Source organism: Anguilla rostrata, chromosome 17, assembly GCF_018555375.3.
Source record: "Anguilla rostrata isolate EN2019 chromosome 17, ASM1855537v3, whole genome shotgun sequence".
Lineage (NCBI taxonomy): Eukaryota > Metazoa > Chordata > Actinopteri > Anguilliformes > Anguillidae > Anguilla > Anguilla rostrata.
Window position 1 is genome coordinate 27588051 of NC_057949.1, and position 140733 is coordinate 27728783.

Sequence of the window (140733 nt, forward strand, 5' to 3'; positions counted from 1 at the left end):
CTCCCCGAAACCTCAGGCTTATTGGCCATCGCATAAAATTTTGCAGATCTCTTTTTTTTTTCTCCGTCAGTCTTGAGAAATTAAAGCTGTGCCTTCTGGGGCAGTCTGCACTGAGGGAAGAGGTCAGTTACGCAATTTGAATACAGTCCCAGTCGCTGTCCCTGCACCTGACACACTCAACACCATCACTGAACCCCACAGACTCAACACTATCGCTTAACACCACACAATCAGCCCTGTAGGGGAGAGGTATGGACATTTATTAGACGCTCGGCAGGCCCAGTCCACTTTCAGAGTCCTGTTCATGTAATTCTGCAAACAACAAATGCCAAACGTAAACGTCTCTTCATTTCTTTCTAATATGAATTAGTATGAGGACTGCTCTGTGTATGTGGGTTGATTACTCTGTATGCAGTTAACCAGGCCTGAGTTCTGACTGCTCTGTGCTTGATTATCAGGACTGGTTCCTCTGTGTTTATGAGTAATGACTGCTCTGTGTGTGTGTGCGATTACCAGGGCTGGTTGCTCTGTCCTGTCTGAAGCTTTTAGCTGCTCTGACTATTGAACCATGTATAGCAGCAGTGTCCAGTAGCTTGTCTGTGTGAGCCAGTTTTAAATGCTGTTAAAGTTTAAAAAAAGAAAAAAGAAAAAGAAAAATGCTGAGTTGTAGCCTTGCAGCACATGTTTGCAATTATGTGTGTGCGTGGGGGGGTAAGGATGTGTTTGCATATATATGTATGATTGCGTGTGTGTGTGGGGGGGGGTTTGCGTGCGTGTGTGTGTGTGCGCATGTGCGTGTGTGTGCGTGTGTGCGTGTGTGCGCGCATGTGCGTGTGTGTGTGCGCGCATGTGTGTGAGCGTGCGTGTGTTCGCTTGAATGTGTAAATGTGAAGTGAGCATTTATTCTATATTTCTGCACTCCTGTCTTATGAAAAGAGTAACAGAACTACTGCTGTCTAACTACTGTACTGTAACACTGTACCCTAACCACCTGTGTAACGTCTCTTAACCACTGTGTTTCAGACAAAAATATTTATGATGTATTTTTTACTGCTTTGTATTAAAGGTATTTTTCAGTCCCAGATGGGATTCTGACTGTAAGAGTTGCTGACTTAATGTCTGAATATATTGGGTAAGCACTTAATGTTTTTGTGGAAACCTACATTGTATGTATAGCATTTAAAAACGCCCAAGGGGATTATTATTTTCCTTTGGACAACCATACATGAGCATAAGTCCCATTTTGTCTGAAAACTTTTCAAGCTGATTTATGATATTCCATTTTAATGTAAATTAGCACTGCCATGTTTAGTAATAATTACAATTTTCTCACCTAAAGTACAATGTAAGTTCACAAAACAAAACAGTAATGTACAGAGCTTGAGATGCCATTGCACCAAAACTGGGTGTAAATGGTAAATGGTAAATGGACTGCATTTATATAGCGCTTTTATCCAAAGCGCTTTACAATTGATGGGTGTCAGTTGGTTACATGGCATAGCCAAAATATTAGATATATTCCTGCTAAACCCAATACGTGTCACATTTGTATTTACAAGAACAGATAATTTCAACAAATTTAGGAGCACGGGTTGTGGAATTTTCTGCATATCCTCCAGTCTGCATATCAGTATATTATTGGTCTGGAGCACTGTCATTTTATGCTCTACAAAGTATTGGCAAGTCTAGAAAAGGTTAAAATAATGCTTTGGAACGGCTTATGATACTTAACTTCGCTTTTCGGAACCAAAACTGCCTCACAAACTTGAGCGGAAATTTGGACGTGCAACCGGACTCCTCTCTAATTATGATCCTGGGTCACCCAATGTTTACTCCACAAATCTTTTTAGGTCCTGTAATGATGATTCAGTGGTCAAACGCTCGAGTCCTTCGAGGGACTGTCCGGTCTCGCTTTTTTTCCGTCTCGTCTTGTCTGCCGCAGACGCACCGTTGAATCATGGGTACCACCACCTACGGTTGTTTCCGGGTGATGGTTCTAGTGTAGGATGTGTTCCTGGTGGAAATGCGCAGAGAATATTGGAATGACGACACACAACTTATATTTGAGATGAGAGAATAACTTATTTTTTAACTGAATAATCAGGCAAAGGAATAAGGGTTGGACCTTAGGAAAAAGTAGCACCCTAATCAGCTGGTTGTCAATGAAGACTAAGTTTGCGGCCTACTTTATCTTTTTCCATTTGAATGGTAATTCTTGAAATTATCGATAACAAAAAAGAAAAAAACTGAATTACATACCATAGAAAAAAGCTGTTTAATATCAGTAGGCTTTACGATTCTTTAAGAGGTGCTCTTGACTGAGAATGAACAACCTTATAAAGTTTGCAGACTTATGTGGAAATGAGTAAAAAGTCAACTTTACACTCGCGCTCGATAAATCACTGAATTATAAATGGATTTTATATTATATTTTATGTGCGTGATTGATAAGGGAAACAGAAACTGGTTCAAAGTCGTTCGCATCACCGTGGGAGATTTTCTGGTCTATTGATTAATGGCTAGCTAAAATGGACTGAGTTAACTATTCTCATCAACATAGCTAATTATTTTAGGATGCACTGCTGTGTTTTTTTGTTGGAGTCGTGTCATCAGCGCATTTCCGACTCCTTAGTAGTAACCCCTGCAGGTCGGGAGCTGAGCCGTTTGCTTCCACTGAGGGGGCTACGAGGCCTCGCCGCGTGGCCGTTTGAAGAGAGCAGCTGACCGCCGCTGGGATCTTAATGATATCCAGATGTTTGAGTCTGGAGCGCGCGGCCATTTTCTACAGACTTCACGTGCGCGTAAAGCTGTTATTCGGATGGTTGCCGTATCGTTTAAAAAATCTAATAAAAAGGAGCTGCCTCTCCGGCCCGTTCTCTTCAAATGCTTCTTTAATTGCTGTGTTTCAATAGTTTTTCTATATTGAAACGTGTTGCCTAGTAGGTCTAAATCACAACTTCACATGATATCTGGTCATTTGTGTGGACCGATTCTCTTCCTCTAAACTGCATAAAAGGTTAAGGGCTCCGTTGCAAAGTTAGCTAGTTGTTGCAGCACATACGAGGTAGACACCGTGTTGCATTAATTCAGAAAATATGTTACAACTTACTTGGTTTAATAAAAATGATGGTCACGAGATGGATTGGGCGTTTTTACTCTTGCGAGTGAAGACGTAAACCGAATTTAGTCACTTAACATCCTCTTTTATAAGCGTATAACGTCAACTTTCAGTCGTGCCAAGGTACTGCCCGGCTATAATTGAAAAAATATTAATGCAAATTAAATGCTTCTTGGGAAATAATAAATAAAACAGAATTGTTTTAGTTACAGAAATCTCGATTCTCAGCAGCAACAAAAAAAGCAGAAACTGATTATTGGATTGGCTACGCGATGATGTATTTGGTAAAGGCATTTGTTGACACGGCTTGAGCGCTTTACGAGGTTTTTTTTTTTTTTTTTTTAAGTCGGGACTTTGCTGTTGCCTCTTTAAGACCAAAGGGAGGGGGCCTCGCGCATTGGTCTGCTGCGGTGTTTTTATCTCGCTGTCAGTGCGCGAGCTGCTGGGCTTCGAATGTTTGGAGGGACCGCAAAGCCAGAGGTGAGAAAGCTTTGTTTTGGTTTGAAGTTTTAATTTGTGGGATGTTGCAAGCATGGATCAAAACGGTTGAATTGTGCGCCTACATGCAACATTTTTTACCCGCAAATTTTAAAGTATTCCTTAGCCTTGCCTTAATAATGGTGGCTGCGTGTCTGGTTGATACGACTGCTCCCTTGTCTCGGTGTTATTGTAAATGCTCGCTGAGTTCTAAAGTAAATGCTTGATGACGTGGAAATGGAATAATTAATATGTTAAACGCTTTTTTATCCGGTGACGTGTTCAATGAAGGTTTTTTTTCACAATGAGATCTTCCAAAGGCTTCTTTTAGCGGAGTGTATTAGACGAGAGCATCCTTGAAGTACTCCTCAGCCCGTGAGACGCGGCGGACACAATGGGCGCAGTTATGGGGCGCGTGAGGCGCTTTATATAAAGGAGAAACGGTGCTCGTCCTTTCATGTCAAGGGCGCGTCAAAGTTGGACTTCTTTTCCCTTCTTATTTACAATTTCTCTGTAATGTGATTAATAGCAGTCTGATGCATGGTCATGAAGAAAAGTTTATTTCAATTATTTAATAGGAATCGTCCCCCTTGCAAGTAACACATAATTAATTTGATAATATAAAATACTGAGGCTGAGAAACATTATTTGCTTGGAAATTATGTCTAACCAGTTCATAGGTAAACTGAGAACTGAGATGCTTTTCCTTGAACACGTTTATTTGTATTTAGAAAGCCGATTTCTATGACTTTGGGGAAGGGGTGGTTCCGTTCTCGTTCTCAAGTTTTTGTGACTTTCAGGCTCTTGGAAAAAAACAGCAGTCATGAATTGCTGCTCATGGTTCAACTTTGCATGGCGCTTTGTCATGTCTTTACCTATACTGAGACGCATATTTGTGTTGTGTGCTAAAAATAACACCACAAATATTAAAATGAGAGCTGAAACGCTTTAATAAATGGTCTTCAAAGTCTCGCCTGCTCTGCTGCGCTATTTGGAGAGGGGGTATATGAGGAAAGCGCTTCGTTAATGGCTGCCGCTCTGGTCTTACGTCTTTTAGTTTGACATCATGGATTCTGTCTTAAAAAAAAAAAAAAGTTTTGTAGTTTCCCTAGGACGGTACTTGCCTTTTTCCTTCACGCGACGGTACAATATCCTGCCCTGTTTCAGATAAAGTGAGTTCTCAGAAAGGTGATTAGGCTTTATTGCTCAGATGTATTGAAATAGTCATAATCAATCTGTGTTGTGGGCTTGCCATTCTCTTGAAAGTTTTAAAATGTATTTGCAATTAATGTACTCTTAAGACAGTTGTAATTGCTTTTCATTGTTAGACAGGCTACCATTATTCATACCGTTAGACGGTTTGGACTTCACATAATATTCAAATGTACACACATTTGCATCTCCTTGATCGTTTATCCGACCTCAGGTCGGATAAAAAATCTAGTAACTAGAAGAAAGGCGTGCAAAAACAAATCACATCACGCACTGGGATACCCAGCAGGAGTTGCTAGGAGGAGCCCCTTGCTTCTCGCGCGGCGATGCGTGCCAAGAGCAGCGGGAATGGAATTTCTGTCACGCGGGCTAGCATTCCCGATTATAGTGTTTGAAGCGAGGGCAGAAACAGTCTAGTTCCGAATAAAGAAAGGCAAAGTTATTAACCTTTCTTGTAAGGTGGGCAGCATGCTGGGCGTTCAAATCTCATTGTTTTTCCGCTGAACGAATCTGAAATCTGATTATTTAGACGGGTCTGTTTGTAATTGGAGAATTAGCAAACATTTCCTTGCAGACCATTTTCATTTTTCATTAGATTGAACGTAAGTGTCGTTGTAGATTTGTAGATCCCTTGTAGAAGAATGAGAATTAGTGTAATTTGCGTGTGGCGTTGGGAGCGCCTGTCTGTGTGGATGACGTCACATTCGCCATGAGAGCAGAGCGAAGGATGTTAAAAACAGTGGGGGGTACCGGATTATGTCATGGATTAAGCTCTGTGATAGCGCAGGTAATTGTCTCTTCTAACCGTTTTCTTCTCGCCGGCAAAGAACATCATACTGGGCGCCTCGCCTGTCACGCCCACACGTGACCTAAGCGGGAGATGAGCGCTCGGGGAGCGTCTCTGTCAGTTCTTGCTTTACTGTTGTGCCAGTGCTGCACGCAAGCATAACCGAACCGTTATTTCCCGCTACGACGATTGAGCCCATTGTCGGTACATAAAGCAGGCGACAGGGTGCCGCCTTCCTTTCTTTGTTTGGACCGTTTCCCTCCAGGGCACCGCGGTATCCACGGCTCCAGGGAGAACCCAGTTGTAGAATCAATAAACACCATCTGGTTGTAGCTGCACTGTGCAGCCTAAGATGCTAAATTATCTGATAGATATATTGTAGGCCTATATGTGCCTGTATGTGTATAATTACCTTTTTATGCTCCACACTGCTGCTCTGACCACTGCTCGTTTCTGCTGCTCTGATCACTGCTCCACACTGCTGCTCTGATCACTGCTGCGCTGACCACTGCTCCACACTGCTGCTCTGATCACTGCTCCACACTGCTGCTCTGATCACTGCTGCGCTGACCACTGCTCCACACTGCTGCTCTGATCACTGCTCCACACTGCTGCTCTGATCACTGCTGCGCTGACCACTGCTCCACACCCTTGCTCTGATCACTGCTCCGCACTGCTGCTCTGATCACTGCTCCCCAGTGCTTCTCTGAGGTCTGAAAGAGCAGCAGGATCAGTTCTCCCTCCCCATTGCCCGTTCTCCACTGTGTGTGTAATCAGGAGGGCCTGCGATGGGAGAGTTGAGGAAGGCTCTGTAAAAAAAATAATTTAAAAAATCACATATTTTTCGGTGTTAGTTTTAAGGTCTCTGCCAATTCTCCCTTACAGCCCCACCTTTGGCCGATTTCCTGTAACGGTTCGGCAGAGTGACCAACATAGAGGCCAATTGTTTCGCTCGCATACCAGCCGTGCGGTTCCAGGAACCTTCCCGTCTTATGTAACTTAAAGAAGCAAAGCTGAGAAGGCGTCCAGGCTCGGGGACATGGACACCTGCAGCACATTTACAGGGCGTGCCCGGCATATTTGAGAGGTGTGTCCGGCGTACTTAAGGGACGTGTGCAGAGCTGGCCGCCGGCACAATCTCTCTATGATGTCATCTGGGCCACACAATTCATTGTTCTTTGTTTTTTTTTTTTTTTGGAGCACTTTGGGGCCACAACATTCTTGTTTAGGGCCTCCAAAACCCTGGGGCCTGCTCTGAATGTGTGCGGTATATTTAAATGGGTTTGGGGCGTACCCCGCAAAGCCGTAACTTGGCATACCTCCCCCTCCCAGTTTGTGTGTCCCCTGTACATTTAAGTGGTCTGCTCTGTCAAATGCAGTTCAGGGGCGTGGCCAGGAAAATTTTTCCATTTTATGCTGAGGAAAAAGGGCAAGTTTATTCTTCAAGACGTTTTGTCAACTGATTTTTTTTTTTTTTTTTTTTTTTTTTTTGTCTTTCGCTCTGTCAGTGTAGCTTTTGACCTGGCGGAACCAGCCAGTCAAGCGATGGCACCGTAATTCAGCTGGCTGGTCTGTCGTGCCAAAAGCATTTGTTTATTGAAAGATGAGTGCGCAGCCTACAGGATTCACTCCATCGACGAGGTGAACACTGACCCCGCTGACACTACACAGAGTAGAGTGGTGAATCTACACTATGCAGAGCAGTGTTTAGAGTAGGCTGGCGATGCTGTGGAGGGTAAAGTGAGGGGTTCTGTGTAAATATTGTGTCTGTAGTGGATTTGCAGGGGAACAGAGCTGAAGGGTTGCTTCGCCAGTCGGTATAAAATTCTGCACGCGCTCAGTAGTGCCCTTTAGAAATGTGCCTACCTCCATGCATTCCTCTCTGCGAGGAGAAGATAGAAGGTTGGTGTTAAAGAGTGGCTTTCATTGTCTGAGGCGAGCAGTGTGGTTATGTGAGAGCGTTTTGTTATGGGCCGGGTGCGGGGGTACCCTTTCACTCCCACGACCTCCATCCTCTACTCCCCCCTTCCTCTCCCCTCTCTCTCCCTCTCATCATCTCTCCTTTTTTCGCTTCTTCCCTTTCCCCACTCTCTCTTTTTCTCCCTGTCTCCCCTTCTCTGTTCTCCAGTGCATCCCTCTTTCTCTCTTTCTCTCTCTCTCTCTCCTTCTCTCTGTCACAGTCAGAGGAAGTGTCGCGGTTGTTTCTGGATCCGCTGGGAGTGCAGGGATGCTTTTCCTCTTGTCTCTATTGGCTGGAGCATCACGTTTCTGTCCGGTGGAGCTGCTCCAGCTTCACTGCTGTGACACTCACTGATTTATGCAGTCAGTAACTGTGCGGTCTGTGACAGTTTTACACAGTCAGTACTCCATGTAAAATATAAAAGTATAAAACTTCATTATAAATTTGAAATTTATTTTTACATTTATTTTTATTTTCCATTGTTGGAAAGCGTCCTGTATTTGAATTACTAAGAATTATTAGTTAATTACTAATTATTATTCAGCAACAGGTTGTTTTGAGAGTCGCTCTGTGTGGTGCCCAGGGGCACTGGCAGGCTGTTAGCTGCTGCAGAGTCTGCAGACGCTGTGGTTCCGTCTCTGAGGCAAAGCTCACGCCCAGGGGAGCAGACTCAGCAGAGCTGCAGCACACCTGTGTTCATCAGACCAAGGGAAAAAGGGAACAGAGTTACGGTGAAGTGAGGGCAGAGGAGGAGGGTGCCAGGGCACCTGTGTAGCCTGTGTAGGAGCACCTGTGTAGGGGGCACCTGTGTAGGAGCACCTGTGTAGAAATAACCTGTGTAGGAGCACCTGTGTAGGGATAACCTGTGTAGGGGGCACCTGTGCAGGCAGAACCTGTGTAGGGAGAACCTGTGTAGGGAACACCAGTGTAGGAATAACCTGTGTAGGGGGCACCTGTAAAGGGAACACCTGTGTAGGGAACACCTGTGTAGGGATAACCTGTGTAGGGGGCACCTGTATAGGGACACTGTGCTACCTGGAAGGAACACCCAGTGGGGTAATTTGGGTGAGGGGCATTTTGCAGGGAAGGAGGTGGTGCATGGTGGTGTCCCAAGGTTGGAGGGAGGCCTAGGACAGTCAGAACAGAGGAGGAGAGTGACTGAGTGACTGGCGGGGAGGCGCTCGGTCCCTTCCAATTTCGAGTGGCCTGACCAGAAGGCAGACTTGTGGGGTCCCAGAGGTCGTACTGCAGCATAACAGCTGCGTTCATAAAGCATGAGTGCCCAGGTGAAGTGCTCAGGTAAATGTGCTCAGGTATCACACAGGATAAAATGGGAAGTGCACAGTTAAGGAAGAGGGCAGAATAAGTGGAAAATAAACCGGAACAGCTGAATTTACTGCTGTTAACTGTTAGCTGTAAAAACCATAGCTATTAGCTAGCTGTATGTCCCATAGGTAATAGGTAATAACTAGCTGCTTATAACATTAGGTATAATTATTAGGTAATTGTGCAGTACATGCTATAGTTATTAGTTACCTGTTTCTGTCAGAATCTCAGTTAAATATTTTACTGTGAAAAGGCTGCAAGTCTTCCTCATCTTCCTCTTCTTCATCTACTCTGATTGTGCACCACAACACAATGGGATAATTGTGGAATATCTTCTGAGTGAAAACTGCTTAGCTATTTATAGTATTCGTCTCTCATTTTGCCCTTGTACTATGTTATTTTTCAGAATACCTTTTTGTATTTAGCATTGCATTTTTTCACAGTAATATAGAATATCCTTTTACAGCTGAAGGGCTGTCCGATGTTGAAAACGAGACCTCGCCCCCCCCCCCCTCCCCTCCCCAAAGTTGTGAAGGGCGTGCACTCTGTGGCAGTTTGAGCTTCCACAGTTGCTGCGTCACTGCGCAGATGGGGCAGCCGGGGCAGCTGGAGCAGCCGGGGCAGCCGGTGCAGCCGGGGCAGCCGGGGCAGCTGGGGCAGCCGGCGCGGGCCGCACATGCTTCACTCTGGACCGCGCACGGTTTGGCACGAGGTGCAGTCGCCACACGGCACGGCCGCGCATACCGCGCATCGCTGCAGAAAGAGCAGCGGGATATGCCGCTCAGGAAAAGCCTCTGTGAAATGTTCAGCGCAGTGGAAACATTCATATATTTATAGTTTATTTATATATACAGTTTGCCTCACTGATCCGGAGAGCATTTTATCCCTGGTGATAGCTGTGCTGCCATTTTATCCCACTGCGGTGTTTCAGGGAGACAGATTAGAGGGTTGGGGGGGCGAGAGGAGTGGGGGGCGTGGGGAGGGGGGGGGGCACATTTGTGAGTGTTTGGACGAACTCCCCCTAGAGGATCAGTGGAATTCATTTTGTTGTGCCCTTCCAGTCAAAACCAAAATCATAGCAGCGAAGTTAATGCAAATATTCGTGATTTTGTTTACGTTTTTAAAGCCTACGAACACAAAAACTGTGTTGAGATGGGAGCAAATGTTTGCTTGATTTACTAATGACATGATGATGGAAACTGAAAAGGACAACATTTGTGGATTGGAGAACCTTTCCGAAACCTCGAACCTGATCTTAAACGGCAAACCCACACCTCAATAGTTTATGATCAAAAAACCTATAAACACAGCCACACACAGATGCACATATGAATATATACACGATCGGAGAGATCTTCTCATTCTCTCTTTTCTGATCTTTGGCGTCCCGTCGTCAATCATCCAGTAGTATACTAGTTGTGTAGCTGTGTATTGATGCAGCAGTAGTATTAGTTGTACAAGTAGCATTATTAAGTAGAGTTGCGTGTAGTATGCCACTGTTTTATAGTGGTTATATAATCATATACTGTAGCACAATAGTTATGTAACAATAGAGTAGTAGGTTAGTAGTTGTGTAGTCATGCTGCAGTTCTGTATCTGTGTGTCAATACACTATGGCTGTTGTGTAGCTGTACTGTGGCGCAGTGTGTCCCTGGTGTGATTGTGTGCTGATATGGGAAAAACAAACAGAGCATCCCTACACTGTAACAAGGCCTGCTGGGTACTTGAGTTTGTTCTCCATGTGTAACGTTGATGCTGTGATGGTGGGTGGAGGTGCATTTTGGTGGTTGGGGGGGGCAGGGGGAGGGGCACAGATGGTCATATCCTCTGGACTGGAATGCAAAGGGACGGGGGAGGGGTGATCAGGAATGTCTGGAGAAGTCTGGAGAACGGACACGTCTGGAGGACTCATGATCTGGGACGGGGGGTTATATATGACTGAGGTGGGGGGGGGGCGTGGGGGGCGTCCTAAATGAAGCTTATGAACGCTGCGCTGTAGAGGTGAGAGAGAGGGAGTGAGGGAGGGAGGGAGGGAGGCAGGGGAAAGAGCAGTAGGAGAAGGAGTTGAAAGAAAGGAAATCTGGACGGAAAAAAAAGAGGTGGCGAGAATAAGAGAGGGTGTGTTTATGCAGGAGCTGAGAGGCGGGGAGCACCGAGGAGGGAACAGGAGAGAAAAAAGGGACAGACTGAGCGAGAGAGCGAGGGAGAGAGAGAGAGAGAGAGAGAGAAAGAGCAACAGGAAGAGAGGGAAAGAAAGAGTGAGTAAGAGGAGGAGAGGAAAGTGAGAGGGGAAAATGGGAGCTAGGGAGGGAGAGCAAGTTCAAATGAGAGGAGAAAGAAAGAGAGAGAGAAGGAGTGCGACAGAAAGGGGAAGAGAAAGAAAGAGAGGACAAATTCTGTGTCATTTCTCAGGCCTGGCATGTTTGTCACACCTCAACGGCTCTAATTATATCATCACAGACGCACTGTGACAGACGCGCTGTCACCGACACTCTCTGACTGACACACTCACGCTCACAAACAAGACTCTCACGGACACACACTCTCACGATCACACTCTCAGAGACACACACTCACAAACACTCTCACAATTATACACATATTCTCACAAACGCACTCACTCACTCACTCACAAACACATGCACAGTTGCACACTCACAAAGACATGCATACACTCACAAACACACACTATCTAAAAGGCACCCATATGTACGCTCTCATAAATGCAAACACAATCTTTCACAAGCACATGCACATGCTCACAAGAACATATTTCAAATACACAGATTCACACAAATTTTCACGCGTGTACTTGTGTGTGAGTGACCGTGGATCGTGTGTGAATGTGTGTGCATTAGGTTGTTACTGGGCACAGGGTAATAGCTTCTAAAATACCAAGTGAATTTTGTCAGTGTTTCCGAGTGCCCTACTTTAAACCGAACGTAAGCGATGTCATAAGATCAGTGTGTGAGGGAGAGTAAATGTGAGAGAGAGGGGGGGAGAGACAGAGAGAGAGAGAGAAGGGGAGAGACAGAGAGAGGGAGAGGAGGGGAAACAGAAACACCAGAACCATCTAGAACAAAACACTCTCTCATGGCTGAGCTGCTCATTTCGGTAATTTAAAACCACTCTTTCAGAAGGAGTGCATATATTAATGTGCATCTGTATGGGAATATTTATGCCGCTGTGTGTGCATGTGTGTGTGAGTGTGTATGTGGCTATTTCTTTGTGTGTAAGTACGTTTGTGAGAATGTGAGTTTGAGAATGTATACGAGTGTGAGTTTGTGAATACGACTGAATATGGTAGAAAGTGTGGATATATTCAAGTGCATGTGTGTGTGTTCATCTGAGTCAATAAGAGAAAGCATATTCTGAGCATATTTTGGATATTAGAAGATGTTTTAGAATAAATGGAAAAGGACATGAGTGTAAAGCATATATGGGATAGTGTAACTAATGCACAAATGGCTTTTGGTCACCCGTTCAGAATAATCCCACCATAGTTACCTGCAATTACGACAGCCGGTGAAGTGTTAGCTAGTATGATGTTTCCATGTAGAATTAACCAAGTGTGCATGGGAGATGAATGGACTCTGTGAACACAGCAGAGATTGATGAACTAGAATACGGTGTACCCTAAAACCTTTCTTCTGTGGGACTGAGTAAGTGTGTGTGTGTGTGTGTGTGTGTGTGTAGACAGAGAGAGAGATTGTGTGTTAGAGAGATAAAGAGAAGTTATGGGTATATCCGGTTTAAAGCAACTCTTGTATGATTTGGAATCAGGCTTTTTCAGTGCATTTAATTTTATAGGTTTGCTACTTTACAGTAAAACCAGTTTGTTCAGCATTTTCATTCCCTGAAACGAAAACTTCACATAGCTAGTACAAATGTTCACTGATGTACATTATCTACCTGCATTGTGTTTTTACATTTATGCTCGCTTATTCAAATATATTCCAAACAATTGAATGAAGTAAATATTCACCATTTTTAATTTGTATAGTGCTGATTTTAATTTTCATCTATTGTGAAAAAAGAGAACAATTACAGATATCTGTAATTGTCTGAGTATATTATTGTCTGCTGTGCTGTTCTGTGCTGTGCTATGCTGTGCTTTGCTGTGCTGTACTGTGCTGTTTTGTGCTGTGCTATGCTGTGCTTTGCTGTGCAGAGTGGTGCTGTGTTGTGCTGTACTATGCTGTGCTGTGCTGTGCTGTGCAGTGTTGTGCTGTTTTTCTGTAGTGTTGTACTCAACCCTGTTGTGCTATGCAGGGCCCACAGAACAGCGTGAAACTGATGTTCCACTGAACACAACACTGTTTTTGTGCTCGGGTGGGGTGCGTAACGACGAGCTAAAATCTCCTGTTTGTCAGCTGACGAAGAGGGAAGAGGAGAGAGGAGAGACAGAAAGGGGAATGAGACTGAGGAAGAGAGAGGAAAGGGGAAGAGCGTGAGAAGGAGGTAAGGGAGAGAGAGAGAGAGAGAGAGAAAGAGAGAGAGCAAAAGCGAGAGAGAGTAAGAGAGTAAATGCGAGAGAGAGAGAGAGAGAGTCTCTACCTCTATTTAGAGCTTCCAAGCTTCAGAAATGATTCCAAATAAGGCTGTAACACACAGCAGAACTTCTGGAAAACAGTGCCAGAAATATTCCCTGTGCCTCCAGTTCTCTCTGAAACACTGAGACACTGTGGAGCACTCCTTAGCAGAAAGCAACGCGCATACGCACATAGTACAACAGATTTAATTCTTGTGAAACAAAGTCTAAAACAGAAGTTGTTCTTTTGTAGAAGTTACTCTTGTGCAACAGTGTTGTTGGCTGGGAGTTTGTTATAGTTAGTGATTATACCACATATACAGTGTCGACCAAAATTTTAAACCCGAGTACCTTCATACGATACTCACTCATTTTGGAATTTGTTTTTTCTCCTAAATGCACATCTGTGATTCAAATATATTTAATGCCTGCAAAGAAAATGATAGTAATTATGGTATTTTGAGGTCTTGCTGTCTGTGAGCATGTCCCGTGTGACTGTTGTTGAAAACGTCTGTCTGTCTGCTTTACTTGCGGTGCGTGCGTTATTGTTGACAGGTGTGTTTTTGTCTGTGGTTGTCGGTGCGTTTTTGTGTTACAGTCTGAACGGTCACATGTTTCTCCTCCAGGTCAGTCTTTACATCTGAGGGCGTGGCAGATTCCACAGGTGAACATGGCTCAGGTGCTGCATATGGACTCCGGCTTCTCAGGTAAAAGTCCCGGAGTTCCTTGGCTTGGCTTTAGAACTGTGCTGCGTTACGTAGCAGGTAAAGTGGTCAGTAAAAGCCACGGAGTCTGTGGAGATGGCGCGTGTAGTGGGTGAAATGGGGCTTATGTTATAGTCAAAAGAGAGCAGGTCTTACCTGTGTATCTGTGCTGGTGAATCAGTGCTTTCTCTTGTCAACATCTCTTCCTGCTTTCCTTCTCGTTGTCGTCTCTCTCTCCTCTCTCTCTGTCTCTTCTCTCTCCTTTCTTCCTCCCCTTCTCTCTTCTCTCTCTCTCTCTCTCTGTCTCTCTCTCTCTCTCTCTCTCTCTCTCTCTCTCTCTCTCTCTCTCTCTCTCTCTCTCTCTGTCTCTCTTTCAGGAACGTCTAACCCCGCCCCTTCCCTGGGTAAGGCGGAGATGCCGTACTCAGTGGAGACCCCTTACGGCTACCGGCTGGACCTGGACTTCCTGAAGTACGTCAACGACATCGAGAAGGGCAACACCATCAAGCGCGTGCCGATCCAGCGGCGACCCCGGTACGGTTCGCTGCCCCGCGGCGGCGGCGTCGGCGGCTACGGCTACACGGGCTCCTGGTGGACCTCCACCGAGTCGCTGTGCTCCAACGTCAGCATGGACAGCCGCCACTCGTCCTACTCCTACTGCGCCCCGGGCTACCAGGCGCCGGCGCGGGCCGGCGCGGCGGCCGGGGGCGGGGCCTTCAGCCTGAGTGCGGCACGCGTGGAGAAGACGCTGCTGGACGCGCGGCGGCGGCTGGAGGAGGAGAAGGCGGGCCGGCGGCTCTCGGGCCTGGGGAGCGCCCGCGGCAGCGTGACCGGCTCCACCGCGTCCCTGTCCGGCGCCGCCCGCCAGTACACCCCCGCCAGCTCGGGCCTGTCCACGCCCGTCTGCCCCACCCCCGCCCACCTGCAGCACGTGCGCGAGCAGATGGCGCTGGCGCTGCGGAAGATCCGCGAGCTGGAGGAGCAGGTGAAGACCATCCCCGTGCTGCAGGTGAAGATCTCCGTGCTGCAGGAGGAGAAGAGGCAGCTCAGCGTCCAGCTCAAGAGCCAGAAGTTCCTGGGCCACACCCTGGGTTTCGGGCGGAGCCGCCCCCAGAGCGAGCTCTACATCCACATCCCCGAGGAGGAGGCTCCGCCCCCCGCCCCCGCCGCCGCCCCCGCCACCCCCGACGGCTCCAAGCAGGACTCCGGCTGCGAGATCGAGGACACGGTGCTGGTGGGCGGGGCCCGGCCCGGCGGGAGGGAGGTGCGCTCCGTCGGCGTGGGGACGGAGGAGGCGCAGCAGGAGCAGGGCTCCGAGGCCCTGAGGAGCAGGGTGGGGCAGCTGGAGGAGCAGCTGAGGAGGACCCTGCAGGAGCTGCAGGAAGCGCAGAAGGAGAGAGCCAGCCAGCCCCCCCCCTCGCAGGCGGACTACGCGGTCAGGGCGACCAGCGTGGGCTGGCCGGGCGGCGGGGGCGCGACCCCCACAGCAGGGCTGCAGACCGTGGTCAGCGTTACCCAGCAGCCTCGGCGGCGGGAGCAGAGGACTGTGGGAATTCAGGTGTACACTCTGGAGCAGCCTACTCTGCTGCGGCAGGCAGAGAGGTGGGCAGGTGTGCAGATAGGCCACACACCCCCAGCGCAGACAGGCCACGCCCCCCCAGCGCAGACAGGCCACACCCTCCCAGTGCAGACAGGCCACACCCCCCCAGCACAGAAAGCCCACATTGTACCCATAGAAAAAGAACATGACCTGCCTGTTGAATCAGAACAAGCCCCGTCCATAAAGACAGCCCCCACCCCACCCAAAGAAACAGCCCCACCCCACCCAAAGAAACGGCCCCCACCCCACCCAAGAAACAGGCCCCACCCCACCCATAGAAACAACCCCCACCCCAACCGTAGAAACGGCCCCTACCCCACCCATAGAAACAGCCCCTACCCCACCCATAGAAACAGCCCCCACCCACCCATAGAAACAGCCCCACCCCACCCATAGAAACAGTCCCCACCCCACCCATAGAAACAGCCCTACCCCACCCATAGAAACAGTCCCTACCCCACCCATAGAAACAGCCCCCACCCCACCCATAGAGACAGAGCACCACTCCCCCATTGTCACAGAGCATGCCTCATCTGTACAGATGGGGTCCACCTCAACCATCGAGACAAGCCGCACCCCAGCCACAGAGCCAGACCACACCCTTTCCACAGAACCAGACCATGCCCCTCCCACAGAGCCAGACCACACCCTTTCCACAGAACCAGACCATGCCCCTCCCACAGAGCCAGACCACACCCTTTCCACAGAACCAGACCATGCCCCTCCCATGGAGACAGAACATGCCCCACCCATAGAGACGGGCCCCACCCAAGCCATAGAGACAAGCCCAGCCAGTGAGAGAGAACATGGTCCACCAACTGAGACAGGCCACATCACATCCATTGAAACATGCCATATCCTACACACAGAGGCAGAACCTGCCCCGCCCATAGTGATAGGCCACGCCCCTCCCACAGAAACAGAAGCCCCGCCCATGGAGACAGTCCATGCCCCTCCCATGGAGAAAGAGCACGTCCCCCCTACAGAGACCAGCTTCCCAGTCTATCCACACAGCTCCCTGGAGTGTACCAGGCATGAAACCTGGCACAGAGAAGGTAAGGAACTTACTGCATCTGTTGCTTCTGTATGACAAAGGTGTGGACAGTGTTAAATGCATTGATAGCGTGTTACCGTTACAACACTGCGGTCTGATTTTCTGCTGCACACTTTCTCCCCCCTCTCCTTTCCCAAGACACGCCCCCTCAGCTTCCAATCGCGGTCTCTTCCAAGGAGATTCGGGAGGTCCTCCTGAAGAGTGAGGTGTCCACGTCGATGCCGGTCTCTTGTGCCACCATGGCGACGGAGACCATCTGCAACCAGACGCTTCCGCTGTCCGAGAGGTTACGGGAGGGGGAGGGAGCGCTCCAGCTGACGGACACGGAGGCCGTTCAGTTGCAGGAAGACGCGTCAAAATCAGGTGACCTGCAGTTACGCAAGAACAGGTTATACACGTATACACATTTTGTCATTCCTACAACAAGCCCAAATCCCCCCTGTCCCCTTAACCTGAACCCCCAGCCACTTACCAGAAATTCCCAAAGTCTGTTCCCTACCCCTGACGACCTGACCCTCTTTTAATCCCCCAACATTAAGCATCCACCCCACCAGGTACATTGTCGTATTCTGTACTGTATGTGCAAAATGCTCTCCCCTTCCACAGATCTGCTTATCTGTACTTCTGTCCTTCCCTGTCCTTCCCTGTCCGTCTGTCCCACAGCCTCTGCTCAGGCCGCGCCGCGATCCATCATGAAGAGGAAGTCCGCCTCTCCGTCCGCCAGGAAGAACCTGCAGTTCATTGGGGTGAATGGCGGGTGAGTCTGCACGGCACTGTCCATCACGCTGATGCTTTACTGTGCGTCAGTCACTGCATGGACCTGCGTTTGTGTTACAGTTGGGGCGCGTTTCACTGCAGTGGGTTTTAGTGTTCGTATTCAGCTGAAACGTAATCTGTTTTCTTGTGTGTTTCACATTGTTGTGTGTTGCAAGTACTCTGAGTACTAAAGCGCTTTAGCATTAAATTACAGTGTGCTGCATTATTCACAGGGTGTGTTAGTGTAAATAAAGGGTGTGCTACAGTACACTACAGAGTAAGTACAGTGTGTTACAGTAAATACAAGGTGCGTTGCAGTGCGTTACGGTGTGATCACAGTGTGTTACGCGGTAATTACAGGCTTTGTTACAGTGTTAGCATTGGGTGTATTACAGTGCATTACAGTGTGATCACAGTGTGTTACACAGTAATTACAGGGTTTGTTACAGTGTAAGCGCATTACAGTGCATTACAGTGTGCTGCATGTTGTGCTGCAGATATGAGTCCACTTCCTCGGATGACAGCAGCAGTGAGAGCTCTCAGGAGGAGGGCGATGCCAGCGAATTCCACGAGGCCCCTGAGGGAATCCCTGGACCTCCGGCTGAGCACTTACCGGAAGGATCCGCCGCCCCCCCTGCCTCTGTCACTCACACAGAAGCATGCGCCTCTACCCAATCATCATCTACAGACTCAGCCCCCCAGCAAGGCAGCAGCCAATCACCATCCACAGAACCATCCCCGCAGCGTGGCACTAGCCAGTTACCATCCACAGAACCAGCCGCCCAACACGGCACTAGCCAATCACCATCCATAGAATCAGCCCTCCAGCATGGCAATAACCAATCACCATCCATAGAATCAGCCCTCCAGCATGGCACTAGCCAATCACTATCCATAGAATCAGCCCTCCAGCAGAATACCAGCCAATCGCTATCTATAGACTCAGACCCTCTGCAAGGCAGCAGCCAATCAGCGTCCATAGAACCATCCCCCCAGCACGGCACTAGCCAATCACCGTCCATAGAAACAATCTCCAAGCAAAACATTAGCCAATCACCGTCCATGGACGCAGCCCCCCAGCCAAGCACTACCAAATTTGTTTCCATAAATTATACCCTCCAAGAATATTCTATCCAATCATCAACCAAGGACCCTGCCCCTGAGTTAACTGCTACCCAGTCACCAGTCACAGATCCTGCCTGTCAACCAAGCACGACCCAATCACTCACCACAGACCCTGCCACAGAATCAAGTGCAACCCGATCACTAGCCACAGACCCTACCTCCCAACCAAACACAGCCCAATCACCAACCACAGAACCTGCCTCTCAGTCCAGTACCGCCCAGTCGCCCCCCACAGAACCTGCCTCTCAGTCCAGTACCACCCAGCCATCCACAGGCCCTGCTGCCCAGCAGACAACCCAAGAAGAGGGACTGGGAGGCCCCAGCTCCGGCCATTCTGTTTCCCAGGAAACCAGGTACTGCAAAGCATGCCGTCTGCTATGTAGAATGCTGCAGCCATTTATTGCCACTTTGTGTAGACCACAGTATTCCATAATAAATCGCATTATAGTCTGTAGCATGCTACAGTGAGTGAGTGGCATTGTAACTGCGTTAGCGCTCAACTGCGTTAGCGTGCTTCAATGTTATTGGGCTGCAGTGCTGCAGCTAACCCGTCCTCTGTCATATCTGTCATCTGTCTTATCACTTATATCCTTCCACTTTGTTCCCATAGCACTTTTATGCTACACATGCCCCTCCTGTACCACTTTCATATTACATGTACCTCCATCCAGCATTTATATTGCACTTGTATCCTTATCTTGATATTGTAGCTTGTTGTTATGCTTCCTAGCTTGACTTAACATTACTCTCTGACCTAGCCTATATTTACTGAGTGTACAGGACTTAATGTGTCCATGGCTATGAATACCTTACATAATGAGTATTGTACCTTATCGGACTTGTGTTTAGTTTTGTGCCTATGACCTTCTGTATGCACTTATTGTGCGTTGCTTTGTATAAAAATAAATGTAATGCCAAATAAATGTAATGTCATTCTGTGGTGTTGCAGAGAATCTTCTCACTCCAGACTGGAGCTGAGCGACAGCCTGACGGCAGCGCTTGTGGTCCTCCAGAAAGCCCTGAGCGAACCCAATGGCTTTGGCCAGCAGGAGGCGGTATGCTCGAACTCCCTGCCTTTGTCATGTGCACTCGTTTCGCTAAGAGGGGCCCGTTTTGGGGCTCCATCTGTACACCGTACGGCCTCTCAGACATCGGGGTGGACCTTTAGCCCCAGTTCGTACACTGAAAATATTATACGCTATTGTTATACACTAAATATTATAAACTATAAAATAATATACGCTATTATTTTAAAACCTAAAAAACGCATCCCTTATCCCACGTATTCCTATTGTGGTGGTTCTTGCGACAGACAAGCAGAAATGGCAGGCATGCTTGAGTAATTTAAGATCGTTGTTTTGCAAGTCCTCTGGGTCACTCTAAAGAGATGGCCCCCTAGTGGCCTGGGTTTGAATAGAAAATTTACAGAGTACCTAGCAGTGTGATCGCACACTTTCCTTCACACTCTCTTTCGCCCTCTCTCCATCTGTCTCTCTTGTTGTTTTTTCCTCTCAATCTGACTCACCGCTTTCTCACTCTCTCCTTCTCTTCTCACATCCTTCCCCCCTCTATCTCTCTACCTCTTCTTCTCCTCATCTCCCTCCTCTGCTTCTCTTCTCACCATCCCTTTCTCGCCCCCTCTCTCTCCTTTCTCTCCTTCCTCCTCCCTCCCTCCCTCTCTCCCTCCCTCCCTCCCTATCTCTCTCCTTTCTCTCCTTCCTCCTCCCTCCCTCCCTCCCTCCCTCTCTGTACACAGAGGGCGGCCTACACCGTGGTTCTGCAGGAGTGGCTTCGCGTTTCCTGTCACAAGACCGCGGACACGGGCCTGGTCCGGGCCTACATGGACTCCTTCGCCGCCGTCTCCCCGCAGCTGCTGGAGTTCGTGGTCAACATGGCCGACGGCAACGGCAACACGGCGCTGCACTACACCGTGTCCCACTCCAACTTCCCCGTGGTCAAACTGCTGCTGGACACGGGTCAGTGCGAGCGCGAGCGCACCAGGGTGCGCCGGCACCCGAGGTTCAAAAGGGGGCGCCAGAGAGCGAGAGGTGGACTCACAAAGAATGCTTGTGTGTGTTACTTCTTGTAACTCAGCTGCATCTGTGATTAGAAGTAAATATGTCCAAGTTCATGAAGTGAATTATTTTCCAGGAAAGGAATAGTATTGGTCACAGTTAGTGAAGAGGGCACTCTATAAAAAGCAGGTTTCACATTGTACATCCCACAACAAAAAATAAAATGACACGGAAGAGAAAATTCAAAATGAAGGCCCTGCATTTAAAAGAATAATGCCATTAGACCTACCTACCTGCGTAAGCCAGAATTAGTACCACGTGTATATGACCTTTTATTTTGCCTATTATTTATTACTTCAGTTGCAATAATGAAAGAGATTGAGAACGGGTGGAGAGAAAAGGAAGAGAAGAACTGGTCCGTCCAGAGTTAAAGAAAAAGCCATCTTTATTTCTTGTTTCAATAATGCAGTGCCCTTGTGAATGTGTGGCTTACAGACACAAGTTCTGCTATTCTCTATTGTTCTATCGTGGACGTTGTGTAAGTTAATTGAATTAGCCAAAGTAAATTAATGGAAGAGGTATGCAATTGTCCGTGTGTATTGCAGTCTGTGTGTGTGATTCAAAGAGCTAGTTAGCGTGTGCCAGAGTCCCTGTGTACGTTTAAGCGATATGTGCATATCAGAATGTGAATGCATGTGTAATGCACACGTGTGTGCGCCTATATGTGCAGGTATGTGTTTGTGCGTGTATATGTGTGTGTGTGTGTGTGTTTGGTCTGGAGTGTAAATGTCTGTGTTTGCGATTGTGTGTGTGTGCGTGTGTGTGTGTGTGCGTACTACAGGTGCGTGTCTGCATGTGCGGTGCAGGTGTTCTCCCTGTGCGTAATACAGAACACTGCTAGCATATTTTTGCTGGTCTCTGTGCAGGTGTCTGCAATACAGACAAACAAAACAAGGCGGGGTACACAGCCATCATGCTGACTGCGCTGGCTGCGTTCCACACGGACAGCGATCTGCACACCGTGGTGCAGCTGCTGCGCACGGGGGACGTCAATGCCAAGGCCAGCCAGGTGCTCCGCAAACGCTAACTGCTAAATGCTAACTCTGCATCACTATATTTAATGTAAATGCTGTTAATATGCACATAATTTAAAAAAGGATTCCCCCCATCATTAACAAAAGACTGTTACTTCCCTGCATAGATTACATTAGAGAATTATTATACCGGCAAAGGTTTCTACGAGGTGATCACTGCATTGGGCGGATCCCCAGATGCCGGTTGAATTAAGAGTGCTTCTTTCCTCATGTTGACCATACCCCTGTCCCTTTCTCTGCTTGACAACACACTTCTGATATTGGAAGACATAACTCTTAACAGACTGGGATTACTGCCTGTAGGCAGGGCAGACGGCTCTGATTGGATGGGGGGATTAGTCTGATTGATTGGGATTACTGCCTGTAGGCGGGGCAGTCTGTTCTGATTGGATGGAGGGGATTAGTCTCACTGATTGGGATTACTGCCTGTAGGCGGGGCAGTCTGTTCTGATTGGATGGGGAGATTAGTCTCACTGATTGGGATTACTGCCTGCAGGCGGGGCAGACGGCCCTGATGCTGGCGGTGAGTCACGGGCGGGGGGACATGGTGCGGGCGCTGATTTCCTGCGGGGCGCAGGTCAACATTCGGGACGACGACGGCTCCACCGCGCTCATGTGCGCCTGCGAGCACGGGCACGTGGACATCGTGCGCCAGCTCCTGTCTGTGCCCGGCTGCGACGCCACGCTGGCAGATAATGTGAGCAACACTGCGCTCTCTCTCGCTCTCTCTCTCTCTCTCTCCCCTTTCCCCCTCTATCCCCCTCTATATCTCTCTCTCTCTCTCTGTCTCTCACTGTCTCTCTCTCTTTCTCTCTCTCTCTCTCTTTTTCTATCTCCAAACCAAAGTGAGCGCGAGTGTATAATTCAGTGTGCGACTCAGAAATGAGCAGAGCCAGTCTCGCTACCAAACGCCTTTCTATTCATCTAACTGACAGATGAGCTCTCTGTGCTCCTGTTACTGTACCAGTATACACCTGTTCCTGCCCTCTAATGGTCTCTGATCTCTCTCTCTGTTTCTCTCTCTCGCTCTCTCTCTGTGTCTCAGGATGGCAGTACCGCCCTGTCTATCGCTCTCGAGGCCTCTCACAATGACATCGCGGTGCTCCTCTACGCGCACCTCAACTTCGGCAAGCCACCCTCTCCCGTGAGTCCACACCGTTCCCATAAGTACAGTAAAATCCCAACGAGTGCTCAATTTTTTGTCCATAGAGACCACTTCCTGTGATCAGTACTGTGCATTAAGTGCCCTGTGGTACGCTAGTGTCTCGCTTGTGCCTGTCGGTGTGCAGCGATTTACCACGAGAAATGAGGACATATTCACACAGCAGGAGGTAGAGCTGTAGTGGTCTGTAGACATTGCTGAGTGTACATAGCATTACTGGCCTACTTAATAATTCTTCTATTTTCTTGCCCTTTCCAGGTATCTCCAAAGAGTCCTCAGTTGACCTCTCCCAGTGAAGCAAAGTAACTAACAAGAACCCAACCCTGCAGCCTTACAAAGTGTGTGTGTGTGCGCGTGCATGTGTGTGTGTGTGTGTGTGTGTGTGTGCGTGCGTGAATACGTTTGTGTGTCAGTACGAATATCCTTGTTCATGCGTGTGGTTCACTTTTGTACAATCGGTACTTGTCTGTGTGCCTGTGTGTTTGGTGTATGGTGTTTCAGGTGGAATCTAAAGGAGAATAGGTAGCTGGGGGAAAAAAAAACTATTTCCCCGGAAGTTTTAAAGATTGGTGTGACAAATTGTGGCGCTGTTTTTTAACAAACAGTATCAGTATCGAGTCAAGATACTTCCCCCATCCCCAACCCCCAAAAAAAGACTTTAGTCTGTATGTGCATCAGAACAGTGATGCTCCAATTCATTATTTTCAGTCTTCCTTTATGAACATGGGTAGATGTTTGCTGTTACAGTAGATAAGGATGTACACACACTGAGTTCACTTTGAGGTGACTGAGAAATTGATTCTGAAGTGGATTTCAGGGTGAATAAAAATTCTGTTTCTGTTCTTAGCAGGAGAGATCATTTCTCTGTTTGTGCAGTAGGACAAAAATGTTCTTTGGGAAGAGGCGTTACTGTAGTCCACTTCTGCTGTCTTGTGATCCCAGTCCTGTTTGCATTCACATCTTCTATAAGAGGTTATAGTCAAACTTATATACACGAAATATTATTTTATTTAATTTTGATACTTTAACACGTTACACTATTCATTTATAATTATGAACGTTCTTTATGAATAAAAACAGCACCTGTCCAAAAAATAAGTATATATGACAGATGAGTGAGTGGACTTGGCAGGACTTATAAATGCACTTGCCCTTAATCGTGAAGGTGTTTCGTCAGGTCAGCTGTGGTGTCAGCTGCTGTGGTCGTGTTCAGAGAGATGTCATGCTGTGTGCTTGATGTATTTGGAGAGGAATCGTTTGGAGCATCCATAAATATGTCCATAGTAGGCTGGAAACACAATATCTTAATGTTCCTATTCCGAGAATCATCTGTTCTCTTCTTAGTACGCTGGTGTCATTGAGGTCAACATTATGATGCATTGAAGGAATCCACCGCACTATAAATCTAGACTTTTCCATCAGCCGAAATTTATTACAACAGACCTCTGGATATGAAGATATGGCACATAAACCTGAAAGTTATGGCGCTATGCTGGTCAACAGTATCAAATAGCATTCCCTAAAATATCTATATTCCCTCATTTGGTTTTTGTGAGTTTTTACTGTTTTTCAGGGCCTCCATTTTGACTCCCAAAATATACAGTTGACTATTGTGTCATTCACTCATTTGATTAAATGTGACCTTTTAATGAGAATTTTTATTGTTTTATCATCTGAGGAGCTTTTTTGTATGGAACCTTAAAGAAATCCAGTTTTAAGCCTATGCATTTTTGCCTTTTAGACGTTGTTGAGGTTATGTTATCTTTGACAGAATTCAACGGCTTATGAAAAGATTTCAAATACAATAGCTGCAATGCTTTCAATTTCCAGAGAGGTCTTTTCAAATACTGTGGTCATGTCATTGTTTTTTAAGTGGCTCTGGGGTTTTTTTTCCCCTAGTACTTTCCCCTAGAATTGGGAACCACACCAGTTTTCCTCACCAAGCTCGTCTTCAGGCAACTCTGAGAGGGACTTTAATTTGGTGCAATTCCCCATTGCATTAAGAATTCAGTGAGCTGCATTTAGCGTAAACAGCCATAACTTCTCAAGTCTGGGAAATGCACGTTAGAAATGGCCGTAAGAACATTCCGTGAGATTGCTTGATAATGAGAACAGATCATTCAGCCTATTTCAGGTTGTATTTTGCCTGCTGTCTGAAGACTGTTTAGCACCTCAAGGGTGTCTGTGTCTGCTATGAGTCATATTAAGCTATCCGAAGCACTGGAAAACTGCCCTGCTTCGAAAAATACGTCCTGAAACCTTACATTGATTTCCAACTTTTTTCTCCTTATTTTCGAAAGACTCTGCCTTAAATAACTTACACAATTTACATTATTAATCTCTCTAGTTAATCAGATCAACCTTTCCATTCAATATTTCATATACGTGGTGCAATCGGAAGACACTTATGCATTAGATCATTGAAATGAAGGGTATACTAATATGAAGGTAGTCACTGTGTTGTTGGTGTAGAAGGTGTTCAGTGGGTGTTCAGTCGGCGTTTGGTGTGGCAGGAAGTAGGAGATGGAGTGGTTGAGGATTATGGGTAATGTATTTTTTTTTGCAATTAATAAATAGTTCAGTGTGATAAATGCGTACCAAAATAAATATGCTATATTTCTGAAGGTACATGTTGACTAAATAAATGAACAACATGAAATGTTGAAATCAAGCGTAAAAAGCAATACAGTATATTTTCAAATAAAAATAAATTACTAAATAAAAAAAATCTGTTTTTAAACAAACTTTTCCTATCAACAGTTGGAATATCTTATATGTTTTATAACCTTTTGTATTTGTTTTGACTATATATCTTTATATTTGTAAAATCTGTACACAAACCATATCTATTGGCTCGTTTGCCTGTTTGAATTATACTTAGCAGGCCACAAAGTATTCACTTTGTTTCTCTGTCTTTTTTGAATAAATAAATTCGAGGAAAAATAAAGTCATTCGTGGTCAGATTGTCTTATTATTCTAATGAACTGCATATTCGTACATTCGTACATCGGGAACAGTTTGAGTTGTACATTGTCTATAAATATACATGAAGGTGAATGGAAAAGATGAGACAAAAGCATGGCGTATGCAAAGATACAACAGCGCCACGCCGAGGACAAAGCAGGTATTGCATATGATGGTTTTGCTATATGTTGTACCATTTTTATACGGTCTATGGTTGTACCATGATGTTTAGCTTGTCCTCAGATATGACAGGATTTGAGACATACTCTGAAGAGGAAGCCAGGACAGTTCTTTAATAAGCATCTTTCACATAATGAAAAATAAATCTTCAGGTTTAAAAAAAATTTTTTTTATTTTTTCTTAGACCTGGTGAAAGTGTAGCTATTACACCATTTTAAAGTGGGTGTTACATATGATGCTTTTGCTTTATGCTGCACCATAATGCTCAACTAATTTATATGAACTGCTAAACATTTTGGAAAGATTTAAACTTTAAAAAAATGTGATTTAGTAATATATTTAATTTGTTTTTGTATATACACTAGAATGTTTTGCGTTGATTGATCTGGGTAAATTCCATATCCATTAGATCCAAAGGTCAGGTAATATGTCCCATTTTGTTTCATGACGGCACGAATGGCCTACTTAAACATAGTATTTTTGACATTAATTTGTTTGACGTGAACAACAAAAAAGCCATTTGAACATGCATCCTTTTCAATTAATGCAGTTTTTAAAGGATCCCTGGCAATGTACATTTCATAATTCAGGCATTATATTAATCGCCTGCGTTACTTCTGTTGGCTTGTAGCCTACCTCTTAACCGTTAGCAAAAGCGCGGTCCTCCTCGCAAACGGGCGGCGGCAACAAAGAAACTCACTCCAGTTAAGAGAAAAGTTTTCCAGGCAAATCTTTATCCGGGTACAATGCATTCTGGGTAGAGTGGTGTGCCTTTAGTTGTGAGGTGCCATTTTGTTAGCTGCAGCACTCAGGTTTGTGAATCGCCTCTGGTGTAATCAATGATTTAAAATAAAAACAAATTAGTGTCGAACTGCCAGACTTCAGATAAAATGTTGTCCGCCGCCCAGTTACTCGATGAATTAATGGGCAGGGACAGAAACTTAGCTCCCGATGAGAAACGATGTGACGTCCGCTGGGACCACGAGACGGTAAGTTTCTTCACCATTCTAACAGTTAATAATAGCTAGCTAACGTTAGCACGCTAGTACAGTGAAAAAGTCAGTGTTATTTAGTAAAAAAGTTGAGATATTATTCTTTGATAAATCTTTCAGGATATCCAATTGGCTTCCATCACTGTGTTACCAGATGGATTGAAGCATTAGATTAATATATTTTCTACGATCTTGCAAGCGTGGGTGAGAAATGGGTCGCAAGCGGAATAATGTTTGCCGTGTAGACTCGTTGCCGTCTTGAATTGGGTATTAGCCACCTAATCTAGTCTAGTTAGCTTAGTGAGCGGCACTTCGTGAAATTGGCTTTTCTTTTCATTTGACTGGCCAGGTAATTTAGCTCGCTAGTGTCGCAAATTAACATTTAGCGAAGCTATCTAGCCAGGACTGCATATCTAGGTAAGTTGTTGGTGTTCACTGTCCCATGGCCGTGTCCCCCGCTTTAAGTTGCTAGTCTAATATTAACGTTACTCAGTGTCGAATTTTTGTCGTTTTGCTAAGGTGGAGAAATTGGACCAGGTTGGAATAACACTTTTAGGTGGATAACTTTGCTGCTTGATTGTTAGAGCTGTCATTCAGTGTTAAAATTTTTAATTGTGTAAAAAGAAGGCAGTTTAAGCTAACGTTGCTAACCACACGTTACCCCGCGCCACATAATGACGTAGTACGAGTTGAAGTTATTTTACTGTCCAATTTCTCTGCAGGACGGCCTATGTGCTGTCGGTAGTAGTAAGCTCTGCACGAAGGGATTTCAATGGAGTTTGATTGCGAGCTGAGAATTGTATTATTGTGAAATTGCTTTTCCACTTCTGTTAACGTGGTTCTGAAAATGCATTTCTCTCAGGCCCATCTTGCTAATATCCACCGTCAACACACTGAAACAGTACCTGCCATGTGCATTCCGTCCACATTGTATAGGTTTTGCAGATTTAAAGACTATTTGATAATCACTTTTTTCCCTTTTCAAATACAGGTTTGCAAATACTACCTTTGTGGATTTTGTCCCGCAGAACTATTTACAAATACACGATCTGACTTGGGTAAGTGAATTTTAACAATGGAGTTCATGTACAGATGGCTAATGGTGATTTTGTCATAGAAACACCTTTCAGCATGTTGCGCAACTCAGTTGACTCTGTTTTCCATGAACCGGTTTGCATGCTAAAGGTTTTGTGATTTTACCCCTTCCCCCGTCTAGGTCCATGTGAAAAAATCCACGATGAGAATCTGAAGAAAATGTAAGTACGCCATTCGGTTCGTTTCTCAAGCATGAGCTCCTTTCCCGCGGTGCCGTCGTTAGTTAGCGGCAGTTATGCTAACGTGCGCGTGAACCCGCGGGATTTCTCTGCGCAGGTATGAGAAGAGCTCTCGCTTCATGAAGGACGGCTATGAGAGGGAATTCCTGCGCTACCTGCAGTCGCTCCTGGCCGAGGTGGAGAGGCGGATCCGCAGGGGCCACGCCCGCCTGGCGCTGTCGGAGACGCAGCAGGCGGCTGGGGTGAGTGCCGTGCCAGCGTGCCGCTGGGTATTACTGTATGCCTGTGTAGCACAGATTTCAGCAGGGGTGCAGGGCGGCTGTCCATAGCTCTGAGAATCTCCTCACAAGACGAGACTCGGGAGTTATTTTTATGTGACTTATGTTGTTGGGCTTTTCTGTTTCTGCCTTTTCAAGGCACCTAAAGACCCAAGTTAATTTCTCAGAAACACAAGATGCTCATTTTTTTTGTTTAACTTCTCCCTGTTGAACGTTAAGCTTCTTCTTAGTCTTCTGTATGAGCAAGCACACCGAGCAAGCACAGTGATTGCGAGGTGGTCCTGTGAGGTCGATGATCAATGCTTTGTCCGTCCCGTCAAACCCTTTCACAGGGTTTTTTGTTTCCCGTTTTTGGCTGTTTTGTTTGGAGTTGGTTTTAATTTAGATGCCGGACACTGCATACTTTAATATGGTCTGAAATTTCTCTCAGGGTTTGGGGCCGTCGGCTAAGAATGAAGAAAAAGCCCAAGTCTTGACTGAAAAGATCGAGGATCTTGTGCAACAGGTATGGTAATCCACAGTGCAATGCTGCTTGTTTTCCATAAAGAATATTTGAGTATTGTTTAAAAAAATGTGTCCTTGCGGTGCATTTAAATAGGTATTGAAAATGAAAATGAAAGTGTGTTTGAAGTGAGAGCCATGTACTTCTAATTGTTATCTGAGCTGAAAGGTAATGTTTTTCTGGATTAAGTCATTTGAAAATGAACCTCAGGGTTAGCGTTCAGTTGTCCATACTGGGCACAGGCTCAAGTTAGCTTTTTCTGGTTTAGAAAAGCCCCGTTTTTGCAAACCAAACGCATTTCTTAAGTTCCCTTTTCTTTCAAACTCGTCTTAGGCCTGATGTAAGTGTGCTGGTGCGTGTGTGTGCGTTGTTCACAGATTGAGGAGCTAGGCTCAGAGGGTCGGGTGGAGGAGGCCCAGGGCATGATGAAGCTGGTGGAGCAGCTGAAGGACGACAGGGAGCTGCTCAGCTCCACCCCCTCTGTGAGTAGCTCCTCCTCCCCACCACTGCTCGGCTCCACCCCCTCTGTGAGTAACTCCTCGTCCTCCTCCTCCTCCTCCTCCTCCTCAGTGCTGCTCAGCCCCGCCCCCTATGTAGCTCTTTGTGCTTCTTAGCTCCAACCACCTGGGAAGATTGTCCCTGTGTTTGCTGCCTAGCTTCACCCCAGGGAATTTTTTTTTTTTTTTTGACATGAAAGGGTTTTGTGGATATCATATTCAACTAAAGCACTGGTTCTCAGTGTAGTGTCACACCTCATGGTGTACGGGGCCTTGTACAACACTGGAAAATGTCCCTCGGGGCAAAATAATGTCTTGGTTCAGGGGACTCAGGGCCACAGTGTATACTTCACCATCAGTGGGGGGTGGTTACAGCGAGTGTCTCAGCTGTGTGCGCCTCTGCCTTGGGCGGGGTTTGAGACGGGTGGGATTACAGCACTCTGGTTGGTGCCTCTGCCCTGGTACGGGGTTTGAGACGGGTGGGATTAAAGCACTCTGGTTGGTGCCTCTGGCCTGGTGCGGGGTTCCAGACGGGTGGGATTAAAGCACTCTGGTTGGTGCCTCTGGCCTGGGCGGGGTTCGAGACGGGTGGGATTAAAGCACTCTGGTTGGTGCGTCTGGCCTGGGCGGGGTTCCAGACGGGTGGGATTAAAGCACTCTGGTTGGTGCGCTCTGGCCTGGGCGGGGTTTCCAGACGGGTGGGATTAAAGCACTCTGGTTGGTGCCTCTGGCCTGGGCGGGTTCGAGACGGGTGGGATTAAGCACTCTGGTTGTGCCTCTGGCCTGGGCGGGGTTCAGACGGGTGGGATTAAAGCACTCTGGTTGGTGCTCTGGCCTGGGCGGGGTTCAGACGGGTGGGATTAAAGCACTCTGGTTGGTGCCTCTGGCTGGGCGGGGTTCGAGACGGGTGGGATTAAAGCACTCTGGTTGGTGCCTCTGGCCTGGGCGGGGTTCGAGACGGGTGGGATTAAAGCACTCTGGTTGGTGCGTCTGGCCTGGGCGGGGTTCCAGACGGGTGGGATTAAAGCACTCTGGTTGGTGCGTCTGGCCTGGGCGGGGTTCCAGACGGGTGGGATTAAAGCACTCTGGTTGGTGCGTCTGGCCTGGGCGGGGTTCGAGACGGGTGGGATTAAAGCACTCTGGTTGGTGCCTCTGGCCTGGTGCGGGGTTTGAGACGGGTGGGATTAAAGCACTCTGGTTGGTGCCTCTGGCCTGGGCGGGGTTCCAGACGGGTGGGATTAAAGCACTCTGGTTGGTGCGTCTGGCCTGGGCGGGGTTCCAGACGGGTGGGATTAAAGCACTCTGGTTGGTGCGTCTGGCCTGGGCGGGGTTTCAGACGGGTGGGATTAAAGCACTCTGGTTGGTGCGTCTGGCCTGGGCGGGGTTTGAGACGGGTGGGATTAAAGCACTCTGGTTGGTGCCTCTGGCCTGGGCGGGGTTCCAGACGGGTGGGATTAAAGCACTCTGGTTGGTGCGTCTGGCCTGGGCGGGGTTCGAGACGGGTGGGATTAAAGCACTCTGGTTGGTGCCTCTGGCCTGGGCGGGGTTTGAGACGGGTGGGATTAAAGCACTCTGGTTGGTGCCTCTGGCCCGGGCGGGGTTCGAGACGGGTGGGATTAAGCACTCTGGTTGGTGCCTCTGGCCCTGGGCGGGGTTTGAGATGGGTGGGATTAAAGCACTCTGGTTGGTGCCTCTGGCCTGGGCGGGGTTCGAGACGGGTGGGATTAAAGCACTCTGGTTGGTGCCTCTGGCCTGGGCGGGGTTCCAGACGGGTGGGATTAAAGCACTCTGGTTGGTGCGTCTGGCCTGGGCGGGGTTCCAGACGGGTGGGATTAAAGCACTCTGGTTGGTGCCTCTGGCCTGGGCAGGGTTCGAGACGGGTTGGATTAAAGCACTCTGGTTGGTGCCTCTGGCCTGGGCGGGGTTCGAGACGGGTGGGATTAAAGCACTCTGGTTGGTGCGTCTGGCCTGGGCGGGGTTCCAGACGGGTGGGATTAAAGCACTCTGGTTGGTGCGTCTGGCCTGGGCGGGGTTCCAGACGGGTGGGATTAAAGCACTCTGGTTGGTGCCTCTGGCCTGGGCGGGGTTCCAGACGGGTGGGATTAAAGCACTCTGGTTGGTGCGTCTGGCCTGGGCGGGGTTCCAGACGGGTGGGATTAAAGCACTCTGGTTGGTGCGTCTGGCCTGGGCGGGGTTCCAGACGGGTGGGATTAAAGCACTCTGGTTGGTGCGTCTGGCCTGGGCGGGGTTCCAGACGGGTGGGATTAAAGCACTCTGGTTGGTGCTCCCGGTGTGTGTTCCTTCAGGCCATTGAAAGCTTCGCTTCTCAGGAGAAGCAGATGGAGGTGTGCGAGGTGTGCGGGGCCTTCCTGATCGTGGGCGACGCCCAGTCCCGCGTGGACGACCACCTGATGGGCAAGCAGCACATGGGCTACGCCAAAATCAAGTCCACGGTCGAGGAGCTGAAAGTGAGTCCCCCCCCGCCTCCAGTCTCAACACACCCCGCTGCGTCAAGTATGGGTTTGGCAACGGTGTCGGTAAAATGTAAACGGTACCCACCCCTACTTGGGAGGTGCCCGGTACCAGACTAAAATGGCAGTGGATATTTGGGGCTTGTGTGGGGTGGCCTGCATGTTGTTCTGGAATGGCCGCCTGACGAGTTTGCCGAATTTGACCCCCCCACCCCCCCTCCCCCCACCCCACCCCCCAGGAGAAACTGCAGCGGCGGCCAGCCGAAACGGAGCGAGAGGAGAAGGGGAGGAAGGAGAAGGAGGACCGCGAGCGCGAGAGGGAGGAGAGGGAGAGGAAGCGCAAAGAGGAGGAAGAGAAGAAGGAGAAGGAGAGAGAGAAGGAGCGGGAGAGAGAGCGGGCGCGGGAGAAGGAAAAAGAGCGGGATCGCGAGCGGGAGAGGGAGCGGGACCGGGAGCGGGGACGCGACCGCGAACGGGAGCGCGAGCGGCACGGGCGGCGCAGCCACTCGCGGAGCCGCCACTCCAGCCGGCCGTCGGACCGCCGGCGGTCCCGCTCCCGAGAGCGCAAGTGGGCCCGGAGCAAAGAGCGGGAGAGGGAGAGGAAACGCAGCAGGTAGCGCACCGCCGAGGCCCGCCCCTCATCTCCATAACCCATGTCATGTTTGGTGTCAGAAACATAACACTGTCATGGTCGTGTCATCCGCGACATGTTCTTGGTTTGTCATCATGCAGACATTGTTCTGGTTTGTGTCATCACGCACAAGTAACACTAGTGTTCATTGGTTCTGGTGTCATCACACACAAGTAACACCAGTGCTCGTTGGTTTTGGTGTCATTACACACAAGTAACACTAGTGCTCATTGGTTCTGGTGTCGTCATGCACAAGTAACGCTAGTGTTTATTGGTTCTGGTGCCATCAAACACCAGTAACACTAGTGTTCGTTGGTTTTGGTGTCATCATGCACAAGTAACATTAGTGTTCATTGGTTATGGAGTGCTTGCAAAAGCAAATTTTCTTGGCAGACTCATTTTTCTAGAACATCTTGCATCTTTCCACATGAACTTTTTTTTTAACCCATAATATTAATTAATATGGATGGGAATTTACTGAAGCAGTTCTGATGGTGTGCTGTGCTCAGGCTCCAGTCTGCGCTCCCCCTGCAGCCAGGTGTGCTGCACGGCTGTAGGGCAGCAGAGGGAGAAGGCTGTAGATAAGAGTGTTTTATTACGGGTGAGTCATGGTCCAGGCGGCTGTGATTACTCACTGCGGGGGCGGACGCTGGGATCGTTCAGTATTCGTCCTCGTCTGGCCGCTTGTGTGGGGGAACGTGGCGGTGTCGGGCCGCGTGTGGAGCACAGGCGCGGGGTCCTAACGCTGCCGGGGCTGGGGCGGGGCCCGTTTCAGGAGCAGGGACAGGGAGAGGAGGCGCAGCCGCGACCGCTCGGAGAGGAAGCAGCGCTCCCGCAGCCGAGAGCGACGCCCGTCCCGCGGCTCGGACGGCCGCAGCCACAAGCACCGGAGCCGCAGCCGGGAACGGGACCGCGAGCGCGACAGGAAGTCCGTGGAGCGCGACAGGAAGTCCACGGAGCGCGACAGGAAGTCCGGGGACAGAGGTGAGGAAGGACAATCTTAACCGGATAATTAGTCTTATTTCTCCTTTAGTCCCCATCCTGCCCCCTAGAAGCTTCCCCTGGCCTGGCCTCCTGTGTCACGCCTGCGTCTGTCGCTCTCATCCAGACTGCGGTGTGTAAAGTCTGCATCGTTTGCACTGGTACAGCTGCCCTGAGACACGTGACCTCTGATGTCACTTCCGCCCGAGTCCAAATATTTTCACCCGGTCGCCTGGGTTACGCATACCAACCCGTTTCAACTGACACCAGTGGTCGCAGAAGTCCCCTAGGTGACTCCAGGGTGTTGTGGGCGGGGCCTACAGGAAGCGATGTGATGTGGTCTGCTGTGGTGGTGCAGTGCAGCGCAGTGGGAAACGACGCGTGAATGTAGTGTTAGCCGTTAAATAGCAAACGTGTAACAGCGAGGGCGTGAGTGAAATTCGGCTACCGAAGGAGGGAGGGAAGCCTCCTTCTGCCAGAGGTAGCAATGCTTCGGGCAGCGGTGTAGTATAATGTGTAAGGAACCGGTCTTGTGAGGGTCACAGGTTTGATTCCCCGGTAGGACGCTGCCGTTGTGCCCTTGAGCAAGGTGCTTAATCTGCATCGCCTCAGTGTACATCCAGCTGTGTAAACGGTTGCGATGTAAATACTGTGTAAAAGTCGCGCAAGTTGCTCTGGATGAGAGCGTCTGCTTAAACGACTGTGATGTGATGTAACGGTGAACCCCTGGCCCCTGTAACATTGGGGACGCCCCCTTTTCCTTCCGCAGACCGCAAAGAAGCGGACGAAAAGAAGAGCGGTAAGACGCCGAAAGAGGAGTCCGGCGGGGAGGGAAGGGCCGCCGGCGCGGCCGACTCGGAGCCGATGGAGGTGGGGCCCTGCGGGGCCCCCGGGTCCCCCGGGTCCCCCGGGGCCGAGCTGAACGGAGCGGCTGAAGACATGCATTCTGAAGGTGACACTCAGTCCAATTAAAACTGATCTGATAGGACCTCAGATCAGACCCAGGTAAGTGCAGGTTCCCCCGCCCATGTGCTCCCTCTCCGGGTACACCCCCCTCCCCCCCCCCCTTCCCGCCCCTCCCTGAACCCCAACCTCTCCCCTGCTCCCCCCCCCCCCACCTCTCCCCTCCCTCTCCCCATTAGACCCCCCCCCTTCCCCCTCGTTTTTTAAAGTGCAGCATAAATGTACACCAAAGATGTGGAGCTAGACCCATGAAATGAATGTTCAGTGACTTCGTGCCAGAAGGGAGGCCACCCATAGCCCTACAAACACGCTTGGAGGTACCTTATCCTGTTTCAGTCAATTTTTTTATGCACATTGCAGTGAGTTAGGGACAGTGTAAACACGCGCCATGCGCACGCAAACGTTTATTCTCCCGACGTGGAGTTAAACGCTTGCCACTGTGTTCAGCCTGCACACTAAGGCAGACTAAAGCATTTCATGTTGTGCACAGCTGTGATTTTGTGTATCATGTTACAGTATTGGATTATGTGTGGGGAAATTATTTTTGCTATAATATTTACTGGCCAACATTTTTGAATATTCCTGTTTTTTTATATTTTGGTTCTTTTTTTAAAATTTTTATTTAAGCTTTTTTTTTTTAACCAACCCCAACAGGACTCTAAAGCATTTAGAAAAGGATATTTGTTTTCGTGTGCAGCTTGTCGGCGACGTGCCCGTTTCCGATGGTACGGACGCCGGCGGGCTTTGTGTCCTGCTGCTGTGCGCTCCAGTGCAGTTTAGCACTGGGACGGTGGGAGGGAGCCGTAGGGCTAACGAGTTATCTCGGTCCACCTCCGTACCTTATACAGCAGTGCCGTTGCGAGCGAGCGACCTCATCAAAAGCCAAAATAAAATGCAAGGAAACTTTCGAACCCGTGCAGGTATTCGCTCCAGGTACTCTCCTTCCTCCACGCGCGCCCGGGTTTTTGAATGCTCTCGCGTTGTGTCGGCTGTTCCAGTGTGATGTGTGTCATGTGACGATCGGGGCACTGCGACAAGGGCGTGGGCCCAGAGACGGCCCGATGCCTCCATGTTTGAGCTAAAATAATGTGCTGAAGTCTCTGAGCATGCAGCAGGCTTTTTTATTTATTTGATTTTGTTTGTTTTTTCTTCTTCCTGACACCACTGTTGCCCTGAGAAGGTCCTCACCTCTCGAGGTTAATGGAAAAATGTACATATATATTTTTGGCCTCTGGAGGTCCTGATCTGTAGCACTGGTTTTACATGGAAAGAATGCATATAACGTAATGACCATAATATTCTAGAAAAGTGGGAACTTAAATCAACATGCTTCCAGGACAGTGTATCAAAGCCATTCATTTTCAACAAGAAACAAACATGAAACAAGAAACCTTTTTAAAAAAAATATATGTATATCTTCAGATCTTCAGATATAATCTATTGATTGACAAGTAAATACTTTTTGTAGCAGGGGTGTCTAGCATCTATCTGTTCACCCAACAAAGCTGCCGTTGTCATTAGGCTGGAAAACTGTCGTTTTTTTTTATTGTTTACAGAATTTCCAGTTGAAGCTACGCCCACTTTCAGGTTTATGTGAATACAGATACAGATGGATAGCTCTGTTGGTTGAACAGACACTGCAGGCCTCCTGTTTTGTAAGGAATTTGACACTCAGCTTAATCTCTGTATTTTACTTCTAATATGGAACTACAACTCCCAGGAGTAGCGTTTCACAGTGATTTGCAGTGCCAGCAGTTGCATTTACATTTAGTACTTTTTATGGTCACCTAATTTACTTTAGCAGGGATTTCTAAATGAACTGTCTGAAGTGACCCATTACACATTAACCTGTGAAATGGATCCTTGCCCTGGGCATGTGGTACTGCAGGTGCTACCCTATACTAGAGGTACTGCATTATACTAGAGGTACTGCAGGTGCTGCCCTATACTAGAGGTACTGCACTCTAGTATTTGGAGATGAATTGGGCGTGCCTTACCTAACTGGTGAATATGCTCTCGCTCAGAATCACACACGGGCTGCATTTTGTCCCCCGTTTCAGAGTGAGGGATGGGCTTGATGTCTCTGACACAGGTGCTGAAATCCAGCAAAACGAGCTCACGAAACATCTGAAACTGTTCAAAAAATAGATCCAGATTTTTTTTTTAAACACAAATGAACAAAAAGAACCTGTTGTTGGTTAATTAATGTCACGGTGAACGCTATTCGGTAATTAGAGGGAGATGTCAGTGGGGCAGGAGTTCTAATGGAAGCCTGCGGCTTAGAGAGAGGGTTGCATAACTTGTTGCTATGGAAACCAGTGGCGAATGGGCTTCACTAATGGGCTCACCCTCTGACTGTCTGTGCATGCCAGGGGCTGATGGGATGCGGGGAGGAAGAGGATCTGAAGACTTCCTGTCCTGAGCCTGCTGCTTTAAACAAGGTGAACTACAGCTGTAGTGGCTTATAGATGCACAGAAAAAGAGAAAAAAAAACCTGTGTTAAAAACGGTATCTGTTGCCCACCACCCCACCCCTCCCCCCCCCACTTTCAGGACTTGGTGTTCCCCACATTGCTTACTTCCGTTCTGTAGTCCCCCACACAGCACACAGCCTGGAAGCACATGGAGTGTCACTTTTGGCATTTTATTTTTGATCTCCATATCAGAAAAAAAAAACAAAAACAAAAAAAAAAAAAGCTTTTGTACATGTGGCTCGTTAGGTTTTTTGACATCAGGTTGTGCGTTGACTTTTTATAGCGAAATATCAGTTCTCTCACAGCATTTGTACCAGAAACATCAATGTCCGGAAACATCAATTGGTTTCCTCACTTGAAAATATCACTTATTTTGATTGTTTTGTTTCCTTTAGTGTTGAGGCAAACTGACGTACAATTTTGCAAATTGGATTGATTTTATCATTATTATTTTTTTCCTTCTGATTTTCAAAGCCTGTAAATTTGTGTTAATAAAAAGTACAACATTTCTTTCCTGGAATTTGCTTACTGATTCTATCGGTTATGCACATCCTTCCGTTTTCTTTCTTGGTATTTTTAACGTCTAGACTGCTGGTGCAAGTCCCAGTCAAAACATTGCACCACATTTTGTTACAGTACAATCAGTCCTAGTCTTGAATGGTTATGCGTTTGTTTATAGACTAGCTCTGCGCTGCTGCATGCGAGTTGTGTCTCAAACTGTATGTACTGCTGCCCCTTTTGACCAGGTCTCTCTCTTAATCTCAGTGGAACTGGCCTGGTTTAATAAAGGTCAATAAAAAGGAAAAATACACCCTTTTTCCAAGTGTCCACTAAGCCAGTCCTCTGGAAAACTGCAACACAAACAAGGTAAGTTGAACGAGGGATGTAGGACCGTCTGGTACTTGACATTCTTGTGAAATGCTATTGCTTTAAATTAGATTTTCATTACTTTAAAATAAAAATGAATGTGAGAATATATTTTGAAAGAGAACTGACTGCGTGACATCAGAGTAAAGTGTGCTATCTTTTGATAAGACCTGTACAGATTATTTTGCACTTTATAGCTAACATGGCGTAATGCATAATATGACGACATTACGATGTAGACATTTTGTTGCGTTATATCAAGAAGAGTTTAAAGTCTGCAGTTGGTGTTAGAAAAAAAAGTATTCAGTCAAAGAGCGATCATTTAGGGGCCCTTGACAGCAAAGGATTTCGGGTGCATTTGGTATCTTTCCGATGGTTCGATAACAGAAGTTTCGCGCAGATAAGTCGTTCATCTTGGGGACTTTGCGTCATTTTAAATGACCCGGCGGTGCCCATATTGCACTGAAAGAATAATCACGGCTAGGCTCTGTCTCGAAGCATGATGCCAACAGAATACCAAAGTAGCCCAATGACGCAGGAATTGCGTCTGTATACAGGCGGAACCGATTGCAAGGATGGGGATGAATTTTATTGCGAGACGCAGTGCGATTCATAGGTTTTCTGGCGAACCTCCGTAATCATGAAATGAAATGCCACGTCGAGCACATTTACATTTTTAATGACCATCATGACGTGGTCACTGAGGGTGTGTGCGTTGCCCTATAGGAACATGTTTTACCTTGCTAGCCTTGTTCTTACAGTTTGTATCATCCGCTCTTGAAAGTTCTGTCCCGTATTCGTTCAAGCGGAAAACTAAAGATCGCATTGATGCGCCAGCGTATAACATGCTGGGAATATAAACAGTCTACTGCAGCATTCCCGCGAGTAGCATATTGCAAAGTGCGACGGACATGCATGCGCAATAGAAACGAAAAAGATCTCAACTTAAAGATTCGTTATTTTCCTTTGCAGCAATGAATGTGCATACGGGGTTAAAACAGCTGCACCGCAATAGAAATCGCTGCAATTAAGGGAACTAGTATGAACGACAAGGATGTAGGCTACCTGTTCCTTGGGATGCTACAACGCGTCTTCAACGCGAGCTGCTGCTTTAGTGTGCTCGCATCTAACGCCACGTATACCAGTCCGTGTAATAAGTGACTAATGACGCAGTTTAGACATTCTAAATAATCGCTGTCATCTGTAAACAACTTGTACACTAGATTTGTTTCAATGTTTATCGAACTCTGCAGTCCGGAAGTATAGGCTGTGTGAAATGCGCAGACCTGTAACAGAATTTGAGCGAGATGATTGGATATTAATGACAACTGTGTCAAAGATTATACAGTGATTGTCTCGAACCACATTACAGGGTAATGTATCTCTTGATTATAATCACGAGTAAAATAGATGGGCGTATGGATTTTGTCTAGAACACAGGCAGAAATTATGTCATTTAAGGTTAAGGGAGGGAGGGAGGGGAGGGGGTTGGGTAGGGGCAGGCATTAAACACAGTGACAGCGTGCTTGTGTTGAGGGTAGCACTGACTCATGTGCTGGAAGGATCTGATCCCCCGGGACGCAGTATGATTTCGTAACATTTAAGGCTAAGTGTTATGCATTTCATATGCACTAGCTTCTGCGAAAATTAGTATTCTTCGTAAAAAAATCATCACGGCACGCTGCGTTGATGACACGCCGATTCACAAGTCCTGCGCCCTGCACGCGCATCCATTCATTGCGCAGTGAGTGAGTGAGGCCGGCGTAATCTGTACGGAGACAGCGGAGCGCTCCTAGCCGGGTTGGGCACGCGACGGCCCCGGTCTGCGCCGCGATTGGACACTGACTGCGGTGGGCTGGATTTTTTTGTCATCCTCCCTCTTCCCCTCTCGCGTGCAGGAGAGACTGGGAGACAAAAGGGTAACGTACGGAGGTCTGACAGTGGCGCCGACAGCTAGAGACAGGCTGCCTTGCGAGGTGAAACTGCGTGCGACTGCGCCTGCCGTATCAATAAAAGGATCAGCGCAATACAGCGCCGGAGACAAGAATTCTCTCTGGATGACAACGTTTTTGCATTCAACTTAATATTTACATTTTGCATCCTGAATGAAGAAGCCATAATAGATCCGTGTATGTACTGTGATTCGAAAGGTGAGTAATGTGCACATTAAAAATGATTTCACTTGATCAACGTTCATGAACCGAGATAAGTTTGCGTGTTTTGATTCTGTTAGGCTTTGCAATGATTGCGCGCAATGCAATACGCACTGTTTGTTCCGGTTCCTTGGTCAGAATGCTGATTTTATTTTATTTTAATTGGATCGGGAATCGTACGTTACGGTTGTTTGTCAACAAACGAGATGGATGCGGTTTGGTTAATCCATGTCTTATTTTTTGGTTAGCCGGGGAAACATTTTTTTACTAAGGCTTATAAGGCGAATGTTTATTGCTGACAGTTTTGGTCTTCATTGCTCGTGTTTATATTTACCTGTCCGCTCAGTTCTGTTGCATACCAATGATTCGCTGTGCATTTGCAATGTGGGTGGCGGACGAGTGGAGAACAATGGGTATATTTCTTGCAAAGGTGTGCCTTCATGTCATTATGTCAGGAAGAATAATGCTTGTTAGTGTGTTCAAATATGTGCGCAGGCAGTTGCATTGACGCACATTTCTAATAAAATAAAAAACATGTTAATGTTGACCATGTATGTCACACATGTACATAGCTTGGCACATTGTGTTGTGCTAGCCAATAGCATGTCGGATTCATTTTTAAGATTCGTGTTTACCATAACATTTTTTTTTTTAAACAAATGTGCATTCTCCCTCTTGCACACATAAACATACAAACAGCGCAAATCAATAATCACACTCACATAGGCTACTCGTTTAATTCTCACAAATACCCGTACAGACAGGCAGACACACACATTGTTCAGGCAAGGCCGCACACACATTTGAAACGTCCACTTCTAAAACACAGCCGTCTGTTTTGCTAGGTGTTATTGCCCGTAGGCTATACAGTCAGAACAGTGCCTGTACGGTTGGTGTCTCTCTCTGTACGTTCGTGCTGAGGCCCGGCCCTGAAAGGTACCGCTGCGGACATGAACAAGCAGAACCCCCCCACTCCACCACTCCAACCCTCCCCACCTCACCACGGCTCTCATCCTCCTTCCGTCTGGCTGTTATCTTGTCAGTCAGCTGGCTGTGTACAGCATTCATCTCTGTCCAGGGAGTTGTGCGACGGCGCATCTCTCAAACGTGCGCAGTGCTCCCGACTCTCGTCTCAAACGTGACCTGAATGAAGCCTGACAGACGGAAGCCCGCAGTCAGAGCGTGCACGTGATAAGTGGTCCTGTTAAAACAAACAACGGGAAACACATTTCTTTTCTTCTTTCTTTCTTTCTTTCTTTTTTTTTTGTTGTTGAAGGGAATATCCCTTTGTTAAGATTTTAGATTAAACCCATTCTTGTCTGGGAGAAAAGAATGGGGGGGGGGGGGGGGGGTGCATGAAGCACACATGAAAAGGCTATGATGACTGATCATTTAGGAGAAAGGGTAGAGCACAGCAGAGGAGAGAGAAAGGCCCTTAGTGCCCCTGTCTTTGCCAAAACACAAATCCAGCTCAGTGTTTTTAAAAATTTTTTTTAAAGGAATTGAAGCTGAAAGCCTGGCAGATGAGCCTCATATTCTATCAGACCTTCAGCCCAACGGCTCTGTTTCCTGGTTATGTACACAAAGTCTGACAGTGAAACTGGTAGTGCAGCTACTGCTCTGGGTGCACATATGTGCATGCACAGATACATGCTGTACTGTGGGTTGCATATATGTGCATGCACAAATATGTGCTCTATTGCGGGGTGCATATATGTGCATGCACAGATATGTGCTCTGTTGTGGGGTGCATATATGTGCATGCACAAATATGTGCTCTGTTGTGGGGTGCATATATGTGGATGCACAGATGCATGCTCCATTGTGGGGTGCACATATGTGCTCTATTGTGACTATTGAAAGATGACTATTTGTAGCGGACTAGGGCTAGTTGTCTTCTGTAGACCCTGCTTTGGCCTGACCTGGTTTGTCCAGCACCTACAACTGTTTGTACATTATAGTTTTGGGTTTTTTGTTTTTATGTGTCTTGTCAAAATGTGTTTGTTCATAGTATGTCGGGGGAAATTTCCTTTGGATTTGGGACGTAACAACGAACAACGTCCATGGAGAGGGTTAGACAGAATGTGTGTAAATGCGCATGTGACAAAGTAACACTGAAGCTACGGTGGGTGCAAGGCGCAAGAATTTGTTGAAGCTTAATTTTTTTCCCCTTAATTGCAAGGGAGAGGGAAACGTTATGTGTAATTTCATTTGTCGAGAAAGCTGCAGCAGGGCATGCCATACCAATGAGTGAACTGATCTTACAAACGTGGGACAGGGGTGCATGGTAGATTGGTAAGCACTTATGGGGTATAACGTACACAGCACTGGAACATAGATGTGTTACACCCCATTTCAAACAAGCACACCCAGAACGCCAGCCTTTATATTTGCAGCCTACGTGCTCTATGTTAGAATATGAATATGAGTCAGAATGTGAATATGATTATCCTGTAGAAAAGCACATTTCATTCTACATGTCAAAAAAAACCTGCCTGTAATCCAAAAGGTGTTTAAATGGTATCAAATTCAAATGAATGCAATGCTGTTTTCTTAGCTTCTTCTTTCAAGACCGTCAAAACTGTATGGTTGTGTAGACCTTGTACAGAATGTTCTGATTTTTTGTTTTTTGGAATGCGGTTTTCTATTAGTACTGTAATAGATTTTGAAAAAGGGCATGAAAATAAGAACATTCCCATTATGACTGGCTCCCGTGCTAAGTGTAACCCTGCTGCCTCATTAGTGACAAAATCCAGTTACATTTTGGTCTTTTTGAACAGCAGCGACAGGAAATGCAGAAGCAACGCTTACCATTAACGGTTTGAGCATGGCATGTTCTCAGAAAAAAAAAATTTAAATGTCTTGCATTTGTATTTTAACAGCGGTGCTTGAAATGTATTTGGTTTACTAAGGAACGATCAGAAATGCGGATGTACAAAACATTAACTAAATAGGATGCGTTTTTTTTCTCAGGATTTTTTTAACGGAGCCATAAATATGTTAAAAAAGCTGTTTTCGAAAAATCTGGAAGCACTGCCTCTCCATCTAAAGCAGTGGTGGGCAATGAGGCCCGTGTCTGTTTCTGGTTTTCATGCCTAACTTATGGCCTTAATTCATTAATCATCCCTAACATTTACACCACCTGACATTTCAGCTGCATCTCTTGATAAGCGCTCGGATGACGGCTGAAGACTGTTCTTGTGTCCCTATACGAAGCTGGGAAACTGTTTTACTGCGATCTATTCTACCAGTGGGCCAGTGTTGGTGTGTACAGCCAGTTAGCTCATTTAGCCAGGTTAACACAAACCCTGCACACAAACCCTGCCCACCAGGTCCAGAGTGCCCACCCTGATCTAAAGCCTGACTTCAGTGCGATGCCTCACAGGAGCCTCTGCCCTTCTTCCTCTGTTCTTCTCTCCAGCACGGGTCACCGGTTGATCGCCCCCTCCTCCGCCCCCTCGCCCCTTAGCCCCGCCCACCAGGCAGAATGAGCTCCTCCTCCCCCGTGGCGTCCCGCCCCTCTGTTGACATCCTGGAGGAGCTTCAGCTCATAGCCGCTCAGAACCTGGAGAAGCTGGAGATCAACAAGTACTACGATGTCATCCAGGAGCTGGGCAAGGGGACCTACGGCAAGGTGGACCTGGTGGTCCATAAAATCAGAGGTGGGTCCACTGTGTAGGTCGCCGATAGTGAAACTTTGCATGGACTTGGATTGTGTTTTCAGATCAACGTGGCCTAATGTTTATGTTTAATACATTTATGAAATTCGCTGATGTATTTCAGAATGAGCCAACATTATTTCTAGTAATATTTCTCATCTCAAGTATATCAAGAAAAAGGAATCCTTGTTGATTGTTACCATTTGTGCATGCTTTTCTCCTTTTGTCTGTCAATTTTATCTGTCAATTTTACAGTAGGTATTGTCAAAGAGCAAGGATGTGTGGGAATGGCTTGCTTATACAACATATGCTTCAGTGCATGCTGTGATTTACTGTCCTTTGTAGTAAATGAGGACACAGTCAGAGGAGGCTGAAAACTTACTCTCTTTCGCGTACTTGAGTTTCAGAACATTACTTTATAGAATCAGAAACATAATTCCACGCTTCCCTGCATTCTAGATAACATGTGCGCTCGTGAAAGGGCATTGCTTTACTGTTCTTCGTGCGTCTCTACGACTCTTAACGACTTAACGACTTAACGACTACTGTATTTTTCCATAGATTGCTTGTTGCGTCTCTTTGTGTAATGTTAATCAGTTTAACCATCAGGGTCCAAGTTGAACTGTGCTGTTCCCGCACTTGGACGGTCTTCTCTCTAGGGTTTCGTCATACTTGTTCCTGGTTATGGTCATACACTTTGTTGTACGTCGCTCTGGATAAGAGCGTCTGCCAAATGCCTGTAATGTAATGTAATGTTATGTCTCGTTTTTCTTCAGGCACTAAAATGGCGCTGAAGTTCCTCCGAAAGAAGACCACCAAGCTCAGGAGCTTCCTGCGGGAGTACAGCATCTCCCTGTACCTGTCTCCCTGCCCGTTCATCATCAACATGTACGGTATCGCCTTCGAGACCGACGAGTACTACATCTTCGCACAGGAGTACGCCCCGGCCGGGGACCTCTTCGACATCATTCCCCCGCAGGTAAACAGATCCGACTCGAAAAGGGGCCTTGTCCTCTTCTCACCTGTTAGCACAGACTGCCTTTCTGCCCAAGCACTGGGACGCTATGCTCTGCACTTTCCCCCGCAAACGTGGAACACTCACATTTTTTTAATGTACCTTTTGTTCTTAGTTGCTTTTCATTTGAGTTTTTTTTTTTGTGTGTTTTAATTCATTTCATTACAGGACATTTTTATCTAGCGCCTTTACACCAGGTATATGAAGCTTTAGCAAACGAACAAAACGAGTAATTAAGAATTAAAACGAGCGCTTGGATATACAAACCATTAAGTCTGCGCAATGAATGTTAAACAAAAGACTCACAGTTCTATATTCCCTCTGTCCTCTGCTCTTCCGTGTCTAAGGCTCTGGTTTGTAATAAGTGGTTTCAGATGTTTTGCGATCTTCAGGAACTCCTCTTCATGAATATTCTTAACGAGGCAGCAAATTCAAAGGCTTTTAGCTTCAGTAGCGTCTCTTCAGGAAGGAGATTATCTGTGGTCAGTGGATGCTTGCGGGCTGCTTTGTGAATTCTTAATAGCTTCCCAGGCTTTGATGTTCTTGTAGAGCCTGCGTAGGGTTAGTTTTTTAATGGATGTGCGCAGTACATCATATAATATAGCACGTCTCTCTCTCTCTCTCTCTCTCTCTCTCTGTCTCTCTCTCTCTCTCTCTTCTCTCTCTCTCTGTATCTCTCTCTCTCTCTCTTCTCTCTCTTCTCTCTCTCTCTCTTCTCTCTCTCTCTCCTCATCTCTTCTCTCTCTCTCTCTCTCTCCTTCTGTACTCTCTCTCTCTCTCTCTCTCTCTCTCTCTCTCTCTCTCTCTCTCTCTCTCTCTCTCTCTCTCTCTCTCTCTCTCTCTCTCTCTCTCTCTCTCCTTCTGTATCTCTCTCTCTCTCTCTCTCTCTCTCCTTGCTGATAGGTGGGACTTCCGGAGACGGTGGCCAAGCGATGTGTCCACCAGGTGACCATCGCGCTGGACTACCTGCACTGCAAGAAGCTGGTGCACCGCGACATCAAGCCCGAGAACGTGCTCCTGTTCGACCGCGAGTGCCGCAAGGTCAAGCTGTCGGACTTCGGGATGACGCGGCGGGCGGGGTCGCCCGTGAAGCGGGTGAGCGGGACCATCCCGTACACGGCGCCGGAGCTGTGCGACCCGGCGCGCCGCGAGGGCTTCGGCGTGGACTACGGCACGGACGTCTGGGCCTTCGGCGTGCTCCTCTTCTGCATGCTGACCGGCAACTTCCCCTGGGAGAAGGCCCTGCCGTCCGACGGCTTCTACGAGGAGTTCGTCCGCTGGCAGCGGCGGCGGGCGGGGGGTGCGGGGGCGGGGGCGGGGTCGGGGGCGGTGCCCTCCCAGTGGCGGCGCTTTTCGGACGAGGCCCTGCGCATGTTCCGGAAGCTCCTGTCCCTGGACCCCCTGCGCCGCTGCGCCGTCAAGGAGGTGTTCGCGCACCTGGGCCACGGCTGGATGCTGGACGGCGACGGCACCGCCGCCGCGGCCGCCGCCGCCTGCTCCGCCGATCTCAGCCCCGCCTCTTCCTCCTCCTCCTCCTCCTCGTCCTCGTCCTCCTCCTCCTCCTGCGAGGAGGACGTGCTGGTCGATCGCCTGAGGCAGCAGACCCTCTCGCCCGTCTGTGGCGCCACGCAGGCTGGCGTCGTCGTCATGGACGGCGTGCCCTCCCACTTCGCCCCGGTGTCGACAAGCGGCTACGAGCGAGTTTCCCGCGACAACGGCAGTGGTGGCCGCATCCTGGTCACCACGCCGATCGAGATCTGTGTCTAGGGGTAGCGGCTGTCCTCCTCAGCCACCCCCCCCCCCCCACATGCACACACGCACACACTCTCACTTGCACACAACACACACACACAAATAAACAGTGATGCGCACTGGCTCACACACGTGAACACATGCTAACCAACAATCACAATTGACTAAAGTTATTTTCCAAATGGGGTAAAAAGAAGATTACAGCATTTCTCTTTGGGGGGGAAAAAAAAGCAAACACAGGTTAATTAATTTGTGATTGCCAACGCTCTTGTTTTTTCACTAAATATTAACTGCTGGTTTCCAGTGCTGTGATTTGCAGGGAATTCTGGAGTGTCTGGCTTGACTTTCATGATTCCCTAAAGCATTCCCAAAGCGTTCCCAATGATGACTCGGTCTGAGGGAGGGAGTCGGTCAGTTCTGGGCGTGTCAGGCATATGAGACAGACCAAAACACGTAACCAATGATTGAAGGAAAAAGCATCAAGATAATGTGTTGCACCATTCCTGATGAAAGGGCAATCCAGAAGTTATTTCTTAAAGCAATACCTTCAAAGTTTTTCTGCAAAAAAAAAGGCGAAAGGAGGAGTCCAGGCATTCAGTGGTATCTGTGTGGAGAGAAAGTTTGACTTTTATTTCTGAGGCTGGTGGAAATGCAGCACTTTAAAAAATGTTGGACTAAAATGTTTCTTGAAGAAGAAAAATTTGAATCATATTGTGCCGTTTACTGTAATTAAATGTAAACAATAGCACTATGATGTACTTTTATGTAAGTTTATTGTGTGGGGAAAATGGAAGTTTCACGAATGTGGGACACCAAGTCTTAATTTAATCTTTCTGGTTTATTGTTATTTATTTGAATCTTGAATTCTCTGAAATATATTTTTGCTATTTGTTTGTATAAATTGATGTTAGATTATTTTTTTGATACTTTGGTTCGCTGAATCAGCTGGGTATTTATTTTTTACACATAATAAAAATATCATGCCTTGTGTTTCTGAATGAAAATGGTGTCAGAAAGTAAACAGCAACAGCACCAATGACTACGGTGGCCAGTCCAGGTATATTGCCCATGTAACGGCAGTTTTTTTGTTTTGTTTCCGGTGATTCTTCACTTCAGTCGGATTGTTTGTTGTTCTGCAGTGTGAACCCAGGCTTGGTTTAACAGTGACAGTGAACAGGCACCCATTTTACATTCCTGGAAGAAATCTCTCTAAATCGGACATCATAGCCGCTGTAAAAAAAAAAAAAAAAAAAAAAACTTAACTCAGCAGTACTCCTGAGATATGAACGGAAAAAATCACAGGATGCTTCTCGTCATTCCGCCGTGACCGTTGCCCTAAAGATCGATGGGAATGAGTGAAACCGGAAGAATCCGGAAACCGGAGCCTTTGAATAGGAGCTGGAGTCATAACAGACCCAAAGCTAATGCGATAAAATGATTATTCAGCCACTCTGTCAACCGCCAAACTGCCTGTCTTCGTTATTTATTTAATGACGGCCATCGCTTTTTAAAATGGCGGGTAATTCCGATACTTCTAATGTATAACATAGCATCAGTAGGTGCGGTTTAACCACAATAATTGCAGGAGTATTGTGTTGGAAGATTACCGATTAACAAAATGTGGAACAGTCGTCATGTCAGTTTTAATGTGGGCACTTAGAATTCACTCAAAGCAGCCTGATTAGAATGGCATTCAAGGCTAAATTAATTATCTGCCAGTCAACACTTTTCGTCCTGGTGTTTTAAAAAAATAATAATAATAATAATGATGCCAGCTGGTACTTGGAGACTGGTGCAGATTTCAGTTTAAAACCAATATAATAAATTCAAATCTTACTTATTAATTCCCACGTCCATTACGTGTTAATCAAAAACAGAGCTACAGTATTGTTTTTTTTCCTGATTTTTGTAGACACAATCTGATGATCTATGGCAATTATAATTATGTTTATTGTGTTTACAAAAAAAAAAAAAAAGATGTTTAAGGGCATTTTTAAAAATTGCATGGAACTATAAACAGCCATTTTCTTTAAAAAAAAAAAATCTAAATGAAAGTGGTGTGCTTGCATAAAAGTTGTAAAGACTGCTGTATGGTGAAATTTTGCTATTGCACAGTTTCTTGTAGAACATTCCAGAGAAGGATTTGTTTTCGTGGTTTCTGGAAATAATCTACAGTAGGGCTAAAACAAATTAAATTGTGTACTCTTTGTATTATATATGTTGTAGTTGTTTTATTACAAAGTCTGACATAATCAAGAGGTCCTATGAGTAATTGCTCCTTGTGTGGGGATGCAGCCTGCATTTGCTTGATGATTATCTCAGAGATAGAGAGAGGGACTTATTACTGACAGACATGGTAATAAAAGGTTCCTTTCTCCTCATTTCCTTTGATGGGATTTACCTTTTGAGAAAACCCTCCAAGATTGAAAAAGTTTAAATGGTGTGGGAAAAACAACCAACATTTGTCTTGATTGAAAAAAAAAAAGAATAAATTATGGATGTATGTATTTAGGGGGAGAACAATGAGTGAGGGGTATTTTGTAATAGACTGTTTGTGTGTTGTGTTTTTGTAGAAATTGATTGCATGAATTTAACAATATCGTCATGGAAATAATGACATCCATTGTGCAGCAAGCCACAGCATCTTTTATTTTTTTTGCCGTGCGAAATTGTCACAGTGTAATCAAATTTCATATTTTTTATGTCTTCCTCAATGCTAGTCATCTCATACTATGAAATACTCCTGCGCTTGTTTGGTGACAGAGTGTTTTATGATATGAGATACTCTTGTACTTGCTTGGTGACTTCAGAGTGCAAGCAATGGTCCAGTCCTTATGTATAGATTCCCAACGTTCATGATGTAATGTGGTCCCAGTGCAGAAATTAAGAGTTTCTTGTTTACCGACAGGTGACATTTTGATGCTGCTGCTGCTGCTGCTGCTGCATTTTTTTTTTCTTTTTGTGGAGTTATAACTAGAAGAAAAACATGACGGTAGAAGTTTTGTCCAACTCAGCCGTAGCAATACAGTCTTCCTCGGAAGCTACTTCTTACTTTCATTGAAAATTAAATAAAAATAAATGATGGAAAACATTTTAAAAAGTCAATTCATGGATGGTTTGTGTTAATTGTTGTCTGTTGTTTTTTCTTCTTTGAATTATCCAAAGTTTTTTAATGATGTTATTTGCCAATCAGACATGGTTATTAAACTATGGCTGTCGATCTGACGTGCCCTTTTATTTGTGCTAAGCCAGAATTAAAGAAGATATGTAAACAAATAGGAGTTGGTTGTTGAATGGTTGCTGAATAAACATAATGTGGATGAAACATAATGTTGATTCAAGTGGATGAAAGAATGACATATTTAGAATTTTATATTTTTTCACTTTTTTAGAAATAAGACTACATAGTCAGGTATTTTCTTTTCTACTGCACCACTTTTTTCTCTCCATAAATGCCCATGCACATTTTTGTAAATTTGTTCATTATAATTATTTAATGAACATGATTTTTCATGTTGCTGAATGAGAAATATTTCCATTCTTCCGGACGAAAGATATATTTGTGCCTGTGGCGGAGGCACACTTAAGGCACAGTTGGCACTGGTCGTGCACAGCAACTGTACATCTAAATTGCCCCTATATATGAGTGTGTGAGCAAATGGTATGTGTGTGTGTTGTGCTGGTGTGGACTGGTGACCTGTCCAGGATGTATTCCTGCCATTTGTCCAATGCATGCTGGGATAGGCACCACCACCCTCCCACAATCCTCACCAGGAATAGATAATGGATGGAATTTATTATAGGGGTGTCTCCAAATAATAAGAAATTCATCAAAAGAATGCAGCAATCACTTTATTTAACAAGAGCTTGTGTACAAAAAGGGCAGGAAAACATTTTTGAAGCAGTTTCACTTGTGCATTCACAATATCAACAAACGATCTCCCTTGTTTCTAGCAACCGTACATTTATAGAATTTCCCAGAATATTCACCCCAAAACTCTGGTGTCCAAGACTACAGCTAAATGCTCTACTGTGCTGAATGAAACTCCACATACACTGAGACACACACACACACACACACACTATTCTTTTGCAGTTCAGAATTGGGATGTAAAGCAAAAAAAAAAACAAAAGAAAAAAAACAGAAGGTCAGAGGCTGGGTCTATCAATGCGAGTGTACACGTGTACGTATGCGTCTCCCCCCCCCCCACCAGCAATAGGACATGGTAAATATACTTCTTGTTTGCCACTTTGATAATTGTCTTGGTAAAAACCTCCAATCGAGCTGCAGTACACCTTCCAAACAGAAGTGCTCAAATAGGACTTGGGCCAATCACGTGCAACGGGAGAAGCACTTTGGACCAATGGATAGCCACGAAACCAGCCATACCTCAAACGAATATCTCCCCACAACTGAGAGCACACAGTGACAGTCAGTCTCTACTCCTCTTCTGAAAAGCCCTTTGCTGGTTACTGAATTCCTACAAAGAAAAAATAGTAATAATAATACTGCCACTTACATAATAACACAGTACCCACTGCCAAGTGAGTCTGATGACATCTGTCCCTGCGGAGCTCAGTCACATTGAACGTCCCTTTCGATAGAACGGATTATAAAAGGACAAATAAGCGGGAGGCTTCCCAATTATATAAACACATGTCCATCTCTGCACTGTGTATAATCTCATCCATTTCACAGAGCTTGGACTGGGTAGCATTTCTGTTTAAACACCATTCACGTTGAAAAGACTGAGCAGTACAAAATGTTCCTACTTCAAGTGTGGTTAGACTGAATAAAATAAAAATAAAAAAGATATTAAATTACAAATGAATACATTCAAGCAGCCCTCAGTTAACTTATCATGAAAAGAATGGTTAAACTGCGTCTCTGAAGGTCTTGGGGATTTCTACAGATTGTTAAAAATAATAAAACAATGAATTTCAACTCAAACAAATTCAATCTTAATTTCAATGTAAAATTGTCCAGGCATGTACGTAATTGTGCGGTGAAATGCTTTAACACTTCAACTGTGATTGGAACATTCTGAACTGAACATTCTAATTCTGATGTCACAATCAATGCTGGTATTTGAAACGGATGGAGTTCAAAAACACTGACGTGGAATTTTTTTTAAGGAACATTCCAAAAAAACCTACTCTTCAAAGGGTTAACATGGTGTCACTGAATGCTGTGCATCTCTGCTCAAGGAGCAGCTCACCAGAGAGAGAGCGAGAGGAGGACTGGGAGATCAGTCCAAAGAATACAAACAAAAATATTGAGTCTCCCTGAGATTAATCCATTTTAAAAGTCAATCAAGTACACACTAAATAAAATCTAATTTGGAAATAAATTGTATGATAATAAATGATGATAAATTAATGTCCAGCAAGAAACTGAATTTCATATTTTCAGGTCTTCTGATATTTTTTTTTTGGTCAACCCCACACTCAGAGTTTTGACTTACAGTGGGGTTCAGCGATGTTCAGCACACGCACTTCCTCAGAGGTCTAGTTAAAAAGAATTTCATGAACCTCATTTATAATAAGAGAAATGACTTTACAATGAGGCACACTAAAAAAAAATGCATGCAAACACACACACATTTAAGTTTTTTTTTTTTTTTTTTCCCCTCTCCTCTACCTTTCTTTGACCTGTTCATGACCTGGCTTTACTCCAGGGCCTCAGACATCACCTCAGTTACGGTGAGCAGAAGCAGAGCACAGACTCACCCCCCCCCCATATTAATGTTCACCGCCCACGCAAAAGAAGAACTAGAACATCCTGAGAATTTGCTAAAATGATGCCAACAATGGGGGGGGAAAGCCAGATATTTTGTGAGACATTATCGTCTTCTTACCTGCCCTGTTGTTGAAGTGTTTCCCATCACAGAATCACAGATTAAATACATAGAGACAAATACCTCCCCACCTGGACTCTTATAAAAAACAAACAAAAGCCCCCCCCCCCCCCCCAGACCTTCTGTTCTGTGGCCTCTTTGGTACACGCCTGAGGAAATTCTTTTCGTGAATGATGGTTTGGACCCTTTACACAACGTCACCAACTTCATGGGTGGGATTCCCCACTCAAAAATGGTACAAGACACACACACACACACACTCACACACACACACTGGAGAATAACTACATACAGCGACGTTGGCAGCGCCTCTTTCTCCACTGACACACTCACGAGTTTGGAAGGAAAGCTGAGCCAGTTTAATGAACACAATAATTCAAGCACACTTTGTGGGGAAAAGCAGAACTCCAGTAGCCCTGAAATACAGGGTAAAACTAATCAGATATTTACCCCCAAACTTACAATCACCCAATCCAATCCACCCCAGCACTGCCTGGAATAAATCATAATAATAAAAAATAAAAAATAAATTTAAAAAAAAAAACCCACACACAATTTGCTCAAACAGACCAAGTATACATACCAGGTTAAAGGTCAGGATATTATTATTATTATTTTTTAAATCACCTACACTGCTTGGTATTGGAAGATTCTGAAAAGAATAATTTAATTTAGGACTTTATAAGCATTATACACAGCTTTGGAACAGATGAAAGTATTTCTTACATTTCGATCTGTAAAGGGACAAATGCTCACATTAGGCCTACTAACCTGGTCTGTCTTTGAAAAGGAGATTTTCTTTACATGTGGTCACTAGGTAAAATACACGGGGCACATAAAAAAAAATAAAAAAAGAACGCTTTAACAAAAAGATGGCAGAGAGAACACCTTCAAGAAGTAAGGCTTGTTAAGGGACTGGCAAAATCTGCCCCATGCCGGTACAGGACAGAAACCAGGGAAACACTGCAGATGCCAACGGCCACACTAGAAAACACAAAACAAAAAGCAAAACTCATCGTGGTCTCCGGTTGCTTGTCACTAGTTCATGACAACAAGCGTAATACAGAAACTAACGAAGCCAAAAGCAGACTCGGAGTCAGATATTTCACACCGGCACGGACAGCCAGCGAATCAGGTACATTCAAATGCATCTCGTCTTTTGACTGAACCTTCTGCTTAACCTGAGCGCACAGCCACACACCAAAGACCTCGCTCATAATCGTTCAGTTATGCTTGGGTTTTGCTTATTCAATTTTTTTTTTTCCTGAAGAAAATAGTGTATAAATTATAAATATAATCACATTTGGAACAAGAGGGCCTGAGATTGACTCCAATTGGTCAAGTGCGTTGAGCATTCTTTTGCCCCCTCCCCCTCCTAAAATGCAGGCAAAATATCTGGAACATACATCAAAATATGCCTTAAATAATAATTTATCAATTTTTGACATATTTATATAAATTAATACAAAAACTTAAATATGCAAAACCCTGTTCCAGACCCAGCTAATTATACACAATTAGAATTAAAAACAAAAATAAAAAACTGTTGACTGACCAAAACATTTGTAATCATTGGGCTTCTAACCTTGTCACTGGGAGGTTTTGCCAAAGCAGTGTCGTTAAATTCATAGTGTCATAGAGTCCGCTGACATCTTTAAAAACGCCCACTGAAATCTGTCGCCATGGGGCACGGCCAAACACCGTAAATTTGGATTCATGACCCCAAAAACGACACAAGTAGCCGTTCCCTTCTTACGGGGAGCCTCTCTCTAAATATCTCATCGTCTTAAGGCCTGGCGTCTCCAGTGAGGTGCACTGTGGGTACACTGGATCTGGGCGTGACTGGGGCAGGCTGCCTGCTGGAGACCGAAGGCAGCTCTGAGCAGATGGTGCCCGCCGAGCAGAACGCCGGGCACGCAGCGGAACTCAAAGGTGGAACGGAATCGGGCTGGCGCTGGACGGGGAGCCCCCGCGCGGAGCTCCACTGACGTTCTTCCCCCCCCCCCGTCGTCGTCATGGCCACCGCAGCGAGTGACGGGACAGGATCACGGGCTGCAGACTGGTGAAGAGGGAGGCAGACGTGGAAGAGACAGGCCATTAACCTTCAGGGGTCAGAGTTTACATTTTTAAAATTTTATCCATTTTAAAACAATTAAACAAAAAACAAAAATCCATAGTTTGGTTGATTTATTTTCTATCGAGACTTCTCACTGATTGGCTGAATACTCAAAGGACTGAGAGACACGTTCAGGTCCTTTTGTTCTTCTCGCTATGTAAAACTGATGAACACCCGGACCATAAAACGTGATATCATACAGGTACAGAAATTATTTGGTCATCCGGGAAAGGTATCTTGCGCTAAAGGGCTTGGGACAGGATTAGGAGCAGGTAGGCGTATTCTGGGTCAGTTCTTGGAGGTAGTACCAGAACCCATCCCATCCAAGCAATAAGCACCAAGACGGAGAGGAAAGCAGCACACCCAGCCATCCGTCCTTCAGGACCAGAGCTTCCCTTCACAGCTTAGCTGATCTAACCCTTTGAAGAGTAGGTCTTTTTTGGAATATTTGTTCAGAATTCTAAATCGGTGTTCTAGAACCCCATGGTGATTGTAACATCAGCATTAGAACGTTCACAGCTGAGAACATTCCAACCACATATGTGTGATCTCATACCTCATGAAAGGGTTAAGAAAGACAGCACACTTCAAGAGGAAAGATCCTGCAGACATTAGCCCCCCCCCCCCACGCAGGAGACCCGGGTCTGAACTAGCTCAAGCTAAGGGAGGAGCTTACCATGAACTCCATATCAGCTGACGTACACACGCCTCGCCCCAGAAAGCACACAGGACTGGAGAGAGGGGCAAGAGAAAGAGCGAGAAAAACAAACAAGGTTAAATCTGGTTCATGGAAGTTTTCATTTGTACTATAATGAAAGAGAGGTCAGCATTGACATCAGCAATACTGACCAATAAGGCCAGTGAAAAATCCATTATCCACATATATAGGACATATACTTTTTGCTAGTGTATATACACACACTCCAACTTCAGCCATAATACATTTTAAAAATCAAGAGGCTGCAGTATCATTCATTTTCTCTTTCTCAAAAAAAAATGTCTGCGAATAATTTTTAGAAAGTTGGAGTCAATCAGGCTAATAACACATGTATCCACGCTGACACACACACACACACACACACACACACACACACACACACACAATACATCAGACTTGGGTCAAATATGTATTTGTTTTGGATTCAAATACTTTTCTACGCTTTACTGATTTTGTCTGGTGCATTGGAACCAATGAAATACTCTCAAAAAGTGCAAACCCAGCCATCTGGTCATATTGGTATGCTCAATTACACCAGGCAAGACCAACAGAGCACAGAAAAGTATTTGAATCCAAGACAAATACGTATTTGACCCAGGTCTGCAATACATACATGCACGTGTCAGAAAAGCTAAGGCTGAATGAATTTCTATGCTTTCCGATTTACAATTTAAAAGAAAGACTTCCGTGAACAATTACTATGACAGAGGTACCCACCCTGCCCAATAGCAAACCTGGCACGGGGCTGGCCGTCGTCTTCCGTCACCTGTTCTCTGCTCTGCTCACACCTTTCAAGCATTTATTCTGGTGAACAACAGAAACAAGAAAATAAACTTACAATAGAAACTAAGACCAAGAACATTTCTCTGTTGACCATCACTAAGGCTGGGTGTTTGTCACAGAAGCCATGGGTGTCATGGATTCTGTGATTTTTGCATTTTTTTCGGCAGTTCTGTGACTTGTTCTGTCAAAGGCAAAAATGCATGCTCCTCCTTTCGGTGATGGAATGAATTAAGGGAGTAAGTGCAGCAGTGTGTCAGTGTATTTTACTTGTAGGCTATTCATTCCTAACAGCCAGTAACTGGCAGTTGATTTATTTTTATTTTTTTAACTGCAAGAACTTGAGAGTATGTAGGTTTTCATTTCAACCAGTCACTACACCTGCAGATTTCACAAATGAACACACTTTCAAGCAGAGAGGAGTGAACTAGTTCTGCTGAGGTCTGGCGACTAAAACCGTAGTTTTCTTGGCAAGCATCTGAACAGCCAGGAGTGGGTGTCACACACCAACGCCCAATCTTCAAAGTGTCAGGGCGAGCCAAACTTTTGGCAGCACCGCTCCCCCCCCCCCCCCTTCAATTATTCCTTTATACAAAAGACGACGCCCCCACGTAAGAGTTTGAAATCAAGAGCAACGCCTTCAGAAGAGGCCTTCAGGCCAAACTGTGTGGGCTAATCATCCCATTTCAGAAAATCAACTGTGGTATGACAACTACGCAATTTCAAGGGCCGGACTTGCTTTCCCAAAACAGGAAAGGCTTCCAGCAGGGGACACAAGGCAATTCATTCACACAGACAGAAGCAGCAAAGAATTCAGACAGTTCAGACAGAATTCGTTTTGGCTCATTTCATTCTTGACTACCTTGTGCTTTGTGCATTTCATGGTGAAGTTCTCCTCGTTGAGCACGCAGTCTGCAAAAGGAAGGGCAAAGGACGACTGGTTAAAAATCGGGACGGATCTCCATAAACCAGGGATCATCAGCTCTGGCCCTCGAATGCAAATCCAGCCCTGGTTTCCTTTTCTCCCGGGTAATCAGCGCTACCGATTGGCCAGGCCGCCTTCACGCCCGACTCCCAGGCAAAGGGAGGGTGGAAAAGCAGCAGTTCTCAGCCCTCGAGCGGACCGCGAGTCGCTGATCCCTGCCATAAACGGTCGTGCGGTTCAGGCACGTGCAGGACCATCGGCGGGCGACATAGCTCAGGAGGTAAGACCGATTGTCTGGCAGTCGGAGGGTTGCCAGTTCAAACCCCGCCCTGGGCGTGTCGAAGTGTCCTTGAGCAAGACACCTAACCCCTAATCCCTAACTGCTCTGGCGAATGAGAGGCATCAATTGTAAAGCGCTTTGGATAAAAGCGCTATATAAATGCAGTCCATTTACCATTTACCATTTACGTGGGAATGGCCTCCTGCACAGCGACTGACGGTCAGTGTGAGAGCGGCCAATGAAAGGCACTACGGCTAAAGGGCGCTAATTCACCATCGTTCGGCCTACACAACGCGTCTAAATCAGGACCCCTTTCCTAAGAGCTCATTACTACACAACGCGTCTACATCAGGACCCCTTTCCTAAGAGTCCATTACTACACAACACGTCTACATCAGGACTCCTTGCCTAAGAGTTCATTACTACACAACACGACTACATCAGGACCCCTTGCCTAAGTGTTCATTACTACACAACGCGTCTACATCAGGACCCCTAGCCTAAGAGTTCATTACTACACAACGCGTCTACATCAGGACCCCTAGCCTAAGTGTTCATTACTACACAACACGTCTACATCAGGACCCCTTTCCTAAGAGTTCATTACTACACAACACGTCTACATCAGGACCCCTTTCCTAAGTGTTCATTACTACACAACACGTCTACATCAGGACCCCTTTCCTAAGTGTTCATTACTACACAACACGTCTACATCAGGACCCCTTGCCTAAGAGTTCATTACTACACAACACATCTACATCAGGACCCCTTTCCTAAGAGTTCATTACTACACAACACGTCTACATCAGGACCCCTTGCCTAAGAGTTCATTACTACACAACACGTCTACATCAGGACCCCTTTCCTAAGTGTTCATTACTACACAACACGTCTACATCAGGACCCCTAGCCTAAGTGTTCATTACTACACAACGCGTCTACATCAGGACCCCTTGCCTAAGAGTTCATTGCTGCACAGTGCGAACACTGAGCTGGCAGCCATAGCAGTCATGCTTCACATGACTCGCCCATGTGTGTTGGAGGTGTAGCCTGCTGGCTATCAAACATGCCTGGTAGCCAGGCTGCAGGTTTGAATCCAGGACGGTGCACGGCTGTTGCAAAAACCCGAGGAAGGCACGTTAACCTGAACCGATTTCCAGGGGAACAAATGGATGGAACGAAAACTAATTAACGATACAACTCCCCCTGGGATAATACTGATGATCTTAAACCATTCAGATCTAACCGATACGGTTGTCTTATTTTCCCCACTGGAAGTTTTTAGTTGATCATTAGTCTTTAGGAAGTCAAGCTCAGCCTTTCCCATTTTCCCAGTGCTAGTGTCTCTGTAAAAAAAAAAGTGCTACACAAATAAAACTGAATAGCACTGTGCATGCATTACGCAGGCACTATGTAGAATCAATAAAGCTTTATTAAGGTTCTCTTCATCTTCAAGACTCGTATCAGAGGAAAGGACACCACATACATCCATTTCCACCTCAACACAAATCGGTATGTCCACCTATTCCCACACAAAATGAGACATTCCCTCGCGTGACGTGGACGCACGCACAAAGGTCCCACTCACCTGACAGCAGAGCACACCTGTAGTGGTACTTATTGGGACAGCCTTTGAAAAAGCAGCCCAGCGTGGCCCCCGCTGCATGGCACGTGGAACAGACCTGAAAAACCACGGAGAAACACCTGAATAGAACCACGGATATCCACTTTCTCTCTGCGGAGTCAAACACTGTTTGAGCCATTTTTAGTTGAACAGAGTAGAACATCTCACTTGGCTATACATCAGCTCATGCCTTTTCTTTTTAAATTATTCAGGAATTAGTCAACAATTAGTTCCTACATGGACTTAGATGTTTTTAAATTATCAGAGCTACCTGTGGGGGGGGGTGGCGAGGGTTCTCCATTGAACTCCGGCTCGATATTGGCTGGGATAAAAACGAGCATGTTTTCTCAGAAGGGAGAAGGGAGACCTTACCGTTCCTTGCGAGAGCCTGACAGCCTCTTCCAGGCCGTACAGCCTCCCTCTCACGAGGAAGACGCCGGTGGACCACACGCCGCAGTCCTCGTGCAGCCAGAACTCCCCGGAGTGCAGCGCTTCGGCGGGGGCGCTGCGCCGGTCGCCGCGGTCCGGCGCGGGACAGGGCGTTTGGGCCGCGGGGCCCTGCAGGCTGTCCTCGTCGCAGAACCAGCGGCACTGAGCCGCTAAAGCTGCGTCCCGCCTCGGCCCGGGGGACGGCCTGCGGGGCTGGGCGCCCGCCCCCCCGTCCTCCTCCTCCTCCTCCTCCACCCGGACGCCGCCGCGTTCCCCCCGACGCCCGTCGTAGGAGGAGGTGTCCGAGTCGCTGCAGGCCGCCTCCTCCTCCTCGTCCTTGGGGCCCCGCGGCTGGGCGGGCGCCCCGGGCCCCGGGCCCCGGCCCTTGCGGGGACGGTACGGCCCGTGGAGGTCCCCCAGATCCACGGCGTTGGCCGAGCCGCCGCAGAGGCAGCACGTCTGGTCGGCCCGCCGCCGGCCCTCCGCGTCCAGCCGGCCCAGCTCCAGGCACGAGGTGGCGGGGACCGCGCCGGGCGCCAGCAGCCCCGGGCCCGCCGGCCTCGAGCGGCCCTTCTTCGGCCCGCCCGTCTCCTCCTCCAGGTAGTTGACGACGGTGCACCTGGAGAACTCCTTCTTCTCCAGGTGCACGTACGGCGCGAAGGCGGCGGCTCTGCCGTCTCTCTTCTCCTCCCTGTAGGTGGCGTACTTGAGCTTGATTTCTGGCTCCTGCGGGCAGAACGCGGAGGAGGGCTGGCCGGCCCGCTTGCGCTTCTTCTTCGGCTTGCTGCTCGTCTTCGACCGCTTGGCGCGACTCTTCTGCTGCTTCCTCGTCCTTTTGGGGGCTTTCGCCGCCGCTTTCTGAGGGCAGCTCTGGGGCAGGGGGCCGCCCGGCTGCCCCGCCTCCGTCTCCGTCTCCATCCCCATCCCGTTCGGGGTGGACGGGCCGGGGGACGACGTGCTGCAGTCGCGAGATTTCGCGAAGCTCCCGTCCTCGGACCCCGAGGTAGACCGCCGGCCCTTCTGCCTGCCGGGGCGGGGGTCACGGCCGCCGCCATCTTGCAGACCCGCCGCGGCCAGGTGGGCCGCCTCCATCTCCGCCTCAGAATCGCACGCCGAATCGCCGTCCGAAGCCCCTCCGGGCAGAACCGCGCGCCGCTCGCCGCTCAGGTTTTCGGGCTGGGCGCGCTGCTCCGCGGGCCGGGCGTGACCGAACGCTTTGGGCCCGAGCGGGGTGAGGTTCACCACCACCTCCCGCCTCAGGGCCGCCAGGATGGCGTGGGGAGGCGGTTTACTCCGCCCGACTTCGCGCCCGTCCCCCAGCGTGTTCCCGTTCAGGCGCTCCTCGGGCGCCGTCCGCTCCGTCTTCGCGACGGCGCGAGTCGGCCGCTTCCTCTCGGACAGGCGCTCTGGCGGCGCTGGCGGTTTCCCCAGCGGCTGTGGCAGCCCCGCCGACGGCGACGCTGCGCTGTTGGTAACGGGAACTTCTATGACATCGCTATCGTCGCTGCTGCTGTCCTCCGGGGAGCTGCTCACCTCCACGAACTGCACCGTGAACCTACAGCCCTCCCCTTCCGCCGACCTCACCCCGGCCACGTCGGCCGCGTCCTCCTCCGGACCGGGGCTGTCGGAGCTGGGGGAGTTCCGCGCCTGCGGAAGAGCGCCCAGGTCCTCCATTTCGTCTCCCGAGCTCTCAGCGGGGAAGAACCGTTCGTCCGAAGGGCTCATGAAGTCCTCGTTTAAAGAGGTGTAGAGTTTCCTGGAGGCTCTCCTGGCCCGGTCAGAAGCTTCCCCTGCGCCCTGCCTCTGCTCCACCCGGGGTCGGAAGTTTGAGTATTTCCCCAAGCAGGACTCCAGATCCCAGAAGCCCCCTTTGACGCCGTTCGGCACCCCTCTCCTCTGATCTCCTTCCCTGTGCTGGGAGAACCTGTTCCCGCCTTCCGCGACGCTGTCGCCGTGACGACGCTGGAGGCCGGAGGCTCCGCCGGGCGCCAGGAGTTCGTGTTTACCGTTGAAGCCCGGAGCGTGCTGCGCGAAGCGAGCGACTCCCCCCGGCCCGCCCTTCTCCCGCTCCACGGGCGGGGCCTCCGAAAACGCCCTGAGGTGTTCAGACCGCGGTGCCAGTTCGCCTGCCTGTCGGTTGGCGGCCTGCCCCCGATACCCTCCGCCGTCCCTGCCAGCCGAACTCACGGGCCTGTGCCCCTTGGAATCGGGCGGGGGGTGCTGCGAGAGGACGCCGGCTCGAGGCGGAACGGACCGGACCCCGGGAGCGATCTGGTCCTGCGCCGAGTGAAGGTGAGACCTGTTGATGTAGGACAGCGTGACGGTGGTGTTGGAGAAGGCATTATCCGGCTGCACCTGCTGAGCCGTCAGGGAATGGCGATAGGACGGGGAGCTGCTCCCCGGGGGCTCCACCCCTCTGCTGGAGGGGTCGCGCCACCTGGGCGCCCGAGCCAGGGGCAGGCCGCCCACGGGGGCGGGACTCCCCGGGCTGTGGCGACGTCTCCGCGACAGATCAAAAGCCGTGGGGAGGCTGCAGGTAGACGGCGACTGGGGAAGCGCATCATCCTTCGACTGGCCCTGAGATAGGCGGTCCATGTCAGCTATATAAAGCAAGGATAAATGGAGGCTCGGTAACATGCGGATTTAACTTCATAAATGTTTTAAACAATCCAACTAATGTTTCAAGCAAAGCAGCAGAAAAGGCTAGGCCTTACTGGTTTAGCTGAAGAAAAGTTTGAGCACATGTAATCATTTTTAAATAGCTGCTGTACGAAAGCAGGTTATTTTCCGTTACCAAAAGTGCGTGAATTACACTTGATAAGCGATTTTTCTAACGTTAGGAAACCTGTACTACATTCGTAACAAATAATAGCTAGCTTCCGTTAAGTACAAGCACGTTTAGATAACGTTGCTGCCCTATACACGTTATCTTGCCAGAGAACGTTTTATAACTAGATTTCGCACCATGAAAAATGATAGCTAGCATTGAATATGATGCACATGATAGCTAGCAATATCTTTCAACTGCCTGAGGAAAAACTCAAGAACTACTTATCATAACACGCTAACTTAATAGAGGCTATAATTATGTTACTCGTTACCTGCCTAATCTAACCCTTTCTTTCTAGCTAGCTAGCAGTGGTAACCTCAAGTAAAGTTGGATGGCTATCAATTAGCTCGCTAACATTCGGTAGCCTGCACTTAATTTTGAACTCCGCTGCAGTTTCTTTGCTGGCCAACTACCAAGCTAGCAAGCAAACTATTAAATTCGATATGGCTGTAAATTATCATTCATGTAAGAGTGAGCTGAGTGGGTATCTGGCAGACCTTTTCCCATCTCCACATGCAGTCCCCTGCTAGCTGTCCTACCTCTGGTTCTATTGTCAGAGGCCAGCAGCTAACTTAGCCTGTCAGCTAGGCCTTTCGCAGCCGAAACAAAAGAAGCTGCGTTCGTTTAGTTGGCTGGCTAGCTAGCTAGCTAGCTACCTAGCTACGTTAGCTAAACGAGAAACTTACCGATACCTGGAGCGGGGATTTAAAAAGAAAAAGAATTGGAGCTGAAAGCAGCGTCGCCTCTCATTTCGTTGGAAGTCCAGTTCCCTAACAAGCTAAATATAGCTGCCTGTATCGTTTCTTCCGCTAAAGTTAATACAATGAATAGACAAATCCAAGGCTAGGCTCCAACGCCATAAAACACTTCCTGAAACAGCACAGTAACTAGAGCACTGGAGCAGACCTCTTCCCGAACAGGCCAACAATCAGCTGGTAGCCATATCGTACGGCATCATGGGAAATTTATTTTACATAAAGGACAAGAGCGAAATTTGGTTAGCCTACCTAATCTATGACTTTTTGAATTTTAAACAATAAACGGTAGCTTGTCCTTTCATTTTGTAGAAAGGCGAATCCTGAGTTGTAGTTTTCAGGGAACAACTTTTAAAACGTAAAGCCCAATACCCGATCGAAAGGTAGATAAAGTTAAATAGCAGGACACTTGTCTGTAGCCTGTATGGTTTATGTTTTATTAGAATGAATAATGGCCTTCTTTTTCAATAATAATAATAATACTTATGTTGTTTTTGTAAACCATATATATACATAATTTTCATATTTTATATTTAATTTATATGTACATTTCATATTTCTGTCTTCTGTGAGTATACGCTATTGAAGGGTTAACATGTTTCTATCTGAATTATTATTATTTTACAAGTTAAAACAATGTATTTTGTCCTGTTCAACATTTGTTGTTATCTTCTATACAATAAGAGATGATAAGGCGATTCAGACCCTGATATCTTAGAATCTTCCAACACCGAATGGTTGCAGTCTCTCTTAATAATGATTTTTTAAGTATGGTGTCTGTAATAAAGACCCTTATAATTGGGTCAAGTGTGTTTTCCTGACTGCATTTCCTCTTTATTACAAGTCATAATAATAAATACAAATACAATAGCGTTCCAGCAGCTTCCCTGCTTGGCCCTAATAATCATAACAATCTGTAGCAAACGCATCAAACAACAACCCACAAACATTTCATATTGACTGCCGTTAGGACTGCACTCACCTTTAACACACGTACGATATCGACAGCTCCTGAAATAGACATGTCCCCACCTGATCCACTAACTACAGCATCATGGTAAAATAAATGTATGAAAACTGGTCAGAAGATGCATTCATTTATTCAAGGCATGGCAGTGGTAAGTCAGCGTTTACAAAAAAAACCAGCACTTTTCCCAATATGTGCTCACACTCAAAACTACACTTTGGAGATATTAGAGATTTTTTTTTTTTAAGCACTGAATGGGATTTATTCCCCCCCCCCCCCCCCATCCTCCAAAGAAGCTTTGCTAGTTCACAATCAAGACACAAAAACAAACAAATCTTTATGAAGAATTTGGATCATTCTGCAGTACAAGCCCCCCCCCCCCTCCCACCCCCTCCCACGCCGCCTCCCAGGTGTCAGAAAAGTGCATGTAAAATACAGATCGATACTACGGGTCAGCACTGTTGCTACAGTAACACCTCATTTCAAACAATTTGTACCCGACACATTGGAGCAATGGGGTCATGACAACAACTGTATACATATCTAAAACCACGCAGTTAACTCAACCTGTTCATATCTTATTAATTGGTACTTTTTGTACCCTGGTGTTTGCAAAAAGCAAATTGAAATGAACCAGAACAGAGCCATTCTTGTAAAAGAGGATTTACATTCAGACAGACATACGTAATTTACATAATCTCAAACCAATTATTGAAAAAAATATTCCAACTCCAGGTATTTTTAGAGCATTGCTCTTTTTAAGGGATATACACAAAAATGTAACTCATACTTCAGTTCCAACACCAATTTAGTGTCAGTGGTAGAGTAACAATAATGCACATACATACATACATACATTTCTTAACATATTACACAATGAATGTACAGTGCTTAATTAAAATGGAACTAAATCTAAAGGAAATTACTCTCAAAATGCTTCTCACATGTGTTCTACTAAAGTGCTAAGACTAAATTCAATCAATAAATATGTGTATCTTGTACTCTGAAATATAAAATAACTCTGGTTTTTATAGTTATTTTGGGTTGGATACATATGCAACCGTTTGAAATGCGACTTTAAGGTTGACAGCATAAAGCAATATTATTTTTTTCTACATTTTCATTCCAATATGGGTCAGTCACAGCACGAGGTTGATGGTAAAACAAGCGGAAAGATTATCTTAAAATGGTAGTTTTTTGATATTACTTTTGTTTTAGGGTTTGTTTTTGATTGGCCCAGGCATCTTCAGTGTGAGATGAAAGATATTATAGATATTTACAGATGTTTCTGATGACCTAACAGCTTTACAATGGCTGCAGGGCCGTTTGCAGGTACTTGGTCTAAAGCAGGAGTCCGCCACTGGATTATTTGCTAAAGACCTTGATTAGTAGAAGCAGGTGTGTTACTGCTTGGTAGAAACAAAAGCCTGCACCCATACTGGCCCTTTCTGGGTAAGATTGAGGACCTCTGGCCTAAAGCAAGAATATACTTTTCCAAGAAACTCCAAAGCAATAATGCACAGTGATGTTATGCCTCCAGAGGTATTACGTGCATTCATTACCTGATTATTATTAAAAAGAATGGCATTCAATCTGCTTTATTTATACCACAAACCCACCAAATGCCGCCACCCCACAGCCATAGTAGTATATAAGCAACATAAAAACTGTCTGGGCTAGTCAAAAACATACACAAACTTTTTTTGTAAAACCCCATAAAAGCAAAACTATCCCTTTAAGAAGAAAAAAAGTTTTCAAAAATCTTTCTCGTTTTCGTACGCCGATGGGCAAATGAGGAAAAAAGTGTGGAGCAGAAGGCTGTACAAAGGGGAACATACTCAATCTGCACCGGACAGAGGGCCGGAGCTCGTGGCGAGGGAGGACCAGGCTGTTTTTACAGGTTTGACCTGTACTGTTCCCGTGCCCGCTCATCCCCAACACTCCCCACCCCCCCCCCACCCCCCCACGTCCTTGGCGTTTATCAGAACTCGTGCCTGTGGTACATGTCTGGGTCGTAGTACTTGGTGACGACCACTCTGTTGGCGAATTTTCGGCCGGTCAGGGCCTGCATGGCCTTCTGACAGTCCGCCGCTGAGACGTACTCCACGAAAATCTGCCGGGGGGAGTAAACGCTCATGAGCAACGCGCCACACGGAGCTACGGAGCCCGTGCCTTCACTACATCTGCCGAGGAGCGATACGATCTGTAAAAAGATCTTCCCCACATCATTAGTGAACCATGCAGTGAACGATTACATCAACAGTATTCTTAGGTTTTCATTTAGCAATGAAGGGCTTTTCAACTCTACCCCCCCACCCCCTGACACCCCTCACCTTCCCCAGCCTGGCACCCCCACCCCCCACCCCCCACCCCCACTCCCCACTCCGCCCTCACCTGCCCTCACACCCCCTTCACCTCCCCCTCACCCGCTCTCACCTTCCCGCAGCTGGGCACCTCCCCACTCCGCCCCTCACCTGCCCTCCACCCCCTCCCCTCCCCAACCCGCCCTCACCTTCCCGCAGCCGGGCACCTCCACGCCGTCGACGGGACGGGGGATCTCGATGGAGCGCACGTTCCCGTACTTGCAGCACTCCTCGCGGATGTCCTCCAGGATCTCCTCGTAGTCCTCGTCGTCCACCAGCTCCTCGGGCATTACCATGTTCAGCAGGCAGAGCACCTCCGTGGGCATGCCCGAATTCTGCAGCGCCTGCAGGCCCGGGACCTGCAGCGTCACCGGGGTCTCGATGATGGACGTCTGCTCGGAGGAAATCCAGGGGAGGGAGTTAACGAACAGACAGATAATTTGCTCATTTTGGCCCTCCAGTCCACAGTCCTCTGTGTGTTGAACCACAAGCAGTGAATTTACTCTGGGGGCAAGCTGGATTATGGCTACATTCTCTTTCTAGCCCGGTGATTCTTAATGCTCACTTTTGTGTCACAAAAAAAAAGCAAAATGTTATTTTTATTTCTTCTAAATAGCTACCCTTCCAAAGCTTGCCTCCCCTCACCAAACATGCCATTATATTAGACATCTTTACAAAGCAAAACAGCATTTAACAACCCCTCTTCAATGCTTTTAAAATGTGACATTTTTGTACAACCTATGACTACTGACTCTGAAAATTGAATATTGTAGTCTCTTCACACAACCTTCTCAGTCCTCAGTAAAACCCATTTATGGACTGAATACAGTGCATACTCTTTAGTTGTCCTTGTAAGTAGATAAGTGCTCATAAAATGAGCCGTACTCACAGGATTAGCATTTTTAGCTCCCACGCTTGCCCTCTGAACGATCAGCTTTTTGTCCCCAAGTTGCATGCCATTGAGTCCTGCCACAGCCTGAAAAAAAAAACACACACACGTGCACACACACACATGCGTACACACACAGACTTAATTATGTCAGCTCCCCAAAAAGACTGGGAGAACAATGTGAGGTGAGAAAGTGGCGTTAGTGTGTAATACCTATCCGTGGTCTGAACTCTCAGTGCTAAGTGGTGAACATTTTGTGATCTTGATTTTGCACACTTTTAGTCCTTCAGAGAAAAATCTGAATTCTCTTCATGGCATTACAAAATGAACAAATGACCACTCCAAAGTGTCATTGAGTAGATGAAAAAAAAATTCATTTTCTATAAACAAGGAGGAAAAACCATTAACTAACAATATATTTGAATGTTTAATTTCCTCTAAATTACTATGATAAACTCCATAACCATTTACAAACGATAATTAGCAAATTAAAGATGTCGAGCAAATATAGTTGAAAAAAATACATTGATTTTTATGTTTATGGATTAGCCAAAATAATTCACTTGACAAATGACTAGTTAAGGAGACCCCATTACGGGTCACTCATACCTGGTCAGTCGCACTGATATCTACATATTCGCAAAAGGCGTAACCTTTGGACAATGAGGTCGCACTGTCCTTCACAAGGTTGAAAGCTTTGAGCGGTCCAAACGATGTCAAGAGCTCCTTCACCTGCACAAGAGACCGAGACAAAGGAACCAATCAGCTTTGCCAAAGCAGCCACCCCTTAGCAACCTGCATGACATTGTTAAAATTTCTACCGTATATTGCTGGAACATTCCAAACAACTGGAAAGGCCAGAAGTAACAGCAATATCGTGAAAACCTTCTCTGTAATTTTTAATGTGTCAGCCAAAGAACTACTAATGAAATCTTGCTATTTTGCAAATAAATGACACACTAGCCTTGTAATGCTCTTATACTGTACCAGGACACATACGTCACATTTTGTCCATTACATTATCATTTATATAATTTATACAATTGTGATTTTATTTCACCTTAAAGAATCCTCAAAACAAACAGAAAAATCAAACAAAGATTTTAAAAAATCCAAATTGTGTCCACAATGAGGAAAAACCCTCAAAGCTAAAGACTTTGATTAATTGAACTCTATTAGCCCAATTTAAAATTATTTGACCAATTATTTTTTGTTAATAAAAAAATAGGGAAAAAAAACATCATTACCTCATTATGCTCAATCAAACAAGTGTGTTCATTTTTATATTAATGCAGAGAAAACAACTGCTGTGCTGAAAAAGCCAAATTCCAAAACAAAATGGCGATACAACTATGGGCATGATATACAACATAAACATAAACCTCAGGTACCCTGTATGACTTCATATTTCCTGAAAATACAAACGTTTGCTTTTCGTGCATTGGGAGTATTGGCTCGGATTTTAAAAAAGTCCCAGAAGCAAAAATGCATTACTGGCTTCACAACCAGTACACCAGTACACTCATATTAAGGAAGCTGTTCGCAAACTAAGAAAGACACACAAATACACCCCAATTACAAATAGAACTGATCGTACATTAGATCTGAAAACATACATACATATATTTTACATTTCTTATCAAAGCTTCACAAAAAAAGGTTTTAAGGTAACCTTTAAATTATAAATACATGTAAAAAGAAGAGCCCCAAATATCATCAGACTTTCATAGTAATAAAGACATTTGCCTCTGCACCCCCCCACCCCCACCCCCAGCCCACCCCGCACAACCATAAAAACCAAGGAAGTCACCCCCTTGTGGGTCTGAGCGCTCTCCATTGGGGTGATGGAAAGAGAGGGAGGCGGCGAGAAGGGGGCCCCCTGCTGGCTGAGGGGGTGTATCCGTGTGAGGGCTGGAATGTCTTACTTGCCTTGCGTTACATGTTGGCATGGCAGCAGTAGGTCAGTACTACTGAACAAATTATGTGCGAAGGCCTAACGATCTTACAGCCCCTAGCTGGGGACAAAGTGGGGGAACAAGAATGAAAGAGCTGTGAGTATCAGAGCAGTGGCAGCGACTGCATAAAAAAATGAATAAATGATAAAATATGATTAACAGTAGGGCACAGTCACGCTGTTCGAGCTCAACCTGCACGTCACAGTTAACTTTCCAATTCAAACGAACAGCACAACTGCAGAACAGTGACATTCTTGCAACTTATCTTTCGGATCTTAAATCTTAATATGGAGCACTGTAAAAAAAAATTCTTTTTTTTAATTTTTGCATTTGGCCAATAAAATACCTTGATTTCTAACTGTATGAGAAATTAGACGTTTAACATTGGCACGCAAACCAGGTGTTAAAAGTACAAGGTAAAAATATCTCAGATGAACAATAAATTAATCCTTTTCAATCAGCATCTTTGACATTTACGGTGTGCATTCAGCTGAATAACAATTCGCATCAGATGCTTGTGTAACATGAATAGTGTAAAATGACTAATCATTTTCTGCTTCACCCATTTGAAAAAGGGAACGGTGGACTTCACCACATCTCAAAACTGAGTCAATCTATCTGAACTGAAACCAAAAAATAGGCTGAAATAGTGCCAAGATAATTCATGTACAGCTAACTGTACATAAAGACATTTGAAAAGAAGAATTTATGAAACCAGATGTTATATATAAATATATACATATAAATGTGGATCATGTAAATAATATCATTTTATATATGATATTGATAATCATTTTTCATCATCTAGATGAATGCATTATTTTTCGGGAATATAATTTAGATCAAATCAACTTTATTCAATCTTTCATTACTCCAGTTATTCAAACTTGTCATCTTTTAAAGGGCTATAAATATTTGTACAAGAAAAACCAGACGCTAATGTGAAACTCTATGGTCTATTTGTGTGTGCTGTGGAGGACCTTCAGAACAGCAGGCTAATAATGGAAACTCACGTCTGTCTCAGAGACGTTTTACGAAAAAGATTAAAATGTTTGCTGTTTGCGTGGCAGTACACCACAAGCTGCGTGTACAGCCTCCGGCTAATTTGTAGACATACAAACAGATTTCACATTACAAACACAAGTAATCCAAGGCAATGCAATTTGGAGAAAAGAGGGGGAAAAACCTGCAGGAGAACAATTATTATCCGTTAACTGTGATGGGCTTGAATGTGCAAGGTCTGGGGACTGAGTTTGTGATCGTGAGGTTGCCGGGTCAAATCCCTGGCTATGCCCCTGAATGAACTTCACCGGAACGGGCACTGGAAATATACGCAGGTGTGTAAATGGGTAATGTGTGGGAAATGTAAGCAATGAAGTACCACAGGAAAAAGGCATCTGGGTACTGTGTATCATGCATTTTTATCCTCAGACCGTTTGCAATAATGGTAAAAAAAAAAATTAAATAAAAAAATCACACAGAGAAAAGATAAATGATAAAGAGCCAGCAAATTTTCATGCTAATTCAATAAAAAAAGTTGTCTACAGCTGATAGATCTATCATTTTATTTTAAAGAACTGAGAGAAATAAAATACTTATTGCGGAAATGATTACCTGATGTTGTTATGCGAGTGTAAAGCTAGTGTTGATATCGGGTCACTCTGTCACAGCGCAGTTTCTGTTTGCTGGAATCTGCACACGGTGCAGAATCACTTCGCTCCCGGTTCTGTTTTCAGTGAATATTTACTAACCACCGGAAAATATGAGCGCAAGTTACTGCACCTCGCAAAAGAACCAGAAAGCGTGTGGTTTGCGCTACGTGTGCGTAGGAGGAGAGTGATGAATGCGAGCAGTCCGATTTGGCAGAGAGGTCAAGTACCTGATCGTCATTGAGATAGTTTGGCAGGCCACCGATGAAAAGTTTGTGCGGGGAGTCGGGGACCACTGTGGAAACCACACCTGCCCAAGACAACACATACGACACAGCACACAAACACAGCAAAGCCTCACACACAGGCCACTCCCACATACAGGCGTACAGGACGACTGCATGCTCACATTTCACTGTCCCACTTTGATGCCATCAGCTATGTTTACTTATACGTTATGGGCACAACATTGTAATGGTCCTGATCGCATGCGGCTACCCGTGGTTAACTCTACACCATACATACCATGGTCCTGAGAACGGACCTTTAAACACGGCTCTACAGAAGCACATGGCTCTAAACAAGAGGAGAAAGAGAATCAAGGACGCACCTGGAATCTAGAAAAGGGATGTAAATGTTCTGTATGAATGTGGAACTGTATCATTTTTAAGGGCTCTCCACACAATAATAGTGTGTAATAAGGTCCACGGTGTATGTAATACTGCAATATGGCATGCATGCAAATGCAGGTTCACACACACAAGGTTACTAGGCAAATACAGGAGACAAGTCCAGTAATCTAGTAACACAAGCTAACGTGACACAGATGTAATTCCCCAAACTGGGTATCATGTCAGATAAGATCACGTAAGAAGCCTGTATTTAACACCCTGTTAGCAGACCCTTGGCTGAGCAGTGCGACACCGCTCAGAGAGCAGAGAGCAGGTGAAACCCGAGGCCGTCCGTGACACACACCTGGGACGTGAAAAGCGGGCTGCTCTGAGATGCCGGGCAGGGGGCGGTAGTCGTGCGGCCTTCTGATCTTTAAAGACTGCCCCTGGAAGATGATCCCGTCGAAGGCCATCGCCTGCGTGGTCTCATCCACGGACCGAAACTGGATTTACACGGGGGGAAAAACATACAAACCATAAAACCGCAAATTACTTACAGCATACCACAGGAACACATTACACAGAGCACACTATGCGCTAGGCTCAACGGCACTTCACATCTTAGGATACAGGAGGAGGAAAATATGGTAGAATAGTACAGCACTGCAGTGCTACATTCATTTACACTACACCGGTGTAGATTGCTACACAAAATGGACAGAGCGAAGCCTCAATTTCACCAGATAAAAGTGCCATAGAGCTGTACAGGGCGGGGCTCTTGGGTGGCGTATCTAGCTAATGCGCTAACCAGACGTGGCAGAGCTGGTATCAGGCGGGTCTGTGGGTGGGATTAAATGTCCCGTCCCTTGCTGCAATGATCAACAGGCCCGTATCTGGGGTTATTCCCCAGCTGCTGCAAAGCGCCTCTGGCCGCGATGCATCTGGCCGTGTCAGATGTGTGAGCAGTGTACTTGCACTACCAGCGGGCAATAATGAATTGAGGGAGAAAAAAAAAACGTAATAGCCAAGAAGAAGTGGTTTAAAAATACTGACTTTGAAAGAGCAGGGTGGGGTGGACTTCCAGCTGTTTTACAGCAGCGGTGGTGGTGAGATGACACTGGAGGCTGCTCACCTCTAGGAAAGCAAAGTTCTTGTCCTGGTTGATCTGCACGGCAAGAACAGGGTTACTGGGGGCCTGGGAGAGACCCGCCAGCCGCATCTGGGCATTAAAGAAATCTGCCATGGACTCCTGGAAACAGACACACAACAGACTACGTTCACCTGGTGGTGGAGGCGGATTCCAACCAAACTACACAACCATAACATAGCAACTATGTGTACACATGTATACACCAGCCAACATAGACACATAAACATTCGCTATCCACATTTAGCTAAAATAATTATTAAATGAACAAAAACTGGACGTATAGTGCCTTTAGAATAAATCATTTAGGGTTGTTCTTTCAGTTGTTCACATTTGTCAAATTTTATGTTTCAGTCCAAAAATGAAAAAGGATTAAATTAAAAATGAAAAGCCTGTGTGTTTACGGGCAGCTTGAAGACATGCTTGTGTAGTGCCGTCAGCAGCAGCCAGCCCCACAGCACAAGCCATACTTGGCCAGGGATTGGCCCAGGGAAACAGAAGTCATCCAACGTTTCTGTACGGGCGTCATCGTACAAACCGGTGTTCCAGAACGTAATAAAAGAAAGCAAAAGCTGGGAGAAAAGTTTGTCTAAATGTGTATTAAACAGGTAAAGGTAAGTTCACCTCAGTCACCCCAAAAGGAATATTGCCAACGTAGAGTCTTCTGGCCTGCCGGGTCATCTGGCTGCCCACCATTGGCACCTGTGTGGGCGTGACCGCCATGCCGCTGGTCGTAGAGGTAGCCAGCAGAGCTATGGTGGGGATCTGCCCAGCAGCTGAGAGAGAGGGAGGGAAGGAGAGAGAGAGAGGGAGGGAGGGAGAGAGAGTGAGAGAGAGAGGGAGGGAGGGAGAGAGAGAGAGTGAGAGAGAGAGGGAGGGAGGGAGAGAGAGACAGAGAGAGGGGGAGAGATTGAGAGAGAGATTGTAAAAACATATTCAAACTTACTCCAGGTCATTTTGACAGGATCGTGACCTTAATTGACCTTTAATTAGACCATCCGAGGAGAGTGTGGGCAGAGCCTGAGGACAGTGTGGGTGGAGCCCGAGGACAGTGTGGGTGGAGCCCGAGGACAGTGTGGGTGGAGCCTGAGGACAGTGTGGGTGGAGCCTGAGAACAGTGTGGGCGGAGCCTAAGGACAGTGTGGGTGGAGCCCGAGGACAGTGTGGGTGGAGCCCAAGGACAGTGTGGGTGGAGCCCGAGGACAGGTGTGGGTGGAGCCTGAGGACAGTGTGGGCGGAGCCCGAGGACAGTGTGGGCGGAGCCCGAAGACAGTGTGGGTGGAGCCTGAGAACAGTGTGGGCGGAGCCTAAGAACAGTGTGGGTGGAGCCCGAGGACAGTGTGGGTGGAGCCCAAGGACAGTGTGGGTGGAGCCCGAGGACAGGTGTGGGTGGAGCCCGAGGACAGTGTGGGCGTAGCCCGAGGACAGTGTGGGCGGAGCCCGAGGACAGGTGTGCTACCTTGCATGGCCTTGTATTGCATCGGAGTGATGTGCTCAAACCCTGGGGGGGGCACGTCCCAGTACTTGCAAGTTCTTTTCTTTCGCATTCTTCTCGGAGAATAGCTGACCAACAAGAAACAAAGGAGGTCAGCTCATCACTCATATATACATATATATACACAAAGACACACACATATATATCACCCCCCCCCCCCTTCCCCCGAAAAAAATAGAATCACATATCTTCATAAATTAATAAATGAAAGCAATGTTCACTGAAATTTTTTTCTTCAAATGAGCGTCCAGGAATGCATTGGATTCCTGAATGAAGTTCCATTGTGAGGGTGTAATCTGTGCTAAATAAAAATGAAGCAAGTTTGGATCAGGGTACCTGTGGGAGTAGTGTACCTACGCCTCCTTTAAGGTGAGGTAAATTGTGACGGATACAATCTGTTTCTTAAGTTGGGAAGAGCACTGCTGAGCCTCCTTAAGAGCAGGCCGGTTGGGGTGTGGCTAACTTTACCTGTGCTTCTCTAAGCGCAGGCCGATTGGGGCATGGCTAACTTTACCTGTGCTTCTTTAAGCGAAGGCCGGCTGGGCATGGCTAACTTTACCTGTGCTTCATTAAGCACAGGCCGGCTGGGCGTGGCTAACTTTATCTGTGATTCTTTAAGCGCAGGCTAGGCTAGGCATGGCTAACTTTACCTGTGCTTCTTTAAGCGCAGGCTAGGCTAGGCATGGCTAAATTTACCTGTGCTTCTTTAAGCGCAGGCCAGCTGGGGTGTGGCTAACTTTACCTGTGTTTCTCTAAGCACAGGCCGGTTGGGGCATGGCTAACTTTACCTGTGCTTCTTTAAGCGGAGGCCGGCTGGGCGTGGCTAACTTTACCTGTGCTTCGTTAAGCACAGGCCGGCTGGGCGTGGCTAACTTTACCTGTGCTTCTTTAAGCACAGGCTAGGCTAGGCATGGCTAACTTTACTCGTGCTTCTTTAAGCGGAGGCCGGCTGGGCATGGCTAACTTTACCTGTGCTTCTTTAAGTGCAGGCTAGGCTAGGCGTGGCTAACTTTACCTGTGCTTCTCTAAGCGCAGGCCGGGCTAGGCATGGCTAACTTTACCTGTGCTTCTTTAAGCGGAGGCCGGTTGGGGCGTGGCTAACTTTACCTGTGCTTCGTTAAGCACAGGCCGGCTGGGCGTGGCTGACTTTACCTGTGCTTCTTTAAGCGCAGGCCGGTCGGGGAGTGGCTAACTTTACCTGTGCTTCTTCAAGCACAGGCTAGGCTAGGCGCGGCTAACTTTACCTGTGCTTCTCTAAGCGCAGGCCGGGCTAGGCATGGCTAACTTTACCTGTGCTTCTTTAAGCGGAGGCCGGTTGGGGCGTGGCTAACTTTACCTGTGCTTCGTTAAGCACAGGCCGGCTGGGCGTGGCTGACTTTACCTGTGCTTCTTTAAGCGCAGGCCGGTCGAGGAGTGGCTAACTTTACCTGTGCTTCTTCAAGCACAGGCTAGGCTAGGCGCGGCTAACTTTACCTGTGCTTCTTTAAGCGCAGGCCGGTCGGGGAGTGGCAAACTTTACCTGTGCTTCTTCAAGCACAGGCTAGGCTGGGCGTGGCTAACTTTACCTGTGCTTCTTTAAGCGGAGGCCGGCTGGGCGTGGCTAACTTTACCTGTGCTTCTTTAAGCGCAGGCTAGGCTAGGCATGGCTAACTTTACCTGTGCTTCTTTAAGCGCAGGCCGGCTGGGCGTGGCTAACTTTACCTGTGCTTCGTTAAGCACAGGCCGGCTGGGCGTGGCTAACTTTACCTGTGCTTCTTTAAGCACAGGCCGGGCTAGGCATGGCTAACTTTACCTGTGCTTCTTTAAGCGCAGGCTAGGCTAGGCGTGGCTAACTTTATCTGTGCTTCTTTAAGCGCAGGCTAGGCTAGTCATGGCTAACTTTACCTGTGCTTCTTGTGGTCGCGGGAGCTGCTCCTGCGGTCGCGGCTCTTGCGGTCGCGGTCGCGGCTCCGGCTGTGCTTCTCGCGGCTGCGGCTGCCGCGATCCTTGCTCCAGCTGCGGTGCTTGTCGCCGCGGCCCAGGGACCCGCTGCGGCTGCGCTTCCTGTGCCGCTCCTTCTCCCGCTCTGAAACCGGGGCCCGGGATTAGGACCGAGGCAGAAACAGAGCCAGACAGGATGTGACACGCGGCGCGAAGGAGGGAGGGGGACGGGCAGAAGCTAGCACGCGTCAACTGAAAACCAAACGAACCAACGAAGAGCCTACAAAACACCGGAGGCTGCGGCTGCTTCCGTAAGATGCATTTACAGGGGGGGACAGGAAAACACCACATTTAGGGGAACATTTTTTTTTTTTTATTAAAATGATTTAGACTTTTTAGAATTCAAAGCATTTCTGACAGCTCTTGCAGATTGTTTGTTATTCAGATGTCAACTGCATACCTGGTGTCAGATTCAGTTTTGTAGAATGCAACATCTCATGTACAAAGACAGCACTACACACGTTATAGACACAGGCACAACCCTTCAAAGCAGTGGGATTTCAGTAGATCAGTGTCAGCTTAAAGTAATTAGTTGTTCAGATTCACGAGTGTCAACATAGTGACACAGTGAAGTCATTCATGCATTAGAGATTCGCTGGGCCCAACGCACTGGGATAGAGTACTCTTGATTTCTTTATCCCTAAAGTAACTGCAATGTTCACATTCTGATTTCATTCTCTACAAGCTGTTCTCTTCACCTCTTTCCCTCCCGCTGAGTTTCTGTTGCTATGTTACAGTACACAGCAACAATGGCACAGATCTGTACATGGTCATGCTTCCTCACACAAATTCCTAAGATCTATAAAATTGGGAACATTCTGAAAATGTTAGCCTCAGTCGCCGTTTAATTGAAGGCATCACGTTCCTTGCTTTGATTGCTCCCGTCCTTATAACAGGTTAGTCCCTGAAAAGTAATCCTGATAAGCATCCTCCTTTATGTATCTTGAAATGTTTGGGTGTCGACAGTAGGAAGACTGGAGTTTTTCCCCTAGTCATTTCAATTTTAGTGCACGTTTTCCATTGACCCAGTTTTTCTTCTGCAATCAAAAACATTTTTATACATACAGAAGTTCACCTGCAGGGTTTATACTGGCTGGTAAAGGGGCATTCACGAGTTAATGTTTTACTGCAAAAAAATACACTTTAAGTAAACCAACATTATGCCTCCAGTTATATGTGTATATCACTTGACTGTTTTTTTTTTTAACTACTTGAATCTTATTCACAAATGCAACCTGAGACTGCGACGACCAAAAAAAGAAGTCCTGACACAATACAAAAACGAATATTAATATCAAAAAAGCGAAGAAACCGTACTGAATAATTCTGTTCATGTGTATAACCTCTGGAAATAGCCTACAACGTCGTTTACAAGTTTAGGTGCATATCGGGGAGTAAGCAAGATAGCTCTTCTGCAACAGCACAGAGGCACAGAGCTTAATCTAGAGACCGTAACTTGCAAATAATTGCTCATTACCATCTAGTTCACGATATAATTACGCTCGCGATATTACTGCTATCTACAGTAAATCTAGCTTCCTACACCAATTCACATGCTAAGTTCACCTTTAACCTGGCTTGACAGCACTAAAACCAGCAGTCATAATTCAGATTCAAGTAGCTTTATAACTAGCATAAACGTGAACTACCACCAGTTAACTGCAACAATAACTATAAGGGCGAAATAACAGTCCACGAAACATTATTGCCATGGCATGTCTTCCAAGCTGCGAGGCAAATGTGTATCACGTTGCACGTAAACTGTGCGTTACTAATAGTAATAACGACCTCATGTGAAAGGTGCGGCACAGTCATATTAGCTAACGTTACAAGGGCCAGTAGCGTTTTAGGTCTTGGACATACAGCCAACGCACATTCAATGAAATCGTACTGCTGAGTAGCTAGCTTGCTGGCAAGCTAAATCAATGTATTAATGTTAGCTAACAATACGAAAGGCCTTTCTGTTATATCTAGTCTAATGGGAAGCGAGCTAGCAGATGCATTTGTTTCCGTCTGCGAGATTAAAATACACTTGCTAAAACCAGCAAATTATTGCACAACAATTCACCAAACACACAAGTTCGCAGCTAGCTATGCTTGCTACAGCCAAGACAGTGAGTATCTGTCTGGCTAACGTTAGCAAATAAAACTAGATATGGGTTGCGCTAGCAAATAAGCAAGCAAGCGATTCCTGGTTAGCCGAGTTACCCATTTCACCTTGACCAAAAACTCACCCTGTCGGTTTTCACTCAGCTGTTTTTCGAACTCGTCGAAGTCGGACATTATCTTTCCGATATTGTAAACCTTACTGCGGATTTTTGGGTCAGCCTTTAAGCTAACTAACAACCTACTGACATGGGACTATTACTCCACTGACACCGTCGCATCGGCCGAAGTAGTTTCTTCTTCTATGGTTTTAAAGCAGCTTAATACTCGAAGTACAGTAGAGTATCACCACCTCCAATAGCCTACTTTAGTATACAAAGATACGATAAGAGAGAACTAGATAACCACACTTTAGGCTATACAAAAAAATAAATAAAGTAATAAAAATCGAACAGTCCAGTAGAACATCTGAAAATGCAACGGTCATAACGGACTCTGAAATGTCACAGCTCAATTGACTTACGTTAACGTAATTGATCTGAAACATGAAATAATAATAATAATAATAAGGTATATGGTAGTTGTCGTGTAAATACAAACCATTTACATTTGATAAAAATGAAACCAACGGTATCCTATTCAGGATCTAATTTTAACAGTAGCCTATTATCTCATGTTAAAACTAACTAATCATGTAAACTTTTGGACACTCATAAATCAGTGACCAAGTTGTCGGTATGCCAGTAAGTACAACAGAGTTACTCATTTTATGTTCTGGGTTCACAGGCAGAGCCGTTGCTAATGGGGTGAAAGGTGGTGACGATTTTAAGGGCCCACATTTTATTTGTTTTATTAAAAAAGGGGGCCCAGAGCAATATTCTTTCAAGCGGGCCAGAATTCCTAGCTATGCCCCTGTTCACAAGTATACAAAGAAAATTTAAATAAATAAAATCAACAGAAGTTCACAGGTAACCTTTCTGTAAGAGCCAATTCTGCCCTTTTCTGTTTTCCCTGTGCATAAGGCAAAGTTGTGTTCATGTTCTAAAGAAATATATAACACGATTATATTATCCATGCACACATAATATTGTGTTATTATAAATTCCACTTACAAAGAAATTGTGGTGCCGTTATGGCTTTATGGAAATCAATGGCAAAATAAGGTACTGCAGTTACACAATTGTCCAGTGTTGCCATATGGCATATATATTTGATCAATTTTCTATGTAATAGTTTAATGATAACTTGATTTTTTATTTTTATTTTAAGCAATAACTTAATTCACCAAAGATTGAGCGTCCAGTTTTTGTTTGGATGAGAACTGTGCAGAAATGTGTCTATGACAGCAATTTGAGGGGCAGTTCCGCAGGTTCCTCATACAGACTATAAAAATAGAGGTTCCTCCATGTGGCCATGTGTGTGAGAAAGATACTAGAGAGTGACGAAGGGGAGTTTTTTTTAATGTGACCTCTTTTCTCTTTTTTAAATCCATGCATTGTGATTTTTCCCCTGAGTAGCAAGGAAGTGAAGAAAAATGATATGTTGCGATACAATTGATTGGTTGCGATAGATGGATTAATAGTGGATGACAAACTTTTACCTCAAACAAACTCTAGGATGTACGGCTGTCGGATCAAGTATTACATTCTAGCGCCACCGAGTGTCTGGCTGTTTGGTATCCACTTCATTTAGACTGTAGAAAAATTACACATCTACCCCATAGACTGTAGAAAAAATAAGATTAGGCGGCAGTCAGAGGTTGCGTATGTGGAGAGCGCCACCTACCTGCATTTTCTGCCCGCGAGAAATACAACATTATGCAGAAAAGTATTATTCTGGTTAGAACGACAAGTGACACTCGTCGTAAGTAAGGTATTTTGTAAGTAGGCTAATACCTAGGCGGTCACTATGACACCATCACTATCCATTCCTATAAGGCGTTTCCTCGTCCATAGGCTACGTATGAAGTAGCCTCTAGTCGACATTTTTCTACAAAAGTACATTAGGCCTACCAGATTGAATAACGAAATGAATTTGTTCAAGCTGTTACATTTTCTTTAACAACCTACAGATAGGTATACTGGCTGACTAGAATCATGTTCCATAGAACCATTAATGTTACCAACGGTTTATAATCTGAATACATTTTAGTTTACAGAGAACGTTCGCCATTGACTTGCACTGTAATATGTGCGTCTTGTTCTTTCATCCACCATCTTTGCAACAGTACAGAATGTACAAAGCAGTAGCCTAACAGTCGGAATTACATAACAACAGCAGCTAGCTGGTTAGCCCCTTGTTGCAAACATGGCGTTACGGTTATTGTGCTCCCATTCAAATGCATTCAGACAAAAAAATTTTCTCATGTGCAATTTCAAAACGGCAAAGACTTCATTGAGCATCACAAGTCTTGCAGGCAACTCTAAGATTGAACACGATAGACATCGGAAGTGCTTCACACTTAGCCTGGGTAACGATGGTAAGGACAGCACACGCGAGATTTTTCTTGGCTCATTTTGAAACCAATTTGCTCTGGAATTTGGTGTCAATTCGAGAATACGGGGCATTGATCCGTGATATCATACTTTAAAGCTCAATGTAAACTTGAAACTCTAGATACGAAATGTTTTTTTGCCCTAAGGTCTAGTTAAAATAAGCGTCCATTTCTCAGCAGGAAATCTGGAGACAGCTGTGCTGATATATGAATTCACGGGGGACAGAGAAGTACATTTGTTGACAACAAACGTTCCTGTCCGATTCAGGGGTAAAGGTGTCGCAGCGCTATTAGCTAAGGTGACGTAAATCTGCTATACAAAAAAACTTTAGAACTGTTCACTAAGTAGCCTATGCGATATGACGCATGTCGACAGTTGTATTGACAACCCTTTACACTTGATCTTTGTAACCGCACCAATAGCTGCACACTGCACGGCTATAGTAATTCGTCGCACTTCCACATTTCCCTATTTGAAGTAACTCTTCTGGTGTGTGTGTTTTTGGGTTTTTGTTTTGGTCGTGTGTCAATGCTGGTGATTTATGGGTAGCTTTTTTTTTCTTATTGTTAATTAAAGGGAGCTAAAAGTATCTCTCTATCTCTCTCTCTTGCTCTCTCAGAGTGCCTTGGACTTTGTCGTGGAAGAAAACCTGAAGGCGCGTATATCTTGTTGGTATATTAAGAAATATATAACAGAAAACCCCAAGTCTGAATATAAAGACAAAATTGTTCATTAGCAATATGTGCATGTTATTTTATTCTTTATTTTCAAGAATAGCAGTAGGTCTCTTTTTTATGTGCCAAATAAAAATCTAATAAAAAATATTGATGGCTGTTCAGTGGATCTAAGTTCCTGGTAGGTTAGCTGACCTATTGTGATTAAAAGTAGGAACGGACCTTGGTTTTAAAATGTAAAGATTAATCGTTACATTGACTGCACAAAAAACTCAGGTTCTCACTTAATTATATAAAAATGAGCAGGTTTAAATGATATGGTCTACCAATACATATTTGATTTCACCGCACCTTTCTAAGATGCATCGGCTAAAATCATCTGCTAAATCACTAAATTGTCAATTCTACTGTTTCCCTGATGCATCATAATCAGCATTGTTAATGTTTACAGTTATTTCGCAAATTATGTGACAACTGGCATTCTTTTTATGATAATGTATTTTTTTTTTCTGATAAATGCAAATGCTAAGTCTTAATAAATAAAAAAAAGTAATTTACTGTTTCCTGTGTATTACCTTGTCATATTCATAATACTTGCAAGGATGAAGTATTTAAATTAATCCCTTTGTTATTAACTTGCATTTTTACTTTGCTGTAATGCTCTCAAAGCTTCTTTTCTACAGTAAGTGTACACTGCTGAATCTGAGCACTGTTTTGGCCGCAGTTTTGTCTATCGCGGATCAAAATCACATTACGTAATCAGTAGCCCCGGTTTTACTCTACCTCTCCGTAAATATGACCTGTTTCATATTACTCTCTTAGGTACTGTTATATTGCATTTTGTAGCCGTATGGAAATTCGTGAATACACTATTTCCTCCTGTCTTACTTTTTAGTTTGGAATGTTCCATGTTACAATTAATGTGCTGAGAAAGCTTGGGAATACACCAGGTTGTCTAACTACAAGCTAAAAGCTAGACCTAAACACTGGAAACTATAGAAGCCAGAAGTCTAATGACAGAGGCCTAGCCTATTAGCCTATATGATGTGTAGGTGTAACTGCATTTACAGTATTGCTGAGAAACATAATAAGCTTGTCTTCCAAGGCAACCCCCTCTGTACCCTTATGTACTGAGGATGAACGCTTGGTTGCTGTGGGTCAGTTTAGAGATGGGGCAGACAGGTATAAAGGCACAGGTGCAAGTACAGTACCTTTGAAGTCTGTGTGAGGCAACGTACCCAAAATTGTTTCTAGTTGGCTATATCAAATATCAGGCCTGCAAGTTTTCAGATTCAAAAGCATGAAAGTCAGCAGGGAAAGAATTTCCTATGGTGAAGATCAGCACATCAGATTAAAGGAGTTTCCTTGTTAAACTGGTTCATCATGGGTCACCTTCACGTTAAGACCATGCAAAGCAAAAAACGAATCCCAGCTACTGCAATGCAGTACTGACACTGATCAGTTTCGGAAAAGAGGGTCAATGAGTCAAAATTCTGGGGAGGCGGGATCAGCAGTGTTCCTCAGGCCGAGTCTCGGGAACATCTGGCTTATCCCCGACCTCCAGGACGACGGAGTCTCCTGGCGGCTTGCCGGAAGGCTCCGGAAGGTCCTCGGTGGTGGCCGGGGCGGTGCTTATGTACACGTCCCACAGCTGCGCCGGGGAGTGGAGCTCCAGCAGCTTCTCCTCCAGCCTCAGGTGCTTCTCCAGGACCCGCCGCTTGCGCCGGAACTCGATGATCGTCTTCGTGTAGCGGTTGAGCGTCGTCACCGCGGAGGCCATGCAGGCGGCGAACGAGCTCCACGCCAAGCTGAGAGGAGAGAGAGAGAGAGAGAGAGAGAGAGAGTGAGGGAGAGAGAGAGAGAGAGAGAGAGTGAGAGAGGGAGGAGGAGGAGAGTGAGAGGATGAGAGATGTAGGGAGAGAGAGAGAGAAAGAGTGAGAGTGATAGAGTGAGGGAGAGAGAGTGAGAGAGAGATGAGAGAGGGAGTGAGAGAGAGTGTGAGAGTGATAGAGTGAGGGAGAGAGAGAGAGAGTGAGAGAGAGAGGAGAGAGAGGGATGTCCTCAGGTGGAATATTTTTATTTTGTCCTCGGTTCTGGGTTCTCAGAATAAATACAACAGTATAAAAGTTTAATAAATATAAAAGTGTCAATTTCAAACTGGACAACGAAGTTCCACTTCTAACTCAAAACCTAGAAAACCTGGAAGTGAAGACACGAACCAGCTGAATAAATACAAAACAGCTGATTTACAACGAGGTCCAGGAACACTCACAGGTAGGACCAGCTGTAATCCCAGGTCTTCGGCCTCCAGTCTTCCGGGCCCAGACTCACGCTCAGCTGGAAGATCGTGGTGAACATCATGTGCGCTACCATCCCCAACAGGCCTGCAGCATCAGAGCATCGGAATCAGAGCATTGGTATCAGAACATCAGAGCATCAGAATCGGAGCATCAGAGCATCAGAATCGGAGCATCAGAGCATCAGAATCAAAGCATCAGAACATCAGAATCAGAGCATCAGAACATCAGAATCAGAGCATCAGAGCATCAGAATCGGAGCATCAGAGCATCAGAATCAGCATCAGAACATCAGAATCAGAGCATCAGAATCAGAGCCAGTGCTAGGGAGCCTACAAGGCTTCTGCGGTCACTGCCCATTACCCAAGGTGCTTAGAGGCTTTGCAGATCTTTGCTTTCTTGGTGCTGTTCTACCATAATTAGATAGTTTTGATGTTCACAATAAAATGTTTTTTTTAATTTATTTTTGTACTTTTGCGGGGCTGAGTTTATCTGATTCCTACCCCAATTTGGAATGGCCGATCTTCTGCAACCACAGCCACGTGCTGTACATGCACAAACCCCACTGTGAAATTTGGAGAGTATGGACCAAATAAGCCATCCAGCAGCCTCTTTCCAATAAAATATTAACTCATAAATATAAAATTAATTCCAAACTATGAACAAACGAGATCAACAAAGTAGCAGACGTAACTCACAAATGAGACTTTGGGCTAGCTATCAGAAGAAGCAGTAAGTCACAGCTAGGAGAGTGAAGCGGTGTTGCTAAGTGCACAGTGCGTTGCCAGGGTGACAGCGGTGAACATTGTGGCATTACCGGACAGGGCGGTGAATACCGCGGCGAAGGCGTTCATCTTGAGTCCGTTCATGAGGTCGCAGCGGCAGCACATTTCGGCACACATGAGGACCCCGCCCATGGACAGCAGGCTGATGTACAGGCATTCCGCCACGATGCACAGCCACAGGACCCCTGGGGGGGCGGGGGAACAATAATAATAACCTTTAACCTTTGAACTGTGCTATGCCCAGCCTACAATCCCTCCTCGAGATCGAGGTCAAGGAGGACGTGGAATCTCGTACAGCTTGGCCAGGCTGTATGTGCAGTGTACTGTGCTCTCCTAAATAATAATAATAATAATAATAATAATAATAATAATAATAATAATAATAATAATAATAACTTCAGCTGTACCCACCTCTTTCATGCGCAGGTGCAATTTCTAAAAAATTCCGACAGGTAAATCCTGAAAGGAGAAAAAATTTAAGCATCTTTTGTCATATAAGTGGAAATAGTTAATACAGCATTTTGTCTTATAAGTGGAAGTACTAAATTATTTTCAGAAAAATAATGAGAAAAAAGAAATTTACAAATTAACATGCACATTTTTACACAAATTAACAAAGAAATGCTGTTTTGTATTTAGTTTATATTTAATCTATGAGTAGTATGTATCTAGTACTCAGTAGGTATAGAGCACTCAGCGCTGTGTACGATGGTTCCTTGAGACTGTGAAGATGTTTGGTGGTCAATTTGCACAGGAGGAGTCTAATGGGTTCATTATCGTAATTACAGTATTTGAGAATGAGCCCCCACCTTCCCCCCCCCCCTCTCAAAAACCTTTTTTTAAAATCACAAAACACATTTCCAGCTAAAAAGTGTTTAGTCTCACTGTAAGGTTATATAATGACTGTTTTTTTTTTTTTCCAGAAAACTGATAATTAGCCCATAAGAAAGAATATCAGTGGCATGAGAGAGGCTGGTGGAAGAAAAAGTGTGTGTGTGTGTGTGCCTGCGTGCTTGCGTGTGTGTGTGCATGTGTGTGTGCGTGTGTGTGTGCCTGCATGCGTGCGTGTGTGTGTGTGCATGTGTGTGTGCGTGTGTGTGTGCCTGCATGCCTGCGTGTGTGTGTGTGCATGTGTGTGTGCGTGTGTGCCTGCATTCGTGCGTGTGCTTGTGTGCGTGTGTGCGTGTGTGTGTGTGTGCGTGCGTGTGTGTGTGTGTGTGTGGGGCGGGGGGGGGATGGGTGCGGCGGTAATGTGGGGGCGCCTCTCACCGATCATGTTCACGCTCTGCTCGCAGGACACCCAGATGCCCGTGTGGAACTTGCGCATGATGAACTTGTCCTCGCCCGTCTCCCAGATGTACTGCACCAGCCGGCTGTCGTTGAGGTTGGAGCTGTTGAAGCGGATGCAGTAGGTCTGCTTCACCGTGACGGGGCCCGCGCAGAAGGGCTTCACCACCTTCCGCGTGCCCTCGCACCAGTAGCTGGTGCTCACCGCGGACACGGCGAACGTCAGCGCCACCATGTTGAGGGCGAGGGCCAGGTAGGCCCTGCGCTGCCGGGCGATCTTCATGGCCGGGGCGGGCGGGAGGCGGGTCCGCCGGCCTCCTCAGTGGCGCATGATCGCAGGCTGTTTTCCGTGCTTTCCCTCTCCCTTCCCTGGCAGTGCAGTGTGGCAGGCTGTGAACCTTTATCCCAGACCCCTCATCTGTCCACCGAATGCACAGCTGCTCTTGCCTTCACTGCCCACTCTCTTACTCTACCTCTGAGTTTTCCTTTCTCTCTCTCTCTCTCTCTCTCTCACTCTCTCACTTTACCTCTGAGTTTTCCTTCCTTTGGTCTCTCTCCTGTTTCCCCACCTCCTCTCACTCTCTATCTCTTTCTCTCCCTATCTCCCTCTCACCCTCCCTTTCTATCTTCCCTCACTCAAACTCCTCCATGCCACTCTCTCTCTCCCTCCCTCTCTCACCCTCCCTTTCTATCTCCCCTTACTCACCACTCGTACTCCTCCATGCTACTCTCTCTCTCTCTCTCTCCCTCAAGCCTCTGTGTCTCACCCCTTTTTTAAGCAAATGTAATGCAGAAGTCATTGCGGGGTGAATTTTCAGTATTGTGGGTTATGCTATGCTGCCTTCTGTAAAAGTGAATGTGCTTTGGGTAATGTGCTTTGGGGACGACAGATGTTCAGAGAAAACAGATCCTGTCTTGGCTTATTTACTTATCATTTCCATCATAAAATGTAGCTGATACAATATCTAACAAGGCAGGAAATTCTTTAGAAAATAATATATATAATATATATTTCTAAAGATAGTTTGTGTGTGTGTGTGTGTGGGTGTGTGTGTATCAATCCAAAATAGTGTGTACATCATTGCGTATAAAGCAGAAAATGAAATCTGTATGTACTCTATAATATTTCAGTGTTTTCTGGGAGGCTTTTGACCCACAGGGAAAGTGACATTTGCAGTGAACATTTTCTCTCAACAGTGTACACATTTTCACATTTCAATGGAAGAGGGTTTGCTGCCCTAGACCCACGGCTTCAAACTCAGATGATAAGAATTTATATATACATCCTTTCTCCTCCTGCTGTGGCAATGTAAAATTATAAATTAATATCAGATGCAAAGCCACGGCTAAGCACCTTAGTCATGTTTTTAATAAAACATTGTTTTGGCGTGAAAACAAACTGAGCTGTTTGCATGAAGGATTGATGCATCTGGCCTGGAATTGAATATTCTAGATACTCAAGCTGGTTATTGAGGAAGGTGGAATCACTGTAGGAATATAATCCTGATGGGGCTAACAGAATAACCATACTGCTGAAGTGTCAGGTCATCGCAAAAGCCATTTTATATAATATTGTGTCTGTTTATGGATGCTTCCATAATTTAAACCGGAGGAAATAGCAGAGTAAAACTACTGTAAAGTGTGTGCAGAGCTAAGATATTCAACCTTCTCCCTGTCAGCAGAGACCTTAAATGAATGACATCATCATCATCATCACTAGCTGCAAGGTGAGATTTAGATTGTCCAAAATTTCTTTTGCAACACAATAACCTGTAAATATCAGCACAGAAACTTGAACTGAAAAAGCAGCTGCTGGGCAACACTACAGCTACTTATACAAGATTTGAATAGCTGTGGGATATATAGCTGTGGCGTATATCCTCAGATTAATAAATTAATAAATAATAAAAACGTTTAAAATGCTATGGCCAGGCTACAGCCAGTGGAGCTGTCCATTTTGCTGACAGATACGTGAATGTGTCATGCATATCTTCCAGCAAAATGGACAGCTCTAGAAATTTATACACAATAGTTGATAGGCCTACTGTGCCATGAAGTTGTGTTTGGATGAATCCATTTCAGATAGCCAGTATTATGCAATACAAATACAGATAAGTGATTATAAATTTTCACGCTCCTGGAGTATGTGTTCGAGTGAGTGTGTGTGCATGCATGCTATTCACAATGTATGTATCAAATAAAAAATACTTTTATTATTCTTCTTTGCTATGCAAATACAATAATTATGCTTTGTTAAACTGTGCATCTTCATGGCTTAACTGAAACTTGAAATGACATGTACATTTATGAAGTGCAAAATAAAGAAAGTACAGGAATAGCTATACAGTATCTGTGCGTGTACAAGTAGCTGGTTGCACCACTCAGGAACCCCTATACAAGATTATATCCCTAGTCGGTAGCAGCAGGCAATCATTATAATCCATAATCCAAGTCATGTTTATAATACATTTAAATGGAAGTTGAAATTAATTTTTTTTTTTTTGTTGGAATTTTATTGTCAGGAAACTTCCATATTAAATCCAGAAGGGGAAAAAAAATCATTTTTACATTTCACAGGATGTTCCTTTTGAGGCACGACCACCTGTTCTGGTTTTTATAAACAGGTGTGGCCTATCATGAACACTCTGGGTTTAACACTTCCTGTAAAATGACCTTTGAGCACCCTAAAAAAAAAAAAAAAAACAACACAACGCTGATACATATCATTCATCCACAGCTTCACACTTCCAGTGTACGAGGGATGACAGAGGTTTGATTGATTGTTCTGAAGACTGAACGGAAAAACCAGCAATCACACAGTAAAGCAATCAGGGCTACAATCCCTTTGCCATCTGGACCGATGAGAGGTTGAGCATCCTGTACAGTAAGGTTATAACCCCTATGCACAGACATCCTGTACAGTAAGGTTATAACCCCATACACAGACATCCTGTACAGTAAGGTTATAACCCCATACACTGGCATCATGTACAGTAAGGTTATAACCCCATACACAGACATCCTGTACAGTAAGGTTATAACCCCATACACAGACATCCTGTACAGTAAGGTTATAACCCCATACACTGGCATCATGTACAGTAAGGTTATAACCCCATACACAGACATCCTGGAAAGTAAGGTTATAACCCCATACACAGACATCCTGTACAGTAAGGTTATAACCCCATAGACAGACATCCTGTACAGTAAGGTTATAACCCCATACACTGGCATCATGTACAGTAAGGTTATAACCCCTATACACAGACATCCTGGACAGTAAGGTTATAACCCCATACACAGACATCCTGTACAGTAAGGTTATAACCCCTATACACAGACATCCTGTACAGTAAGGTTATAACCCCATACACAGACATCCTGTACAGTAAGGTTATAACCCCTATACACAGACATCCTGGACAGTAAGGTTATAACCCCATACACAGACATCCTGTACAGTAAGGTTATAACCCCTATACACAGACATCCTGTACAGTAAGGTTATAACCCCTATACACAGACATCCTGTACAGTAAGGTTATAACCCCACACACAGACATCCTGTACAGTAAGGTTATAACCCAATACACAGACATCCTGTACAGTAAGGTTATAACCCCATACACAGACCCCAGGGCCAACAGATGCCTTTTGTTAAGACCTGGCAGACACCGATGATGACTATATAGGACTTATGCAGTTATCATTGTGGCGCAACTGATTCCATGCCATATTCGAAATGAAACAATTAAAATGCTGTCATCATTACGGTTTACAGAATGTGAATGCTGGAAGCAATGGCCTCCCTCTACAGGGCTTTAGACATTAGACTGGAACAGGTGCATGCTGTTCTTGAACCATCATGAAACCTTAAATGGCCATTTATGCAACGAAGCACTGTCATTTGGACAAATGTATCAGCACTTCAGCTGAAGCACTGGTTAAGCTGTGTGCTTGAATAACAAGAGTTTTTTTTATGCAACAGCTACCTGCAAGTTTGTGCATTACAAGAGAGGAACATTGTTTATAATTGTAAGCTTGGTTAAGTCCTGAGAAAAGGACTTACACACGTAAGAGTGTGGGATTTAGATGGATGTTGCAGGAGGATAACTGGAATTATTTTTTTTTATCGTTTTGGTTTTACGACTAATCCACCTTACATGAGCAGAGTACAAAACAATGCCATTTTGAATTTGTCACTGGAAGGTATCTAAAATCTGGGAATGCTTGATTATAAAATAAAGCAAGGTATTATTTAAATAATACAATGTGAATATCGACTTCTTTCAGAAGGAATGTTGTCCTGTTTGTTTTTGAAAGTCTGTTCTATTTTTCGTGAATATTGTAGTACAGTGTGTGTATATATTGCATTATATATTCTTGTTTTGACATGTGTAGTGCAGTACTATATCGTATTATAGATTTTTGTCTAGACATTTTTGTGTAAATTCTTAATACTTCCAGTTTATGCCTCTCTATTTCTCATACGTGGGACATAACGAGCCACGGATTTTCCAAGCTGTATTACAGGTAAACCTAAAGGAAAAGGGATAAGGGATATTGGGGGGTGCGCGGTAACCCACGTGTTTAAAGGAACACAGGCTGCAGATAGGCAATTACACATAAATGTAATGCAGTGCTGGGCTGGTTCGTGACGAGTTTGTGAACTTCAAACACGTTTAAAAAAAAATTTCAACGCGAAGTCAAATAAAATTCCAATCCACGGTATTACACCAAATGTAGCCACAGAACTATCCCAGCTGTCGCGTTCCGCTCCTGAAATTATTTAGCCCAGCCTTAAACCCGTCGTAAAGATTTCAAGTCAATTTCTACTTAAATTGTTTATTCACGTTTTAAGGAGCACGTGCCACGCACCCTTGCTCGTCTCCCGTTACTTCTTCTGTCCTACTCCGAAGAGGAGAAGACAAATATAGATCATGTAGGCTAATAATGGGTTGACCATTTGGTTAGTGATTAACCTCGCAAGAGTTCAGTGCAACCCAAGAATCTGCGGCTCAGCGGATTAGGTGAACTAGCCAGTGCCTCGGGTCACGCCCATCTACTTGAAAACAATAGACACGCACGTGCTTGATTACCTCTGAACTTCCAAGAATTAGCCAGATGATTTGATTTTGTGGCCTTGTACAGATCAATGCCGGTTCTCTGTCACATCTGCAAACATCCACCGACCTCCCTTCCTGTTGGTGAGCTGGGCATTTATTGCTAGAAGAAACCCTTGACATCAGAGAAGAAAAATAGCAACGAACTGTCTTTTTTTTCTAACGCACCTCATTCGCGATAGGCTGCCACGATATGTAACGCCATGGATAGCCGATAGGATGAGATTAAGATTACCTGAAACCGCACAAACTCTCGCCATTGCTTACAGCACGGAACAGTTTGCACGCCACATTGTCCTTGAATCCGGTTTATGACATTCAAGTTTACAGGGAGGATTACATCGCACAGTCTGAATATATCGTTGATTTATCCATACATTAAATCACGTCAGAAAAAAACTCAAACGTGTAGACTATTTTCTTGGATTTTAATAAACCTATTATAATAAATTCAAAGTTAAGATAGTAAACAAATACACAAATAAATATGCTATAAATAGCCTCGAAGCTGACTGCAGACGCGGTTACGAAAAAGGTTGTTCGTTTGATGAAAACATTGACTTGGATACTATAATTTTGGCTATAAGTAGATACGTATAATATTGTTGCCGTCAACAGTGATAATGCATTCTAATGCATTATTATTTATTTGTTGGGCAACTGGAACATCTCTCGTGAAATAAACCATTCGTATCCCTTGTGGTACACCATTGCTTTTGGTTTACTACGATACAGTTTACAATTCAGTGGAGTTGTCTTTTCGTTTGAGTTGCGCTGTCCATAGTGCTGAACACCACGTGCACGAGATGAATTTTGCGCTCGCAATCTTTAAACATGCAGTTGGCTGCTGTGCTGATTTACATAAGTACACTTCCCAGACACACAACTAAAATCAACAACTTGCGCAGGCGTATTTTCTTAACATTCACATTTATTTCCAGCGTTTTTAAAAATTATTATTATAGATCATCAGTTAGCTTGCGTATGAGTGAATATGTAAACTCATGTTAACTAAGAGATAATTTTGTTTTAATATTCATTGTAGTTTTATGATTCACGGTAGAATTCGTCCGCTCCTCCTGTGATCCCACCCCAGAATTGGTTGATGATGGATGGGTATGGAACCGTTTCTGTGTTAAAAGAGCTTCTATTTATGCAGTAGACCCGAAGAACAGATTTCTGTACACAGCTCAAGTATTGCATTTCCCCACTTTTCACTGATTTCACATAAATTATTTGAGCTTCTGCTTCCTCTCTTTTTAAGTGAATAAATAAATATATAATTTTATGGCCCTGATGCCCAAATGCCTAATTTGTACATGGCCTGGCTCCTTCATGCCAAGCCAAGCAAATTTGACAAGGGCACAGGATGGGCAGGGCTGGATACAGGATTGATAAGATTGAGTATGAGATTGACAAGAAAGAGGATAAGGCTGGCAAGAGATCATATGGCCTTAGTAAGACCGAGTACAGGGTAGGCAAGGGTGTATACAAGGACTGAGTGCCACACTGGCTGTAGTGTTGGATTAACAACAGTAAGCATTAGATTGGCCTAAATCGTATCAGTGCCAAGTCACAGACACCATTGCATCTTTTATACATGGAGGCTCTGGACCTTCTTAGGTGTAGGCAGGTTACATCACTGGTATCTGTTTTTTTTATTTAATTTAATTTAATTATTATTAAGACAGTTATGTAGAAACTCCTCTCTTACCTTAGTTGCATCCTAACTTAGAGTTCCTGTAATTAACCCTACTCTTTCTCCGTGAAGGTGCTTTTTAAAATCCCCCACCCACATGCTGAACCTGGAAAAACCGCTTTTACTTACCGCGCTCTGTGGCACTAGAACATACTACTGAACACATTTAGTCTTGGCTGCCGTATTTCTGTGAATTAATTTAAAGGCAGAATCTTCCATATAGTCACCAAGAAGTGTAAACACTTATAATCCCTCTGTTTACTTGTACCATTGCTTTTATACGGTGCCACTTTTAATTTTAATTTATGGCTGTAATGGCTGTAATGGTCTTGAACAGGCCTCCCTCACAAACAAGTTGTTAATCTCAACAAGACTAAGAACCAGTACGAATAAGGGGCAAAATTGAATTTAAATGAAAAATTAAACATCTTCCAGTTATTATCAGTACACATGCTCACAGGATACGTTTCAATTCGTTTAGGTGCATTAACTGTCTTAACTACTGCTTGCATTTTTTCCATAGACTGCGTTGTTGCCGTTCTCGTTGTGTTAGTGTTAATCAATTTAACCTTCAGGGTCCAAGTTGAACTATGCGGTTGTTCCCTGCACTTGGACTGGTACTTCTCTCTAGGCTTTTCGTCATACTTGTTCCTGGTTATGGTTATACACTTTGTTGTACGTCGCTCTGGATAAGAGCGTCTGCCAAATGCCTGTAATATAATGTAATATAATTCTCAGACTTCTGATTCATTTCAAAGGTTTCCTGTAGATTTCAGAAAGGACCTATTATTCAGGGGGGAAAAAAACATTACAGTAATGTAAATGTCATGTTTAAAACAAACAAACAAAAAACAAAACAAAAAAAACAAAGGGAATATGTTTCTTCCCAGCCCCCCACCCCCCCAGGTGAAGGGGGATTTAGTTAAATCACTTGGACAATGTTCTTCGCATTAGAAGTGGTCCTGGCCTGTGATGACACAATGGCTGTTTAACTCTTTAAGCTGCTTTGAACACAGGACATGAATAAGCATCGTGAACTACCCCTACCCCTCACCCCCTCACCCCCCCAGCTCTTTTTAGGGGCAGAGCTTAGAGCAGGGGTCCTAAATCTTACCCAGAAAGGGCCGGTGTGGGTGCAGGTTTTTTTTTGTGGCTAATATGAGCACCTCCGTCTTACCTTTGTAAGTTTCCATTTGGATTAGTTTTAAATTTAGGGAACGCAATAGCACTCCTGACCCACAGCAGCTTGTGCCATTCCAGATCTTATTAAACGCAGGACAGCACACTTAGTGGAAGTCCCTAGGATCCCGCTTCCGGCAAGTACAAGAATAATCTTCTGGTATAAAAAAAATCGTCCCTTTTATGGTAAGATTGGACACCCCCTGGTCTTGTCAATGAGCGCTTAACGGTAATTAATAACGGATGAGTGCACGTAGATGCACACAACGTCCACGTAGAGTGACCGCGGAAATGTCTCTGTGTTTAACGTTCAGTTTAATCACCAGAACTATACATAGGCTATTTAGAGTGACTTGCACAGGAGCCGACTCCGCGAAATACAGACTATAAAGCCTACACGCTCGTTTTCTTTATCAAGTTATAAGAAACTGAATACATATGTTGAGCAGAGTCTCCATAATAATTACCCCCCCCCCCCAAAAAAAAACAAGCGATTTTGGGGGTATACCCACCAATTTTCAAAAGAGCTGCCAGCTGACTCACTTGTTGGACCCTTCCCCACTATGCCCTCGGAAAAGATGTCAAACTCTGAGTGACGTGCTGATCCCCTTAATCTTTAAGAAAGCCAGTCTGGATTTAAAAGAGTTATCCATAATCCAGTCCAGCACCTTTGTGGGAGCCCTAAGGGAACAGGGTCCTTGTCGACTGTGTGGAGACGACACTCACTCTCACTGCCAGGCCAAGCGAAACAAAAAAATGGGCAACAGCAAGAGCGGCGCGCTGTCCAAGGAACTGTTGGAGGACCTGAAGCTCAACACGAAGTACAGCGAGGACGAGCTGTGCGCGTGGTACCAGAGCTTCCTGAAGGAATGCCCCAGCGGTCGCATCAGCAGGGAGCAGTTCGAGGGAATATACGCCAGCTTTTTCCCGGACGCCGACCCCACTGCTTACGCGCACCACGTATTCCGGAGCTTCGACACCAACAGCGACGGGACGCTGGACTTCAAGGAGTACATCGTGGCGCTGCATCTCACGACCTCCGGGAAAACCCTGCAGAAGCTGGAGTGGGCGTTCGCCCTCTACGACGTGGACGGAAACGGCACCATCAGCAAAAACGAGATTCAAGAAATTGTAAAGGTGAGCTACGTTTGAAACTAGTGTTCTTCCAGACCCACCTGTGAGCAACAGCACCGGCTTTTGTTTATCTATTCGGCGCAAAACTCGCACAGGGTGCAATACTTGTATGGGAATTCCAATTAGAAGTTTAGCGCAACAGATAAATAAATACAATATTTTTGGGGATCAAATAATAACTGCCTGGAATTGACAGACAGCAAACAGGAAATTATTAAAATTACATCATTAGACAAATTTAACTTGACTTCTAAAAGAAATGACTTCCAAATGTGTTCTATTTTAAAACGATGAAATAATATGTAGCCTACCGTTTGAAAACTGAAATCCTAAATACAAGAAACCCAATATGCCTGCCGAGGTGTAGTACCCCGCAAATAGGCCTACACGATTGGTAATATTTGTTAACTATAATCTTCAAAAGAAAAGCATGCCAATGTAGACAGTATTCGAATAGGCTAATAATTTCCAGCGGTCCAAATGCTGTAGTAGGCCAACTGCGGTTTCCTTCAATAAATGACGTCATTATCTTCCTCGATGTAATTTGTTCAACCGAGTGGCGTGAAGAAAACAGGAGGACTTCTCGTTGCAAACTTGCTTGTGATTAGCCGCGTTTTAAAAATCACGTTTTTTATTTTGTGACCGTAGGCTATAGTCGCTGAAAATGACAACTTTTGTTATTTTGTGTTCCACCTAGTCAATATTCAACATGATATCCGGTGAAGATCAAAAGAACCTTCCCGAAGACGAGAACACGCCAGATAAAAGGGCAGATAAAATCTGGAAATATTTCGGCAAAAATGAAAACGGTAAGCGCGGTTGCTCTTTGTGAACATGCGCTCTTTGTGCATATGGTTCTACATTCTTGTAGTATTATTATGGAAACGTTAAGTGCATTTATATAAACTTAAGTGTCATAGAGTGCACTTACATGATATAAAAATATAATTTCTCATTGTGTACTGTCTTCAGCAATCTACTTTTTGCACGCATGGACAGTGATAGCAGCCTTTAAATGACCATCATATTATTTGCTGTGCAAAGAAATGTTTAGTTTTTTGTGTCTCAATTAACTCGAACGGGGGTCACGTGGGCCAGATCATTTTGCTTTGATCTTTTTCATCTAAAGATTGCTCACGGTTACACATCTACACAGTAAAAATGTTCTGATAGAGTATATTAGGTCCCTCTTAGACCTTCTAGATATAAACTCTGTTAGAGAGAAATTGACACAAACTTTTTTTTTTTTTTTACTGTATAAGAGCGAATTATTTAAATGATGTTTGCTTCTTTCCCGTTTCAGACAAAATAGCAGAAGGGGAGTTTATACAGGGAGTCATGGACAACAAAGAGATCTTGCGGTTGATACAGTTTGACGAACCACAGAAAATCAAAGATAGGTTAAAGGAAAAGAAGCACTAGCTTTTGGATGCATGAATCCCCCCCCACGAAAAGACTGTTAAAGCTTCACTGTTTACATACCTGTGCTGTCCAGGCTTCTTAGGCTACCTTGTGTAATGTTCAGCTCAGATCTGCACATTTTGTACGTTGCATACGTCCTATGCAAAGGTTCATACATCACTGCATACGTGCAGGGTGATTCGTTTTACTTTCCTTTCACAAAAATATACACACACACACACACACACACACTATAGCTCGCATCCTTCTGGAGAAAATTTAGGGGGGTCCCTAAATCACTGCCCAGTACCCCTGCGTCGTGCTGGCTGGATTACGAGCTGGCCATTTGCTTAATAAAACCAAGTGAGAAGCAGAAAGCTGTCCATGTCGATTGAGCTTAGGCTATGGCCAGCAGTCCCTTTCCAGCAAATCAATCCTCTTAAAATCTGAAGGTCATTTTAAACAGCTGCTCGCAGAGGACTTGCGGCAGTGCTGGGAACATTCCAAGAGGTGTTGGTACACTCTCTAGTACATGTCTTAAGTACCATCTCGCTAAGACTGATACTTTCTTTTAGTACAGACAGTGTTAGCGTGAAATGTAGTAGAGAAGTATATACTTTAGTTCAGTAACGTGAGATTTAACGCGATGGAACCTGGGAGTCCGTGGTTGGCGGTGTACAAAAGGAACGGATAACGGTCACTGCCATTACTGAAGATATGGTCTGAGTTGGTTCCACTTTAAGTAGAAATGCTTTGTTAATGTTTTATGTGGATTCAAGTGTAACACCGGATAGCATCACATAGATTAAATGGCTGGGTAAGGTCTGTTTGTGTGCCATTTCGGCTGGTCACTGAATGGAGGGAAATTATTGATGATGCAAATTAGGGACACAGAGTTTATTGTGTGTAGGTACAACAAGCCAACTGTGACAGATTATTTCAACATTTGTGTTACCAATGTTTTGCTGAAATAAAGGTTGATTTAAAAACTAGCCTTCTGTTCGATGGTGATTTGTCTTGTTGGAAAACAAGACGATGTTATTTATTGCCAAATGTTCAGATCGATCCTACCTATAATTAGATTTTTCCATTTCCAAAAAACAAGAAGTCAATCAAATGCCTTTCCGGACCACAATTGAAAACTGAATTCTTGTTCCCTGACACCATTTGCTGATTGATTTTCACTAATGAGCTTTGACAGGAGTGCGTGATCTGATTGGAGCACAGTGCTTCAGACTCAGATAGCCCACTGGAGGTCCTCTGTGCATGGGGGCGGGGGGGGGGGTTATGGGGGGTTCTGCTCCAGATAAGCTAAAGTAATTGGCTTTGTTTGAGCTGGTAATTTAATACTGAGGATGTCACTTTGACAACAATCCCCTCTAAGTCCAGTGCATTATTTGATACATGGAAGAATGAAAAGGTCTTTGATTCAAGTTTAAATCTTCCTCCAGCAAATTTGGCAATATCACATAGCGTTCAGCTTGATTAGGATTAAGTATTTCACTTATCCGAAATTCAGTGCAAATTAATCAGTTGAATGTTGATTTTAATTTTAGATTGAGGGGCTTCTCAGATCTAAGAAGCAGGTATCAAAAATAAATTAATTTGTGTAAAATAATTGAGAAATTTTGTTTATATTTGTTGTCGACACAAACGTATCCCCAGGCACACATTGAATTCTACCTGCCATTAAGGGTAAGTTCCAGATGAGAATTCAATTGACTAATTGATGGAAAGAAGCTTCAGAACTACATTACAGGTCCCCATACAGGATGGGGGGAAACCCTTCCAGTAGTTCAATTAGTGCAGTCCCAGCCTGGGATTAAACCGACAAAATCTCATTAGTCACAGTTGTCTTGTGCATTTTTTTCTAAAACACGTGAACAGGTGTCAACATCGCCCGGTCCTATCTTCTCTGCTCCGTGCTGAGTTGCAGACCCGGGCATTAGCCCGAAATACAGGGCTTACCTCCACCTTACGCTAAATCCTCCTGTGGCTCACACTAATGCGTGCCCCAGTTTCAAAATCTCGCTTTGTTTGACCCCCGCTTCTCACAATCTTTCAGCCTCCCGCCGACCAATCAGTGGCCAGCTTTATGGGGGGGGGGGAGGGGGGGCACCGGTGTGACAACGGGGGGGGGGGGGGGCACAATATTAGATGTCATCTGCTTACGGGGATGCGTCCATTACCCTAAAAGGTTTTCTGGGAAACAGGAAGGGTTTGTTCCTCTGCTTGAGAACGTGTACGCTGAGCACTGTGTGACGGCTTAGCCTGTCTGCGCAGACAAAGAACTGCAGTGGTTAAAAAAATAAAATAAAATAAAAAACTAGTGTACTAGTGGCTCAGGATTAGGGTTTGAGACCCAGAACTTGCGAGTCCAAGACAGGCCGCTTCCTTAGTGTATTATGAGCAAGCCACTTAACTAGACCGATTCAACGACCTCTGGAGCCATGTAATGGGTAGAATAGATACCATTTCACAATGTGAGCTGTATTAGCTGGATAAATGTGTCAGTGCAGCAAATAGATGCCTTTAATGGATAAAACATATGCTTGAGATGCAGAATAACTGATAAAGGTAGAGAGTACAGGTGGCCGAAAAAAAATCACTCGCAAAAATTCAAGAGATTTCTTAAAATCCAAGAAGCTCAAAAACAAGGAGAACACTGGCTCGTGATCCAAGGGAGAGCCCTACTGTAAGAGTCAAACACACACTACAAAGAAGAAGCAAATAAATGAAGAAAAATTATGAAATCAAATACTACCAAGTTTTTAAATGGGAAAAATACCAAGACTAGGATCCATTGACTAAATGCTTTTTGCCTTTCCAATATTTCACCTTGGAACTTAGGTGGTCAATGGACAAATATTTTACATTTTATGGCTGATGATATTAATAAAAAAAAAATATTTTATTGTCACAAGCGACTAAAGCAGGGCCAGTGCCTGTAAAAGCACTGCCCCTTGACCACTTGCAACATTACTGTTTCAATGGCTATTAAAAAATATTTCCAGGATGGAAACCATTTATTTAAATTTTAAAAATCCTGTTCTCTAACATTATGAAAACCATACAGAATACTTAGCGCTGTCCCTATATATTTATTCCTAGTAAATTGTGTGAAACGCAAAACACACACATCATGCTAATATATTGACACGCAGAAACATATTATCGGTATTATTTACAAAAATGGCACGAAAACGCACATAAAAATCCTTTAACATCCGATTTAATACATATCTCATATTAATGCAAAACAACCACCAGATAGCTATTAAATTTCAGTGCTGCTGTCACATACCCCAGATAGCAAAATTACACTTTCCACAAATTTACATTAAGTTACAATACACCCTTTGAACGTGAACATTTATATCTACATTGCTTTGAATATTCTTGCAAAAAATATGTTTAATGTCTAATGAGTAATAATAGTTGGTACATGCAAAAAAAAAAAAAAAGTTATTCTGAGAAATAAGATAAAATAAATGCTTATGGTATATACTAGGCTTTGTATAAAAATAAGTATTATGTAAAATAACTTTAATGTCACATCTGTACCTTTCTCTTTTGGTATATTTGCAAGCTTTACCAAAGGTCACCTTTCCATGTTCCAAACTTCCTACAACTGTCAGCAACATTACATTATTCTATTCATGCATGCTGCATGTTGCCTCTGTTTCAATTTAACTAAATCACGCGTTCTTGGGAAAAACCACCCAAAAGAAAACATAGTAAACTGAACTGAGCACATCTGGCCTTTGTCTTTAATAAGTACTTCCTTAATCTCTCTGGTCACATTCTCATTTGACTTCTCAGAGTCTGAACCACAGTTGCCATAAACAATACTGGTCATTAGTACTGGTCAATACTCTGGATAAGAGCGTCTGCCAAAACGCCTGTAATGTAATGTAATGTAATTAAATTTAACAGGCAATTTAAATTTAAATTTGGTTGGCAGTTAGGTGAAGCTTCTTTACTGGTGAATACAAACTGACTATGCGGTTCAGTCACAGACATCGGCTAACATGCATTCTGCTCCAAACTGCTGAAGTCTGAACCGCTAACGCAGATTACTACGCTTAGTTTTAGCATCGGGAAGTACAAAATAAAGTTATGTCAAACATAAGCCAGAGGCCTGACATCCATCTTAGCCAAAAACGTCAACGCCGAAACATTAACTGCCTGCAAACTGAATGATTAAAAAAAAAAAAAAAAAAAAGTATTTACAATAGTGTAGTGGCAACCCAAGCACCAAACATCAACTCTGGGATGTTTTCCCTTTGCATGATCTACCAGATGATGTCACAGAATCTACTGTGACATCATCACTGTGTGCCCATGGAAGATGGCATCCACTCTGTGTTGTAGGATCTGCGTTGCCACTGTAACAGTCAGTTCGCAGAGAAGACTAAAAAGAAAACTCACTGAGTTTTATTAAAATGCTGATTATGAGCTTACCCTGTAATGAGCCACATCAAACAGAGTCTGCAGAGGAATTAAAAAATTACATGCATTAATGTCTAAGCGTGTTTGGCATGTGATTATGTCAGGAATGTCCGCTTAGCCTCCCCGTCTTCACAGATGGCCTCCATGGACCCCTACATCCTGGGCACTGTGTGTCTTTGAAGATTATTATATATCATACATATTTATATATTTTTTAATTGCCATTTAAATATCTTCATGTCCTAAAATATGCCTAATGAACTGTAAAATCTGACTACAGAAGTGTGAAAATATACACATTATAAGAATAAATTAATTTGCATCTTCCTTCCGATATTTAGACATTTAACTGCAGACTCTTTCTTGGACATGGTTGGAGATGATGTCTTAAAATTCCGATGTTGTCATGACAACAAATAAATATTTTTCTGAGGCGATGAAAATGAGATGCTGTCAGAGGACTCAGTGGGTAGGGTGATGAAATGACTCTCGTAATAACTTCTTTTTTTTGTTCCTGGTGATTTGTGTTCTTACACATAAGACAAACTTGTGACAGTTAATTCAAAAAAAAAAAAACTCTAAATCAAACAATTTGAACAAATTCAACGTGTACATGTCAATGGACAGTCTCTTAACAAGGGCAGTAATGGGAGTGATTTTCTCGACGCATGAACGCCTGTGAACCTCAGAGTTAACAGTCTCCACTATCCCCCGCCTTAAAGGAATGTTCTAGACCGAGACACAGACCGTACAGCGGTCTGTGAGTGCGCTGTAGAAGATTTAATTCTCTCGTACTCTCCACTAGGTGGGTTCTCCTGTCTCATACTGCCAGGCTCGGGGCTCTGTGAGTGTAGGAGGTGATGTTCCTGCCCTCCCTCCCCTCCCTGCCCTGGTGAGATCAGGCATCTACGGTCTCTGAGAGAGAGAGAGAGAGAGAGAGCACCCTCCTGGTGTTGCAGGATGGACGAGGCGGACCTTGACTAGATGTCCATGTCCACAGGGCGGACCTCCCCGGTCTTGTGCTCCTTCACCCACAGCTCTCTGTCTTTGGCTGGGTCCACAGTCTGGAGCAGCTGGACCACCGGCTCCACAGTCTGTGAATGGCAAACACGCACACACACACACACACACACACACATTACTGCTGTACCACAGGCTCCACAGTCTGTGAATGGTAAATGGACACGCACACATACTGCAGGATGGAAGCCGGTGTTGTCATATGACAGCGATAAAACTAGGCTTGATACACACGCATGCACGATCGTACTGACCTCCACAGACCCACACACCCCTTGCACACTGCACACTGCACACGCACACCGCCTTCTCCGAGCCAGCCTCTCCTCCAATCACACAGCACAAGTGACGGGATGCCGCACCGAAAGACATAATGTGAAACAATCAAACACTAACTTCTTTTTTTGGACATTTGCTTTTTGACATTCACAGAAACCAGCTTTCTCATCCTGGGTATGGTATTCTGTGCATATTCTGTACCTTATCGAACCTGTGTTTTGTAGTAATTTCAATGACTATGATATGCACTTCTGAACGTCGCTTTAGATAAAAGCGTCTGCTAAATAAATGTAATGTGCACATAAGCACATACACGTTATAATAACTTCTGTGCACATAAGCACACACGTTATAATAGCATCTGTGCACATAAGCACACACGTTATAATAACTTCTGTGCACATAAGCACACACGTTATAATAGCATCTGTGCACATAAGCACACACACGCTATAATAGCATCTGTGCACATAAGCACACACGTTATAATGGCATCTGTGCACATAAGCACACACGCGTTATAATAGCATCTGTGCACATAAGCACACACGTTATAATGGCATCTGTGCACATAAGCACACACGCGTTATAATAGCATCTGTGCACATAAGCACACACGCATTATAATAACTTCTGTGCACATAAGCACACACGCGTTATAATAACTTCTGTGCACATAAGCACACACACGCTATAATAACGCACACAAGCTGTAATCCCTGCACCGTCCTAAAGAGGCTAATCACAGCATTAGTGGGAGATGAGGTGAGGCTGGGGCCCAGCCTATTTAGCTGTTGTTTATTGTCCAACAGCGGCTTACAGCCCAGCAGTGCCCTGCGCTTTGCCACGGTGGACTAATGAGCTACGGGTGCAAGCTGATTTTTATAAACGCACGGATTGGATCCCTGCCCTAGGAAAGGATGCGCGAAAATGACCCGTTCTCATCCTCAGATTTCTTATGCTGTTTACGAAGTGAATACAACTGCATTCGTCGAGCAAAAAACTGAGCCCTGCCTTGATCGTGCAGTTTTACTGGTATCAGTCACCGACAATCCACTGCATCTCCGGTACCGCTGACGCAGCCTTCTTTGCTGACGGCTTAACAGGCAGACTGCGTGTGTAGCTTCTGTTTCTGCTGACCGCACTGCCAGGGGAACTAAGCTCCAAGCCTCTCGGTGAGTTTGGCAGCAGACGCGATGCTTGATGCAGCAGGGCCGAGCGGGGGCTCCCTCTTTTTTTTTTACGTTGGCGAACGCGGCGCGGAAATCCACGGGGTTGGGGGGTGGGCGGGGCGGCGGGGCGGGGCGGGGCGGGGCGGGCGGCGGGGCGGGGCGGGGCCCTTACGCTCTGGTTGAACATGTCGGTCTCGTGCCGCAGCGTGGTGTACTGCCGCAGGTGCTGCCGAATCATCTCCACACGCTCCACCTCCAGCCTCTCCAACTCCTGCCGGTGAACGAAGGGGGGGGAGGGGGGGAGAAACGGCGGGATCATTACACACTGTGCAGGGTGTAGGGCAGCTCCACCACCTCATATTTAGCGCACACAACATTTTGAAATCCTAATGTCGAGGCACGTGTGACATACCCATAATTAGTAGGCATGTTTTCCAGGGTCAAATACATAGGTCATAGACATAGATCTTATTTCAACTCAAAGAGCAAAAATCCAAATCTTTTTCTTTAGGTTTTTGTTTAGGTGATGGGGCACTAATGCCACAACCCAATACAACATGATAATATTAGGAGGGAGAGGGCATTTTAAGTTTCCCCAAAGCTAGGGGGTGTATGCCCTCCCCCCCCATCCTCCTTATCTCCCCCAGGATCTGAGTCCAAATCTGGAGCAACAGACAGTAACTTGCATTTAACACATTTGTGACATTCAACACATTGCTTAATACACAGCACGAAGTTTAAGGAACTGATTCAGGGCCCGTGTAAGAGTACAAAGGTAGGATGCGAGGGATTTGAACCTGCAAACCCAGCTAACTACTGTGACAGGTGGCTTTGAATAACTGCTGAGGGTTGGTCTGTGAAATCGAAGAGGGAGGTGGCTTTCAGTACCAAGCTGGTGGTGACCATCTCCTCGAACCATTTGGACTGGGCCTGGTTGTACAGGTCCACACAGCGCATCAGTTCGTCACCTGGGGTAGAGAGAGACAGCAGGCTGGTTACTGTATGCCATAGAGAGAGAGCAGGCTGGTTACTATATGCCATAGAGATGACAGAAAAGCAGCAGTTTGGGTCCATCGTAGTCAAGCTGCTCTTAAACACACAAGCACAAATGAGTCAGCAGTACTTGTGATAATGTATAGAGAATGCATCCTACATTGCCATATGACATTAGCCCTATGTTTATAAGGAATTCTCAAAAATGTACATTTAATTCGGATATAAAACCATTCGTTCCTCAAAGTTTTTCTGCGGTTATACTGTAGTTAGATGAAAACACACTCAAGTCGAAGTGGATGTGAACAGAGTCACTTTGACTAACAGGGACGTGAATAAAATCCCACTAAAGCTCCCTGTGCACGTACTCAAAAGCAATACTGCAGCCTTCCAGTAGATGGCGCCAAAGACCACTAGCACCACTGGCTCCTTCCCCACAGTATTTTTGCAGCGCGTGTCCAATTTGGAATGTTCTACCATATTATTATATTTGGTGGACTGATCCCATCACTGCAACGATCACTTTTTCTCTGCCGGTCAGTCCTTCTCACCCTGTGGTCTGACTGGGCGGTAAAAGGGAATCCAGCTTTTGCTGACCAGCACAGGCTGAAGGCCCTGTGCTTATTTGAGGACCAGCCCGGATAGCCGCTCTGGTTGTGGGGCTAAAATGAGGAGTGACAGAGGAGAACATTCCGTATCCCATAGCAACGGAAGGCCATCAACTGGTTATCACCATCATTTGATGAAAGAGGGCTGCAAATCATGTGGGCTTGGGTAACAATGGAATATAAGCCAACTGTTAATTTAACCGTGACTTACATCTGAAAATGAACTGACCCCCCGACTTATTGCCTCTCAGGGGGACAAGAACAAGTAATACATCTGGGATGTTTTCTCCAAGCCAACACGGCACCATGGGGAAAGCTGTGAAGTCTCTTGCTGTGAGCTACGTGGTCTGTGTAGCGATGGCATGGCTGTTGAAACACTCTTGGGAGAAATGTGAATTCCTTGCATTGGCCAGAAGCTACTTATTAACTGTTGCAACTCAAGTTCTCTCCCTCCTGCCCCCCTCACCCCCTGGGAACATGGCGAAATTCCCTGCATGCATTAGTGAAGGGCCATAAAATGACCACATCAACACCCCTCCACAGGCCCCCCCACACCAATGGGTGACTTTCTCAGGGTTTGGAAAAACGGGCATTCCATTTCGGTCAGGGGTGTCTTGTGCCCGAACAGACCAGTCAGATTGCGCGTTCAAACCTGCAGCCCCTTGACGGGATATGCTGTAGGGGTGCCAGTGTAGTATAACGGGTAAGGAACTAGTCTTGTAACCTAAAGGTCGGTCAGGTTCGATTCCCAGAGTAGGACAATTGCCGTTGTACCCTTGAGCAAGGTACCTAACCTGCATTGCTTCAGTACACACCCAGCTGCATAAATGGATGGAATGTAAATGCTATGTAAAAGTTGTGTAAGTCACTCTGGATAAGAGCGTCTGCTAAATGCCTGTGATGTAATGCAATGTAATGTTCATGCTTCGTTAGCCACCGCAGCCAGAAGATTAGCACGCAGGGGCTGGATTAAAGGAACACACCCTGTGGTTCAGTTGAGTAAGATCCTTACCTTTGTCACCAAGGTGTTTTTCGTTGCTCAACACTGTCTGAGCACAACACCGCGACCACGGGGATGTTTTTGTTTCTGAGAGTCTGCCGGCGTGCTTCCCAAAAAATTTTAATCCATTTACGCTCCATCCCAAAGCGGGCCTGGACCCATTGCAACACTGCCGTGAACAATAATCCCGTGGAGCTTTTGCAACGCTGCGGCAAGTCTCAAAAAGCACTTTAAACAACAGTAGGAGTATTTACGGACTCTCGGGCGCATACGTGGACGGGCTCTCGGATTTCCAAACAGGTGGAAATCCCGTACAGGCTGTTAGGTCCGTGGAGAACATGTTCTGTGCCTCAGAGATGAACAGAGGCGCAATGCCGCTTGGCCAGCTGACTGAGACTTGACAGAAAAACGCACGGCGGCTGGTCAGACTTCACCGAGTGAAAAAAAAAAAAAATCTTTCAGTGGTAACAAGACATGCGATTTACTGCGTGCTTGGCGTTAAAGGCCTGTACCGGCCACTGTTAAACTGAACGGACAGGAAGGCTTCAGTCTAACCATTTAAAACTGAATCATCAGCAACCCAAAGCCTCTCTACCAAACCAGTGGGAATCATCAGAGACCTGAAGCCTCACTACCCAACCGGTGGGAATCATCAGAGACCCAAAGCCTCGCTACCCAACCAGGGGGAATCATCAGAGACCCAAAGCCTCACTACCAAACCAGGGCAGAACACAGGGGGCCTCAAACCGCCCCAAACGCGTCTGAGACCCTTAACCCTGCAAGGCGACCTCTGACCTCTGACCTCTGACCTGCTTGTGTGGACTTCCTGCGCGCCTTCTTGATGTCCTCCTCGGTCTTGTTGCTGAGGCGGATCTCCAGCTGCTGGGTCTTCACCTCCAGGTCCTTCTGCCGATCGGCCAGGGCCCTGCGGGCCTGGGGGGGGGGGCAGGGAGAACCATCAGCCGAATCACCACAGTCCCCAGAGCCCCCAGGGTCAAAGACATGGACGCCTCCGGCAAGACTCAACCTCACTGACCCAATAAATCACACCTCTCAATCAGCACTCCAGCATTAATGTCAACGGAAAGGAAATATTCAACTTCGAATACAGCATGAATTGGACTGTCCTTTAAGAGACACGTTTACACGCGTTGACCGATGAAGATAATGTCCGGCTGATATGGAATTTGTCAAAGGGTAAAAAAGGACAAAAACAGCAAGCTGCTGCATATAAAATGAAGAGCATAACAGCATGCATGAGCACAAAGCAGGTGACTCATCCTCGTGATACACTGGCCTGACTGACTCTAACTCAGAATGACTGGGAGAAGCAGGCGGAGGCGGGCAGTAGTGATGCGTGCGATGGCCGGGGGGGGGGGGGGGGTTCACGCTGGCCAGAGGGGTGGGGGTTTGTGATGGGTGGGGGGGTTGGGTTTGCGTTGGCTGGGGGGAGGGGGTACGTACCTTCTCCACCCCTGAGTAGCGCCCGGCCAGCTGCTTGCGCAGGTCGGCGATGTGGTGGTCGTACTTCTTCATGTCCTTTTTGAAGTGCTCCCGGAAGGTCAGCAGCGGCTTCTCCACCTCGCTGTGGAGCTGCGGCGAAGATCGAGGGTAAAAGAGGCGGGGGAAGGACGCGGTCAATCTCCCACGAGCGCGAACGCAAACACGAACGCGACCGCGAGGGACGATGCTTCACACGGCGAAAGTTACCCCCTTGCAGACAGCCACGAGAGCTGCAATGCTTAAGACCAGCTTGCAAGTAGGGAGTGTAACACAACTCTCAGGGAACTTAGGCCAACATGCCCTAATAAGAATGCTAAACAAGATAAAGCTGGTCCGATTTTCAGGCTGGGCGATACAGTCAAGGTTGTGCAGGAATTTGGATGGGGAGTCGGATGATCAGTGTTGCCAAATAATTTTTCTCACAGTGGGAGAGAAATCTTTCAGCCAGAGAAATAAATAAATGCTTTGGGACACCGGCCATGTATACTGCAAATCAGACCTGAAGCAACTTCAGAGATTTAAATTTAAATATTGGTTTCACTAAATTTTAATGCATTTCTACATTTAATAGTATCTAATTCACATTTGTAAAGCCATGACTGACTGTAGTTTTTTAGCTGAAGAAAGCACACACAGTGGTAAAAAAAATATGGTTCTCTGCTTCAATTTTCAGTCATTAAAAATGGTAAATACAGATTCTCCCCTTCCAGTCCTCATATAGAGCCATGAACCAGGTAGCCAGTGGCTTCATGATAAATAAGGCATGAATCTAAAGACTATGAGTCGATGTGAAAGACATGCGTGACCACGCCGGCATTTCATCTGGAGCAGAGTCAACCCGGCAGGAGGAACTATTGCCACGGAAACTGAACCTTACCATTGCGGAGAACTTCATGTGGACATCGGCCTCATCTGCCAAGCTCTTCTTCAGCTGGGCCCAGGAATCTCCCAGAGTACTGCAGGGAGAGGCAGTGTACAGCTCAGGATAAACACGACGATAATCGTTTTTTATAATAACTGTCACATCAGAATAGATTCCTGGGTACTCACTCTTGGGTGGTAAACATTTCTCTGGTGCTTGGTGGTGATTGGGGGGGGGGCAGGGGTGGGTATGTATTATGTGGGTTGGATATGGGACTGGGTCCTTATTTTGACCCTTAGAAGAGTAAATCTTTTGGATTTTTTATTTATTGATTCTAAGTTAGTGTTCTAGAATTCCGTTGCTTTCATCTACCAGCAGTGATTGTGACATCAGCATTAGAATGTTCAGTTAAGAGCATTCTAACCGCATATTTATTAAAGGGTTAAGGCATGGGGCATAGAGGCTGGTGGGGGGAGTATGTGGGTGGATGGAGGATTAAAATGTGTCTACGGAAGGGGGGGGGCATGGGTGGGACAAGGAGCAAGGCATGAGAATAATTATACATAACAAAAGCCTGAGAAGAGAAACGTAACCACAAAAATACAACATACAATCATAAATAACATCGTAAACAGAAATAGTACAAAAAGGTGGGATCGCTACGAGGTGGGGTTTGAAGGGAAAACTAAAGCGCAGTCTGTTGAGGTGGGTGTTCAGCCTACGACAAGCGATCACCGATGACTCTGCCACCCGGACCACTTTGGAAAGGTTTTGTTCCACCGCTGTGGGGGCCCGTACAGACGGGCCATCGTGGCAGGGAAAACCCTGAGAACCTGGACCAGGGAGACGAGCCAACCCGAAAACCTGGAAGCGGACTCCTTTGTTGACCTGTCTGCCGCTCGGTGGAGCCAGACTGCGACGAGCGACTGAATGGCGGGCCCTCTGGGGTCCGCTGGCGGAACTCACCCTTCCTCCTGGGCCGCCAGGGGGATCTGGGAGAGCTTTGAGAGGTTCTTGGCGTACTCCTCCTCGATCTTTATCCTGGAACAGAGAGGAAACCCGTACTGACGCAAAGCCGGGAGGTCCCGCAGTGACTCCAATGTGCTGAACAGCAATCGGCCAGGATTTCAATCAACATTTGACTCTGCTTTACAACGAAATGCAAATCTGCAATTTTTTTTTCCTCCCACAAACACAGTTGGGCGAGTTCAGCAAGCAGAGTTTTTGAGGAGAAAAAAGTGTGGTGATTTTTTGAGTTTTTGAGGAGAAAGTACATTGCTTGCATCTACATGTGAGTCAAAGAAAAGGACACATGTTGACTGAATGCAGGTCAAACAGTGCAAAAATGATGTTCTTATTTTTTTTTTTCCACTCTTGAAACACAAAATGTCTTTGATGCTCCATGGGGCCAACATGCCAGCCGAACGCCCTAAAGTAAAAGCACCCCAACATCTCCAAAGTCTCCTTCCTGGATGATCTCATGCTGGCTGTGTTCGGCGGGAACGCACCTCTCTCGCATGAACTCCGCCATCTCTTTCTGCATCTGCTTGCCCTTCAGCTGCTTCTGAAGCAGCACCTCAAAGCCGGGGAGGCACGCTCCCCCCTGAGGATCCCTCCTATCCGCCTGGGGAGGAGAGAGAGAGAGAGAGAGAGAGAGAGAGGGAGAGAGAGGAGAGATGCGAGGAGAGAGGAGAGAGAGAGAGGGAGAGAGAGAGAGAGAGAGGGAGGAGAGAGAGAGAGAGAGAGAGAGAGAGAGAAAACATCACTGAGAATAAACAACAGCACCAAACCTTTGTGCGTGTGCGTGCGTGTGTGTGTGCACAAGTGTGTGCGGGTGTGTACCTGTGTGTGTGTCTGTGTGTGTGTGTGCCTGCGTGTGTGTGTGTGTGTGTGTGTGTGTACAAGTGTGTGCGGGTGTGTACCTGTGTGTGTGTCTGTGTGTGTGTGTGCCTGCGTGTGTGTGCCTGTGTGTGTGTCTGTGCCTGCGTGTGTGCGTGTGTGTGTGTACAAGTGTGTGCGGGTGTGTACCTGTGTGTGTGTCTGTGTGTGTGTGTGTGTGTGTGTGTACAAGTGTGTGCGGGTGTGTACCTGTGCGTGTGTCTGTGTGTGTGTGTGTGTGCGCCTGCGTGTGTGTGTGTGTGTGCCTGTGTGCGCCTGCATGTATCAGTGTGCGTGTGCATGTATGTGTGTACATGGAGGCCTGTGTGTTTGTGTGCTTGCATGTTTGTATTTCACGCACGTCTGTATGTGTGCGTACGTGTGTGGGAGTGCACGTGCTTGGTTGTGTATGTGTCTATATAGGAAGGCATGTGTGTGCTTGTGTTAAAGGGTCTGAAGTTATTTATCCACATGAAGGCATTGTGCAGAGTGCATGTTTGGTCAGCTCAGTAAGATACCTGCGCATCACTAAGGGGGCGGGGCAAAGGAACGACAGGACAGGACGGATGGGGGGCGTGTGAAATCGTGTTTCCGTATCAACCTTTTTCTGCATAAACTGCGCCCAGCGCAGGCCAATATGCTTCTGTGAATAATTCACTCGGGCCCGAGAGCGACTGGCGGCGTGAAAACAGACGCAGCGGGAGCCGGCGCCCCCAGCGCCAGGGGAAGAGCTGGGGCCTTCCCGCCCGCAGCACCACCTGTCTACGCCGTCGCCATGGCGACGCGGACGGACCAGCTCCTCTCGGCCGCAAATAGCCCGCCTCCCCCCCCTCCCCGTTACTATGACGATGCGGTGCATGAGACGGGTTGGGTGGGGTGGGCTTCCCCGCCCCCCGCCCTCTTACCCAGAAATAGTCACAGTAGCTCCAGTCCCCGGGCTTCAGGAGGGGCTGCTCCGGTGCAGAGGAGGGGAGCGGGAAGGTCACACTGTTAATCTGCAGGAGAGAGGAGGAGGAGGAAGGAGGAGGGAGGAGGAGGAGGAAGAGGGAGGAGGAGGAGGAGGAGGAGGAAGGAGGGAGGAGGAAGAGGAGGAAGAGGAAGGAAGAGGAGGAGGGAGGAGGAGGAGGAGGAGGAGGAGGAGGGAGGGAGGAGGAGGAAGAGGGAAGAAGGAGAGGAGGGTCAGGCAGCACGTCTGGAGGAAGCAGAACTGCATTGTGGGAGAGAGGAGGAGACGAGGACAATGGAGGCTGTAATGGTAATCGCAACCTGAGTGAGAGAGAGCACGTGTGTGTGTGTGTGTGTGTATGTGTGTGTGTGTATGTGTGCATGTGTGTGTGTGTGTGTGCGTGCGTCCGTGTGTGTACGTGCGTGCGCGTGCATGTGTGTGCATGCGTACGTGTGTGTGTGTGCGTGCGTGCGTGCGTGAATGTGTGTCCGTGTGTTTGAGAGAGGAAGAGAGAAGATGAAAATGGGTGCATTTGTGTGTGTGAGAGAGAGAATAAGAATGTGTGCACTTGTGTGTGTGTGTGAGAGAGAGAGAATGAGAATGTGTGCATTTGTGTGTGTGTGTGTGTGAGAGAGAATGAGAATGTGTGCATTTGTGTGTGTGAGAGAGAAAGAGAAAGAGAGAAGGTGAGAATATGTGCATTTGTGTGTGTGTAAGAGAGAGAATGAGAATGTGTGCATTTGTGTGTGTGAGAGAGAGATATAATAAGAATGTGTGAATTTGCGTGTGCATTTGAGAGAGAGAATGAGAATGTGTGTGTGTGTGTGTATGTAAGAGAAAGAGAATGTCTGCATGTTTCTGTGTGTGAGACTGTGTGCTTCCTTTAGAAATTGAAGCCTAGTTTTTTTTTGCAACAGTTTTAGTAGAGAAGGGTTGTTTGAGGTCAGACAGAATATCCTGTTCCAGAGATTTGTGAGAACATTCTGCTTCCAGGGACTGACCCTGGTTCAGCAATCACCATGTTCACACAAGGGCCTGATTTATGGAGATTTTTAGTGTGTGCAAACCCTTTCAGCACAAACAAAAGCAATAACATGACAAAGGCTTGGTAATGACTCATGGTATTTGTTTTGCAGCAATCAATGGTTGTGATATTAGATTTGCAGGTGCTAAACAGTTTTGTATAAGCTAAAGGTCTTAAAAAGGGGCACAGTGGTTGAAATACAGCATTAGAAGTGGAACAAGTTGGTGCTCTCAACCCCTTTTATTTTGGAGTTTATGCCAAGTAGGTGGGATAAGGTCTGGATTGTGAATTTGCGCATTTTAACTGATTCAAAATGCACAATGTTTGATCTGCAATTTGTGGGATTTTCAAAGATAAACAGTCTAACAAATTTGCAACGCGGCACACAAACAACACAGAACGACTGAAAATGGAGCATCTGATGTGCCATCAGCCGACTAACTCCCAATCCGTCAGAGAAAACATTTAGTCATGTCAGATGCGTCAGGTTAGCTGGAGACGGCTGGAGAAACATGCTATAGAGTCACAGTCTCACAGGGAGAGTCGTCGCGGTCACGTGAAATAAGTGAGACTTCCATACACAGCAACACGAGAGACAACAATTACATCCGCAGTCCAAGCCTGTTTTCATGGACTGTGCAAATGAGGTGGACACCAGTGGTCAAAAAGAGCAGTGCCACAGTGGCCCACAGGCAGAAGAAGGGACCCGAATGCAGGGGAAGGGGGGGGGGTGGGACAGTAATCGGGTGCCCGCTTCTGACACTGACACTCCCCCCCCCCCCCCTCAGAGGAGAGTGTAAAGAGCGAGCAAGGCCCCGGGGCCATCAGAGCCTCAAAACAGTAATTATACAATATACACCATCTGCCCACCTGCAGGCCTGCCAAGTTAGACACACACACACACACACGCGCACGAACGCACGCACGCACGCACGCACGCACGCACGCATACACACACGCACGCACGCACACACACATATACACACACACACGCACACATGCACGCACATACACACACGCACACACGCACGCACGCACGCACGCACGCATACACGCACGCACGCACACACACATATACACACACACATGCACACATGCACGCACGCACACACACGCACACGTACACACACACACACACACACACACACACACACACACACGCACACACATGCACACGTACACACACACACGCACACGTACACACAGGTACACACACACACACGCACACGTACACACAGGTACACACACACACACAGACACACACTCTGTCTTCAATAACAGCTAAATTGCGCCAGTAATAATAAGCTACTGGGTAATGCCAATAAAAACTACTGCGATTAAATAGAATTCAACAAATGACACTTAGACCCCCACCCCCCCTCATAAGTGCCTTGTTTAGATTGGAGATGTATTCTAAATGCAAAAGAGGAGCCTAGGCCTACTCTGTGTGCAGAAGAGAGGTTTGATGGGTGGAGAATGGAGACAGCATTGCAGAGAATGACTGAAGCAGGGAAATGTGCTGCAGGATGCAATCAGAAACACATCCACAGCTGATATCGCCTCTCTACTCTCTCTACTGTAACACATAAACACATCTATTACTGATACGGCTCCTCAAACTCTCTCTACTGATCACTGTAACACATAAACACATCTATTACTGATACCGCTCCTCAAACTCTCTCTACTGTAACGCATAAACACATCTATTACTGATACCGCCTCTCTACTCTCTCTACTGTAACGCATAAACACATCTATTACTGATACTGCCCCTCATACTCTCTCTCTGCTGACTGGTTAACAGAGGGCTGACTCTTATGGTTCTGTCTCACACATATTCAACCCCTGTCACAGCACTCCCCCCCCCATGTTACAATCACAATCTAATATGACCACACACACACACACACACACACAAATACAAAAACACACACACACACACACACACACACGCACGTGCGCGCACACACGTATTGGATCTCTCCACCATTGCTGAGACTGCAGGGTGCTTGGCTACTGTTGCTAGGAGACAAATTACATTAGCTCAAAAAGCACAGTTTTTACAACACCGAACCACTACGCTCCTGCACTCTTTTACACATGCCATGGCACCGGTAGCTTATTCATTTATTAGGGGTCCTACGTAGTAGGAACCCTATTGTTTTTGTTAGTATTATTATTATTTTCCTGGAAATGGTCAAATAACTCTAAAAGTACTTGACCAAAAATGATATAAATTACCAGGTGGAAACTAGAGACCATGAGTAACTATGCCAGAAAAAATGACCATGATTCGTCCATAGGTGGCGCTATAGTAAACGATTCAAAACGCAAATTATAAAATGATGGCAACTCCACCCCGTTTGATGAACATTTATGAAACCAGGTGTACTTGTGTCATTCCTCATGAGGAACAAATATGGCTCAAGAACCCATAAAGTCCGCCATGATGGATTTTTCTGCAGATTGAAAATTTGGCAAAACCTATGAAAAGTTTCTTCTAATAAACTGTAAGTCCGATTGTTCCGAAATTGCCCATGTACATGTATGGTGCATGTCTCCCTATCAGGCATTAACAGCTAAGAGATACATTCCAAGATGGCGGAGAAACTGGTATTTAAACAAAACTAAATTTGGCTACAAATGTCAAGAGCTTATACGTTTTTACTACAATCATAAACGCATATTTTTTAAAGAAAACATTTTTTGTTTCTTAAATGTCCTCAAATATATTATTTTGCATTTGTATTATTGTATTCACGATATGTATTTTGTTTTCCATCAATATTAAATGTTTTCAAAGGTACCAATGGCTTCAATTAGGGTTTAGGGCTCAAACTAGGGTTAGGGTTAGGGTTAGGGTTAGCAAAACGGTAATTCTGAGGGTTGTGGCAAGTTCACGGTTGTGTTTAGCAGCTTGAAGAAAGGTTAGGAAATGGGTTTGTTAATGATTTTGAATGGCCCCAAAATTTCGCTAGTAGCATGTCTACCTATGACCATACAAAATGTGTAATAAATGCATACTTTTTAGGGATAACATATTTTGTTTTTTCAATGACCTCAAATATATTATTTTTCTTTTGTATTATAGTATTCATGATATTTACCTTGGTTTCCATCTATTTTAAATGGGTTTTCTGATGTTTTCAAAGGTACCAATGGCTTCAATTAGGGTTTAGGGCTCAAACTAGGGTTCAGCTAGGGTTAGGGTTAGGAAAACGGTAAGTCTGAGGGTTGAGGCAAGTTTACGGTTGTGTTTAGCAGCTTGAAGAAAGGTTAGGACATGGGTTTGTTAATGATTTTGAATGATCCAATAAAATTGTCTAGTAGCTATGACCATACAAAATGTGTAATAAATGCATATTTTTTAGGGAAAATATTTTTGTTTTTTAAACTTCGTAGGACCCCTAATAAGTACAATGCCATGATGATGATGAGTATTAATATTATTAATATTATTGTTGTTGTTGTTGATGATGATGATGACAGCCCATTTAGGCTTGTAAATTTGGAAAAATAACAACACTGAAAACAATGATAGTGATAATTGTAATGATGATCAACATAGCGGTTCATTATTATTGTGTCTCTTCTCTTTCTTCCTGCTTGTAATGTGGTTTTAGCAGGAGGGATTACGATCAGTTGAGCAACAAAGCAAATCACCCATGACTCATGTGGCTCCCGGATTGGGCCAATTACTGAATCATCGCCAGGGCAACGGTCCTGTCCCAGCAGCTCTCCTTCACTTTTCTCTCTCTCCCTTGAACTCCTGAAACAGGAAGTGACACGTTTTCACACCGCCGAAGCAGGGCGGCCTGGCCGAGCACAGCCTGTTGGCCATTTCCAGCGGGCCGACCCTTTCATCCCTGAGGAGTTTATAATCTGCGTGCCAAGAGGTGTTTCTTAATTCGGCTCCAGAATATGCATTCTCGTTTGTTTTAAAGAAAACAAAATATGGATGTTTCTGTTTCTGTTTCTGACACTGTAGCTGAACTCTAAATTATGATTTTAAATGTTTTAACGTATTTATTTGACACACGCATAAATATGAACTCAGCCAAAATATACTTTAATATAACGCAAAAATGGTATACATTTAGATGTATCCCATCAGTGTCTCTATGCTGAACATATTTCATATCATATACAATAATGGTATAAAAATACAAAATTTAAGAAAAAAGTGAAGCCATCTCCTATGTTACGTGTGCTGAAGTCCATAGGTTTCACATCTTTGCAAAAACAATTCAGGTGCCAATGTGACGGTATTGAATAATGACCGTATACATATTCACTTGTTTGCTTGTGAACATATGTGCACATGTATATGTGTACATTGTATGAGTATCTATGTGTGCATCCATGCGTTTATGCGCTTGCGTATGCCCACGTGTCTGCGAGTGTGTGTGCGTATGCATGCGTTTGTGCGTTAGTGTGATGAACGATAAACATTTTTCGTTTGCTCGCGTAGATGTGTTCTGTGTTTAGAGATGGCGGACTCCAGCTCCTGCTGATACTCATTGATTTCCAGGTGAGAATGGCATTACGCACTGCAGACAGTCAGGGAGAGCGTTTTATCTTCTGCTGGACGAGTGCCTCCTTTCCCATTGGCACATCCGCCAAATGGTCGCACCGTTCCTGTCTCCATGGAAACTAGATGAGCGGCACCTTCCCCCCCCCTGGCCCCCCTACCCCACACCCCGAGGTTTGAGACGGTCGCAAAATCAACACCCATGGTTCCTTCTGGCCACTGCTGGTCGCCAACGTGCACAGACAAGGATCTCCACCCAAAATCAATTTACCCCCTTAGGAAATAAAGACACGACCGCGTCTAATTGACTCCAGAGGAAGACATCACTCAATGGCTCTCCGCATTCCACTCACGTTAAGCCATTCTAAACCTGTGCGTTCAGACACCGAGGGCCAAATCCTGAGTCAATTCCTCCATGTGAATTCCAGCCCGGAACCTGGAGACAGCTCATGTAGGTTCTTGCCTAACACACACATTAGAACACACAATACAGTGTTGTGTAAGTTCCTCTGGATGCGAGCGTCTGCTAAATGCCTGTGATGTAATGTGATGTAACAATGATGACAACGGGCGATTCAGCCCATCTATGCACACAGCTCATCTTTGACTTGCAGAGAAATCAGGCGGACCAGCACCTGCATTTTATTCACACGGTACGGGCGTCCCAGTGCACCCCACTGTCAAAGAAAGGGGCAGTCGGTTGCCCTTACAAAATCAGAAGGAGAGATGTTCACCTGCACCTGAGCACCCAGAGGACTGGGAGGTCCAATGGGCTTAGTAATGAATACTCTGTGTTCTTAAAAAGGCATTGAGTATTGAATATTTGTAAAAAATATATATTAATTTAAGTGGTGCAACTGGAGACATGTAGGCCAGCTCCTGCCCATTGATTAAAGCACCAGCAAGGAAACAATGCTTGATTAAACTCAAGTCCTGCTCATGCATTTTTTCCTTCTCCATTAAACATTTATTAGCCGTGGCACAAACCAAGAGAGTTTAAAAAAAATGTGTGATGCAAAAAGAAAATCTGATTTACTAACGACCCATTGTAGTCCAGATGGCTCAAAAGATTTGTTTAAACAGAATCAATTGTGTTATTATATGTGTTGACCCAGATAATCGAGTGCTGTAATTTAAGGGTCAAATGCTTTAATATTTGTAATATTTACATCAATGACAATATATTTACATTCATGGCCCCATTTGTAAGCATTTAATGTCTGGTTTGTGCACAGCTGTTGGCAAAAGCTAGGGAAAGAATACACACACACACGCAGACACACACGCACGCACACACAGGTGCACGCACACACGCACACATGCACACAGGTGCACGCACACGCGCACACACACACACTGTTGTGTTTACATTTTTTTATATTCCATTTCTGAAGGAAGACTAACAGAAAGGTTAATCTGATTTATCCTCTTAGATGCCTCAAGCCTGTATTTAAATAATTCATCTGATCTAATTGGCTAATTATTTATAGCTTACATGCAACTTTAAATCAAATATACTTTAGACTTCTGGATATTGGCCTAAAATAAATACAGTACGTTAGATGAGGTACACGACTCAAGGGTACAACAGCAACGCAACTGTACAATGGTTCTCCTTGCAACTGGCAACGTTATGGTTCCAAGACCACTTTCCTCAAACACTAGCCTACTGAGTTCCTGTGTTCAACTAAGACAGGAGAGTTATCGATATTGGTCAATACAGAACAAATACACATTTGTGGAAGAATGAATAACTCAATCCAATCCTTATGGAACGTCATGTACTTTCAAATACTCCAGATTTTCTCTGTTACTCTAACACAGGTTTTAAATTGCGCACCGAATAAAACACACTGGAGTCAATCAACCAATCCATTTTGACAGCCTCTGAATGATGCCATATAAGATCTAGGCATTACAGAGGCTCGCATGTTTTATCTTCTTTCCATACCTTAAGTTACATTTTTTACTCCAACGGTATAGACAGAGTAAGCATTAACGTCCAAAGAGCGTGCTTCCATTCATAAAACGTCCATTGCTTTGTCGTGACAGTTGACCGAAACAGCTGAGCGCTGAGATTATGTCGAGTGCCGTTTGTGGTACTCACGGTGATCTTCGTGTCCTTCGTGTCGGGTCTCCGGCACGGCGAGTTGGACGCGGGGCTCTGTGGAAAGAGACAGGAGGGATCATCGAAGCTTCCCTCCGTGTCAGACATGACCGTCGTCTCCAGCGAGCTTTCAGGCGTGACTGTTTTTTTTTTTTTTCCTTTTTTAAATTTTTTTTATTGTGCGTATTAGTAATAAAAAAGATCCGTTTTTCAGTTACTGCGGTACGTTTCCCGGGCGGTGGGAAAGCGCGAGGAGAAGCGCAATCCGCGAGACGGCAATGATAACAGAGGCAGCGCTCGAGTCAAGCTGTCACCCGAGTCCTGAGGTAATCGGCAGCGAGAATGCGTGCGCGAGCCCTCTGCAACTCCCTGCGTTTCTCGCGCTCTGTGCTCACTCAAGCAACACATGGACTGTGTGTATTTGGAGGACTGGGGGTGGTTGGGGGGGGAAGGGGGGTGATTGCAGTTATTTTCACTCACCACACGCCTCCTCTCCCTCTAGATGAAAAAAAAAAAAAACAGGAAGAGACCAGGAGGGAAAAACAGGACATTTTCCTGTGTTTCCAGTGAGAGTGGCATAAATATTATTAATATTTATCATTATATATTATTATTATTATTATTATTATTATAGATAGGTAATGAAAGCACAGCTGATTCTTTGTGGTTGACAGTGTATGGACGGTCCTGGTGCAGATGGGCACGTTTATCTGAAAAAAGAGGCGCTGCTTGGTGCTAGCCTTCCTCCTTTAATTTCAACATTACACCTGGCGCAGTTTGCACTGGGTGAAGGTCTTGTGCATGCTACCCTCTTCACTGACAGGTTCACCTGCCGTTACCACAGACAGTGGTATGAAAAACATATCACCCACATCGCAACACTCTCAATTTATTTTAAAAAAGCACCGTGGTGACTTGTACCCCTTGTGTTACCCATATCTCCCCCACTCCTAAACAACAGCTCCACATACTCACTAGGGCCTTGTGCGGTTACCTTCCCTATATAAAGTCATAGAAGGTAAAATGGTGCACAAAGCAGTTGCTCTCTTTACTCATAGAATTCTGTTCAAACACACTGTTGAACTGAAACTGACGGCACTCTTTTTTAAAAAAAATTTACCATTTACCACAGAGAAGTTTTAAATTTTACTACATGAATGAATGAGTTTTCCAAACTGCGAGAAGTGTGGGCGTGTTGAATGAACCTGTTGGATTATTAACTTGTGATCTGTAATTGCGGCTGAAGACTCAGGGGTAGGATTCCAAGCTGTTCAGCGGTTCCCTGATGTGATGTCTGTACTCTAGTCGTCTGGAGTCGTCTTTCAACACGTGTTATAAGAAAAGGTCATTTTATGACTAATTCTGACAACTAAGCCCGGCCCCATTTTAATTTGAAGGACAGCAGAATGTGTAAAACACACTGGCTCTTGATATGACCTACCTCTCTCTTAGTGCTGGTCTTCTGTGGAGCCATGGAGCATTTGTCCTGCTGGAACAAAGAACTTCCTGTCGGGTGGTGACCGTTACCTACAGGACAGAAAGAGGAGATCATCTTTCACAGATCTTAGAGGATGTGTTTTTTTTTTAGACAGGTGCGGCTGCAATAAATTACAAATGAACATTGAACCAGTTTTCTATATAACCGGTTCGACTTTGGCAGCGAACAATATATTGTCATGGCTGTGGGCAAAGATGAGTCGGGCCTAAAGAGGAACCTTGGTGGATGCTTTCTTTGACAGGTCAAGTACTGGGGAAAAAGCCAATCAGATTTAACATGCTGGAAGTGGTTAAGGAAATGGAAACCACGTGAAGGGAACATTAGACAAAGCGATTTTGAGATTTACAGTAAGAAGAATACCAGATGGTGACAATTACCATTTACTAATTACCATTGTTATGAAAGGGATCAGAAAGATCAGTCACATATCTCAGAAGAAGTGATCCTTATCGATTGATAAAACAGTGAGTACGTAACAGTCCATACTCTCAAATGGTATCTTACATCCTCTCTCCAAATGACCGATTTGTGTTATAAACAGTTGAGGCCAAAACTCATCTTTTTGTGCTATTGTAGGTAGAAAAAAAATACTTTGGGTTGCTATTCAGTAAGTGTGCTTATATTAACTGAATTCTTCTCCACCTAAGCATAAAAATAAAAAATAAAAACAACACCTAATACTTTTGGCCTGTACTGTACATCTTTACATATGTGATTTCTCCCAATCTTACACTGCACCCTAAGATATTATACAGCAGATTCGACACATGATCAACTGCATGACTAAAGTGATCTGATATAGCTTTAGGGAACAAATAACTGTAAACTAATCCAGTTTTTCCCCTCAATGTATAATTGGAATTATAGTAGTCCCAATATATAGTTTGATGAATGGACGCTATCAGGGCTCTGTTAAATCCAGGAAAAAGAAACAAGTGGAACATCTTGTTATTCAGCTACTGTATGTACCGCACTGTGTAGTCAAACCGTGCTCTAATGAAATGGATTTGGAGAATGCTGAATACAGTTCTGTATATCCCTGTTAAAAGGGCGTGAGCATTTGCAGACCTGGATAGGCCAGGTTTGGAAAATGGCAGAGGAAAGATAAGAGCAGATGAACAGAAAAACAGGCCCTATTAATGGTAAACACCACCCTCCCCCAGCCCCAGCCCTGCCCCCCCACCCCTCGCCATTCAGCCTAGGCCTTCTTTGTGTTCCCTCCATTTAACCACAAATAGATTTTTCACAGCACAAATACATCATTTCTGTTGCCGCTGCCACTGTGAGGTAGAGGCAGAGGCGGAGAAATCTCTCTCTAACGGATGTCTCCCACTCCCCCCCCCCCACCCCCCAACCGCCGCCCCCACTTCCCCCTCCAGGGTGAGGAAAATTAGAAATGAGAGACTTAATGAGAAATAGCCTGGCCTTCAGGAACGATTTCACCGAATATAAAAATAAAGGGAAGCCTTCTCGTTTCCTCTGCGTGGAGCCGTTCTCATTTCCGCCAGATAATTCAGCAGCGATTTCTCCAGGGGCTGCAAGTTTATCTGATTTGTTCCATCAGGCCCTCGGACCCGAATCTGGCAGCACCGCAGTATAAAAACCGAGCGGCATCATCACCGAAAAGAGGTAGCCTGACTTCGGCACCTCGACACAGAGCTTCAGAGACCTTCAGAATGGCTTGGTTGCTGGGGAGGTGGGGCTTGGTTGGGGCTGGGTGGGGCTGGGTGGGGCTTGGTTGGGGCTGGGTGGGGCTTGGTTGGGGCTGGGTGGGGCTTGGTTGGGGCTGGGTGGGGCTGGGTGGGGCTTGGTTGGGGCTGGGTGGGGCTGGGTGGGGCTTGGTTGGGGCTGGGTGGGGCTTAAGACAAGTGCGTGCCTGATGATCTCTGCGAACCACAAGGGTTTTTCCAGGAGTGACAGTTGAACGTGTAAATGCTTGGATTACTGCAGGATCTTGGGTGGGGTACACCATGCAAGTTTTGAGAAAAGGAGTCCTATCGGGATCACAACCCAGGAACTCTATTTTGGAGGTGTAGAGAGGCATTAAACCAATTTGTGGATAACATTTCAGCTTTTTTAAAGCAGATACTCTCTTAAATTTTTTTTAAACATACAATCCATTCATAAAGCTTGTCATTTTCTGAGGCAATTCAGGATAAGCACCTTGCTCACCAGGGAATCAGCCCACTCACTTACCTCCGGTTACCTAACCATCATGCAACACACCTGCTGCCACTGCCGCCCACGTTAACAACAGAAATAAGAGCTCTGCATGGTTACAGCACGGCACGGTGACGAGGATGAGGATGAGGATGAAGATCGAGGTGGGAGCCCTCTTCTCCGGGAGCAGCAGTACTGCAGGACTGCAGCTACCGTACTCAAAGTGACATCATCAGTGGAATCACGTGCCATAGACATTGAGAGGTGGAATCACGGGAGGTGGCTTGGAGCGTGGGGGGGGGGAGGGTGTGGTGTGTGGGTGGTGTGGTGTGTGTGTGTGGTGTGGTGGTGTGCGTGTGTGGTGGTGCGTGTGTTTTGCGTGTGGTGTGTGGTGTGGTCGTGTGATGTGCGGTGTGTGTGCTGGTGTGGGTGTGCGTAGGGCGTTTTGTGTGCGTGGTGTGTGTGTGGTGTGCTGTGTGCGGGTGTGGTGTGTGAGGTGAGTGTGGTGTGTTTGTGTTGTGTGTGTGTGTGTGTGTGTGTGCGTGTGTGTGGGCGAGCGGTGGCGTGTGTGAGGGCATGTGGCGTGTGTGTGTGTGTGGGTGTTGCTGTGTGTGAGTGCGTGTCTGTGTGCGGTAGGGCTTGGAGTTTGCTGATGTGTGTGTGGTGTGTGTGCGTGTGTGTGTGTGCAGTGTGACTGGGCTTGTATGGTGTGGTGTCTGGATGGATGCGTGGTGTACGTTTGTGTGTCTGTGTATGTGCGTGTGTGTGTAGTGTGTGTGGTGATGTAGTGCTTGTGGTTGTGTGTGATGACTTGTGTGTGCATATTGAGGTGTGATGTGTTGGTGTGTGGTGTTGGTGTGTGCTGTGTGTGTGTGGCGTGTGTGTGTGTGTGTGTGGCGGTGCGGGTATGCGTGGTGTGTGTGTGGCGTGTTTGCTGTTGGTGTGTGTGTGTTTGCTTTGTGTGTGTGGTGTGGTGTGTGTTGTGCGTTGTGTGTTGAGTGTGTGGTGTGTGAGGTGTGTGTTGTTGCTTGTGTGTGTGCGTGGTTGCGGGTGGTTGGTGGTGTGTGTGTGTGCTGTGTGTGTTTGTGTGTGTGTTGTTGGTGTGTGTGTGCGTGGTGGTGTGTGGTGTGTGTGTGTGGTGTGTATGTCTTCTGGCTTTGATCGGTTTGAGCGGGCACGAGGCATTCAGTGGTTGAGAAAACTGAGCACCTCTGTGGGTAGGTATATAGGACAATCACGGCTTTAAAAATAATTGTGTGTCGTGTGGGGATAGGGTGCAGCCTGGGAGACTGGGCTTTACAAGTGGTCTTCGGATAGGCGCTGACTTGAGCAATCTTACCTGAATGGTCTATCCATGAATGATGCAGTAACTCTTAAAAGTTGTAATCCCTGTAACTTTGTTTCATAGGTGGACCTGTCAGTGAAGAGGGCAGCATGCACCAGCCCTCAAACCTTGAGTTAAGGTGCAAATGCACCTTCACCCAGTGCAAACTGCGCCAGGTGTAATGTTGCAATTAAAGGAGAAAGGTTAGCACCAAGCCAGCACCTCTTTTTTTTATTTTTCTTTGGATAAAAGCGGCCATCTTTTCCATAAAAGGACCGTCATACACTGTCAACCACAAAGAATCAGCAGTGCTTTCATTAGCTATCTATAATAATAATATATAATAATAATATTAATAATAATAGAGAGCTAAAGAAAGCCACATCTCTGCAGAGGGACAGGAGTGCAGAACAAAAGGCCCACTGGGGCCTGGGTCACTGGCCACTTCCTGTTTGCACCACATTGACCTTTCACACGAGAAAGAAATGCAGAAAAACAACCATAAAAAATAGCCTGTTTACGGAGGAACTGGATGAGTGGTGAGGTGGTCATTGTGATTAAGAGTACATTTATCACTTCCTTCAGAGTCGCATACTCTCCGAGATATGACAACATTATGTTGAGTTGTACCTATTTTTTTTTGTACACAAAAGAAAACTGTCGCAACAAGAAAATACTTTCAAAAGAAGATGGTTGTATGACAAGCAGTCAGAAAAGAAAGTGATTTCTTGGGTGATTCTGATAAAAAGCAAATTCTAATATTTTGTAAGCATATCCATATTCAGGTAAACAACCAGCGGAACTGTTTACATGCTATACATTTAAAATGCTGGTCACCACCATTCATTTCAATGCTATGCATTTTGCTGCTGGATGCTTCCAGAAGCATTTAAGGTTCAGAAACCTGTTCAAGGGCAAACATCACAGGTGCCGCTGCCTCACCATGGATTTTCAAACGCACGCTATTCACGTTGCAATTTCTGTTGCTCAAAACCCCACCTAACACTTCTGAAGCTTTGAAAATATTCATTTGCATATTGGTATGGTAAATTGAGGCCTTTGGAGCCAGACCTCAGTAACGGTCATCCCTCTGTTGTGTCTTTGTTCGGTTAAACATTTGCGCAGTAGCCTGACCGAAAATCAAAAAACAACCGACGTATTCTCGACAGGAAGTTGGTCACCAAGCAACTGTGATATTTCATCTCTCTGTGACCACGGTCCGCGGTGCTTTATGATGCAAATGAGGGAGTGACCGTATTGACGGATTTTCGCGCGGCTTTTCGCACCCCCCTCCCCCGCTCCCCGTCACTGCGCAGTGGCCGTGACTCATCGGCGCCACCGCGAACGAAAGCGCAGCGTTTACACGCGACGCTCGCCTTGGAGAAGACATCGTGACATCCTCACCCCCGTCTTCCCATCCTCGCTTTAAATAAAAGTACCCCAAATAACATGAGTTGGACATCTTTTCTTCCTTTTTTTTTTTACTAATCAAATTACATTATTTAGGGATGACTCAGTCTGGTGACAGCAAGTTCGATAAAGTTACAGGCTGGAGAGAAAGCTTTGTGTTATGGGCCCCCAGAAAACCAGGCCTTATGATATATCCCCCCGACTGTGACCTCCTCGTGGGTGTTTGGTACCGTGCCGTAAAATATTCAACATTTTAATAATGGAGGAATTAATCAGGATATCTATTCAGTTATCCCAGCTATACTAAACAAATAATTATGCATAACCACAACTGTTTTTTTTTGTCTGAAATACTTTGGATATATTAAACAAATAATTTGTATAAATAGTAAAAAAAAAATGTAGATAAGATTAAGGTTTATTGTCTGTACCCTGTCCATCTTTTCAGTAAGTATATGAAGCCATCTCTCTTTGTTTCTCAGTCATGCGAAGCTATACATTCGTAGCCCAACACTTGTATAAAGGGCACTGCATTTGTGGAGGAGTTAAGTTATTAGTTAAGGACATTTGCAGTGGGGATTTACTATTTATGGCGCAGTAAAAAGGTGTTACATTTGTAGTGGGGGCAGTTGTGAAAATGCGATGCGAAGTTGTAACATGGATTTTGTATTTAAAAAAACCCGACGGAATCAATACTGTAATAAAATATCTATACGTACATAGATATTTTTCACCGCCGAATTGATTCAATGCCAAGCAGTGATATATTGCACTATGAAGAGCGTTTGGGCACCACGCATAGGGTCTGCCTAAGTTCTGGAAGCCCAGGTGAAGTCCTAATAGGCGTGTTTCCGGTTTGCGGTGGTCGATGGCTGCAGGTAGCCCGGTCATTTCGGCGTTTACCGTTGCTGCTGGTGTTGACGTAGTATCTGCGCCCCTGGGGAGACAGGAAGCACTTCCATCCCCGGGGGAGGGGGGCACTGTCCTGCTCATCTCCCGCTGGGGGCCCGGAGGATGCCAGTTTCTGACCAACACACAAAATCACACATGAGTTTATTGTGGGGGGGGGGAGGGGAGGGGCTTGCAATCTCTCATGAGGAAGCAGTACTCAACTGCCTGAAAAAAAAAAAAAAAAAACGACAGTATGAATAAAATTAGATATATTGTTAAATATATTTTCCAAAACATGCATACATATGTAGTTGACCTGGATCAAATACGTAATTGTTTTGGATTCAAATACTTTTCTGTGCTCTATTGATCTTGCCTGGTGTAACTGAGCCTGCCAATATGACCAGAAGGCGGGGTTTGCACTTTTTGAGAGTATTTCCATTGGTTCCGATGCACCAGACAAGATCAGTAAAGCGTAGAAAAGTATTTGACTCCAAAACAACTGCGTATTTGACCCAGATCTGATAAGTAGCTGCTCATTTTGTTTAATCTCCAGCAGGATCCACCCTATCACAGACAGACACAACAGCCTCTTCGTTTAAAAAGAAAAAAGAGAAAAGAAAAAAGAAAAGAATAGGCCCCGCCCTACACAGGCATTGCTGCGTGTCCAGCACATTGTTGAGGTCGTACTGAGAGACAGCGCTCGCTGAATGACTGAGCAGGCCAGGAGTTCTCTCTCTCCCGCAGATCCAGACTAACGTGGGAAGTAAAGAAAAGAAAAAAAAGAAAGAAGAAAAAAAAAAAACAGGGACTGAATATCAGGGCAGTGTGGGCGGGTAGCTTCTGTTTGATGTGCGACATTAAAGAGATTCCTCTCTTTCTCTGGAGCTCAGGGCTTGGGATCAGCGAGGCTGTTCAACAGCACAGAGTTACTCAGGACGTGACAGATCAGCGAGCTTCACTGCAGAGCTCCACTGCAGAGCCTCACGACCAGAGCTTCACTGTAGAGCTTCACTGCAGGGGATCACTGCAGAGCTCCACAGAAAAGCTTCACTGCAGAGCTTCACTGTAGAGCTTCACTGCAGAGCTCCACTGCAGAGCTCCACTGCAGAGCTTCACTGCAGAGCTTCACTGCAGAGCTTCACTGTAGAGCTTCACTGCAGAGCTTCACTGCAGAGCTTCACTGCAGAGCTTCACTGCAAAGCTTCACTGCACAGAGCTTCACTGCAGAGTTTCACTGTAGAGCTTCACTGCAGAGCTTCACTGCAGAGCTTCACTGCAGAGGCTCACTGCAGAGCTTCACTGCAGAGCTTCACTGCAGTGCTTCACTGCAGAGCCTCACTGTAGAGCTTCACTGCAGAGCTTCACAGTAGAGCTTCACTGCAGAGTTTCACTGCAGAGCTTCACTGCAGAGCGTCACTGCAGAGCTCCACTGCAAAGCTTCACTGCAGAGCTTCACTGTGGAGATTCACTGCAGAGCCTCACTGCAGAGCTCCACTGCAAAGCTTCACTGCAGAGTCAGTAATGTTCTGTTTTTTATCTGCCCGCCAGACGCACTGATCAGGGGGGGCCCGACTTGAGTTTCTTTCACGTCAGACTGCCATTCAGCACCCATTATGTCCTAAACCTCTCAATCAGCATATTTCAATATAAAAAAAGATGTATTCAAAAAAAAAAAAAAAATAAGCAGAGTAAATATATTTTCCTAAATCTATGTTGCTATCAAGAGGCCAACAATTAATTTAATTAAATGCATACAGCAGCACTGATTCTGCTGCACGTTAATAATTTTCTTTTGGTTTTCCTTAACATAAAACGGATGGACTACAGCAAATTATGCAGCACTCTGCAGGGTCTTCATCTTTAGTTAGCACTAACACACTCAACTCAGCTGCACTGAGATTACACTCATTTGGCTGCTTTAACCCGTATTACAACACCAGCCTGGAGGCTTAGTATGACAGCATAGCGCAGAATTTCTATAGAAATGTATCCCATGTGATCATTTGCAAAACAACATCTGCGCGCAAAAAAAAAAAAAAAAAAAAAGCCGTCAGGCAACTTTGTAGACGACCAAATCCGAAGAAGAGTTCTAAAGATATCACTAAAATATGGCATACCTGCATATTACCTGTATGTACTGTAAGAAGGAAAATGAGGGCGGCTCTTTGAAATGCTAATTGCCTTTCACACAAGAGGATGACATGGATTTTAGATCTCTAAGCAGTACAATTTCACACCACCTTCGGCAAAGGCTGCAAGAACAGGAGACTCGATTTTGTGAAAAAACCTAAAATGGAAAATCAGTTGGTTTTCCTACGAAATCCCAGAATAATGAATCATAGTCATTTATGCTGAAGTCATCAACATTACTTTAAAAAAACAAAAAAAAAACTGTTCTGGAACCCTTGAATTGGTGGAAATGAAGCTGCCACTAATTTTAGAAGTGGTTCAGAAATAATCTTAGAGCAATGGAAAATCTCATTTGGGAAAGAAGTTTTGGGAATTTGGGGTGGGGGGGGTTGGGGGAATCATATTTTAAACAAAGAAATCCATTTTCCCTACATCTTGGACAGGACAGGATAGACCATAAATTTCAATATTTATGCCGCATATGGCATTCAGGACTGGTGTCACATCATGTTTTAAACTGTATACCAATATTCAACTATATTCAAAATTTAAATTCTCACACAGCATAATATATTTTAAACCAATGTGGCAGAATTACACGGCCTTGGAAAGTATATGTCAAGCTTCATTAATTTTCAACACAGTAATTAAATCTCTGTATCTTTTCTTTTTTAAAATATGAACATGTGATTTCTGTTTTAACCCATTACTATGTATTTTATCTTAACTTGTCGGTGTAACATGCTTACCCCCCCCCCCCAAGGTAGTTGAATTACTTGTAGAAGTCTGCTTAAATGTGTCACCCTTTGAAGACCCTTATAAAGAGGAAATTATTATTCATAAATTCATAATGGTACGTAATAATTCTACATACCATCCCCCCCCCCACCAACCCCACAGAGACTCAATTGATATGCTGTCTACACATCCATACTATAACTAAAAGCGCTCAGAACCACGGGTGTGTGGGTGAGGCTATTTGCATTCGAAAGCGGTATAACAGCAACGTGAATGCAGACCAATGCGGAAGAACAAAACTCCGCATTCAACTCTGCACAGACACCAGACTACGGACAAAATTAACGATCCTTCAGAAATCAGGAACACGCATGTCACAAAGTCCTTTCTTCTCTCCTTTGGGGGGAAACAGTGACCCGTTTCATCCATCAAGAAGAAGAACGTTTGACTGAGGCGTGAGGGCGGATGCACTGCGGACACTCGCGCAGGGGGCGGCAGTGTAGTGTAGTGGGTAAGGAGCTGGTCTGGTAACCAAAAGGTCACAGGTTCGATTCTCAGGTAGGACACTTGAGCCAAGGTACCTTGTGACCTGCATTGTGACAGCTGAATAAATGGATGCAATGTAGTAAACGCTATGTTAATGCTAAAAGTGGATAAGAGCGTCGGCTACATGCCTGTAATGTAACGTAAAATGCATAGTTCCTCCTGAAAACAGCGCTCCAGTGAAAGCCATACAGCACGTTGCTATAGGGATACGGAACACTTCATTAAAAAAAACTGATCTAGGATCAGAACACAGAGCAAATCCATAATCTCAACAGCAAGGAACAAGGCTTCAGTGACAGGTGGCCAAACCAAATTAAAACTACCTGGGCAACTGAATCAAACCAGAACCGTTAAAAGGGATCAGAAACCGCACAACATGGTGCTTTTTTTGATGCCCTTGCTGCTGAACATGATGCCTTCGATGATGCGAGCAACCGTGGTGAGATTTCACACTTTCCTTATGGAAGTTCTCACAAGTGAAGCTCAGCGCACAAGCATCTCATTATCACAAGTATCACCAGGGGGGGAGAAACCAGTCCAGTGGTGACATTTTAGACACCTCATAAAACAACCACTCACTCGCAGTTCATGAGCCAGTTTTCATCGAGCACCACGAGATGGAATCTCAAATATTGTCTGCCCAAACTCACATTCACACTCTCGCAAATAAATTCTACTGTTATATGAACATTTGTTTATATAACAGTATAACAGTTTATATATCCACATTTGTTTAAGCTATGAAAAATTAATTCAATTAAAAACAAATTGTCTATCTTAAATCAACCAAGAACATCATTTTGACTTATCAACAGAATTAACCAAACATTTATAATAAATTAAAACTGTTGCCAGTATTAAATGACATCTCCATCTCCCAAAAAAATTAAATAAAATTTTAAAAAAGCTTTAAGATGTTTTCACTGTATTTTGATTGTGGTAAAAGTCATTAACAAATCTACAGCCAAAGCTTAAGCATCAACTACAGAATTTATTTTTTGGAAATTCTGTAGCAGCATTACATACGTAACATAAATATGAACTGAGACCATCAAAAACCCAAAATGAGAAGTGAAGCCCTTACCATGGTAACGCTCCGATCAGATAAGATGGCTGCAATCGGGTTTCTGGGATGGCGGAGTCAGAATGGGACTGGGAGGATAAGCGAGTCACACTGGGAGCACTCACACTGGGCTGGGGGCTCGTAAGTGTGAGGGGAAAACATGTGTCACGCATACGGGGTCTAATTAAATACCCCAAACGACCCACCAGCCCCCTGTGGACCCGACTCAGGCCCTTCGGGGAAAAGAACGGCCCTCTGAAACTCTGAAAGAGATTTCCTTTCTTTCCCTCATTCTTTTTTGAGACAGAAAGAGAGAGTGAGAGAGAGCAAGGGAGCGAGAGAGAGAGAGAGAGGGAGAAAGCAAGAGAGAGAGCGAGGGAGAGAGAGAAAGAGAGAGAGAGGGAGAGAGAAGAGAAAGAGAGAGAGAGAGAGAGAGAGGGAGAGAGACAGAATGTGTTCTGTTGCCTTGTTCCCTTGTCTGGCGGCTGTTCTGCTGAGGGCCTGCTCTTGTGCCTGCAGATGTGTGGTTCTGAGGGGCCCGGTCCCGGATGACCGTATGGGCCGCTTTTAGATGGCGGGAAAGCACAATGGCCGCCACTGTGCGCCAGCGCGGAGGACCTCTGCAGGGCCAACAAAGGTGTCCTCTGTGCCCCTCCTGGGCCCGAGCGTTTTCATCACCGACCCAAACCCTTCATCAAAACCCGCCCTCTGTCCCCCTCACCCCCGCGGCCACAGTGGAAGAGTTCCTCATTATCACAAAAAAAGAAAAAAGAAGAAGATAAAGTTTCGAGTCTGAACGAGGGAAGAAAGCCAGGCCATTCCACCGGAGCAGTGAGCTAAATGGTTTATTGATTAGCCCCGAATCCTTCCTTGGCAATGGTATCAATCTTCCGGGGCGCAAAATCAAAATTCTGATGACCGTCCGAGGGGCTTCAGGATGGTTTAACCTCTGAAGACACTGTCCCGCGGTGTGGATGTTCCCTGTTACCTGGCAACAAGACCAGGTCAAAACCTAGTATATGGCTGGACCGGCGGACCAATGGTGTAACTTCATAACTCGGTCGACCAATGGTGTAACTTCATCACTCAGTCACTCAGTCAGTCAGTCACAGGCATTCGCCTTTATAGGGCTGGCCCCACTGTTGCTGTCCAGCCAAAAACCTGGCTATGCCAGGGCTGGCTATACCTGGCAGGACTACAGGGTGGCGTAAGAAATTAGTCACCACATTTCCCAGGGAGGCAGGGGTTCGGTTGGTGGGATGCCTGTGCCTTATTGCTAACCACTGCCCCCCACTGGGCAGGTACGTGCCTGCAGCCTGGCCACATTCCCCTCGCTTAGCGACTTGCGCGAGCTCACGCAGCGAGTGGGCAGAGGGGAAGAGAAGAGGTAACCAGTGGCAGGAAGTGTTTTTGGGGAGGGGTGTGTGCTTGTCTGCAATGCCCACAGTTCACAGTGAGGGCTGCGACCTTGGAGGCTTATGAACGCAACCTGGCATTCCAAATTCCTGGGACTATTTTGCCACGTGACTTCAAAGTTTGTTTTCAAAAAATGCTAAGCACAATGCCGTCCCCACCCCACCCAACCCTGTCCAACCCGTCTCTATGCCCTTGGTGATAACCAGAACTGCCTTACTGCTACAGCACCACGTGGGTCCTCATGAACTTTGTTTTGGGGATGTTTCTCCTTACAGACACAACATGCATGATTTAAATCAGTCCTAGGCAAGTACACACTAGTGTGATGAGATAAGCAACTTTCTACTGTGTGGTAGCAATAAGAAAAATGTCCTTCCTTATGCAAAAAGTACTCCACTCCACAATGTGAGATTTCCAGAAGATGCCCTTTCACTTAATTGGAAATAACTGCAAAAAATGTGAGCTTTGCACAAGAAAAAAAGAGTTCTCAATCTCGCATTATGCTTGCTTGGGATACATGCTAAACACACACTGAGATGAGATGTGAATGTGAATTGTGGCTCACCAAAATAAAGAGCAGGCTTCCTGGTTTATCATTCCATGTTTTATGAGGCCTGTACATTTACATGTTACACAGGATATAAAATGTCCTCTATCAGTGGCTGTATTGTAGAACAATGATTGCATTGTAAAATTCAGCCATTTACACCATTGGTACACTGTATATCTCCAGTTAATGCTTGCATTTGTAGTCGCATTGAAACAATTCAGTTCTGTATATCAATCGTCCGGTCAGAAAATAATGTTGGTTGCATATTTATTTAGTAAAGTACAGTAAAACACAATGCTCTCCACTGAACCAGTAATAACACACCATCGGGTCAACAGCGCCGCCTAGTGGAGCACACAGTAAATGTGAATCGCCATTTCGAGGAAAGTATGGAGAGCGGGGGAGCGGGGGAGGGGGCCGGGGAGTTTCGTCAGATTCTGCCACATCCGCTGATCTCAGAGCAGTTTTAATCTTTTTCACATAAACAGGGGGGTGGGGAGAAGGATTCATTCAACTGATTCAGAACCAGCGGGCAAAACACCGTGAAGCTGAACAGATTGCATGACAACTAAGCGTTAGCATCTCGTTAAAGAAACTGTCAAAGAAGTGTCAGTGCCCTGGAACTCCATTAATTTAAAATAGCAGTAGGCCCAGTGACTGTGACATCAGCATTGCAGTACGATGTTCAGTTAAGAACATTGTAATCACATATTTGTGATCATACACCTAAAAGGGTTAAAGTGACTCACGTGCTAAAGTCAAAAGGGTTAGCAACTGACTGTTGGCTTACGTTATTACTGTTTCACGAGTTGAACTTCAGCATCCAATGTGACACGACGCGGTGTCTCCATAATCCTCGCCAGTAAGCTTCCCGGTGGGACGAACAGGAAGAGAGGAGAGCTCGCAGCTCCTGTGGAGGACGGGCCATGACCAAGGTCTTCATTAAGGACAGCTGAATCCACTCCTGTCAAAACAGCCCGACAGACAGGTGTCGACAACGTGACACCCCCCTTCTTTAAAGACAAAGCCACTGGGGCTTTTGAAATTCTCTCTGTGGAGTTGTCCCTCAATCCCTGTATAAACATGTGCCTTCAGAGCGACTTAAGATACCGCACAGTGCTTCAGAAATACCGCACATTATCAAAATACAGTGGAAAAACAAATATTAAAGAAAAACTCGGAAAAGGAAGCAGATTTTTCGAAATTCTGAACGAATTTTGCATTGTTCAGACATCAAAGATTTATCCTGTAATATAAGGAACATCCTCAAGATGCTGCTAATATTTTACCCTCATAAACTCAAGCAAGGGCATATCACAGGCTAGAGATGTTCCTAATTTGTGTGCCACGGATTAATAAAAAGAAAGCATTTCTGGCATGACAAAACATTCATTATTAATATTAATGGCTTAAACTGTAAGGTCATACCAAATTTATTTTAGCAGGAGGTCTTTCTTAGCTATAGTACAAGGAATTACAAAATTTACTGTGTGGCTTTATAAAAGATAACAATGTGCACATCTGTTCTTCGAATACAGCAGGCGTAGAACTTGAATGCTGAAAAAATCATTTTTATCTGAGAGAACTGCAACCCTGTCTGGACAGAGTACAAATATAATCAGTTATATGGAAACCTTATAGTGCTGTGGAGACGTTTGCATATTCATTCAATCCACTCGTGATTTTTGGATAGTTATAAGGTATCTATCCCAATGCAGTTAAACTGTATCTATCCCAATACAGTTACACTGTATCCATCCCAATACAGTTATACTGTATCTATCCCAATACAGTTAAACTGTATCCATCCCAATACAGTTAGACTGTATCCATCCCAATACAGTTAGACTGTATCTATCCCAATAAAGTTACACTGTATCCATCCCAATACAGTTAGACTGTATCCATCCCAATACAGTTAGGCTGTATCTATCCCAATACAGTTAGGCTGTATCTATCCCAATACAGTTAGGCTGTATCCATCCCAATACAGTTAGACTGTATCCATCCCAATACAGTTAGACTGTATCTATCCCGGCAAAGCGACATTGAAAAGGCATGGAACCACAAGGCTGCCTGTTGTGTTATTGCAGGGGAACCCGTACTGTAAATTGACTTGTCCGTTTTGTTAATTCTGGCCCTTATGGGGTATTAGAATTGTGATAATTTTACCCCGAGTTTCAGCTAAATATAACTGTACCTTATAGTGACCGGGCTAATCCTTGAACAGGTTTATGCTTGATCTAGCCCGGGCCATATAGAGGGACTGGGTATACACCAAGGGCAATGGCCTCATATAAAGGGAGTTTGGCTCTGGGGCTTCGCTGTCATCTCAATATTACGGTAAGCCCTCTCCTCTGCTGTAGAATTTGTAGTTCTTTTACAGCTGATGCTTTTGAATCTATTATGTTGTGAACAATAACGTTGTTACATTAGATACCATATTTTCTTTCTTCAGAATGGCATTTCAGTTCATATGTGATACTTTCTGTTAAATTATTGATGTTTTGCATTGAAAATGGCGTAGGCAGTAACAAATGGCTGTGATCTTGTATTCACTTGACGGAACTAACATAAAATGATGAATGTTTTTTTTCTTATGAAAAAAACCTGGATTGATTTAATGTTCCTAAAATGAAAGAAGGGTGGCATTGATTGTATCCTTCATTGTAGATTGATATTTCCATTATGCCAATGTGAATTTCTTTCCAAAAAAAAAAAAAATTCCTGTAAAAAAAACAAAAACTTTGGTTCACAGGATTGTTTTTATTGAGATTCTCATCAGACCCAGCCTAAAAAGCTTTCTTGGGGCCGAAGAACTGGTTAACAGGTATGACCACATGAACTGACAAGACCTGTTACTATAACACTCCAGAAGAATTTGAGATACAAAGATAGTCTACAGTAATAAACAACCAAAGATCCTCTCATAGTAATCCGGAATCGTGTATACTGTTTGTGTGTGTGTATTGTGACTTTGCCTGCTTACCTGCGGTCTGCGAGGGCACCATGAGCACCGACGCAGAGATGGAGGTTTTCGGGGCGGCCGCGCCGTACCTGCGCAAGTCGGAGAGGGAGCGGCTGGAGGCGCAGAGCCGCCCCTTCGACGCCAGGACGGCCTGCTACGTCGCCGACGGCAACGAGCTCTACGCGAAGGCGGCCGTCCAGAGCAGGGAGGAGGGCAAAGCCACCGTTGTGACGCACGACGACAGGGTGAGCTCCTCGTATACAGCAACCTGAGGAGGGGATGAATAAAAAAAGTGTGTGTTTGCCAATAATGTGACAGCCTAGTATTTTTGACCCAATGGATATATCCAGAAACAAGCGTGTAATCGCCCCCCGCCCCACACAGGATGCCAACTTGGAGTGCTTGGTACTGTCATTTAAACACATCTGAAAAATTTGGTTATCCTAATTGCAGACCTCAGAAAAAGCATATGACCTTTGAACAGAAGAATAAATGGGGCTGTTGCATTATACAATTTTTCCAACAATTCCTGAATTAGCTTTTTTTTCCCCCCCAGACCGTCACTGTCAAAGAGGAGCAGGTGTTTCCCATGAACCCTCCCAAATTCGACAAAATCGAGGACATGGCCATGATGACCCATCTCAACGAGCCTTCCGTGCTGTACAACCTCAAAGAGCGTTACGCGGCGTGGATGATCTACGTGAGCCAGAAAGAGCAACTTCACACGACTTGTCACATTTGACACTTGACAGCGTTATTTCGGTTCGAGGGCTTGTTTTTTTCCCCACTCTAAATTTCAGACCTACTCCGGGCTGTTCTGCGTCACCGTGAACCCCTACAAGTGGCTCCCGGTGTACAACCCAGAAGTGGTGTCGGCCTACAGGGGCAAGAAGCGAATGGAGGTTCCACCGCACATCTTTGCGTTGTCCGATAATGCCTATCAGTCCATGCTCACTGGTACGTAATGTCAAGACTTTTGGCGTTATGCTAAAAATAAACAGGGCATTTTGTGTTCTAATACAAATGTATTTATCTTATGTACTTATCAGATCGCGAAAACCAGTCTATCTTGATCACGTGAGTATTACTATGATTATTAGTATGATTGTCGATGATGTACCATAATGATGATATTACTATGATTATTAGTGTGATGATGATGATGATGATGAATATTATTATTATTATTATTATTCTCTATGTTACTGTGACTTAACGGGTTGAGTCCTGGTTTTGTGCAGTGGAGAATCCGGTGCAGGAAAGACCGTGAACACAAAACGCGTCATCCAGTACTTCGCGACAATCGCGGTGTCTGGGGACAAGAAGAAAGAGGCAGCCAACAAAATGAAGGCAAGTCCTCACCAACCTGGACGTGCGGATTCTTCTTACATTCCGCACCACAAGCTCTTTTAAACAGGAATAAAAATATTTGTTTTTGATTAACAGGGAACCCTGGAGGATCAAATCATTCAGGCCAACCCCCTGCTGGAGGCTTTCGGTAATGCCAAAACCGTGAGGAACGACAACTCTTCCCGCTTTGTGAGTTCAGTTTGACATTTATTCAGAACATTTTACAGCTGCAATGACACACATTGTTCTTGTTTAAATAACACATGTGATTTGTGCTGTAACAGGGTAAATTCATCAGAATCCACTTTGGCACGACTGGCAAACTTGCTTCTGCAGATATAGAAACCTGTAAGTATTAGCCTTACTGAACTCTTTATGTTAAAAGTACTTCTCACAATAATAATAAATAACTCTTAAATAAAATCTTTCCTTAAAAGATCTGCTGGAAAAGTCCAGAGTTACTTTCCAGCTGTCTGCTGAGAGAAGCTACCATATATTTTACCAGCTGACTTGCAACAAGAAGCCAGAGCTCATAGGTAATATTTACTCTGGATTACCCTTGTATTATACGCTTCAATTGATGCTAATCCTGTGGCATTATCTCTGACTCGTGTGCAGGCACAGACACATGCATGCACACACACACACACACACACACACACACACACACACACACACCTGCACAACACACACACCACATCACACACACACACTCATCACACTCACACTCACACTCACCACACCACACCCACACCCACACGCACACGCACATGCACACGCACACGCACACGCACAAGCACACACACACCCAAACCCACACACACACACACCTGCACACACACACACACCCGCACGCACGCACGCACACGCACACTCACACTCACACTCACACGCACACGCACACGCACGCACACGCATGCACACGCAAACGCACACACAGCAGCTCATGTTAATGTGTGTCCTTCAGACATGCTCCTCATCACCACCAACCCGTACGACTTCGCCTTCGTCAGCCGAGGGGAGATTGCAGTGAAGAGCATTGACGATGCCGAGGAGCTGGTTGCAACGGACGTACGTGCAGTCACCACAAAATGGCGGAAGAATCATTTTAATATCATCTAACCTAGTTCCTGCTTATTAAATACAGTGTAATATAATGTAATGACCTGCATTTTCAAATTGTTCCTTGTGTCTTCGCACGCACGCAGGAGGCCATAGACATCCTGGGCTTCACCGCAGATGAGAAAGTGAGCATCTACAAGCTGACCGGCGCAGTGATGCACTATGGGAACATGAAGTTCAAGCAGAAGCAGCGGGAGGAGCAGGCCGAGCCCGACGGCACCGAGGGTGAACTAAACAGTGCCGGGAGGGCGAGGTCTGTCATTAAAATGGGATGGAGCCTTACATCACGCATCTTTTTCAATCTACATGCATAAATTGCCTCTGCAGTCAGAATGCTTCCAGACAGCTCCACACCGATTGGCTCGCTGATGAATTGCTGATAATACACAGAATCTCAGCCAGTTTGGAAGATTTGCTTCACTCAGTGGAGAAGGGCATTCAATTTAGTGTGTTCTTTTTAGGAACTTTTAATAACCTTGATGTAACTCCTTTTTTGGCAGAAATTACCCAGTCTCACAAATAGCACATTTACCCATATTATACCATACTTTGCATGGTAATATCTTACCATTCAGCTGACTGAAGATTAATTTGGGAAGTTTCTGAAATGGTTACTGCAACACATCTCTGGTCACAATGCATGTTAGAGGCCTTGTGTTTCGTCATTAGTTATCTAGCCAGCATGAAATAAATGGCAAATTTTATCAGGGCTTTCTTTGCCAGTTTTCCAGCTAGCTAACTGCAGATGAGCAGTTAGCTTGGTAGCTTGTTACACACTGTGAACCTTGAATATTAAATATCATATCATGGCGATGTTCTGGGTTTTGCGCTCGTTTGTACTTTAAAATGAAGAGGCGGACAAAGCTGCTTACCTCATGGGCCTGAACTCGGCTGACCTGCTCAAGAACCTGTGCTGCCCCAGGGTGAAGGTGGGGAACGAGTACGTGACCAAGGGCCAGACCGTGCAGCAGGTGAGGCGATACAGTGCGCTCTGTTCGGGCGAAGGCTGCGTTTCAGCTTCAGCATTCAATTGCGCTGACATCCGACAATTCGACGGCTTTCAGGTTTATAACTCCATAGGCGCGCTGGCCAAGTCGGTCTACGAGAAGATGTTCCTCTGGATGGTCATTCGGATCAACCAGCAGCTAGACACCAAACAGCCGAGACAACACTTCATTGGCGTGCTGGACATTGCTGGCTTTGAGATCTTTGATGTAGGTGTTATTTTCTTCATCTTTTTTTAACAACAATCCAATATAAATCATAGAAAAATGTACACTTGTACACAGTATTTTAACAGAATTACAGACAAAAATGGTAATTTCTTGTATTATAAACGTGGCCTAGGATTAGTAGATCTAATTAAAACATTAGTGCTTGCCTTCAAAGCAGCCAGGGGTCAGCCCCTCCCTATCTACGTCAACTCATCAGACCCTACACCCGCTAGACCTCTCCGTTCTGCTGCCACATGTCGCCTGGTGCCCTGCCCCGGCTCGCACCAGCACCGGTCACGCCTCCTGTCTGTTCTAGCCCCACGGTGGTGGAATGACCTTCCTGTGCAAGTCAGAACAGGCAGAGACCCTGGCCGTCTTCAAACGTAGACTGAAGACTCACCTCTTCAGCTCACATCTCACCTCATCACCCCCACTACCCTCACATTTAAAAAAAAAAAAAAAAATTACGGTGGTACAATTCACACTTATACCTAACAAAGTTATACCTATTGTAGCTCTCTTGCAGGAATGTTGTAAAGCACTTGTCTCTGAGTTTTGTAATGCACTTGTTGTAAGTCGCTCTGGATAAGAGCGTCTGCTAAGAACCTATAATGTAATGTAATGTAATGTAATGTAGTAGATCACTACGTGTTTCTGAAAGGAATGTATTTCCATTTCTTTTTATTTAGTTCAACACACTGGAGCAGTTGTGCATTAACTTCACCAATGAGAAACTGCAACAGTTTTTCAACCACCACATGTTTGTGCTGGAACAAGAGGAGTACAAGAAGGAAGGGATTGACTGGGAGTTCATCGACTTCGGCATGGACCTCGCTGCCTGCATTGAGCTCATTGAGAAGGTATGTTCAGGGGCAGTTGTATGCATGCTAGCAACAATGCTAGATAAATCTAAGCAAATGCAAACAAAAATAAACAAACTGGCTGCAAATTCTTGTCTGTATAGGAAGGCAAAGACTGGAGTAACAGGAATGAATGGACATTGTGTACAGGATTTGACTTTCCTAAATAAATACAACATTGCATATAACCTATATCTCAAATGAACAAATGGACTCAAATAAAATGAATTGCGCTACTACTGCTCTGGAATGTATCACTGTAGGACAATCATAGAAATGACCTGAAACTGTCTATAACATCTGTCTATAAGGGAGAGCTATAACGGACCATTCAATCCTCATCCTCTAGCCAATGGGCATCTTCTCCATCCTCGAGGAGGAGTGCATGTTTCCAAAGTCCACAGACACTTCCTTCAAGAACAAGCTTTACGACCAGCACCTCGGCAAGAACAGCTACTTCCTGAAGCCCAAGCCCATCAAAGGCAAGCCGGAGGCCCACTTCTCCCTGGTGCACTACGCCGGCACGGTGGACTACAACCTTGGCGGGTGGCTGGAGAAGAACAAGGACCCGCTCAACGAGTCCGTGGTGCAGCTCTACCAGAAATCGCCTCTGAAAGTTCTGGCTGCGCTCTACGTTGGCTTTTCTACCACAGACGGTAATTCTGCATTTTTACATATAATATTAAAAACAATATCATGGTTAAAACCTTTTCTCTCAAGAACAGGAGACAACCCATTATGTCAACATCAAATCATATCCTCGACCCTAAGTGTGCTTTATTTTTACAAAGATTACTATAAGAACCGTAGTTGGCCTTCAAATACAGCTTAGGGTTGCATGTCCTGTCCTGTTGCAATATTTTCACAGATGCCGCAGGTGGTGCCAAGAAAGGTGGAAAAAAGAAGGGATCCTCTTTTCAGACAGTGTCTGCTTTGTTCCGGGTAAGCTAGCCTGTTCCGGGTAAGCTAACCTGTTCCAGGC

General features: G+C 45.4%; 10 protein-coding genes and 1 pseudogene across 19 annotated transcripts in view; 7 read left to right on the forward strand and 4 right to left on the reverse strand.

Annotated features, from left to right (window-relative positions):
- Positions 1 to 1101, forward strand: part of LOC135244102 (dedicator of cytokinesis protein 6-like) — a 47339-nt gene extending 46238 nt beyond the window's left edge. Inside the window, exon 51 of the mRNA XM_064316301.1 lies at positions 1 to 1101. This exon is cut by the window's left edge and continues 276 nt beyond it. The gene's annotated coding sequence lies outside the window, so the exon portion shown is untranslated.
- A 2384-nt stretch (positions 1102 to 3485) lies between these two features.
- Positions 3486 to 25872, forward strand: kank2 (KN motif and ankyrin repeat domains 2). Its single transcript, XM_064315792.1, is given in 14 exon segments — positions 3486 to 3598; positions 13254 to 13341; positions 14038 to 14118; positions 14493 to 16111; positions 16113 to 16770; positions 16908 to 17132; positions 17433 to 17526; positions 18023 to 19003; positions 19600 to 19705; positions 20407 to 20626; positions 21592 to 21734; positions 22256 to 22456; positions 22805 to 22903; positions 23180 to 25872. Coding segments are annotated over 12 exon segments (4431 nt in total). The 5' UTR covers positions 3486 to 3598; positions 13254 to 13341; positions 14038 to 14081; the 3' UTR covers positions 23228 to 25872.
- A 939-nt stretch (positions 25873 to 26811) lies between these two features.
- On the forward strand, positions 26812 to 37647 carry LOC135242866 (luc7-like protein 3). Of its 4 annotated transcripts, none has more exons than XM_064314135.1 (11): positions 26812 to 27054; positions 28049 to 28115; positions 28274 to 28313; positions 28429 to 28573; positions 29040 to 29114; positions 29489 to 29638; positions 31939 to 32076; positions 32319 to 32692; positions 33486 to 33694; positions 34461 to 34696; positions 37027 to 37647. In XM_064314135.1, the coding sequence occupies exons 1-10, from the start codon at positions 26956 to 26958 to the stop codon at positions 34661 to 34663; spliced, it is 1500 nt and encodes a 499-aa protein (XP_064170205.1). In that variant the 5' UTR covers positions 26812 to 26955; the 3' UTR covers positions 34664 to 34696; positions 37027 to 37647. The 4 variants fall into 4 exon arrangements, with proteins under 4 accessions (XP_064170205.1, XP_064170207.1, XP_064170204.1 ...); XM_064314137.1 differs by having other exon boundaries at positions 29489 to 29593; XM_064314134.1 differs by having other exon boundaries at positions 26813 to 27054; positions 31915 to 32076.
- Positions 36964 to 49678, forward strand: LOC135242867 (serine/threonine-protein kinase SBK1-like). 4 transcript variants are annotated; one of them, XM_064314138.1, is made up of 6 exons: positions 36964 to 37095; positions 37874 to 37994; positions 39893 to 40144; positions 43569 to 43809; positions 44583 to 44785; positions 45725 to 49678. In XM_064314138.1, the coding sequence occupies exons 4-6, from the start codon at positions 43635 to 43637 to the stop codon at positions 46586 to 46588; spliced, it is 1242 nt and encodes a 413-aa protein (XP_064170208.1). In that variant the 5' UTR covers positions 36964 to 37095; positions 37874 to 37994; positions 39893 to 40144; positions 43569 to 43634; the 3' UTR covers positions 46589 to 49678. The 4 variants fall into 4 exon arrangements, with proteins under 4 accessions (XP_064170208.1, XP_064170209.1, XP_064170210.1 ...); XM_064314139.1 differs by lacking the exon at positions 39893 to 40144; XM_064314140.1 differs by lacking the exons at positions 37874 to 37994; positions 39893 to 40144 and having other exon boundaries at positions 36997 to 37095.
- Positions 49679 to 50407: 729 nt separating this feature from the next.
- On the reverse strand, positions 50408 to 63091 carry LOC135243925 (retinoic acid-induced protein 1-like). 3 transcript variants are annotated; one of them, XM_064316075.1, is made up of 7 exons: positions 62829 to 63091; positions 59250 to 61906; positions 58842 to 58935; positions 56908 to 56957; positions 55983 to 56069; positions 55224 to 55278; positions 50408 to 54490 (listed from the first exon to the last, which is right to left on the reverse strand). In XM_064316075.1, exons 2-5 carry the CDS (start codon positions 61899 to 61901, stop codon positions 56028 to 56030), a joined length of 2838 nt encoding a protein of 945 aa, XP_064172145.1. In that variant the 5' UTR covers positions 61902 to 61906; positions 62829 to 63091; the 3' UTR covers positions 50408 to 54490; positions 55224 to 55278; positions 55983 to 56027. The 3 variants fall into 3 exon arrangements, with proteins under 3 accessions (XP_064172145.1, XP_064172144.1, XP_064172143.1); XM_064316074.1 differs by having other exon boundaries at positions 56000 to 56069; positions 62823 to 63091; XM_064316073.1 differs by having other exon boundaries at positions 62823 to 63090.
- An 881-nt stretch (positions 63092 to 63972) lies between these two features.
- Positions 63973 to 78538, reverse strand: LOC135243926 (splicing factor U2AF 65 kDa subunit-like). The gene is made up of 11 exons (XM_064316076.1): positions 78182 to 78538; positions 75852 to 76032; positions 73932 to 74035; positions 73097 to 73248; positions 72458 to 72574; positions 71690 to 71828; positions 70945 to 71024; positions 67720 to 67842; positions 67111 to 67197; positions 66371 to 66613; positions 63973 to 65971 (listed from the first exon to the last, which is right to left on the reverse strand). The coding sequence occupies exons 1-11, from the start codon at positions 78228 to 78230 to the stop codon at positions 65840 to 65842; spliced, it is 1407 nt and encodes a 468-aa protein (XP_064172146.1). The 5' UTR covers positions 78231 to 78538; the 3' UTR covers positions 63973 to 65839.
- A 1390-nt stretch (positions 78539 to 79928) lies between these two features.
- Positions 79929 to 81784, forward strand: LOC135243928 (protein NATD1-like). Its single transcript, XM_064316078.1, has 3 exons — positions 79929 to 80532; positions 80725 to 80846; positions 81168 to 81784. Exons 1-3 carry the CDS (start codon positions 80361 to 80363, stop codon positions 81282 to 81284), a joined length of 411 nt encoding a protein of 136 aa, XP_064172148.1. The 5' UTR covers positions 79929 to 80360; the 3' UTR covers positions 81285 to 81784.
- Positions 81785 to 82106: 322 nt separating this feature from the next.
- On the reverse strand, positions 82107 to 88591 carry LOC135243927 (germ cell-specific gene 1-like protein). The gene is made up of 5 exons (XM_064316077.1): positions 85574 to 88591; positions 84716 to 84763; positions 84337 to 84489; positions 83495 to 83606; positions 82107 to 83030 (listed from the first exon to the last, which is right to left on the reverse strand). The coding sequence occupies exons 1-5, from the start codon at positions 85872 to 85874 to the stop codon at positions 82730 to 82732; spliced, it is 915 nt and encodes a 304-aa protein (XP_064172147.1). The 5' UTR covers positions 85875 to 88591; the 3' UTR covers positions 82107 to 82729.
- Positions 88592 to 94236: 5645 nt separating this feature from the next.
- Positions 94237 to 97122, forward strand: LOC135243398 (recoverin-like). The gene is made up of 3 exons (XM_064315188.1): positions 94237 to 94732; positions 95427 to 95538; positions 96033 to 97122. The coding sequence occupies exons 1-3, from the start codon at positions 94352 to 94354 to the stop codon at positions 96149 to 96151; spliced, it is 612 nt and encodes a 203-aa protein (XP_064171258.1). The 5' UTR covers positions 94237 to 94351; the 3' UTR covers positions 96152 to 97122.
- A 2224-nt stretch (positions 97123 to 99346) lies between these two features.
- Positions 99347 to 120038, reverse strand: gas7a (growth arrest-specific 7a). 2 transcript variants are annotated; one of them, XM_064315186.1, is made up of 11 exons: positions 119950 to 120038; positions 118509 to 118565; positions 110803 to 110892; positions 109528 to 109643; positions 108986 to 109060; positions 108035 to 108113; positions 107119 to 107247; positions 106464 to 106587; positions 103942 to 104021; positions 103226 to 103324; positions 99347 to 101676 (listed from the first exon to the last, which is right to left on the reverse strand). In XM_064315186.1, exons 1-11 carry the CDS (start codon positions 119980 to 119982, stop codon positions 101563 to 101565), a joined length of 996 nt encoding a protein of 331 aa, XP_064171256.1. In that variant the 5' UTR covers positions 119983 to 120038; the 3' UTR covers positions 99347 to 101562. The 2 variants fall into 2 exon arrangements, with proteins under 2 accessions (XP_064171256.1, XP_064171257.1); XM_064315187.1 differs by lacking the exon at positions 119950 to 120038 and having other exon boundaries at positions 118509 to 118921.
- Positions 120039 to 135021: 14983 nt separating this feature from the next.
- The window catches only part of LOC135243305 (myosin-4-like), a 15819-nt pseudogene continuing 10107 nt past the window's right edge, over positions 135022 to 140733 (forward strand).

Coding starts and splice junctions, on each gene's coding strand:
- LOC135242866 (XM_064314134.1), top strand. CDS start 26,956: ATGTTGTCCGCCGCCCAGTTACTCGATGAATTAATGGGCAGGGACAGA. Junction 28,116..28,273: donor AAATACACGATCTGACTTGG/GTAAGTGAATTT, acceptor TCCCCCGTCTAG/GTCCATGTGAAAAAATCCAC. Junction 32,077..32,318: donor CCACGGTCGAGGAGCTGAAA/GTGAGTCCCCCC, acceptor CCCACCCCCCAG/GAGAAACTGCAGCGGCGGCC.
- LOC135242867 (XM_064314138.1), top strand. CDS start 43,635: ATGAGCTCCTCCTCCCCCGTGGCGTCCCGCCCCTCTGTTGACATCCTG. Junction 43,810..44,582: donor GGTGGTCCATAAAATCAGAG/GTGGGTCCACTG, acceptor GTTTTTCTTCAG/GCACTAAAATGGCGCTGAAG. Junction 44,786..45,724: donor TCGACATCATTCCCCCGCAG/GTAAACAGATCC, acceptor CCTTGCTGATAG/GTGGGACTTCCGGAGACGGT.
- LOC135243925 (XM_064316075.1), bottom strand. CDS start 61,901: ATGGACCGCCTATCTCAGGGCCAGTCGAAGGATGATGCGCTTCCCCAG. Junction 58,936..59,249: donor TCAGGCTCTCGCAAGGAACG/GTAAGGTCTCCC, acceptor GTGGTTTTTCAG/GTCTGTTCCACGTGCCATGC. Junction 56,070..56,907: donor TGAAATGCACAAAGCACAAG/GTAGTCAAGAAT, acceptor GTTGTTCACCAG/AATAAATGCTTGAAAGGTGT.
- LOC135243926 (XM_064316076.1), bottom strand. CDS start 78,230: ATGTCCGACTTCGACGAGTTCGAAAAACAGCTGAGTGAAAACCGACAG. Junction 74,036..75,851: donor CGCGACCACAAGAAGCACAG/GTAAAGTTAGCC, acceptor CTTGTTGGTCAG/CTATTCTCCGAGAAGAATGC. Junction 71,829..72,457: donor AGAACTTTGCTTTCCTAGAG/GTGAGCAGCCTC, acceptor GTGTAAATCCAG/TTTCGGTCCGTGGATGAGAC.
- LOC135243928 (XM_064316078.1), top strand. CDS start 80,361: ATGGCGTTACGGTTATTGTGCTCCCATTCAAATGCATTCAGACAAAAA. Junction 80,533..80,724: donor ACTTAGCCTGGGTAACGATG/GTAAGGACAGCA, acceptor TCCATTTCTCAG/CAGGAAATCTGGAGACAGCT. Junction 80,847..81,167: donor TCGCAGCGCTATTAGCTAAG/GTGACGTAAATC, acceptor TTGCTCTCTCAG/AGTGCCTTGGACTTTGTCGT.
- LOC135243927 (XM_064316077.1), bottom strand. CDS start 85,874: ATGAAGATCGCCCGGCAGCGCAGGGCCTACCTGGCCCTCGCCCTCAAC. Junction 84,490..84,715: donor TGCACCTGCGCATGAAAGAG/GTGGGTACAGCT, acceptor CCGCCCCCCCAG/GGGTCCTGTGGCTGTGCATC. Junction 83,607..84,336: donor GGTATTCACCGCCCTGTCCG/GTAATGCCACAA, acceptor CTGATGCTGCAG/GCCTGTTGGGGATGGTAGCG.
- LOC135243398 (XM_064315188.1), top strand. CDS start 94,352: ATGGGCAACAGCAAGAGCGGCGCGCTGTCCAAGGAACTGTTGGAGGAC. Junction 94,733..95,426: donor AGATTCAAGAAATTGTAAAG/GTGAGCTACGTT, acceptor TGTTCCACCTAG/TCAATATTCAACATGATATC. Junction 95,539..96,032: donor TTTCGGCAAAAATGAAAACG/GTAAGCGCGGTT, acceptor TTCCCGTTTCAG/ACAAAATAGCAGAAGGGGAG.
- gas7a (XM_064315187.1), bottom strand. CDS start 118,616: ATGTCTGACACGGAGGGAAGCTTCGATGATCCCTCCTGTCTCTTTCCA. Junction 109,061..109,527: donor GCGGAGTTCATGCGAGAGAG/GTGCGTTCCCGC, acceptor TCTCTGTTCCAG/GATAAAGATCGAGGAGGAGT. Junction 107,248..108,034: donor ACATGAAGTTCTCCGCAATG/GTAAGGTTCAGT, acceptor TCTTCGCCGCAG/CTCCACAGCGAGGTGGAGAA.